This window comes from Pagrus major, chromosome 17 (assembly GCF_040436345.1).
Source record: "Pagrus major chromosome 17, Pma_NU_1.0".
Taxonomy (NCBI): Eukaryota; Metazoa; Chordata; class Actinopteri; order Spariformes; family Sparidae; genus Pagrus; species Pagrus major.
The window spans coordinates 30736179-30879429 of NC_133231.1; the positions used below are offsets into that span (position 1 = coordinate 30736179).

The 143251-nt window shown below is 42.9% G+C and overlaps 9 protein-coding genes, 1 long non-coding RNA gene and 1 pseudogene across 13 annotated transcripts in view; 10 read left to right on the top strand and 1 right to left on the bottom strand.

Moving 5' to 3' along the window:
- Window positions 1-8951, top strand: part of LOC141011743 (N-acetylglucosamine-1-phosphodiester alpha-N-acetylglucosaminidase-like) — an 18845-nt gene extending 9894 nt beyond the window's left edge. The window contains exons 6-12 of the mRNA XM_073485008.1: window positions 1188-1316; window positions 1570-1775; window positions 2628-2675; window positions 3731-3859; window positions 3973-4104; window positions 4969-5050; window positions 6985-8951. Of these exons, the coding sequence (XP_073341109.1) occupies window positions 1188-1316; window positions 1570-1775; window positions 2628-2675; window positions 3731-3859; window positions 3973-4104; window positions 4969-5050; window positions 6985-7243 (985 nt within the window). The 3' untranslated portion in view covers window positions 7244-8951. The remainder of the gene's footprint in view (window positions 1-1187; window positions 1317-1569; window positions 1776-2627; window positions 2676-3730; window positions 3860-3972; window positions 4105-4968; window positions 5051-6984) is intronic.
- Window positions 8952-22795: 13844 nt separating this feature from the next.
- tp53inp1 (tumor protein p53 inducible nuclear protein 1) lies at window positions 22796-36267 on the top strand. Its single transcript, XM_073485021.1, has 4 exons — window positions 22796-23049; window positions 26535-26911; window positions 31048-31588; window positions 31855-36267. Exons 2-4 carry the CDS (start codon window positions 26788-26790, stop codon window positions 32075-32077), a joined length of 888 nt encoding a protein of 295 aa, XP_073341122.1. The 5' UTR covers window positions 22796-23049; window positions 26535-26787; the 3' UTR covers window positions 32078-36267.
- Window positions 36268-38781: 2514 nt separating this feature from the next.
- Window positions 38782-48168, top strand: ccne2 (cyclin E2). Of its 2 annotated transcripts, XM_073485016.1 has the most exons (12): window positions 38782-38809; window positions 40296-40334; window positions 40943-41024; window positions 41170-41223; window positions 42297-42439; window positions 43149-43284; window positions 43366-43512; window positions 43691-43786; window positions 46033-46167; window positions 46258-46369; window positions 46482-46639; window positions 46850-48168. In XM_073485016.1, exons 2-12 carry the CDS (start codon window positions 40321-40323, stop codon window positions 46958-46960), a joined length of 1188 nt encoding a protein of 395 aa, XP_073341117.1. In that variant the 5' UTR covers window positions 38782-38809; window positions 40296-40320; the 3' UTR covers window positions 46961-48168. The 2 variants fall into 2 exon arrangements, with proteins under 2 accessions (XP_073341117.1, XP_073341115.1); XM_073485014.1 differs by lacking the exons at window positions 38782-38809; window positions 40296-40334 and having other exon boundaries at window positions 40920-41024.
- On the bottom strand, window positions 43187-116046 carry LOC141011761 (uncharacterized). Of its 3 annotated transcripts, none has more exons than XR_012180357.1 (7): window positions 115995-116046; window positions 46817-47004; window positions 46467-46636; window positions 46267-46397; window positions 46006-46178; window positions 43405-43553; window positions 43187-43275 (listed from the first exon to the last, which is right to left on the bottom strand). It is a non-coding gene; the product is annotated as an uncharacterized lncRNA (long non-coding RNA). The 3 variants fall into 3 exon arrangements; XR_012180358.1 differs by having other exon boundaries at window positions 43195-43278; window positions 46467-46633; XR_012180356.1 differs by having other exon boundaries at window positions 43195-43278.
- On the top strand, window positions 51948-54338 carry LOC141011753 (tripartite motif-containing protein 16-like). The gene has a single exon (XM_073485018.1). The coding sequence runs from the start codon at window positions 52027-52029 to the stop codon at window positions 53704-53706; it is 1680 nt and encodes a 559-aa protein (XP_073341119.1). The 5' UTR covers window positions 51948-52026; the 3' UTR covers window positions 53707-54338.
- On the top strand, window positions 57711-60095 carry LOC141011752 (tripartite motif-containing protein 16-like). Its single transcript, XM_073485017.1, has one exon. It carries the CDS (start codon window positions 57796-57798, stop codon window positions 59470-59472), a length of 1677 nt encoding a protein of 558 aa, XP_073341118.1. The 5' UTR covers window positions 57711-57795; the 3' UTR covers window positions 59473-60095.
- LOC141011976 (uncharacterized) lies at window positions 63961-74193 on the top strand. The gene is made up of 3 exons (XM_073485340.1): window positions 63961-65711; window positions 65901-65929; window positions 71714-74193. Exons 1-3 carry the CDS (start codon window positions 64025-64027, stop codon window positions 73559-73561), a joined length of 3564 nt encoding a protein of 1187 aa, XP_073341441.1. The 5' UTR covers window positions 63961-64024; the 3' UTR covers window positions 73562-74193.
- Window positions 86027-88392, top strand: LOC141011754 (tripartite motif-containing protein 16-like). The gene has a single exon (XM_073485019.1). The coding sequence runs from the start codon at window positions 86101-86103 to the stop codon at window positions 87778-87780; it is 1680 nt and encodes a 559-aa protein (XP_073341120.1). The 5' UTR covers window positions 86027-86100; the 3' UTR covers window positions 87781-88392.
- LOC141011744 (tripartite motif-containing protein 16-like) lies at window positions 91876-94255 on the top strand. Its single transcript, XM_073485009.1, has one exon. It carries the CDS (start codon window positions 91938-91940, stop codon window positions 93621-93623), a length of 1686 nt encoding a protein of 561 aa, XP_073341110.1. The 5' UTR covers window positions 91876-91937; the 3' UTR covers window positions 93624-94255.
- On the top strand, window positions 98153-100466 carry LOC141011746 (tripartite motif-containing protein 16-like; annotated as a pseudogene).
- Window positions 104426-106400, top strand: LOC141011747 (tripartite motif-containing protein 16-like). Its single transcript, XM_073485011.1, has one exon. The coding sequence runs from the start codon at window positions 104426-104428 to the stop codon at window positions 106097-106099; it is 1674 nt and encodes a 557-aa protein (XP_073341112.1). The 3' UTR covers window positions 106100-106400.
- Window positions 116047-143251: the final 27205 nt, after the last annotated feature.

A 143251-nucleotide genomic window follows, 5' to 3' on the forward strand; every position in this document is an offset into this window, starting at 1 on the left:
TTCCTCCGCGGCTTACGTTAGTTACCCTGGTTAGCTGGTCCATTGGTAGACGCACGCTTCCGTCTCGCTGGTGGTACGAAAAGAAAATTGTATCTACATGAAATACTGAGATAAGATGGCAGAAGGTGCCAGAGAGGATGGAGAATATGAGCAGAAAAGCAAAATGCATTTTAATCTCCTAAAGTGTTTGTGAGTGGAGCTGATACACTAACAGGCTGATGTGACCCCAACCCACTAAGATCTCTCCACCAATCGATTGTATTGATCTGACTTCCCCTCCACCCTCAGGGCAGCAACCCTGCCGACCTGCAGCAGCCCTTGAGATTGATGTGTTGGCGTTAATGATCTGACTGTTAGAAGCACAACAAGCTGACATGTCTGAACGTGGATGGTGACCTCTGTAAATCTCCGCTCGATATCAGGCCACCAGCCGCTCAATAAACCGTGTCAGCTCGGACAAAACGCACGCCGACCCTCGTGGATCACATCGGTCTGAACTCTTTGTTTCCACTTTGTGTATACGACAGTCACATTGAAGCAGTCGTTGGCATCGATGTTCTTGTTCTCAGGCTCCGTCCAACAACACTCACACAAGATGTATGACATGTCCTGTCCATGTCTGCACACAGAGCACATGTCACTTCATTTTGACCTGATTGTTTACATGCTTACTCCTTTTTAGATTAAGATTAAGCTGTCAACAATTCTCCATCTTTTCAATAGATAAACATTACAAAAATCTGCAGTGCCTGACACATTTGTTATCTACAGTAATATTGTTTTCACATGGCAGCTTTAAGCTAAGACATTTATTGACCCTGCTGCTCACACCTGTCTCAGAGCTGGACGGTAAAGTTGACGGAGCCTCCTCAGATCTTGGCTGATTCGCTGTGTTCGCTGTAACAGTTAATATTTATGGCTGTAGATGTGATTAGTGGTTGTTGTGAACCAGAAGTCTCGTCCAGTTCGTGTTTCACAGCAGGTTCATAAAATCTGTGCCCCGAGATGTCTGTTAAGATAAGTAACGTTAGCCTGATGTCTTAAATATCTTCTATTTGCGATATATTAAATGGACCAGCTGTCCAACTACTACACTGCAAGAAAGAATAAAAAGATGTTTCTGTTTGTCTCCAGTGTTTCTGTTTCACTCTGAACTCAGTTTCTTGTTACGTTGTGTCTCTGAGCAGTATGAGTCTTTGGGAGGTGGCCGAGTTCCTGAAGAAGTACGGAGTCGTCAACGCCATAAATCTGGATGGAGGCGGGTCTTCTACCTACGTGACGGATGGCTCATTAGCCAGCTACCCCTCTGATCACTGGTGAGCCAGTTAAAGAAAAGTTCCCCCATAAATGAATATCTCCTCCCTCCCTCTGATGGAAAGTCGGGAGAAGTTTCGTCGTTCACAAAACATTTCTGTAGCTTCACAGCGACAATGACTGGAACAACTGGAGTAGCTTGGAGCTTGAAGATAAAACCTTATTAACAGCCCTTCTTCTTGCAAACTTTTGTAGAAATGTTGCTGCTTAGCTCAAAGTGTTAATGTTTTTGTTGACTTCCCCCTCTGCTGACAGTAAACCAGACGGCAGGTGGCGCTGTGCTCGGCCCGTCTCCACCATCCTGTGCGTTCACCAGCGGCGCTGCCAGCCGGCGAACTGCAGCGGACACGGAGACTGTGTGGACGGACGCTGTCGGTGTCAGGACGGCTGGCAGGGCGCCGCCTGCGACTCTCTGGTGTGTCAGCCGCCAGCCTGCGGCCTCCACGGTGTCTGCACTGCCGGTAAGTGTGGAGGTGGAGCTCAGCTGCCGCAGTTGGTGGAGAACCAGAAAACAAGTGTGTTTATGCCTCTGAGGCGGCGTTAACTGTGGCTGGAGGGCATCATCTGTCCATCCCGTCCCATTCTTGTGAACACGATATCTCAAGAACACGTTGAGGGAATTTCTTCAGATTTGGAATAAACTTCCACTTGGACTCAAAGAGAAACTGATTATAATTCGTAATATTCTGCAACAAATGTTCTGGCTGTTCTTCAACAACCTGACTAGTGCGCAGAGGCAAACAAAAGTTTTTCAATATCAGGAGGGGAAGAAATAGTATCGGAAAAATCTCTTTTTATTGTGTGTATTTTTATTTAGCACTTTATTTGACCAGGAAGGTGCCTGGAGTTTTTGGAGGTCTTGCTAATATTCAGTCTACCTCAGTGATATAAATACAAATAAACACCTTATAACTTTACTGTAACAGTTCCACCAAAACCTGATACAACCCTGATTTAAAAAAAAAAGAAGTTTGGACGCTGTGTAAAACATAAATAAAACAGAAACAGGACAGAGACGATATATTTAATGTTCAACCTCATCAGCTTCATTGATTTTTGTAAGTATCTGCTTATTTTTTGGCAGCAACGCGTTTCAATCGAGTAAGAACCGGAGCGACAACAGACGAGACAGCGAGGATGAAACACATGATCGTATAAAACTACTTCTTGTATTTTGTTGAATGCAGGACTTTCACTTGTAACTGAGTATTTCTACACTGCAGTATCACTTCTTTCACTTCCACCACTGGCTGTTGTCTCGTCGTGTATCTGCACTGTTTCATGTGTTTTTGTGTGTCTCCTCTGTGATGCAGATGGTTGTGTCTGTGATGCTGGATGGAGAGGAAAAAACTGCAGCCAAGGTGATCAGGACACACACACACACACACACACACACACAGAGGACCTCACTGACATAACATACGTAGTTTGTTGTCTCTACTTTTTAACCATCAGGTGCCAACACTCAGGAATCTGTTGTGTTTTGCAGAATGTTTGCAACAGTTGTAATCATACTTCCTAGAGGTTGAAAGGTCGCACACTGAGAATCATTTCATCATCATTTTCGTGGGTTAAAGACAGAAACATCTTGTTTTCGAGTCCACAAAACATTTCTGGAGCTTCACAGCAAAACCGTTTTCCCAAACAACTGAAGTAGCTGGAGACTTGTTTTAAAACAGAAAAAAACAACTGAAAAAAACATGAAATGTCTCATACAGCTCGTCTGCTGTAATGTAAGTCTCCAGAAGCCCAAATTGATTTGAAAAGACGTTATTTACACCCTTTGTAAAGCAGAAATCTTCACTGTAGCTGCTAAGCTCAAAGAATTATCAATTCAGTTTGTGATCTCTGGGCTTTTTGGTTGTTTCTCCGTTTTAAATCAAGTCTCCAGCTGCTTCAGGTGTTTAGCAGAACGCTGCAACTCTGTTTTACTGTGAAGCTCCAGAAATGTTCTGTGGACGACGAGACTTCACCTGACTTTATATCATCAGGAGGAGATGATGGCTGAGCCTGACTTTATATCATCAGGAGGAGATGATGGCTGAGCCTGACTTTATATCATCAGGAGGAGATGATGGCTGAGCCTGACTTTATATCATCAGGAGGAGATGATGGCTGAGCCTGACTTTATATCATCAGGAGGAGATGATGGCTGAGCCTGACTTTATATCATCAGGAGGAGATGATGACTGGGTTTTCACATTTTGACTTGGTTTATGACCAGATCACCTGTTAAACTGCAGACAGTCCCTTCCGCCTCAGCTGTACTTTCTGTTTATCGCGTGTTGTCATGCTAACACAAGAAGCTAAGAAAACTAAAAACGTTACAACATTTAGTGATGTCATTGTGAGCCTGTTAGCATTTAGCACAAAGCATCACCGTCACTGTAACACTGTTTTCTTCCTTTATTTAAAGTGTGCATCCCTGGTTTCTATGGTGACGGCTGTAATCAGACCTGCAGCTGTGTCAACGGCGGTTCCTGCGACCCCGTCCACGGACGATGCTCATGCCCCTCTGGTTTCCACGGCAACACATGCGAACAAGGTAGAGCTACGTCGTTAGAGTGGAAACCAACCTCCTCCTCGCCTGGATCCTCTGAACTGTGAAGATTTTGGTTTTATTAAATCATAAAAAGTTCATGTTTCTGTGTGCATCAGTTTGTCCTCTGGGGTTCTTCGGCCCGTCCTGTGCTCAGCAGTGTCACTGTGACGACCTGTGTCCATGCGACCCGCAGACAGGAAGCTGTAACGCCACGCTGCGAGGAGAGACCAACAGCACGTTACACAGAGGTACACACACACACACACAGACACACACTTACACCTTCATTCGCTCATTCAGCTGATCACTGTGATGATTAGCTGCAGGTGTTTCAGCTGAATGAAGGTTTTTGACTCGATTATCTACCTGCAACTGCTTCCTCTTCCTCATTCTCACCCCTATTATAAACTGAGAGGTGATAGAGTGTGTGTGTGTGTGTGTGTGTGTGTGTGTGTGTGTGTGTGTATGTGTGTGTGTGTGTGTGTGTGTGTGTGTGTGTGTGTGTGTGTGTGTGTGCATGCACGCTCTCCTTTAGTAAATGTTTGACTATTTGCATTGAGCAGACGTAAAAACAGTTCAGTCTTTGTTGCCGTCTGTCCAAACAGCCGCACTGTATCGACTCAGCTGGGAGGACTGGAAATGTTGCCGTATACGTCTTAAACTGGTCGTCGCTCTCTGTTCAGTGTTAGACACACAGACACAGTGGAGCCGATCACGACAGTGAACCAAACGAAATGTATGAACATGTTTACATGCTGCAGCTTTCAGATTCTAGAAAGCATGTGACAGAAGAAAAGCTTGAGTCCTAAAGTACACCTACCTGCACTTCAAAAGCTCGCTAATTAACATGTAAGCTAGGCTAATCGCCTCCAGCTCTGTTGTTGAAAGGAGCAGTTTGTAAAATATGAACAGAATTTCAGTTTAAAACATTCAAAAAATGAGTGTAAGTGTGAAGAAACAACAGTGTTGACGTCCTGTCAAAGACGTCTCTGTCGCAGACATGTCTACTGAAGTTAGCATGCTAACCAGCTAGCTCCTAATACAACCCTGTTTTCCTTATAAACAGAAAAATTGTGTTATTTACGCAGCTCCTCCTCTTCTCTTCTCCACAGCTGGACATTGTTTAGCTAAACAGATGTTTACATCTTGGAGACGAGATGAAGAAGCTCACAGAGAGAAGCCTCATCTGTCAGAGTAAGTGTCAAAGGCCCTTCACCTCCGACCTTCTCACCTCTGCTGTCCGTCCTTGATGGTCACAGTTTTGTCATTTTGAGATGTTTTAGCTCAAAATACGACTTCAACACGTTAGACACACATTCCTGATCGTGAGTGACTGAGAAGAAGAACGAGTAGGAAGATTTATTTCTTGCGTCTTTTAGTATTTTGTTCACACAATCACCAGTTTTTCAAGACAAAGAGCTCGTTCAGACCCGGTATTAACATCCATCCTCGGTGATCAAATCACAAGTGTTCAGCCTGTCAGTCAGTTTGGCATTTATTTGCATCTCCAATGACAATTGCAAATAAACACGTCCATCGCTAAAGAAGTTCATGTTGAACATCTGCTGAATTTACAAGAAGGAACAAATAATGAAGAATTACTCAGCGACAGCGTTTCACAAAGTTTATAAAGTTTCTCGTCACTCAGCATCTCACTAAACTGAGACATTTGTTAAGGGAGTCTGGTGATAATTAACATGAAGTGTTTGTTTCCTTCATTTTAAATGTATTGAGTTGAATTAGGAGACAATTTTCTTTGGGCCTTCTTGTAAATTCTGCAAACGTTAAACATGAAGTTCTGTCTTTCTTGATCGTACCGTGCGTCCCGGCGGTGTATCCATTTATTTGCATATAAAGCGGGGAAGTGAGAGCCAATCACAGGTGGTCACTGGAGATGCATGTCAGGACGCATATTAAAGCCAGGTGTAGAAAGTGTGCTGTGAGCTGAGGTGTGAAATTGTCCCATCTGCTGCCGGTCAGTTAATCTCCTCTTCCAGCCTCTTGAACGCACGTTGTTCAGCGGCTCTGTTTTTAAGCTAAACCCTCTGATTCACTATGAAAGTAAAGGACAAAGGAGGACATGAAGGATTTTGAGGATAATCTAAAGTGGAGGTTTTTCTGCAGGATGATGAGAAGTCACAAACAGCAGTGCTACATGTCGCAGTCTGACGTGAGATATTTAACAGAGGACAATGAGTCCTGTCTCCTGCTCTGAATAATGGAGTCCAGACCTGCTTTTGGCTTCATGTCTCTCCTTCACATTCATTTGCCTCCTTAGCTTTCATATGCAAGTGAGGAATTGTTAGCTGTTGCTATGGTTTCTGGAAAGGGGCTTTGTGAACAGGTACTCCGGTCACAGACGGAGGAGAAGGAGGTTTTTCTTTTTAAACATCAGCTGTTTGAACTCTGTTTGACCAAAAGAGGAAAACAGTTTGACCCACACCGGTTCACTGCCGCTCTCCGTGGTGAGACGACAGAAGTTACAGACGAGCGTTCGCTTCGTTCGACTGCTTCTGACGCTCCACATGGTTTATTACACAGAACCATCCGAGCGCTCGTCTTTGGAAACCGTTTGGAAAAAGGACAGTTTAAAACAAAACACGGCAGGATGAACTTAAAATGTGGAAAACGACCAGTGTGTCTGATTTAGGGGCAGAAACAGAGTGAGATATTAATATTTACGTTTTCATTCGTGTATAATCAGCTGAAACTAAGAGTCGTTGTGTTTTCGCGTCCTCTTCCACTGAACCCGCCGTGTTTCTACAGAAGCCAAGAAGGGACAAACTAAACAGAGGCTCTGGAGAGGGACTTTTGGATTTTTCTTGTTTATAGCGACCCCTGTAGGAGGAACCTCCCCACCAGATCCTACACTCTTGACCTTTGAGGCAAAAATGTTGTCTGTTGCCAGTTTAAGAAAATAATTATCAGATTATTTGATGATGAAAATTAAATTAAACTGCAGCTTGACGTTCAGACACTGTAAGAAAAAACATTTTGCTGTCTTTCCAGTCAGATTAACAATAATCTGGTCACGATACACCTCACATCGAGCTCTTTGCTTTACATGATGTCCTCCATGTTTGTAGTTTTTCCTCCTTGAGCTGTAAACCTCGTCTGTCTCTCCTCAGACGTACCTGGCTGATGATCACCTCCGCTCTGGCCTCGCTGCTGTCCCTCAGCCTGCTGGTTCACCTCGTGCGGGCTTGTCGCGGCTCGGTGGCGGTTCACCTCCCCGAACGACGAAACTACTCGTACGTCCCGCTGAACGACATCAACGGAGCCGCTTCACGAGCCGGAGGAGGCGCCGGGAAATCAGGGAAAGGGCCTTTCGCATTGGACGACTCGGACTCTCAGGATGAAATCTGGTCGCCGTCGGGGAGGTCGTAGCTGCCGGGAGGACCAAAGACGACGAGTGAGGACGCTCTGTCATTGCACAAAGAGGAGCAGCTGAGTCTCGATGGACCGACTCGGAGTAACTCTGTTTATTTAATCTTAATCTTGACACATTTCCATCGACAGTCCTGCTGAAATGAAAAGGAAGCTAAAGGACGAAGCACAACAGGTTCGCTCAGCTTTAGTTTACAGATCAGAACTTTAAAACCGATTACGAAAGAAAATCCAGAAAGAGGTGAAAGCTTTATTTTGGATCTGGATGTGTGATTCCCAACTCCAGGTACGGTGTTTTCAACTCGTTCTCATGTAAACTGCTGAACTTTGAATCTCACCAGGGAGCACGTGCAGTTTGTTTTCCAGCGGTCTTTGAGCTTAACTCAGGTTTATCCAGCATCCTGAAGCTGGTGTCACCACGGTAACTTCATCCTGATGTGGACAAAACTAACGATTATACAAAAATGTGACGTGATAAAACCAATAGAGACATTTTTATACACTGATGGATATAAAAAGTACAATGATCGTTTAATTAGCGATATTAGAAACCTTCTTTTCCCGCGATCACTTAAAACTTCTATCAAACAGAACGATTAAAGTTCAACACAACAGCAGCCTTTTAATTAAAGCTGCGTATTAGCTTAGTTCAACAGGCAGCAGCAGAACTGAAACTTCAAACAACCATTGATGGAATAAAGGTACAATTTTCAGGTACTTTACTTGAGTATTTCCATTTTCTGCTACTTTACACTTCCTCTCCAGAGTTTAAAGGCTTTTAATTGTGACGTGTTACCAGTCAGATAGTGTCGTGGGCCGGACGCTGAGCGAGAGGATGTTGCATCAGAGCCAAAGAAGCACATTTTATCGGCAATCTGACAGAAAATTGAATGATACCGATAATCGAAATCATGCTGACACTGACACTGGGGTGCAGGTGAAATGTGGAATAAGACGAGTGTGAAAAAAACACTTAAACAACTTCATAATATGCTGAATTAATATTTGCAAAAAGAAATCGGTGACATGAGCAGGGAAGAAGTTCTGAATCCGGGGTGAGTCGGCATGGACTGGTCTTCATGGACTGATCTTCATGGACTGATGTTTATATATTCTGGTATCATTCTCACTGTTTCTACAGCTTCTCATTTCATCGTCGCTGCGACTGATCCACCTTCACAGCTCCGTCTCATGATTGCTTCATGACGCCTGCTTCATGTTGAGCTCAGTGAATTCAGACTAACTTGATCTCCCGGTCGGTTTTCAACTCGTCGCCACGTAAACGGATGAACTTTGAACTCGAAGCAGGAAGTTGATCATGACGAACTGTTACGGAGGTTTTTATCAGACAGTTTCTTATCAACACAAGGATTTTTAGATGTTTTGTCACAACGCACCGAGCTCCGCGTCTGAATGTAAAATAACTGTGAGGTTAATGTGCTAAATTTTGAGTCATCAGGTGTAAAAAAGTAAAGAAGCACATTTTTCTTCATTGTCGAGATGCCGCAAATCTTTGGTCAGTTTGAACTTGTCTGTAGAAATGTGCCAACTTTGTATCTCATCAAGATTTCTTACTGTTCATTAAAAAAGTCTTTATATTGTCATTTGTGAATGTCACCAAACTCCTGATGTGTCTCTGACAGGTTTTTTCTGCCTGTTGTAAAGATGAAAATAAATCAGGATTCAGTTTTGACCACTGAAAGATGAATCTGTCCCTGGTTTGTTTCTGCGTTCACCGGACTTTTCTGAAGGGGATTCGTGTTGACAAACTGCATCGACGCTGCACTGAACCAAAAATAAGAGCTAAAAGTCTGCTAACGTGTTAGCGACTCAGAAAGCTAAATTGTTTTCTGATCTGCTGCTTCTCTACTCGGAGGTCTTTTCCACTTCCCAGACAAACGTTTAAGTTTCGGCGTGACGGCAACAACCAGAAGAGACAATGTTGTTCCTTTAAATTAAAAGACATTTTCTCAGCTTCATTAATCTAATCTGGACTTTATCTACCTCAGATATACTCTGTGCTTAATGCTAACCTGGTAGCATAACAACTGAATGAGCTAACAGAAACAGTGGTAACACACTACTGCTGCTGTGAGTAAAACCTGCTTCACCTTGGAAATGATAGTTTGTCTTTAAAGTAAGAGAAAGAAAAATGAAACTCGACAAAAGGACCAGTTGTTTTTATGACCACATCTCGCTCCATCTGCTGAAGATGACTCCGATGTGTGAGGTTTGGGAAATGCTTGAAAGTCAAGATGTTTCTTATCGAATGCTGAAACTAATAATGGTGTTATGAACTACGGTGAAGGTTTCATCTTAATAAGGGTGTAAGAAACGTCTCTTCAAATCCATTCAGGATTTTGAGGCTTTTGGAGACTTGGATTACGTCAGCTGTATGGAGCCATTTTATATTTTATTATTTTGTGTTTGTGTGTGTTTTATGTTATAAGACAAGTCCCCAGCTGTTCGGTTGTTTAGGAGCTGCACTGTGTGCTGTGAGGAGATAATGAACGATGTTGCCTAAATATGCTGTTGCACAGTGATCAGACTTCAGTCCTGGAGGTGTCCTGTGACCTGAAGCGTGGAGACGTTGCTGGCGTCAAAGGGTTAACTGAAGTCTGAGGAGTCTTCCTCTTGGAAATCCATCCTGTAGTTGGAGATATTTCACACCGGATCAGAACATCAGACTGACAACATCTAAATTCTCTAAATGTGAATATTTTCTGCTTTCTTTCCTCTTCTATGACACTAAACTGAATGTCCTTGGATTGTGGACAAAACAAGACATTTGATCTTCATCTTTGGCTTTTGGAAACACTGATCAACCTTTTTCACCGTTCTCTGACAACAACTAACCGATTAATCGATAAAATAACAGACGTGATGGCGAGCTGCAGCCATAAACTCTGCCCAGCCTCTAGTGAAGCTCCACTGTCAGGTTTCGCCCGTTGCACTCGGGTGTCGTTCAAAGTTTCTTCTTACAGCGAGATACCTGACGCAGATTTACGACCAGCGCCACTTTTATCTCCGTTCAGTTAAATCTACATCTGCCGAGGACACGACATGAAAACAAGTCCTGCAGCATTTTGAGGTCACGATGTCTGTTTGGCTGATGCTGACAAAAACACACACAACAGCTGGTTTGGTGTTTTTATACGCGGTTTCAACATTTCTGAGGTTGTTTTATGTGTTTTTTGTGGGGTGAGTTTAGAAACGGTCGAGAAGAAAATGAGCGTCTTTTCTGCCTCGCCGACTGATTTAATTGTCTTTTTTTCCACCCAGCAGCAGCTTCTCGTCTGCGTCAGGTCACCTTGTTGCTGCTCTCAGACCTCGTTTGACCTCTTGTGTTATTGTTGTTCATGTGCAGAGTCGTCGGTCTGAGCCGACCTGCAGGTCAGCTGAGGTTTAGGAGCATTTCAGTCCACTGTGAGTTCACTGGAGCGTTCGCTTGACCTCTGACCTCCAGCACCGGCTCCACGCTGCTCACTGACGAGTTAAAGCCCCAAAACATGCTCGTTGTTCTAGTTTCACTTTTGAGTTTCCTGTCTTTAACTTTTTGTGTGTCACTGCGAACATTTGGTATCAGCATCCGTTTTGAGTGATGTGAAAACACCCCCACGACACATTTAGAGGCCCGATCGCTCAGACCACATTCACAGGTGGTCCGGGCTTCATGTGACCACATACAACACTGTCTGATTTGTATGTGGTTCACTGTAATGTAAATTACATGTCTGGGCTCGCTCAACCTGCCAGTGTGAGCAGCAGATGCTTGTGAACACACTGTCTGTTTCAACTGATCCGACCACTGAACTATTAACCACAACATCACCAGACTCCCTTAAGAAATAGTTCATTTTTAAGAGTTGTTGCTTGAAGAGAAACTTTATAAACTTTGTGAAACTCTGTCTCTGACAGATTCTGAATCATTGTCTCCTTCTTGTAAATTCAGCATTAAATGAAAACAGTAAGTTGTGTGTTTCCTTGTAGAAAGTGTCAGTTTGTGGCAGCATGGCTGCACCAGCCTGTCTGCTTCTGTGTCTAAAGTGCTAAAGTCTGACCTGCCAACATTTAGCAGCTGTTTGAACACACTGTTTACACTGATTTCACCATTTACACTCAATTTATGAAAGAAGAAACATTTTATTGACAAAAACATGTCACATTTTACAGATACACTGAACAGTAACCAGTATAGGCGACTTCTTTGTCCCCAGACTCCCTTAACAAATGTGTCAGTTTAGTGAGTTGTTCAGTTGGAGACACTTTATAAACTGTGTGAAACTCTGTCTCTGACTAATTCTGACTTATTTGTTCCTTCTTGTAAATTCAGCAAACGTTAAACATCAAGTTCTTTCTGTCTTTGTGTAAAACACATTGTGTCTGTTTGTCCCATGTTTATATTTACAGTCAGGCTAACAGTTTTCTCCTGTTTTATGCTAAGCTAACCGAACCGTCTGCAGGCTCAACCTTCATATTTAGACATTAGAGTGTTGTCAATCTTCTCATCTAAATTTCACCCAAAAATAAACAAAGAAGTGTTTTACTCAGCATGTTGACCTGCTGGAGTTTAAATCATACAGAGATACTGGCTGTGGGTCGGGAGGAGGTTCTGTGGCAGGTTAACAAATATGTGTGCGAGCTCTGAAACAAACCTCCAGGCTTCAAAACATCCGTGTGCGTGATGTAACAGATCCACGACTGACAGGCTGCATGTAAACAGTGAAGTATGCAGCAGAGCCTGCAGGTCAGACATGCCAGCTGAAAAATCAGGTCAGATGTTTCTGCTTCTTGTTTGAAACGCAGACAGACTTCTGTGCAACAAAAACCCATCAGGACAGAATTTCTGCTGCAGGCTGTTTCACTCCAACACTTACGAAAGGTTGCATCAGTCGCTCTCAGCTGAGCTGCAGTCAGTGTGTCACCTTCAGTCTGACATCTCTTTTCCTGCTTTTAGTGACACGTTTTACAAATAAAACACAACTGCTCCTTCAGATGAATGCGTTCATAGACGTGTCAGATAAATGTGTTGAGGTAAAAAGTACTTTACTCCCTCTGAGATCTGCTGGAGAAAGAAAAGACTCCAGTAAAGTCCCTCATTACGGGAGGAGAGCTCGAGATTAGTTTTTAACTTGTGGGATTAAAAAGTGGATTTATCTTCACTCCTGTTTATCAGCCTGACTGCAGCAGTGACCCGGAGGTGACCTCCATCGTCGGGTGGTTCTGTTCTGTGACGCTGACTGCTGACTGGAGCTGGAGGGGAAATGGACTTTACTTAACACTCGCGTGAGTAACTTGAATAAACAGAAAGTGATCCTGTTGTTTTTTGATAATTATTGTATTTAATCTCATCTTTGTGCCTCGGAAGTGATGTTCTGCCTTGGAGGACAGTTTGAGTGGTTTTATGAGAAGTTTTGAACAGAAAATCTTTTGAGAAGTCGTTCTTTGGATGATTTATATATAAAAATGCTCAGTTAGTGAATTGAAGCTTGGAGATTTGGTGCACATCAGTTTTGTTGTCGAGCTTTTTACTGTTAAACTTGGTGAATTTATAGTTTTCAGGTAATTAAAAGAACGTTTCCACTTTTCAGTCGCAGCTTGGTCAGATTTAGGCAATAAAACTTACTTGGTTATGTTTTTAGAAAAGATCAGGGTCTCGATTGAATCGAAAAGATCAGCGTTCATTTTGTGCTCGGGCGGTAGAGGAGCAGGAACCATCACCGCGGTCCGTGTGACGCAGGACGTACAGCGCCACCTCAGGGTGAAATGCAGAGTTTAACGGTAACAGGCGACCGACAGAAACGCAGCGTTGTCTCGAGTAAAGTCGTGGAAACATTTGGGATGATGTCAGTACACGACTCAACGACGTAAATAACAGAAGTCTGGTTGTTTTGAGACACTTTAATGAAGAAATCTTACACATTATATCTTTAAGTCCAGTGTTGTGCTTTGTTTACTTCAGCTCTCTGATCCGTCTGAATGCTTCAGTCTGATAGAAACAGTCACTACAGTGTTTCAGGTTGTACAGACGCTCATTGAGCTCAGCAGCTTCTCTTCCTTCTCCGTCGCTGCTCTTCTGTCTCGTGTCCTTTTCAAGGCCGAGTCGAAGTGAGATCGGATGATTCACGGAGCTCATTAAGCACTTATCCATTGACTGAGGCTCTGCAGAGCGTTCGATAATCCTGTTTACATCGACCATCTGTGGAGGGAAGCGTCCTCACAGGCTCAACGTGAGCTTCCTCCACTGTCCCTTTCTCCCTGCAGAGCTTCATCAGCCTCCCTGTGTGAAAAGCAGCCTCTGTAAACAAAAGACTCGTGTGACCTGCTCACACTTCTGACCGGTCAGTCTGCTTCAAGTCATAAACAAAGTGACTGCAGGTCATCTGAAGCCATTTCAACCTGATCCATACCAATAACAGCGTAGATATACACAGAAGGAGAAAATACAAGTACTGCAAAGTGTTTCTCTCGACGTGGGCGTGTTTTAATGGATCCTCCATTAATAGAAATTTAATACTTTCCAGTTTAAAGAATATGCAGTTTTACATCATTCTGGCCGAATATCTGTTCACAACAAGTTGGAAAAGTTAAATCAGATCATAAATAAATAATAAGAAACACCCAAAAAGCCTAAAGGGACAGTTCACCTGAAAATCTTTAGTTACCAAAGTAATATTTTAACATGATGTCTTTATTTTAGTACAACTTTTGAGTACTTTTTACAACACTGTTATGTACAAGTACTGGAGTATTTCCTTTTTCTGCTACTTTACACGTCCACTTCACTACTTTCTGGAGGCAAATATTGTTCTTTTTACTTCACTACATTTATCTGATAATTTTAGTTACTAGTTACTTTGCATATCACAGATTACATGCTGCATCAGAGCTTACTTTACTTATTTTACTACTTTTAGCAAAGTAATACCTCAACACGATATCTTTGATTTTAATTTGACTTTCAGGTTGTTTTTGTAAATCTGAGGCACTTGTACTTTACTTGAGTATATATGGAGGTAAATATTGTACTTTTTACTGCAGTACATTTATTTGACAGCTGTTCATATTTCAGGGAACTTTGTTGCAGAGTTTATACTTTTAGTTTTGATAACTTGGGTAAATGTAGCTGATGATACTATCACAGGGTGGTTTTAGTTGTTGTTCTGAAGTTAAGGATCTGAAAACTTTAATGTATCTCTGACGCTTCAGTCTTCGGTGTCAGAGGTTTCTCACACTTGTGGTGATCCAGGTCGAAGCCTCCAGACAAACAGTGAGAGTGAATCTTTATCTGTTCACTTCTGGTTCTTGTGCTCGTTGAATCACAGGACGTGTCGTCGTTTAAATCGCTGCACTCGGACTCTTATTTTCCAAACGGTGACTCACTCTCTTCCTGCACTTCTCTTGAGTTATTTTGATGGAGAAAAAGGAAACAGGCTGCGTTTTATGACCTCACCTCTATTATTAACTCACTTTATGAGCTCAGGGCAGAGAGTTAGTGCACTGACTGACAGGACTGAAGGAGCCAATCACCCGCCGGCTCTCTGCGACACGTCCCGCCTCCTGGTCTGCCGGCCTCAGCTGATGCAACTCAGCAGGAGGATGTCACTTCTCACAGGCTTTGTGAATTCTGCAGAAACCCGTCTGATTATGAACTCTCTGCTTCCTCCTCAGTCGTCTCTGACATCGGCTCATCAGACTCTCACTCTGCATTCTTGTCCTGGGTGTGCTCTCACGTTAGTGTTTGTGGTGGTGCATGTCAAAGCTTATCGTGTGGCGCTCCACCCAAAGTCTGTCCCTCCACCCCTGAAGCTTCCTCACTGGTGAGGAAACAACAGCAGCTTCAGTTCAGTCAGTCGCTGTGGACTGAATGTAAACTGTCCTCGTGTAGGGTCAGTAAACAGCCAAAAGTTTGTGGACGTCTCTCCTTTATAATCGTCCAACATGTGGTTGTGACACCATGATCGTTACATCAGCCTCCACTCTTCCACGTGGATCTTTAACTTAAAGGTTGGTAAGATTGTAGAAACCAGAAACTTCCAACTTTGAAAGTATCCCACCTCCTCCTTCAGAGCCGCTCCTCCAGGACACATGATCACACACGGCCTGACTACACCGACACTAACCGCCCCGTTAGCAGCTAGTTCGCTACGTTCACAGGCTCTTTTAGCGTTTTTTGGTCTAATGAATACAAAAATAAACAACTGTTTGAAGCCACACTCATGTAACCTCAAGCAGGAACGTACCTCAGTCCATCGAGGGTGACAGTTACTGCTTACTGCTGTAGGTGTGTGCTTTGTGCTAAATGGGTTAGCTTGGCTCTGGGGCAGTGTGCTTTGTGCTAACATTAGCTGCTACAGGAGTGCATTTTTATTGGGCTCATTGGCTCTGTTCTTTGTGGTACCGGGTTTGCGGCTGAATAACAGTCTGTCACTGCCGCTGCGACTCTGTTCTTTGGGTCAGGGGCTGTGTGCTTTGTGCTACTGAGTTAGCTGACGTAGCTGCTGATCAACCGGCTCAGTGACTGTTTCCTGTGACCGCAGCACATCGTTGTCATCATCAGTTATATCTAACTGCCTCAACATACCTCAAATGTCAGAGTGAAAGTATAAAGTTGTAGAAAATCAGATATAAGAAGAAAAAGTACTTTTACTTTAAATACTTTAAGTAAATTTTCCTGATGATACTTTTACTGAAGTTACGTATCTGAAAACTTCTTACACCACCGCTGGAGGCCGTGTGTGTGTGTGTGTGTGTGTGTGTGTGTGTGTGTGTGTGTGTGTGTGTGTGTGTCACTGATCCCGCTGGTTGTAAAGCTGTGAACTCTCTCACCACAGAGGTCAGTGTGTTACTGGGCCCGGCCCACATTCCTGTCCGCATGTTTACGTCCTGATCGACAGACCGGCCGCTGAACCCGCGACTGACACCGGCCCGTCAACAGCTGGAGGAGGTGCTGTGAACAGGAGCCGAGAGGCTGCCAGTGTTTACAACCTGAGAGACGCTAAAAACAAAGTTAAAACTTTCAAACATCTGAGAAAATATTAAAGGAACAGTTCACACAAAAGAATTTAAACTCAGTCATCATCTCCTCCCTCCGTGCTGATGGAAACCGCCCTGAAACGAGGCGATAACATGAGCCGAATTTACATGAAGGCCCAAATATTTAAGACTCTGTCAGAAACAGAGCGGCACAAAGGTTATAACGCGTCTTCTGACTCAACAACTCACAAAACTGAGCATTTCTTAAAGGGAGTCTGGGACGACTGCTGTCTGCTGTGAGTGCAAAACTCAAACTGTTGTAAATCACTGTTAATAATGATCAGATACATGTTCAAATTAACAGAAAAAACATGAATGACGCGCACTATTTACTATGACATCATTATATAAGCCGACCCCTCAGCACAGTGACCGACTTCCTGCGTCCCCGCGTGAGGAGATAATCACTGAATTCTCCATTTTTTGGGTGAACTGTTCCTTAATAATAGAAAGAAATAACGAGAGAAGATTCATTAGTTTTCCTGATGAAGTAAACCTTTTTTTATCCAAAGCATCAGTGAGTCAGTGTTCAGTGAGAACAACACGAGGTCGTTGACCCCCGCTGCGCTCACAGAGGACGCCGTTGTGCAACACACACAGTAAACATTAGCCAGATTACATAAAGACGCAGCAGAGGGAAGGCGGCTGTGCATCGATGAATGTGATGTGTTACAGTGATCACTCATTATGTTGGTTAACGGACATTTTGTCCACACACACACACACAGTGCTGAACACCGTGTGCTTCATTAGAGCTGTAGTAACATCTAATGAAGAGGATGTGACTCCAGTTAGTCTCAATTTATGCGAAGCCGGCTGAACATGAGACGTCCGTCAGCAGGAGACAAACATCTCCTCGTCTGTGCACGAAAATCTTTACACGGAAACTTTGAGTTTCCTTCACGTTGGAAAATAAAAGACAAACTGCTAAAATGTTCAGTCTGACGGTTTTGAATCCGTCTCTCAAGACTTTCTCACTTCCTGTCTGTGGCTCTCAGCTCCGTTGGTTCCCACTAAAGACGTGAATATTTAAAAAAAACAGCTCACAAGATTTAAGATTCAGTCGTTTCCTGGAGTTTTTATCAAACAAACAGAAGGAAGTATCTGCTTTATTTGTTAGGGACTATTTTCAGCAGCGGATGAATCCACATTTGATGCCCCAGTGAGCGTTTGTTTTACTGTGAAGCTCCAGAAATGTTTTGTGGACGACGAGACTTCACCTGACTTTATATCATCAGGAGGAGATGATGGCTGAGCCTGACTTTATATCACCTGACTTTACATCATCAGGAGGATGACTGGATTTATTTTGGGTGAACTGTTCCTTTCAAGGGTGTTGCAGGTTAAAGTGAGGTGAACTTTCTTTCTCGGCCTCTTCAAACAGGATATATATGCAGTAAAATAATAAAAAATAAACTGCCTGGAACACTGTGATCTGTACATTTAGGATCCAGGTGTGTTTCCTGTCCCCGTTCAGCCTGCGGGTCAGAGTCCAGCCGGGGATGATGTGATGTAACGCGCCGTGGAAAGAAAGGAAAACAGGAAGGGAGCGCTGGAGGACTTCTTATCAGTGTTGTGGTGTCAGAACGGTACAGGTGTGACCTTGTTATTTGGGAATGGAAAAATCTAGAGTGACATGTGGTCCTGCTTCTGTGTGTGTTTTTCCACATGGATGTTCAGCTTGAGTTTTCTGTTGTGTGAACTGGAACGAGGAGGAGGACGAGGTGAAGGTGGAGGTGGAGGTGAAGCAGCCAGGTTCAACTCCTGTGAATCCCTTTGTCTTTGTGAAGGAATGTTTAGGCAGTTAATGAACTTGTCTGTCTGTCCGTCACTGCGTTCCTTCTCCCCTCTGTTCAGTTTATCTGACCCGGTTGTGAAGACGCAGCACATTTCACAGGCAGGTGTAAGTCGGCCCGTCTCACATCAGGAGTCAGAAACACTGCAGGCTGTTGGATCGGTCAAATATAAAAAGACACGAGAGTCGAGGTCATAAAAAAGGAAGAGAACATTTACAAAGTGTAAATATACAGAACGGATGCAGACGAGTGAGAGAAAGATGGAAACTCAAGCTAATCTGTCAGCTTGATAACAGTAGCTCTCTATTTAAGTGTTTCATGGGTTTGGGAATCAGTTTAAATAACTTTGAACTGTCAAGTTGTACAAACTGAGAGCCCTGAACTCAACATCAGCCTGCTAGCTGCTGTTCTGATGCTGTACATGGTCATCCAGCTACACCATCATTCATTTTTGACCGAGCATAGCTCAGTCTGTGTATTTAGACTTTTTTTGTTTCTTAATTTTATTTTTATTTCCTCCAGCCTTCAGTCTGCTGAGCTAAACTAAACTAAACTAGATTAAAATGATATCCATCAGCTGAAGAGGGTGTTAGAAACTGAATAATCTCTTTAAATCCTGCTGTGTAAGATCATAAAGTGTCACAGTGCAAAACCTAAAAGCATGAATAGTCTGATTCTCAAAGACACACGAGCTAAAAGGTATCAGCGCTCATCTGTGGACACACCTGGACGGACCCAAAGCATTTGGACTAAATGTCCTCAGTGTTTCTTCGTGCTGTGAATGATGCTCGGGGTGTCGACATATAAAGTGCTGACTGCCCTTCCCGTCCCGTCACGCAGGGTGAGTAACTTCCTCCTTTCTGCACGGCGCTCTGTTCTGCAGCCAGTGTTGATTTACAGTTCAGTTTTAAACAACACGTGCACGAGGGAACCGACTGTACAGAATATTTAGGGACGCTTCCTCTTTCCATCAGTGAGGACGGTCAGCTGGTCGTTTTACAGAACAAAGGATTCATCGATGAACCGAGAAAATAATCTGCAGATTAATGGAAAATGAAACTTAATCATGATTTTTAATCCTAAAATGAATCACAAGGAGGAGGAGGGGGATGATGATGTGACAGCTGAGCAGGAGACCACCGTTCAAGACGGCGTTTCAACATTTGTAAACGTGACTCCACTGAATATTTTTCTACATTCATCTATGACACAATCTTTTCTTAACCCCACGTGTTTTTTGTACCTAACTAGACCATAAGCACGACGTTGTCACAACTTAATATCAAAAGTTTACCATAAAGACACATTTAGTTTCAACATATCCATCTATTCTTGCAGTTTGCATGTTAATGTAGGTGTGAGCAGTTCAAGCAAAGGCGTAACGACGTCACAGCATCAGAAATTTCACCCACAAAAAAAAATAGAGAAAAACGAAGAAAAAAAGCTACATTTTGTAAGTTCATATCTTTTATCCATTTAACGGGAGTTCAGACCTGAAACACAGACCTATGGCAAACGTTATGTCCGTATACTTTTGGCCAAATACTTGAAATAAGTCAGACTCGGACTGTGATAGTTCTTGTTGGTGGAGAAAGTTCAAAGGTCAACACCGACGTGCAGATCGATGCAGAAAGATTGACAGCGTGGTGATAATGAGGCTTGTAGAGGACGTGTTCGTGTTGTCTCGTCTGTGGCTGAATACCAACATTCCTGCAGTTACAGTTTAACGTTCAGTCGTCATGCATGATGTCACTAAAGTCAACAAGCTGAGACAAGAATCTGCAGACGGTGACAGACTCATCCCGTCTGTCTGCTTTCTGTGTGTCGCCATGACGCCGTTTTACTACGTCATCCTCAGACACACCGACGAGCCAAATACAGGCAGCAGCTTTTAAAAGTCACATTTTCAGCTGAGACTCTCGTCCAGAGCAGCTTTGGTCTGCAGCGACCTGAGAGTCCGGACGTCTGAGGTCGAAGGTCACAGCAGGCCGGTGGAACAGAGGATCATCAGCAGATCCAACAGCAGCGAATGATCTCAGAGAGCGAACAGCAGAGCATCTTCACAGTTTACACGCGTGCACGTTTAAAGTTTACTTCAGTATTTTCCTGTGAAAATAACCAGACGCGAGGAAAATGTGATTCCCTGCGCCATATTTTGTGTCCACATGTGAAAATATAAATGTCACATGTGCACATTTTCATTCACATATGAAGAAAAGACAGTTCACATGTGACTTCGTTTTCTTTTCACAAATGTTAGTTCACATGTGAAAACAGCCAATCATGTGTGAAAATGTGAAATTCGCATGTGAAGAAAAAAAATGTAACGTGATAGTTTGAGGGAAAAAGAAAACACATTGTAAAATGAAAGATGGATCATTTCTCTACAGTTTCAGATGTAAAACAAATTAAAGCTGCATCTTCAGTGTTTGAATAAAGTTGATTTAATGTCTGGAGACTGAAAACAGAGTTCAGGACCCGTCAGTGAGAAACCGTCACAGCTGGGAAACATCTACGTTTAGATAACGAAGAGAGTAAAACGTAAAGATTGTGAGATGCACAACAGTCCCACATAAATCTGAGCAGCCTCCATTTTCCCTGAGTCCTTTTGTCTGAAGCTTGTGGCCTTTCCCCCAGATTATGGATTGAATGGAGGGCAGCGAGGAGGGGGAGGAGGTGAAGGCTGGGTCCCCCTCGTGTTCCCCTTCTGAGGGCGACGGCGTCTATATCCCCCCGCCGACCCAAATATCCGTTCCTGAGCTTCATCCTCTGTGGAGGAGCTGGACGTCAAAACAAACCTCATTCAGCCACTTTTACCTTCATCGAGTCATTGGACGCCTCTGAACTGTGACATGATCCAATAAACTAGTAACTGAGACGCAGTGGAGTGAAAAGTACAGTATTTCCCTCTGAGATGTAAAAAGTAACATGAAATTAAAGTACTCAAGTAAAGTAGAAGTACCTGAAAACTGTAAAAGTACCTGTACTGTTTCCTCCTGCAGCTCCGAAGCGTCCAAACAGGTTTTCCTTCTTTCCTTCGACGCTGGAAATCTTCTGCTGGTAAACTGTAATTAACTCATTTGTGAAGTGGCTGTTTGTGATCACAGAGTTTCTCTGACTGTCACGTGAGCTCACGTTCAGGTTTCAGACTGAGTTTCACCTGATAAACTCCATTTAAAAACCATAACGAGCACTTACCTCTGTCACAGTTCAGAGCTATAACAGTCGCACTGTGATACTGTCGGTGGTGCTGAGCTCCTGCTGTGCGGCGACTCTCCTTTATTAGTTTTCATGCCAAGAGCGAGATGAGAAGATGGAGCTCAAGTTCATGTTACCACATCCAGTTATGGAGCAGGAGGACGATTAGCTCGCCTGGCTCTGTTTAAAGTTCAAAAATACACCTCCCAGCACCTCTGAAGCTCACTGATCACCCTGCTGCAGCCTGTTTATTCACTCTGTGCACAAACTGAGACGTTAAACTGGTGGTTTCATGTTGAGCTGCTTGTTAGAACGAAGCATTTCCCCCAAAAATGTGATGAGTCTTCATCTCTGGAGCTGCAACAGTCTGTTGTTATTCAAACTGTGTCCAACATGCTAACGCTTGCTATGCTACTCACACAGCTGTTTTACTACAAATAAGAGTTATTGTACTTTTTTGTTTGGTTGCCAGGTTGTGAAACACATTTAAGTAAAGTCATACGTCAGCAGGAAGCTTCAGCGCAGTGTAACTACAGTGCTGCTGTATTAATAACTTTCACATCTATAACGATAACTCTCTTGATACTTGATAACTTTCCTCCTCGGTGGCTCAGTTGCATCGTGGGTAATGTAGGCACCAGGTTACCGAGGCACTCCACTGGTCCTGCATTGTCCTCTGTGACACTGTTGGTCTCGTTATGGAAAGTTAAAAAACAAAATGATCTAAATCAAACCAGCAGAACCAGAGATGAGACTTCAAAACCTGGAGCCTACATTACCCACAATGCAACGGAGCCACTGAGCGATTGCATGCAGCTTTATACCAGGTTTTCGACCTGTAAACACACTTTAATGTATAAAACCAGTGTAGTCACCCTTTAAAACAGACAGCAGAGTAAACGAAACCAGTTAGAAAGAGTCACCAGTGAGTGTCTGCACGCTGACACAAACCCAGCAACTAATTTCATCCAGACTTCATCGATACGGCTAAAAATATCGTGTGTTTGCTGTCCATTGTTTACAGCGGCCGTCAGTCATTATATAACTGTGTCCTCGTGAGCGACAGGTCCAGTGAAGTGGCTCACAAAGCTCTGCTCTGATCAAAGGCGCCTGGAAACCGTCCACATGTTGTTTTAATTTGCAGTGATTATTTTTATGACTCTCTCATGCACAACTGTAAATCTTAACTCCACGCTTGACACTCATTGGTTTGTGTGTGTGGACACTCAGAGGACAGGAAACCCTGCAGCCTGACCCGGATGTTGGTCTGCTTATGCAACATGTGTCTGTTCTGGAGGGGAAAAAAAGCCCAGATGTGGGGTTCAGGGTGCTGCTGCTCCTGCAGAGCTGTGCCCAGTCATGCCCCTCTGCAGGAGCAGCAGGAGGGAGGAGCGAGGAGGAGGAGGAGTCACGTGGGTTAGTGACAGCCCGTAACACCGCCTCTGATTGGCCGAGCCGCTCCAGGCCCGGCCCCTCCGATAGGCTGCTGCTGGCGACGTCACGCCGATCAGCTGTTGGAGCTCCACAACAACAACAAAAGAAGGAGCAGTCGGGGGACTGAGGAGGAAACGGACTGAAGGAAAAAAAAAGAAAGAAAGAAAGCTGAACCACACTGTGACTCCCGATGTACAGTCCGTGAAATAACCTTTTTTTTATATATATATTTTATTTCTTCCGCGAAGAAACCTCAAGTTTTTCTATTTTTCGAAAAAGTAACGCATCTACCTCAGTTTCAAGGATTTTAATCAGCGTTTACATCCTCTCTGTCTGCCGCAGGTGAGCTCTTTGTTTTCCTCTCGGCCTCTTCTGCTGATGCTCACGATCCGTTTCTCGTCCACGTTACAGCCGCTTTTTTTAACTGTCACAAACAGAAAATCGTGAACAAGTTACGTCGCGTTATTAAACGTTTGCGATGCGTTTTTACGCGGCTAACGCTGCACTGCTAGCTTAATGTTGCTAGGCTGTTTATGCTAGCTGCGGCGGGGTTTTCGTGGTTTTTTCCTCAACTTTGACGACAATAACTTTCTGATATATGATGGGAAATGTTGTCATAACATATTTGTGGATGTAAAAGTTTAGCAGCAGACGGTTCTGCCCAGTCTGGGTCGAGTTACAGCCTCCTCCCCTTCCCCCTTTGTGACCAGCACACAGGCTGCTGCTGCTCCACATTATTATTGGACCAGTTTGGCTGTTTTTGTCCCACAGGACCGGTCGGTAAACCACTTTAGCACAAACAAATGTACGCCGATGTGTTCGTCACTCCGTCGATGTGGATATTAACCAACAACCGTGTTGAGACTTGGTCATTTATCGAGTAAAAATGTCAAACATTTCTTGTTTTTAGCCTTTTCGAAGTGAGGATTCGCTGCTTTTCTCAACACCATTTTTAAATTCAGAGTTGATGTCAAAACAGGACATCTGAAGACGTCTGTGTGAACCTCTGGTTGACATTTTCACTTTTTTATGATTGTTTGTCTTCTCAAATCTGACAATTCACCTCTTACACCTGTTTTATATCATTGTCAGGTGATTATCTTCTGGTTTTGGACTGTTTACACTCCACAAACTAATAATAAAACCTAATATTTTGCAGGCTAAACAATCAATCTAGTCATCATAAACATTACAAAAATAATCATTACCTGTCCTAAACCAAAGACACCTGTAGGGTCAGTTAACATTAGCCTGACCTCAGCTGATATTACAGTTAAATGTACTGCCATGAAGCTCAGTTTCTGCTCAGATAAGCTCTTGTTGTCCAACTTGCAGGTGATGTGTCTTTTATCCTCCTCCACATCGCTGATTATTGGATCCCTGCGGGGTTTTTTCTGTGTAATCCTGCCGGTGCTGTTATTTCCATCACATATAAGGGTCGTAAACGCCCCTCTCCTGCTTCTTCTTCTGCAGTTTATCTGACACTTGTGTGGATAAACAATGGCAGGATGATGTAACACATGTATTAATTGCTCAACAGAAAGCCACAGCCGTGACTCAGTTCCCTTTGTGTTCACTGATCGCGATGATTTATGATGTTTATCCCTAAAATGTGTGTCTGAGCTGGAGGAGGAGCAGGTGCGGCAGATTATCAGCCTGCTGTTGTTGCTGGTGTGACAGTTTATTCTGTCCGTGTCTCCGTCACAGCTGCTCGCTGTTTACAGAGGACGACTCCGGCTTTTGTTCCCCCGGAGCAGCGCGCGTCCTCCCCTCTGCGTGTAATGAATACGACAACGGAGAAATACGAGCCGGCACACGAGGAATTAAACGCATCGCAGCTGGGATCGAACCGAGTGCGCGTTCGAGAAAATCCGACATTTGAGTTTCTCAGGAAAAATAAATGTCCATGTTGGCCTCCTAGTGGTGATTATTAATTTAACAGCTAGCTTACATGTTAAAGACACAATCTGTCATTCAAACCAAAAGGTCGACTTATATTAAAAAACACATTTTTGAAATTATCGTGTTTCAGCACCCAAAGGGATTTACAGGCTTTCTGACTCACAACAACGACTAAAATATGTTTTAATGTTGTTTCAGGTTTGTTTACATGAATCTTAATGTAAACAAAGGTGTGACACAGGTCACTCACAGTCATAATGTTGATATATGATATAATATTATAATTTTACTATATGCATGTCCTTCATACCTGCTACCCTACTTCATTTAAAGGTGCAGTATGTAGTTTTGAGAAGAAATTTTAATGAGCAGAGAAAGATCTTCACTGACTGATTTTTTTCTAAACAAACCCTCTTTGTTTTCGTGACTGAATAGACTTTATTTTTACTTTGTGTATATGTGGCGGACCCTGCCACCTGTCTAGCTTTAAACAGTGTTCAGGGACATTATTTTCCTCTGAGAACAGCTTGTTTATTCACTTATGGAATAAAGTTTGTATTATTACCTGATTAATATTGTAAATATTAAAAATCTGAGTTTGAATTTCTTCTCGAAATCTACATACTGCCCCTTTAACTATGTTTTCGATGTAAAAATTCAAAAATAGCATCTGCATGTTAGATATTTCTCCCATGATGACCTCCATGTCCTGTTACAGTAGTTTGTGTCGCTTAGCTTTCAAACCACTGATTTGTTTTGATAAGCAAATATTTGCAATTTTAATCTTAATGGTGATAAATTGATTAGTTTATTTTATCAGCAATCGAACACAGAAAACACGGAGACAAATTATTGAAAAAATAAAGAATACCAGCCCAGATAATCAGTCTGTCCTCCTCCTGCTGGTTCCAGGACACAAATATCTAAGACCTGGGCACCTCTCAAATGTATACTCTGCTAACTGCTGCTAGCTGCTAACTGCTTCTAGCTGCAACCAGGTAATTAGCTCAGTAAGCCACGCGGGGCAGTGTTGGTGTTTACACTACGCTAGCACAGGAGCTAGAACAGGAACTGTAAAAGTAGATTTAAAGATGTAAAGAGTGAGGGCGGCGTTACACACCTGGCTTTAATCCACTTGTATTGTGCCAAACGAAGCTTCCTCGCCTTCCCTTCATACAGCAGCTGCAGCGGGACGTCAACACCGATCACTTTCTTATTCTGTCTGCTGACACTTTCCATGAAAGCCGTTAGTGAGAGCGGCTGCCGGCCAGCTGTGACTGTGTGTCGTCTGAACACAGCACATCTCTTTATTCAAACACAGAGAGGACAGCTTCTCTCCGCTCGCCTCCATCAGCTTGATAACGGAGGACACTGCAGCTGCCTCCATCGGCTCTGACAGGAAATTAATCCTGCCTGACTTTACAGCCTCATACGGGCTCATGAATCAGGCCTGGAGATCAGAGTGTGTCTGCAGCGTTAAAGCCCTTGTTATGTGTGTTTTGCACCTTTACATGCTGGTGTATGTATCAGACGTCTCCCTCACATGGCTGCAGTGTTGCTGTTTTCATTATCCCGGTCTTGAGGGACGTGACGCTCTGTTGTGAGGTGGAAAATGTTTTTAGTGATGTAAAATGGAAAGAAGCTACAAATCTTCATGTTTGAGGAATGGAAACCAGGGAGTTTTTACATTTTTGCTTGATAAACGTCTTAAACAGTCATTAGAAGTAATAGTTTGTTGATTAATAGGCTCATTTTGGAACAAAGCCTTCGTACGGACAGGTCTCTGAACAGGCAGATATGAGATGTTCTTGTTCAACGTTCATAGACCTGAAAGACATGTACGTTGACTTATTTCAAACTTGACTTTGAAAAGCATCTCTGTTGAACAACTGTGTTGAGTAAATCTCTCTCTGTTCTCCTCTCAGGGCCTGTTTTGTACTTTTGCACTCATCGAAACGATCCTGACGTCGAGCGATGTCCAGCCTGCGTCTGCTGGCCCTCAGATGATCCATGACCACACCTTATTGATGCACTTTAGCACCTTTCCGGAGCCTTCCCGCCGCCGTGAACCCCGCAGCTGATGACCAAAGTGTGCGCCACGCTTTCCCGCCGTCGCCCCGAGCCACGTGCCTCCCCCAGCCCCTCCCGCAGCCTCACGCCCCCGCAGGACGTCCAGGGATGTTCCAGAGGTTCGCCAGCGCTCTGTTCGGGGACGACGTGGAGGAGCTGAGCCGGAGCAACAGACCTGGAGATGGCAAAGAGGAGGAGGAGGATGAAGACTGGATCCTGGTCAACTACCTGGGTGAGTCTCATGAGAGGGGCGTTAAAACCAGTAAAAATCCACTTCCAACTGGTTTACATGTGGAGGTAGTTCATGTAAAACAACAAAAAAGAAATTAAATCTCCCGTTTCTGGACATTTCTGGAGCTTCACAGCAAAACAGTGTTGCAGCATCCTCCTAAACAACTGAAGTAGCTGGAGACTTGATGTGAAATGTAAAAAACAACCAAAACAACATAAAATAGCTCCATACAGCTCGTCTGGAGTAATCCAAGTCAGCCCCGAGATCCTGAATTGGTTTGAAAATCCATTAATTCCTCACCAGAAACCATTGTCAACACGCTGCAGGCAAAACCTGTAACAACGTACGAGACCTCAAATAAAATCCTCCCCTGACACTAAACTCACACAGTGGTGACAACACAAAGTAGAAAGTAAACAGAAGGTAAAGAGGAAATACACACTTTGACAGTTTTTATGTATGAGGTAAAAGAAAAAGACATAATGAGACTTAAAATAATAAATCTGTCAGCAAAAAGATGAAGTTACCTCAAATTTGATGCACAAATCCATAAAGACTGACTCTGAATTTTAAAAATTGGATAACTTTAAGGCAAATGGAGCAAAATCAACCTGATAAAAACTGTGAGATCGATTAAAAACTCTGATTGAAGCAGATAAATGAACATGCAGCAGGTCAGAGAGCGACCCAGTGCAACTTTAGACTGTTTTATTGGCTGCTGAGAGCAGAGCCAAGTTTCCAGCTGAGTCTCTGAGATAAAAAAAAAGACCCCAGTCAAAACACACACACACACACACACACACACACACTGTAAACAGAAACATGACACACTGCACTGACTTCCAGGTGGCTCTTAGTGAAGCTCAGCACAGCTTTGGTCTGCCCCTCCGTTCACCCGCCGCCGGTCTTGACTCGACTCGACCCGTCTCCGATTCCACCGCCGTGTGAATACTTCAGGTGGGAGGGGGGAGAAACAGAGGCCGGCTGGCCCGCTTCAGGCCAGAGGGTGGAGGCTGGAGGGTGGAGGGTGGAGGGTGGAGGGTGGAGGCTGGAGGGTGGAGGGGCGGTGCAGCAGGGTGCCATCAGGCAGTTTATGGAAGTCAACCTGTAAACAGGTCAAACAAAAGCGTCTGGGGAACCAGAGGACGTAAAAATAGATCCTGGTGCAGCTGGAGTTCCCGTTCTGGGCCTGTGGAGGTGGACATGTATGGGCACAGAGCCGCTCCGACATCCCTCCTGATAAACACACACACACACACACACACACACACACACACACACACACACACACACACACACACACCTGGATACAGTGTTGTGTTTCTCTGAGGAGTTACAAACTGTCACGGAGCAACAAATGTTCGGGCTGCACAGGAGAAGTCTGAAGGTTTAAATGTAATAAAAGCTTCCCTCAGTCGAGTCAACTTAATCTAATCTAAGAGGTTAAAGGAGCACTCTGTAGTTTTGGAGACGTAATTAAAACTCTGAATTTTAATATTTACAATATGGGTAATAGGTAATAATACAAACTCAGCTCATTAACATTTCTTCAACAAAACTACAAACTGCTCCTTTAACTTATTTGACTTTAACAGTTTTTTGCCGTCATGTTCTCATTCGAAGATGCAAACCAACTGTCCAAAACCAAAAAACAACAAACAATTTACAAAAACAACGAGAAGAACTTTACTTGTACTAAAACATCTTTCACAAAACAAAGTTTAAAAAGTGCTTTACATTAAAAACATGCGGGAAAGATTAAAACCAGAACTCAACCTGTCAACAAGGTCAGAAGTTTAAATCAGTTAAAGGTTAACTATGCAACTTTTTACAGGCCTGTAGGACAGAGCTCCTGACGCTTGGATTAACAGCTTGGAAAAACATTTTAGATGCACTTTAAAGCCATATTTAGTTAAACATTACAGCAGACTGGCTTTCTGAGTTTGAATTATAGTCGGGTGAGAACAAAAACAGCACATCTGCCCATCTGGAAGTCAAGAATAAGGGACTACAGAAGCAAAAGAAGTTGCATAGTGCACCTTTTAAAGATCAGATTATATTTACTGCATCTGCACAGCCATGTTGCAGACATGCAGCCTGCAGCCCACAGTGGATGAGCGTGCACAGCAGGCGTGAACTTGTCGGCCTGTGTAGACAGACGACACATGTCGCGGTGCTGCTTCCACACAGATCGCAAATGCTAGCAGCAAAAAACACGTGACTCGCTAATGATTGTCGCTCAGGAGTCCTGCGGGCCGTCACATGTTCCTGCATGTGTGCCGTCTGTCTCGTTGAGTGCAACAAAAACAAATTAAGGCCTTTTAAAATGATCTCATGTTGCAAACTGTGGTGAAACGGCTCCTCCGCAGCAGAGTCATGACTCAAGTGAAATCAGCTGTTTGTGCGGACTGCGGACTCGGAGCCAGAGTCGTGGAAGGTCAGCCGGTTCGTGCATTATCCAGGCCGACCTCATTAACCCGACACACCGCCTGCCAAAGCCTCCAAAAACTCTGCTGCTCCTCGCTGACAGCAGAGCCTGCAGAGGAAGAGCTCGGGCAGCGAGGGGTCGTCCTGCCGCTGGGAGGATAAAGTGTGCAGATCAGCTGCTGCGTGCTGAGTCAGCACTCTGCAGCCTCTTAGGCCTGTTGTGGGTAAACACGGATTCCTCAGTGAGCTGCTGGGAGTCGCAGCCATGTTCACGCTGGCTGACATGCACGTAAACACACCGACTTACATACATACTGTAAACAGCGAGGGTACCGAGGTCAGGGAGGAAACTTCGATGGAGGTGATGGAGGACTCCTGCAGCCGTGTGTCTCAGTTAAAAATACAACTCTGCAGGGTTTGAGCGTTAAAGATGCCCCCAGTATTAATTCCCAGTCTTTATTGAAGTGCTGGAGAGAATAAACAGAACTGAAATAAAACAGACTTCTGCTGAGTCGTCAGAGTTATTTTTATCCTCCAGTCTGCCAGCCTGAGCTCATGTTGCCTCCCCACCTCATAACTTCCTGTGTCTCTGTGAATCATTAGAAGCTGATTTCTGTTTTTTTGCAAACTGCAGCGTTTGATGTGCAGCGGTGTGGGAAGAAAAACAAAAGGCTGCAGGTTATTTCTGCAGCTTCATGTGGAGGCGACACGGAGGGGAGGGATCGGCTGCTGTGAGACGGTTCAGCAGCACACAGTCTGCAGACACGCGAACACAAACACGGCTGTGGTTTCAGACGGACGTGTGACACCGCAGCTCTCGGGCTGATTGTTTACATATGAAGGCCTCACTGCTGCTGCACACAGACCACAGTGCCCCCTGCTGGCAGGATGAAGGCATTACATCCAGCAGTCATACTCATTTTCAAAGCAGTGACACTTCACTGAAACGGCAACTACTTTGAGTACATTTCTAAGGAAAGAAATTATTACAAAATTATTTGATTGTAGCATCTTAAATGTGAATATTTTCTGGTTTCTTGACTCTTATATGACGGTAAACTGTTTCGTCCACGAGAGAAAGTCCTCATTCAGCTGCTTTCAGCTGTCAGATGAGAGAACAGCTGCATATAAACAGACTGTAGACACACCAGGTCTCAGAGAAAATGAAAACCCTCCTGACTTTGTCCACATTTCATGTCTCTGCTGCTTTATTCTCAGATGTGTCGTTAAGTTAAGTCTTTTATAAACTGAGGCTGCAGTTTGATTTGAGCCCAGACTCCTCCACGTTCATGTTGAAGAGTCGCTGAGCAGGACGTTACACTAGAGTAGTCATTTTTTAAGAAAAATAAAGCAAAAATTCTGTTTCCAGCCTGAATATTTTCTGGTTTCTTTCCTATATATGACAGTAGAATGAATATCTCTGACTTGTGGACAAAACAAAACATTTGATGACGTCTTCTTGGACAGTTTTCAGACAATTTAAGAACCAAACTCATCGATTCATCAAGAAAATGATCGTTAGTTGCAGCCCTACACTGAAACACAAAATGTTAAATGTAGAAAGTAAAAGACTTTTAATGAAGCCTTAAGTATCAGAAACAACAGATGGTGAAGTAAATGTCCTGATGAAAGACTTCAATGATTCCTGAAATTAAAGGGTAATCCTGTACAGTTAAAATCACTTTGTAAAACTCTTTCTCTCCCTGCAGCTGAAGCCTGCTCCTCTCAGTGTGGAGACGGTCTCTCTGGATCCACCGTCGGTCCCGAGGAAGACGAGGAAGACATGGTGATGATCCCCTCCCCCATGGCCAGCCCCCCTATCCGCTACGCCTCCTGCACCTCCCTCAACTCCACGGCTGACACCGACCCAGACGGCGGGGCGGAGGAGGAGGAGGAGGAAGAGGAGGAGGATGAGGATGAGGACGACACCGAGGATGAAGACGAGAGCGGGTTCCTTCGTCTGGACGTCGGCTCTCTGGAGGAGAGCTGGTTCGTCACCCCCCCGCCCTGCTTCACCGGCCGCGGCAGCCAGCCCGTCCTCCTGGAGACGAGTCCTCTGGAGAACCTGCTGATCGAGCACCCCAGCATGTCCGTGTACGCCCACCACAGCCCCCCCAGACTGACCCTCGACCCGCTGCCGCGCTCCCTCGACCTGGAGCTGGGCCTGCTGCCCGGAAACATGGCCTCCGCCCCGACGGCCTCCGGTGGGAAGGAGAAGGGCAGACGTGCTCTGGACGGCCCCCGTCACAGGTAAAGTCCTGACCGCTGGAAAGACGAGATGAAATGACCACTTGACTTCCTGTTGAGACAGGACGTGGGGCTGGGACACCGACAGTAATCATACAAAGTCTTTAAACTTTAGAAAATGACCTCTAGAAATACATCCTACCCGCTCCTCGTGACAGACAGCTGCTCCCAACGTTTTCTTGTAGGAATTTGGTAATTGTTGATTTTCTCACTAATCCGCCCGCCTCCATCTAACAGCTCTGTGCTTCTGTCTTTGTCGCCCCCTGCAGGCCGGAGGTTGCAGTTGTCCCGCGTCGCTCCAGCCTCCACTCCGCCTGCTACGCCGCGGCGCTCTCCGCCCGCGCCGGCCTCCTGCAGCAGCGGGCGGGTAACACCACCCAACGCACCCAACCGCTGTCCCGCAACGCCCTGCGTCGCCTCAACCTGCTGCGCCCGCAGAAGGCCGGCACCGTGCACCTGCACCAGCCCAGCCAGAGACACCTCAACTACTGAGGCGTCCTGACGACATCATCATCATCATCATCATCATCATCATCATCATCATCATCATCAACCTCAATCCTTTAAGCAGTACAGGAAACCAACACTGGCCACACACACACACCTCTGTTTTCTTCTTCTCTTATCAAGAAATCAACACCAGCAACAAGTCGATCGACACCATCAGCCATCAGTCACACCCCCGATCTGTTCTCAAATCTGATTGGACGGTGAAATAGGGAAAGAGGCTGATGATTTTTTATTTGTTATTTTATCAGCTCATGTGGCCAGTGGGTGAACGGTTTCTCACCTTCTCCTCCTCTTCCTCCTCCTCTTCACCATCCTCTTCCTCATCCATCCTCCTTCATGTTGAGAAAGAAAGGGTCACCACGTGTCCCCTCCCCCTCCCCCTCCAACTCCCGTCATCCATGTTTGATTCTCCCTCCGCTGGACCGGCTTGTGTCCAATCACAGAGTAGAAGAGTCGTCACGGTGACGTCCTCTTCTTCTTCTTCTTCTTCTTCTTCTTCGTCTCTTTCTTTTCTCTTCTTCTTGTTCTTTATGGACAACTTAATGTGTAGAATCAATGCTGTAGGTCACTTTACTCAGCGGCAGGTTCACAGCGTGGCAGGATGTGACGATGATGTCACGGTGATGTCACAGTGATGTCACAGCGGGGCGGTGGGGTGTCTTTGCTGCCTGGTGACTTTTTGGACAGAAACATCAGGAGACGTTTCAGATCACAAATCGCTCGAACTCGTTCAGTGCAGCAGCACAACGTCGCCATTTAATCAGTGCAGGACTGTTGTGGTAGTTGCCCCGCAGTGTTGCCCGTAGTGATGTCATACAGGAAGTGATGAGGCAAAACGTTAAAGGAAAAATCCCCTCAAATATTCTATTATTGGTATTATCAGACATCTGTAGTTGTTTTGGAGATTAACGATCTTGCCTTTTCCGTTTTCACTCGAGAAAAATTTGTTCCTACATTTCCCAGAATGCCTTTTGACACACATCACATGAGAACAGGTTAAATAAAGGGACGTTTCACTAAATTAACCTGTCAAACAATCGACGCCTTATGAGGAGTGCTACTCTGACTGTGGAGCAGGAAGAGGAAAAGATTATATCAAGTTGCATTATGGGAAATGTAGGATTGAGTGTTTTAGGAGTTATGGAAGGGACAGTGCTGCTTCAATGTCCACTGTTCTGTTTTTTTAAGACTGTCTGTTGTCAGTCGCCCAGTTTTATGTTTTAAATTTATGCTTAAATACAAACGTAAAGCGACATTGAGGCAAAGTTAAACAGCGCAGGTGTTTTCATGTGAAACTGGAGGATGTAGTAACTGAAAACTGAGAAACAGAACAGAGAGAATCAAACCTGTTCTGCAGCTGCTTTGCCTTTGAGTCTGTTTTCTGTGTTTCTATTTCCAGTTTCTCTGTTTCCTTTGTGATTTATGACTGCAGTTCTAGAGAGAAGTCCTCACTCGCAAAATCTGAGGGACCTCCTGACGTTACCTCATGTTTTTTTTTTAATATTTGACTGGATCCACAAAGGATAACACACCTCACTAAAGAGCACGTCACCACTTACTGTTTCCTCAGTGTTACAACGTGTTGAAGGGATTTTTCCTGCCTTGAAGTTTGATCTCCTGCAGCGTCACCTCCTCGTCCTCTCGCTCGTCCTGCCCCCGCCGGCTGAACCTGCCTCTGACTTTGTAATTCAGTACTTTTCACGATATTTTTTTGAAAAAATTTAAAGAAAAAGACGGTAAAAATTACTGGGTTAAATATCACTAAACGCCTTGTTTTAACGGTAGCTTTGAGATGGACAGAAATGTAGAAGAAAAAAAATGTATTTAAAAAAAAAAAACTTCCAAAATATTTTTTGAAAAGAAAAAAACAAATTTACATATCAGTATGAAGTTGGTATATATGCGTCTATCTTGCTTAGGTATGTTTGGTTATGTTAGTGTGCGATCTGTTGCATGGTTGTAGAGTTGTGTTAGTGTGACGATGGTGGAAAAAAAAAAAGAAAACGGAAAAAGATTTTGTTTCTTTTTATTATTTTTTTGTTTGTTTCTTAAATGAATCTGCAGTCCACTTCTCAGGGTCACAACCAATCACCTTTACTCTTTAGGAAAATGCAGATTTTTACTTGACGGCTGATGATTCTTTGTGCGTGCTCGGACTTTTCCAGCTCTGTCCCAGCGAGCTTTCCCTCGTGAAAATGTTTGTGAGAAATAATCGACTCTTAGTTTAGCGTATCTTTGGTCCCAGGACTGTGAAAATGAACACTTGACGTTCTCAGTCGACTGTTGGAAACCCATCAAGATGGAGAGAAACTGTTGGTCTTTTTCAGCGATGTGTATATTTTCTGTTTTTGTTGCTCCAGTGTACCTAACATGGTTTTAGAAATGTACTAAATGCTTTTTAACTCTTCTATTTTCCATGTTAACTTAGTTACATTTTGCTAAACTGTTAAAAATATTTAAACCAAAAAAGTAGCAATGATCTTTTAACTTTCACTAGTTTATAATACTGATGTTCTTTTATTTGTTGTTTAACTCTTTAAGTGTTTGTTAACCACACTGCAGGACAACAGACAGGAACCATCCGTCTAACAGAGTGACTGAATCCTATGGAGAGAAATTAAAGGGGCAGTTTGTAAGATACGGCCAGAATTTAGTACAAACATTTTGAACAGTGTGATGATGACGTTCTGTCAGAGACGTCTCTGTTCTGTGCGGAGATGTCTACTGAAGTTAGCATGCTAACTTCTCGCCCCCGGAGTCACAGTCCTGGTCAGAGCCGCTGTAAATCACCTCTGTACCGTGTCCTCTGTGTTCACACGGGCCTCAGAGGCTGAGGTCCAGCTCTGTTCACTCTCTGGCTGCAGAGCCACGAGCTCCACGCCTGCAGCAGCGAGCCACAGCCGAGGAGCTGGTGATGTGCTGCCCGCCTTTATTTTTGTTTTACCTTTGAATTCTGGCCATATTTTACAAATTACACCTTGTTAAATGTTAGAAATGACAAACAAGCCACGATCACGACTTACTAAATGAGTCGTATTTAATGACTCCTCCGCTCATAATTGTGACTTACGTCGGACTACATATCTACTCCAGAATGGATATATCAGATTTTAAAGCTCTGTAAAGATTTCAGACTTGTTGCAGTGTGGTTCTGATTCTCCGGTCAAACCCGACTTCGGTTTGTCTCTGTGGTCGTGTTGATTGGACGGTAGCATCATTAAGAAAGCACTAACAAACGTTTGTTAGGCGTCTGTACGGTTTGCTGTAAATAATGGTATAGCTGAGTGGTTCTCTCTGGTGTATTTAAGCTTTTCTTTTAATTCTCGAATGTCTTTCTCTCTCTGCTGTTGAGCTTTGCAATCGTGGACGATGTTATTTTGATGTTTTTGAAAAAGGCAAACTTAAAGACAGAAGGGACTGGAGGAGACGGACGGTGTTGACCCGTCTCCTCCTGCTGTCAGGAGCCTTACATGTTTTATATTTTAGTTTCTGTTCTCAGTTCATCTCTCCATCATCAAACTAACAGGGATTTATAATGTTTTTGTTCAATGCCTTGAAATTTGTGGATCACGTGCCTTCCAGGTTGAAATGTTGTAATGACAATGCATCAATGAAGAACTTGAACTCCCTTTTTTTTTGTTTTTTTTAATGTCCCGAGTGGACGTGATGAATAAAAACACACAAACAGACATCAGAAACCAACTATGCACCACTCGGAGGAAGCTTGTTCGCTCTCGCCGCCGCCGCCCGCCCACACAGTGTACGGCTTTTATAATGACTCAACAAAACCAGACAGAATGATGTAGCAAAACCTCTTTTCTCCTTGTTTGTTTAAAAAAAAAAAGAAAAAAAAAAGTGTGAAGAATATTTTGTGGCATTTTTATTTTTCACCAAGTGTTAAAACGTTTTTGCTTTTTTTTTTGTTGTGTAGTTTACTGGAATAATACAGCACTTTGCCAAAAAGAAAAAAAAAGGTGTAGGAATTTTAGGGTTAACTTTTTATTTATCGACATAACTGGTCTCCTTCTTTGTATTTTGGATGTATGACAGATCAATTCACTCTGTTCTGATGTCAAAAAAAGCTAATTAAAAAGTGGGGTCATCTGTTTTCGAACTGTAATAGTTAATACATGTGATCTCTTATTAGCCTATAATAAATGTTTTCATACGCAGCTCTCCTGTTTCTGTTTGATCCTTCTGCACCAAACATATCAGCTCATTTGACCTGAAGTCATCTTTTTATCATTCAAATCATGTGATCACAAGAGTTATGCAAATATTATCAGTTTTAATTGAGTTTAAAGGAACAGTTCACAGAAAAATGTAAACTCAGCCATCATCTCCTCCTGATGATATAAAGTCAGGCTCAGCCATCATCTCCTCCTGATGATATAAAGTCAGGCTCAGTCATCATCTCCTCCTGATGATATAAAGTCAGGCTCAGCCATCATCTCCTCCTGATGATATAAAGTCAGGCTCAGCCATCGTCTCCTCCTGATGATATAAAGTCAGGCTCAGCCATCGTCTCCTCCTGATGATATAAAGTCAGGCTCAGTCATCGTCTCCTCCTGATGATATAAAGTCAGGCTCAGCCATCATCTCCTCCTGATGATATAAAGTCAGGCTCAGCCATCATCTCCTCCTGATGATATAAAGTCAGGCTCAGTCATCATCTCCTCCTGATGATATAAAGTCAGGCTCAGCCATTGTCTCCTCCTGATGATATAAAGTCAGGCTCAGTCATCATCTCCTCCTGATGATATAAAGTCAGGCTCAGCCATTGTCTCCTCCTGATGATATAAAGTCAGGCTCAGCCATCGTCTCCTCCTGATGATATAAAGTCAGGCTCAGCCATCATCTCCTCCTGATGATATAAAGTCAGGCTCAGCCATCATCTCCTCCTGATGATATAAAGTCAGGCTCAGCCATTGTCTCCTCCTGATGATATAAAGTCAGGCTCAGCCATCGTCTCCTCCTGATGATATAAAGTCAGGCTCAGTCATCATCTCCTCCTGATGATATAAAGTCAGGCTCAGCCATTGTCTCCTCCTGATGATATAAAGTCAGGCTCAGTCATCATCTCCTCCTGATGATATAAAGTCAGGCTCAGCCATCATCTCCTCCTGATGATATAAAGTCAGGCTCAGCCATCATCTCCTCCTGATGATATAAAGTCAGGTGAAGTAAAACAGAGTTGCAGCGTTCTGCTGAACACCTGAAGCAGCTGGAGACTTGATTTAAAACATCAGATGTCTCCATTCAGCTCGTCTGCTGTGATCCAAGTGTCCAGAAGCCCTGAGATCACAAACTGATCTGAAAAGACGATATTTACACCCTTTATTAAGATGAAATCTTCTCTGTAGCTGCTCAGCTAACAGCGTTAGCATGCACCCCGTCTGAAGTGAGTGCACGAGCTCGACCGCACATCAAGAGTGTAAATAACGTCTCCAGAGACTTGGATCACGTCAAATTGGCTGCATGGAGCCATTTTATGTTTGTTTTTCCATTTTAAATCAAGTCTCCAGCTGCTTCAGGTGTTTAGCAGAATGCTGCAACTCTGTTTTACTGTGAAGCTCCAGAAAGGTCTTGTTTGAATCCTGCTGTTGGTTTATAAAGCATAAAGCACTGAATGGTTTCTGATCCGCTGCTGCGTTCTGGACCGTCCAGACCTCTGAGGTCGTCAGGTTCAGGTCTGCTTTCAGCCCCGAGAGTCAAAACTAAACATGGAGAAGCAGCGTTCAGTAATTATGAACCACATAACTGGAACAAACTCCCAGAAAACTTTAGTCTTGTCTGTGTTAAACTTATATATACTGTCTTTTAGCTTATATTCCTTAAATATTATTTAAACTTGTTCTTGATGTCTTCCTGCTTGTTTTTTATGTATTTTCATGTCCCTGTAAAGCACTTTGAGTTGCCTTGTGTCTGAATTGTGCCATACAAATAAACTCGCCCTGCCTGGGCAGTGTACGCGAGTAAAAGTACTTAGTTACACATCTAGTGAAGTATTACTATAAGTATTACTATAAGTATTACTATAAGTATTACTACAGCTGCACCGTGTGTTTAATATCACGGTGAATGATGAGATGACCCAGATAAACCCAGCTGACACCAGTGGACTTCCTCCCTGCAGGAGTTTGACAGCGGCCCCACGTGTTCTCTCTGTTTACATTCTGCGGCGGAAGCACGCGGCGGCGGCTGCTCGCGCGCTCATTGGCTTGACGTCAGCAGGCCCCTCCCACAGGCAGAACTCACACGCGGAAGCAGTTCGGGTGCCGCGAAAAAAAACGTTAAAAAACTCCGTGAAGTGGGAATATTACCGCGCGTTTCCGGCGCGAGCGGGTCCACGAGCGTCCGCCGGCCCGTCAAAGTTTAACCGGAACTTACGGAAAGTCGCGTGTACGTCAAAAAACCTTCCCGCGGTTCGCTGTCCGTTAGAAACGACCGCGGGCTCCGGTGAACGCGGTGACGAACCGGTCCAGTCGAGGTTCCGCGGTTCCGGTCACCTCTCGCGTCCCGCAGGAGAGCGCGTGTCGCCGGTTGGAGCGCGCGTGTCGCCCGTTTCTTCAGATCTCGGTTCAGATTTGAACGTTTAGCGCGTTTCTGTGAACCGGGAACGCGCATGCGCAGTGGGCGGCGGCAGGCTCATGCGGATATAAGGATTGGCGCCGGCGCCACAGCTGATGCATTCATTCATTCATCACCGAGGAGGTAAGACCACCGAGCCGAGCGGAGCGGTTCTGCTCAGATTAATGGTTTCAGAACATATTTCTGCTGTCGGTGACGTCCTGATGTTTGCAAAGTGCATTTCGCTCTTAAAACGCCGTTTTTTCCTGCCGGGTTTGGTGCGATTTGTGGGTTTAAATCTGGCCGAGCGAGGGACTGCAGCCGTGTTTTTAGGTGTTTAACTTGTGTTTTATTCTTTATCTGAGGGAGTTTCCGCTGTGAGTCTGAGCTCCTTCACATCGTTTCTGTCTGTTCTTCATCCTGGAGCCGTGTTTCCTGAGGTTTCACTGTTTCAGACGACTTTATCCGGACAGACTCCGGACTCAACCTTAAAGCTCAGTAAAGTCGCGGTTGATTTAATTGCGTTGCGGTGCCTGTTTTTAACTTTTAATCGATCACACAATCAGCTGTTTGCATGTAAACTCTGTGGATCATCGGCTCATCTGCACATCCCGGTTAGCTGGTTAGTGTTGACCTAGTTAGCAGCGGCTAAGTTTGCTAATTACTGTAGCTCCCCTCCGCCACTCAGCTCGGCGGTGGTCTGAGTTTCACAGACTTTAATGGCGCTTAAAGGACTTTGTTTGAAGGTTTGTGGTTCCCGTGAGTTTAATATAGATGTTGAGGAGAGTTTGGAGTCGATACGGTTCATCTTCAGCGGTCATTTCGCCCAGTTTCCCCCCGCAGACCCGGAGGACCTTTTCGGGGGAGGCAGGGCTCAAATCCTCCCGCTTTGGCGCTGCGGAAATTGGCGCGTCTTTTGAGTTTCAATCCTCAAATAAAGTTAATATTTCGGCTTTTTCGCTCGTTCAGACCACATGAGTGCCGCCTGGACACGTGTGCTTCTCCTCTGGATGAGACACATTTGGGTTGAAATGCAGCATTTTGGAGCTTTTTTTGTTTGAAATCGAGGGACCGAGCAGCCCCCCTCCTTTCTGGCTGTGGATACCGACCTAGCTTACAGAGCCTGTCCGGCTAGTTTGGCTCTTAAAACCACAATTATGCTCATTAATCACGTTTATTGTGACACTATAATTGTCGTGGTGTCTACAGGAGGCTCTTCCAGCTTTGTTAGTCGACCTCTGGTGTTTTTGTACAGAGACTTTGTCTCTTTATTGGCGGTCACAAGCTAACAACCTCTTATCACGAGCTAACCACATCGAGCTGAGCCTTTAAAATGTGATTTTTCTGGAGCTTTGTGGTTCAAAGATCTCCTCCAGGGTCCAGTTAGGATCTTATAACATTATTGTGGTTATTCTCCATGTTCCTGGCCTCTCACAGGCTCATGTAACCTCCCCAGTCTCCTCTAACTTGTTGTGTACTTGTGATTTTTTGGGGCCCACAATGAGGCCCCAGGAGACTGAAGAGATCATGAAATGGCTCCAGGAGACTTGGATTAAATATATTCACACTGTCTGACACTGGTGTTTACAGGTTCATACACATCTCACCTGTTCTTCTCTTTTCTTTGCAGCGGAGCCATAAATTAATTCGACACAATGTCCAGACGCAGGTGAGCAGCCGGTGGTTTGGTTCGTTTTCATTACATCTCGCTCCAAAAACTGGATTATGGACGATTTGAAATGTGTGGAATAACATAAAATCACATTTCATCTGATATATTAATGCCTTATTATCCAAAGTAGTGATGTAACTATCAACATTCAGCACCATCTGTGACGAAAAGATAAATATAACAAGGCCGTGACGTGGTTTTCTTTTTCTACTACAAGCAGAGAAGAGCAGAAAGACTGTAGATGACATTAAATATATATAAATATTAGGATTATTTAAATAGTGTCAAGAGTTAGAAGTTTAGAAAATGAGTATTGAGACAATGTCACATATTCCCAAACTGATATTTTCAGCATTGATCGTGACACAGCTCCAGTCAGTCACTTGCATATTTGATTCAGTGATGTAAGGACTTCTTTAACCCGCTGTGATGACGACACACACATGAAGTCCAGTGAAAACATATCTGATCAACTCGACTCTAAAGTAAACGGGTCGAGCTGGAAATCCTGATACGTTCCAGTTGAGCGTGACACGAAAAGTGATCCGTCAGATCACAAAACAAAACCATCTCAGTCTTCTGATGTCGTTTGTTTTCCGTTTCAGCGGTCGCATCACTTTGCAAGCCAGAGATTCAAACACACCCGAGCCGCCCGCCAGAGCCCCGCTGAAGAAGAGAAAGTCAGAGGTTTGTGTTTTGATGCTTGTGTCTGATTTACAGATATAGATTTCTATTAATTTCTGTGTTTCGGTCTCAGGTTTATTATCCTGTCGTAGCTGTTTGCACTGACGCCAGCTCACCTGTTTGCTTTGTGTTTTTGTTTCTTCTCCAGCCGTCAAAGAAAAAACTTCAACCTGCTGCCAAGAAACAAAGCTATGAAATACAGGTCAGTGTGTCTGAGTGTCATTAACTCCCAGTGATTGTGTGTGTTTAACTGATAAGAGTTGACACTGGGATGTGTCGTCACGAGTTTATTATCTGCGCGTGTCCCCTCCCTTCCACCGTGACCAGCCCTGTTTTTAAAACTAGTTTTATTCACGTTAACTTTATTAACTTGTAGTTTTTATTTATAATAACCCTTCTGGTTAGTAGTTATCTCAATATAGTTTCCTATATTGAGCGTCCATTTTGTTACAGCCATTTTTATTATGTAATATGCCTGTATGATATTTGTTCAACTTTTTAGAAATTTTCTTAGTTTTGTCTCTCCGGCACCTTTTTATCTTTATATCAAAGACAGCACATGAAGCTAGTTGATATAATATTTGTCTTTCTGTGATGAAGAAACATGTTGAAGTGACTCAGGAGTTTATGCACACACCATGCAGTACCGTCTTCTCACCACTGGGTGTCACCAGTGAGCTTGATTGGACATTTAATGCTCAGACGACCAAGAAACTTGTTTTCACAGCAGTTTAATGACGAACACTTGACCCGGGCTACAACTAATACTTATACAGAAGAATATATTAAATAAAATGTAAGAGAAAAACATGGAAACTTGAAGATTAATCTCTTGATCATTTCCTCAGTTAATAGATATCGATCAATTTATCGCAAAGCCCAAAACATCATCCTTAAATGTCTTGTTTTGTCAACGATCCAAAGATATTCAGTTTACTTTTAATAGGAGGAAAGAAACCAGACAATATTCAAATTTAAGCAGCTGACAGACAATTTTTTACTTTGTTTTTAAGCTTAAAAATGACCAAAACTGATTTAAACGATTATCAAAATAGTTGGTGAATGTAAAAATTTGACAGTAATTTGATTAATCGTTGCATCTCTAGAAATAATGACCCCACCAGAGATGAGACATGTACAGTAATCAATCGTAATGCTTAAATTATCAGGATTTTTTCTGATCAATGCAGTAACGGCTCCAGATTACTTGTGAAACTAACTGTAGGTGCATCTGTTTTTATTCCTCATGTGTATTTCCTCTTCTGTGTATTCCAGAAGTGTTGGTCGGAGGACGGAGCGAGTCCGTGTGTCCTCATCGAAACTCCCCACAAAGAGCTGGAGCCCACAGATCCTTCCGGCTTCAAGCAGTACCAATTCAAGAACCTCTTCATCAAGGCCTCCCCCATCCCCCAGCTCAGGTAACTGTGTGTGTCTGTGTGAGTTTTACACCTCAATGAGGCTGCTGCTGCTCGACACTTCACGCTGAGCCGTTACTCCACCCGACTCTGTATTGACAGTATAATGCCCTCGTTCAGTGTATTCTTCTTTTAGTTGAGACTTTGTATGTTGGTCCAGTTTCAGGAGCAAACGTTTGATATTATTGAATGTAAACGTAAAGAAATGCTTGAAAATATGTAAAACTATCTACAGCTCCGGTTGTTGAGACCTCAGGTCTTATACCCGGTTTTAACATCTGTCAGCTCACACCTGGCATTAACATGTGCTGGAGTTGCCACTTATGATCTGACTTAACTTTCCTGCTCTTATGCAAGTAAACGCATCACAATGTTTTTTTCTACAAAGAAAGCAAGAACTTGATGTTTACCGTCTGCCAAATTTACAAGAAGGTCCAAATAATGAAGAATGAGTCAGAGACAGTGTTTCATAAAGTTTATAAAGTTTCTCCTAACTCAGCAACTCTTAAAATCACTACATTTGTTAAGGGAGTCTGGTGTGGTGAACACACCAACATGTCATTTACATCACAGTGAAGCACACAGAGATCAGACCGTGTTGTTGTGGCTTCTTCTCGTTCACACCTGTATTTAGAGCGGTGTGTTAACAAAGTGTGACACTAAGCAGAACATGAGAACAAACTGATGGTGAACCCGGTGTTGTGTCTTCCAGCTGGGCCAGTTCAGACGACGTGTGGATCAAAATGCTCAACAAGGAGCTGAAGTACGTCCACGACAAGAGCTACCTGCAGCGACACCCCAAACTGCAGCCAAAGATGAGAGCCATCCTGCTGGACTGGCTGCTGGAGGTGAGGACAGAAAATATCAGTTTGTTCAAAAAATCTGAAAAATAAAAGAATCAGTCGTTTAAAAACTGTTTCTGTGTGCAGGTGAGTGAAGTGTACAGCCTCCACCGGCAGACGGCCTACCTCGCTCAGGACTACTTCGACCGCTTCATGCTGACCGAGGAGGACGTCAGCAAAGAGTACCTGCAGCTCCTCGGGATCACGGCGCTCTTCATCGCCTCCAAGATAGAGGTGAGTCCCTCCTCAGCCTCCACTCGCCATCCAACCACAGACTGTTTACATGGGACACAAAACATGATCAACTTGTGGGCATGAGGCTGTAAATGATTCAGTCAGTCACATTACAGTCAGGATGGTAGATGGACGCCTCCTCTGTAGTGTTTCTATAACTTTGTTGTTTCCTCTTCAGGAAATCTACCCTCCGAAAATCTTTGAGTTCGCCTACGTCACAGACGGAGCCTGTGACATGTGGGACATCCAGCAGACAGAGCTTCACATGCTGAAGGTCCGTTCTCTCTGCCTACACCGCTCTCGCTCTCTGCCTACACATCTCTCTACCTACACTTCTCACTCTCTCTCCCTCTCTACCCACACCTCGCTCGCTCGCTCCCTACACCTCTTTCTCTCTCTCTACCCACACTGCGCTCGCTCGCTCCCTACACCTCTCTCTCCTTCTCTACCTACACCACGCTCTCTCTCGCTCTCTCCCTCTCTACCTACACCTCGCTCGCTCCCTACACCTCGCTCTCTCTCTCTCCCTCTCTACCTACACCCCTCTCGCTCACTCCCTACACCTGTCTCGCTCTCTCCTTCTCTACCTACACCTCGCTCGCTCCCTACACCTCGCTCTCTCTCTCTCCCTCTCTACCTACACCCCTCTCGCTCGCTCCCTACACCTGTCTCTCCCTCGCTCCCTACACCTCTCTCTCCCTCTCTACCTACACCTCGCTCGCTCACTCCCTCCTTCTCTACCTACACCTCGCTCGCTCCCTCCTTCTCTACCTACACCTCGCTCGCTCTCTCTCTCTCCCTCTCTACCTACACCTCTCTTCTTCTCTCTCTACACCACGCTCTCTCTACCTCTCTCTTCTTCTCTCTCTACACCACGCTCTCTCTACCTCTCTCTCCCTCTCTACCTACACCTCTCCCTCGCTCCCTACACCTCTCCTTCTCTACCTACACCTCGCTCGCTCCCTACACCTCTCTCCCTCTCTACCTACACCTCGCTCGCTCTCTCTCTCTCCCTACACCACGCTCTCTCTCGCTCTCTCCCTACACCTGTCTCGCTCTCTCCTTCTCTACCTACACCTCGCTCGCTCCCTACACCTCTCTCTTCTTCTCTCTCTACACCACGCTCTCTCTACCTCTCTCCTTCTCTACCTACACCTCTCCCTCTCTACCTACACCTCGCTCGCTCCCTACACCTCTCTCTCCTTCTCTACCTACACCTCGCTCTCTCTCTCTCTCTCCCTCTCTACACCTCGCTTGCTCTCTCCCTCTCTACCTACACCTCGCTCGCTCTCTCCTTCTCTACCTACACCTCGCTCGCTCTCTCTCTCTCCCTCTCTACCTACACCCCTCTCGCTCGCTCCCTACACCTCTCTCTTCTTCTCTCTCTACACCATGCTCTCTCTACCTCTCTCTCCCTCTCTACCTACACCTCTCCCTCGCTCCCTACACCTCTCTCTCTCCCTCGCTCCCTACACCTCTCTCTCTCCCTCGCTCCCTACACCTCTCTCTCCTTCTCTACCTACACCACGCTCTCTCTCGCTCACTCCCTACACCTGTCTCGCTCTCTCCCTCTCTACCTACACCTCGCTCGCTCTCTCTCTCTCCCTCTCTACCTACACCACGCTCTCTCTCGCTCTCTCCCTCTCTACCTACACCTCGCTCGCTCTCTCTACACCACGCTCGCTCTCTCTCTCTCTACCTACACCCCTCTCGCTCGCTCCCTACACCTCTCTCTTCTTCTCTCTCTACCTCTCTCTCCCTCCCTACCTACACCTCTCCCTCTCTACCTACACCTCGCTCGCTCCCTCTCTCTCCCTCTCTACCTACACCCCTCTCTCTCTACCTCTCTCCCTCCCTACACCTCTCTCTCTACCTCTCTACCTACACCTCGCTCGCTCCCTACACTTCTCTCTCTACCTACACCTCGCTCTCTCTCCTTCTCTACCTACACCTCGCTCTCTCTCCTTCTCTACCTACCTACACCCCTCTCGCTCGCTCCCTACACTTCTCTCTCTACCTACACCCCTCTCTCGCTCCCTACACCTCTCTCGCTCTCTCCCTCTCTACCTACACCACGCTCTCTCCCGCTCCCTACCACTCTCTCTCCTTCTACCTACACCGCTCTCCCTCCCTACACCTCTCACTCGCTCCATACACATCTGTCTCTACCTACACTTCTCACTCTCTCTCCCTCTCTACCTACACCTCGCTCGCTCCCTACACCTCTTTCTCTCTCTCTACCCACACTGCTACCTACACCTCGCTCCCTACACCTCTCTCTCCTTCTCTACCTACACCTCGCTCTCTCCCTCTCTACCTACACCTCGCTCGCTCTCTCCCTCTCTACCTACACATCTCTCGCTCTCTCCTTCTCTACCTACACCTCGCTCGCTCTCTCCTTCTCTACCTACACATCTCTCTCGCTACCTACACCTCTCGCCCTCCCTCTTTCTACCTACACCTACCTCCCTCTCTGTGTCTCTTTGTGCTAACCTGGATGTTTTCGGTGTCGTCCTGCAGGCGCTGGACTGGAATCTGTGTCCCGAGACGCCCATCTCCTGGTTGAAGCTGTACGCGCAGGTCGAAGCCCAGACGGACGGAGAGAACTTCCTGGTTCCTCAGTTCTCCCAGGAGACGTACATCCAGATCACACAGGTACGTCACACCTGAGACACGAACAGACACACAGACCTTTTAATGTGACTGGCCACACCGTGCTGACCTTTGACCTGTCGTGTGTTGCAGCTGTTGGACCTGTGCATGATGGACATCAGCTCGTTGGACTACAGCTACAGTGTCCTCGCCGCCGCCGCCTTCTGTCACTTCTCCACGTTTGACGTCGTTCATAAAGTTTCGGGTGAGTCTGATTTTCTCACCTGCACCTCCTGAAAAGAAGTGACTGTTGTTAATCAGTGGATTTCTGTCGACGGACGGCTTTAACTCACAGTTCTGACCCGTGTGTGTTTCAGGCCTGACGTGGGAGAGCGTCGCCCCGTGTGTTCGGTGGATGACTCCCTTCATGGACACGCTGCGATCCGAAGCCAAACCTCAACTCAAGGACTTCCCCAAAGTCAAATCTGACGACAGGCACAACATCCAGACACACGTGGCTTATCTGGACCTGCTGGTGAGCAAAACCAACACACTCACAGCTTTTACAACACTGAGCGACATTTTATAGACCTTAAAGTAATCAAGATGATGTCCTCTGATGTCTTGTTAAAGATATTCAGTTTACAGTCAGAGGAGGAAAGAAGCTGACGTCACTGATGGAGGATTATCAGAATAGTTGGTGTTTCATTACCTTTGTGACTGACGTTGACTTCCTGTCCTGCAGAGAAAAGCTCAGAGGCATCAGATCGACCTCCCCGACTGTCAGCTGTCGCCCGTCGCCGTGGGAGCGGTCCTGACTCCGCCCAGCAGCACAGAGAAACCAGCCAATCCCTGAACAGGACACGAGCGGCGAGACACGCTACCTCTCCACAGTTGGACCTGCAGTGACGGGCGGGACACGACTTTAGGGAAAAGTTTTGGATTTTATTTTTCTAACACTAAGTCAGGACGCTGCTTCCTGTCGGTCTTTTTTTTATTCATTTGGTTTTTATCAAACTGCAAATATGGAGAATGTCAGGAAACCCTTTTTTTAATTTTTTTAAACATTTCACAGGTTGTTTTTGAACCAGCAGGTTTCTCGTCACAGAACCGAGACGTGTTGCCTGCAGTAGCGACTAATGTCCACTGGTGTGAAGTGGAGACGCTGACAGGGAAACATTTAGTACCTGAGGTATTATCTGGGAGTTTTACTGGTGCTACTCTAGAAATCGATGCTTAAATGCTTTCAGATGGTGCTTCAGTCAGATTCTCAGGAAAACAGAAACGAGGATTATCTCATTTTCTACCGCAAATATTTCATTCAACTCTGAAGTGTTAATTATTATCCTCGCCTAAATTTAAATAGTGTGAACTTGTAGATTTACACTTTTGTATCGTCATCAGAGAAACAAACGGTGCGATTATCGACACGAGCCATAGGAACAAACGCACAGTTGCTTTGCTGTGTAACGTCCTGAAACCTGGAGGTGTTTGAACGCACCTGATCTGTTTGTGTGGCTCAATAATTCCCTTTTTTATTAATGTTTATTATAGTTGCAACCTGGTTGCACTTTCTTGTTACATTCCTGGAAAACTTGACTTGCATAGGAGAACTGCCTACAAAGTTTTCATTTTCAGTGCTTGTATTTATTAATAAGCCTTCGTATGTAAAAACAAAACATCTGTTCATATGTAAAAAAATAAATCTTTCAGCGATGAATGAGCTCAGTTTGATCACTGCCAAAGGCAAAAGCTATTTATGATTTAGCTCTGCGACACCTGTTGTTGAATTACAGTTCCTGTTGTACACTAGCCTGTCCTCTGTGCCTTTTTAAAATGAACTGTACGGCCACTTAACTTAAGCTAGAACGAGCCAAAAGGCTGTGAGATGGAACGAACCTGTGACTGTAAACCTGAAACCTCCGCAGCCTGATGGAAACTGCAGTGAACAACCATGTCAACTGTGTGTAGATGTTGAAGAATGTATGTTTTTGTAAATACAGCAATTCAGATGTGTAATTTTCTTTTATATTGGAATGTTTTGAATAAACAAGATGAAATGAGCGTCTGGTCCGTGTGATTAAAGGAGAGGGCGTCGTGTTGGTCTGTTCACACCTGACGGACGGACACCAGGTTTTTTACACAAAGAAATAAAACATTTGCCGAATTTACTGGGAGGGTCAACGAATTAAGAATTTGTCAGAGAAAACATTTTACCTTGTTTATAAAGTTTCTTCTAAGTCAGCGAATTGCAAAATTGCTCAATTTGTAAAGGCAGTCTGGGGACGACCTGCCTGTTTTTGTTAATGTTCACTGACTTGCAGCTCAGGAGGAAAAATAGTTTCAGTCTGAGCTTTTATGATTGTGAGTCGCTTCCTCGTCTTCGATGGGATTAAAAGCATTCATGAGTTTTAATTTCTCCGTGCACATTAAACACAACATGCATCTATTGTGAGCCTTAAAAACAAAAAACAATCACCTGAAAATGTTTTTAGTGAAACCTGAACTCACATCTTTGTCACCTTCCACTATTGTGTTGTTGTTACTTCTTTGACGACTTATATAGAAAATAAAGTCACCAAATGAAATTAGGAAAAGTCACCGTGACGAGCAGCCTCCTACGGAAGCCCTGAGGGGCAAGTGAAGAAATTACTTTCTAAATGTTTTCAATCCGTGAGACTTGTGGGAAAAACAAACTGTGAAACCAAGTGAACAAAAGGTTTTTTAAATGTTTCACTTTTTTTTTTTCCTCAGGAAAGATTTTTTCTTCACGTGTGAAAAGTAAAAAAAAAAAAGGTTAGTTGTCTTTTTAGTCATTTTCTGAGTCTGATCTAAATTGTTGATCTAACTTCTAAACTTTTTTCATCTGTGAAGACGTGTGGGGAAACATTTCAGGAGAAAATAAATTCCTGTGTGAAACTGAGTGTGAACATTTTTCTTTATTATTATTATTATTATTATTATTAATAAAAAACTTTTTTTTTTTTCATGAAAATGTTCCATTTTTTCTCCTGAGGAGCAGAGTGAACAATAAATCATGTGTGAAACATTTAAAATAATTGTTGAGATGACATGTGGGAAAAAACATTTCAGGAGGGGAAAATAATCCTGAAACCGAGTGGGAAAAGGAACATTTTCTATTTTTTCAAAAGAAAATTAAAAAACAAAACAAAACAAAAATTTGTTTCAAACTAAAATGTTCTCCTAAAAGTCTTTTCTCACTCGGTTACAGGAATTATTTTTTCCTCCTGAAGTATTTTTTCCCACATTTCTTCTCAACAATTTAAAAAAACAAAACGTTTCACAGATGCATTTTTATTTCACTGTTTCTTGTGAAAAAGGTTTTTTAAAAACATTTTACATATTAAAGAAAAAATTCTCCAGAACTTTTATTTACTACTGAAAATGTTTTTCTTCACTCAGTTTCACATATGAAATAATATATATATATATTTTTATTGTTGTGTTTTTACAGGAGAATAAAATAAACTTTTTCTCCTGATAATCTTTTCTCACTCGGTTTCAGGATTTTTCTTTTCTCCTGTAAATGTTTTTTACCTTCAAGTCATCTCAACAATTATTTTTAAACGTTTCACATATGACATTTATTTTTCACTCTGCTCTCCTGGGAAAGAAAATCTAAACTTTTTTTGTTGTGTTTTTTCTGGAGAAAATAAAAACGAAAAACAAAAAACAAAAAAACTTTCAGGTATAAAAGAAGTTTGAAGAAATTTTCTTTTCTGTGTGAAATGTTTTAAAAAACTTTGGGGTTTTTTCAGGAACATTTTCTATTTTTTTCATGAGGAGCAGATTAATAAAAAAAACTGTCGAGATGACTTGAAGGTAAAAAACATTTACAGGAGAAAAAAAGAAAAATCCTGAAACTGATCTTCAGGAGAAATGTTTTTGTTTTTTAGCTCAAATACAAAAATATTTTGTGCGCAAATATTGTTCTTCACTCAGTTTCACATATGAAAAAAACAAACAAAAAATTGTTATGTTTTTTCAGGAGAATTAAAAAAACTTGGTTAAAAAAAACTTTTTCTCCTGTAAGTGTTTTTAAACGTTTCACACATGAAATTTGTTTTTCACTCTTCTCATGAAAATAATACAACATTTTCCTAAAAAAAAGAAGTTTTTTTTAAAAACGTTTCACATATAAAAATTAATAAACAAACATGAACAAAGTTTCTTGTTGTCTTCATTTCAGGGTTTCAAACAAAGCTGATGGAGAAAAGTTAGAAGTGTCTCCAACTCAACAACTCACTAAATTGAGACATTTTTAAAGGGAGTCTGGTGACTTTCTCCACAGATGACAAAGAAGGAGCCTATCTTGGTCACTGTTTAGTGTATTTGGAAAGATTTGACATGTTCACATCAATAAAATGTCTTCTTTCATAAAAGTTGTTGTTTTGTGGTTCTTGTATTTGAGTCTGATGTTGTAGCGTAGGGCTCAAAAAAGATGCTTGCTAAGCAAAAGTTGGGCGCCAGACAGGAGCACAAGGCAGCCTGTCGTTTATTCCTCTAATAAAAAAAACCCATAGATAACCCCAAAACATTTGTCAACTCAACACCATACAAAATCCCAGCTAGCTCAAGGCCCTAGCTACAAAAGATAATTAACCCAAGCAAAACACGGGCCAACAAAACGACTGAAAACAAAAAGTTAATTGTTCACCACGCTAGACGAATCAAAAATCAAACAGATAAATCAAAGTAGGAAAACCAAAGGTAATCGGACAATAAATCAACAGATTGCAAAAACCAAATAACAAATTCAAATTCAAAATGCACATCCCAAAAAGCCATATCATTAAATAACAAAAAACGCATTCACCATCAAAAAACATGTGTGAATGGGGGTCAATGCAGTTCAGCTCTTTCTGAGTTCAGGTTAGTTGAAGTTCGTGAGGGTGTGTACCAAGGTGTGTCTGTGTGTGTGTGGGGGGGGGGGCCACTTAGCTGTAGAGTTGGCTGAGCCGAGTTTCAGACTGATTGTACGCTCCGAGTACCGCGTAAAAGACATCAGATGGATTGATCCACACTCCGGGGGGGCGTTTAGTCCTTCTCAAGTGTTTAACTCCTCTGCAGCGCCGATTAGCTTGGGTATCTCCTCTTACTCTCGCTTCCTCCTTTCTCCTCCATGCTTTCTTTGTCTATCTGACCAAACATTTTTTTCCCCCCAACTCCCAGGTGAACTTAATTACTTCCTAGTCCCTCCCCTTCCTCTAAGGAGGGAAGGCAGTGATTCACTTCCTGCCACAATGTTTTCATGCTACTTTCTACTTCTACTACATCACATCTCTGAAGGAAACACTTCACTTTTTACTCGACTACGTGTCTCTGACAGCTTTAGTCACTTTACACACTCAGATTTCTGCACACACAACTTACACAGAGTTTATGAAATATGACATTGAGAGACTGAGAGGACCAGAGTCCTGGGAGTGGTCAGTGAACACATCGTACATTTCTATGATCCCTTCTAGTGAACGGACCCTGTCAGTGTTTGACTTTTATATGTGACGTGTTTGTTCTGCTGCAACATGAATCAGACAGAGATGATAGAAACATGCAGCCATCAACAAAGCCTGCAGAGCCCACAAGTGTTTCACAACTAAGAGGAAATGTTTTCAGACGTGGAGCAGGTTTTAACTGAGGCTTCATCGTAAATGATTCACAGAGTTGCTCCTCTTCCTGGAGTGATTCAGCTCAATGAGCCCTCCCTCTTCTCTCTGCTCTCAAACACAGCCAGCTCCACCCTGCCCATGTATTTCCTTTCAGATCTACAGTGTGAAGGAGGGTGTAACTGAGCTGACGGCCTCGTTCACTGCACAAACACACGCTGTTCAGATCAGAGCTCAGACTAGTTTCACTTACCAGGAAGTGAAGCTCAGACGGTCGTCGACACAGAGAGGTGAAATGGCACAAAAAGGAGTTCAGCTGGACCGAGAGACTTTCTCTTGTCCGATCTGTTTGGATCTACTGAAGGATCCGGTGACTACTCCCTGTGGACACAGCTACTGCAGCAACTGTATTAAAGACCACTGGGACACAGAGGATGAGAGGAGGATCTACAGCTGCCCTCAGTGCAGGAAGAGCTTCACACCGAGGCCTGAGATGCTGAAAAACACCATGTTAGCAGCTTTAGTGGAGGAGCTGAAGAAGACTGGACTCCAAGCTGCTCCTGCTGATCACTGCTATGCTGGAGCTGAAGATGTGGCCTGTGATGTCTGCACTGGGAGGAAACTGAGAGCAGTTAAGTCCTGTCTGCAGTGTGTGGCCTCTTACTGTGAGCAACACCTGCAGCCTCATTATGAATCACCTACATTTAAGAAACACAAGCTGGTGGAGCCGTCCAAGAAGCTCCAGGAGAACATCTGCTCTCGTCACGATGAGGTACTGAAGATTTTCTGCCGTACTGATCAGCAGTGTATCTGTATTTTGTGCTCCATGGACGAACATAAAGGCCATGACACAGTGTCAGCTGCAGCAGAGAGGACTGAGAGGCAGAGAGAGCTGGAGGGGAGTCGACAAAACATCCAGCAGAGAATCCAGGACAGAGAGGAAGATGTGAAGGTGCTTCAACAGGAGGTGGAGGCCATCAATGGCTCTGCTGATGAAGCAGCGGAGCACAGTGAGAAGATCTTCACCCAGCTGATCCGTCTCATGGAGAAAAGACGCTCTGATGTGAAGCAGCAGGTCAGATCCCAGCAGGAAACTGAAGTGAGTCGAGTCAAAGAGCTTCAGGAGAAGCTGGAGCAGGAGATCACTGAGCTGAAGAGGAAAGACGCTGAGCTGAAGAAGCTCTCACACACAGAGGATCACAACCAGTTTCTACACAACTGCCCCTCACTGTCAGCACTCAGTGAGTCTACACACTCATCCAGCATCAATATCCGTCCTCTGAAGTACTTTGAGGATGTGACAGCAGCTGTGTCAGAGGTCAGAGACAAACTACAGGACGTCCTGAGAGACACATGGACAAACATCTCACTGACAGTGACTCAAGTGGATGTTTTACTGTCAAACCCACAACCAGAGAACAAGACCAGAGCTGACTTCTTAAGATATTCATCTGACATCACACTGGATCCAAACACAGCACACAAACATCTGTTATTATCTGAGGGGAACAGAAAAGCAACATTAATGTATCAACCACAGTCTTATTCTGATCATCCAGACAGATTCACTTCCTGGCAGCAGGTCCTGAGTAGAGAGAGTCTGACTGGACGTTGTTACTGGGAGGTGGAGTGGAGAGGAAGAGGAGTTGGTGTAGCAGTCGCATACAAGAACATCAACAGAGCAGGGAGGACAAATGAATGTAGATTTGGATTTAATGACAAATCTTGGTCATTACGTTGTTACACAAACAGTTATCAGTTTTATTACAACAAAGTCCAAACTCCCGTCTCAGGTCCTCGGTCCTCCAGAGTTGGAGTGTACCTGGATCACAGAGCAGGTATTCTGTCCTTCTACAGCGTCTCTGACACCATCACTCTCCTCCACAGAGTCCAGACCACATTCACTCAGCCTCTCTATGCTGGAGTTTGGCTGCATTACTTTGGAGACTCTGCTGAGTTCAGTAGACTGAAATAGACAGAAGACATTTAAGGGACACTGAGTTAAATCAGTCTCATGTTGTCTTCATGTTTGTCGCTGATCGTTGTGGCATTTCTTCACCTGTCAATCAAACTTTCTGGGCGGTACTTTGACGCCTCCTCATTTGTTGTTGTGTAAATGTTTGAGGTGTTTTCAGGTGACACTCCTTCCTGTGTCTGTTCAGCCACAGAGGCTCTCGCTGCTCCTGATGAGGTTTGTTTCCCTCAGCTGATTTGTCTCTTTATTAAAATGTGAGCGTCTCTGTGCTCTAACTGCATGTTGAATATTTGTACTCATGTATTTGTATGTTGTTGTTTCTCTTCCACTGCGTGAGTCTGAAGACAGAAAGCAGCAGACCTTCATTTATTGTAGATGTTTTGTGCTATGGAAGCTCATTTCTGCCAGAAAAATAGAAAAAGAAACATGAAAACTCAAAATTGAAATGAAAACACAATCATGAGATGATGAAGTGACTTTTATCTCATAATAATAACTGATGGTTATAATTGTTGACGTCATACTTTTGACTCTCTCTCTCATAATTATGTCTCATGACAATATTTTTATTCTCAAGTTTCCATCTTGTTGTTTTTAAGCTTCACATCATGAATAAACAAACACGAACAAAGTTTCTTCTCGTCTTCATTTCAGGGTTTCAAACAAAGCTGATGGAGAAAAGATGAAAATGTGTGTGTGGCTCCACCTGCTGTTATTTTAATGACAGAGGAAAATCTACACTGAATAACTTCTGCACACGTTTTAATATTGACCTTCACTTCAATGAGCCTCAGAAATGAGCCAGGAGAAAAAAAATTAACAAAAAACAATAAAACTTTCAGATGTCAAGTTCTGAAGAAATTTTCTTTTATATGTGAAACGTTTTAAAAAACTTTGGGTTTTTTTCAGGAACATTTTCTATTTTTTTCATGAGGAGCAGATTAATAAATAAATGTCACGTGTGAAACGTTTAAAAAAAACAACATGTGGGGAAAAAACATTTCAGGAGAAAAAAAAAAAATCCTGAAACTGATTTTCAGCAGAAATGTTTTTTTGGCTCAAATACAGAAGTGCAAGTATGAAAGAAAATATCTCGTGTGCACGAGAAACATTTAAGTTTTCTCCCCATGTCCCTTCAGGGCCTCCGTAGTTTCTGCTTCCTGTGTAAAATCAAGTTGTTGCAGGAGAAAGTTTTTGTTGTCAGGTTCACAATAGACGTGTGTTGTGTTTAATGTGCATGGGAAATTAAATGTCCTTTGCACTTCAGCCTCTAGTGGTCAAAATGAGTATTACAGAAACAAACACAGAAAAAAGTTTGTTTTACACGTGAATAAAAAACATCAACATTTTTTCCTCCTGAATTTTTTCCCCACGTATTCACAGATGATAAAATAGAGAATGGATCACCAGAAAAAACATTTTGGGCGACAGTTTATTTTCCATGTGTGAAACACTTGAAGCCACTAGAGGCTGAAGTGCAGCACCACCTCATATTCTCCACAGTGTGAGCGTCCATGTTTTATTCCAGAGGAGCTTTAATTTCCCGTGCACACTAAACACAACATACATCTACTGTGAACCTTACAAAAACATTTTCCTGACATTTATTTTCACACATGAAAAAAATAGAAAGAGAAAATGTTCCTGAATTTATTTTTTTTCTGCAGATTCATTTTCTATTTGTTTCATCTGTGAAGACATGTGGGGAAAAATCTGCAGAAGAAAAATATTGTTAGGAGCCTTTTTATGTGTGAAATCAAGTTGTTGCAGGAGAGTATTTTCTGTGAGTCTCTCAGTCTGTATGTTGTGTTTTAGTGTGCACAGAGAAATTAACACAAAACTTGATTTCACACAAAATCTTTCCTGAATTTCTTCACATGAAAAAAATAGAAAATTTTCCAGAAAAAAAGTTTTTTTTAAACATTTCACACATGAAAATAAATTCTCCTGAAAACATTGTTTTCTGCAGAAGAGACGTCTTCACAGATGAAAATGGTTAAATCGATCACCAGAAAACAATTTCAGGATTTTTTAAAATTTCTATTTTTTTCATGTGAGAAAATAAATGTCAGGAGAATTTTGTTTTACATTTTTATTTTTTTTTAGATTTCTTTTTCTTGTGTAAAATCAAGTTGTTGCAGGAGAATGTTTTTGCTGTAAGTTCACAATAGACTGAACGCACATGAACGCTCACACTGTTTATAATATGAATAGTGATTCAGCCTCTAGTGGTCAAAATGAGTGTGACAGAAACAAACAGAATTTTCTCCTGACAAAACTATTTTTGTTTCTTCCCGTTTTACACAAAGAGAAATGAAAAGACTCAGTTTCACAAATAAAAAAAAATCTGCTGGAAAAAAAACAAAAAACGTGAAAAAAAAATTCATGAAAAAAATATTTCAGGTTTTTGTTTTCACTCAGTTTCACAAAGGAAGTCTTTTTTAAATAAAATAAAATATATAACCCTAAACCCACTTTTCAACATTCGGCTTTAACATTATTTTCCTCATATAAGATGCTGAGGACACGACCTGCTGCCACATTACTGTTGTTTGGTCTCGTAACGTCGCTTTGTGGGTTGAAGTGTGAGACTTTCTCTTATTTTGAGTGATATCCACTGAAGGATCTGTTTAGTTGTCAGACTGAACCCGTCAGACCGTCACACTCCTGGTCTCACCCTGCCGGCTTCCTCTCACACACAGACAGCGAGGCGGAATAACGCCGCGATATTCCCGCCAAGAAAAGGAAGTGTGAAAGGAGCTAAAGTCTAAACAAAGACAGAAACAACTTCTAGATTTACAAGAAGGAACAAATAATGAAGAATTAGTCAGAGACAGTTTATAAAGTGTCTCCAACTCAACAACTCACTAAATTGAGCGTTTTTCTAAGGGAGTCTGGTGACTTTCTCCACGGGGACAAAGAAGTCGCCTATACTGGTTACTGTTTAGTGTATTTGTAAAATGTGACATGTTTAGCATCAATAAAATGTTTCTTCTTTCATAAATTGAGTGTAAATGGTGAAATCAGTGTAAACAGTGTTCAAACAGCTGCTAAATGTTGGCAGGTCAGACTTTAGCACTTTAGACACAGAAGCAGACAGGCTGGTGCAGCCATGCTGCCACAAACTGACACTTTTTACAAGTAAGATAAAAACTAATTGTTAAACATTTAATGCCGAATTTACAAGAAGGAACAAATAATGAAGGATTAGTCAGAGACAGTTTATAAAGTGTATAAAGTTTCTCCTAACTCAACAACTCACTAAATTGACCGTTTTTCTAAGGGAGTCTGGTGACTTTCTCCACAGATGACAAAGAAGGAGCCTATCTTGGTCACTGTTTACTGTATTTGTAAAGATTTGATATGTTCACATCAATAAAATATCTTCTTTCATAAAAGTTGTTGTTTTGTGGTTCTTGTATTTGAGTCTGATGTTTTCATGCTACTTTCTACTTCTACTACATCACATCTCTGAGGGAAACGCTTCACTTTTTACTCGACTACGTGTCTCTGACAGCTTTAGTCACTTTACACACTCAGATTTCTGCACACACAACTTACACAGAGTTTATGAAATATGACATTGAGAGACTGAGAGGACCAGAGTCCTGGGAGTGGTCAGTGAACACATCGTACATTTCTATGATCCCTTCTAGTGAACGGACCCTGTCAGTGTTTGACTTTTATATGTGACGTGTTTGTTCTGCTGCAACATGAATCAGACAGAGATGATAGAAACATGCAGCCATCAACAAAGCCTGCAGAGCCCACAAGTGTTTCACAACTAAGAGGAAATGTTTTCAGACGTGGAGCAGGTTTTAACTGAGGCTTCATCGCACATGATTCACAGAGCCGCTCCACTTCCTGGAGTGATTCAGCTTGATGAGCCCTCCCTCTTCTCTCTGCTCTCAAACACAGCCAGCTCCACCCTGCCCAGGTATTTCCTTTCAGATCTGCAGTGTGAAGGAGGGTGTAACTGAGCTGACGGCCTCGTTCACTGCACAAACACACGCTGTTCAGATCAGAGCTCAGACTAGTTTCACTTACCAGGAAGTGAAGCTCAGACGGTCGTCGACACAGAGAGGTGAAATGGCACAAAAAGGAGTTCAGCTGGACCGAGAGACTTTCTCTTGTTCCATCTGTTTGGATCTACTGAAGGATCCGGTGACTACTCCCTGTGGACACAGCTACTGCAGCAACTGTATTAAAGACCACTGGGATGAAGAGGAGAAGAAGGAAACCTACAGCTGCCCCGAGTGCAGGAAGAGCTTCACACCGAGGCCTGAGATGCTGAAAAGCACCATGTTAGCAGCTTTAGTGGAGCAGCTGAAGAAGACTGGACTCCAAGCTGCTCCTGCTGATCACTGCTATGCTGGAGCTGAAGATGTGGCCTGTGATGTCTGCACTGGGAGGAAACTGAGAGCAGTTAAGTCCTGTCTGCAGTGTGTGGCCTCTTACTGTGAGCAACACCTGCAGCCTCATTATGAAGCAGCTACATTTAAGAAACACAAGCTGGTGGAGCCGTCCAAGAAGCTCCAGGAGAACATCTGCTCTCGTCACGATGAGGTGATGAAGATGTTCTGCCGTACTGATCAGCAGTGTATCTGTTATCTCTGCCCTGTGGACGAACATAAAGGCCACGACACAGTGTCAGCTGCAGCAGAGAGGACTGAGAGGCAGAGAGAGCTGGAGGGGAGTCGACAAAACATCCAGCAGAGAATCCAGGACAGAGAGGAAGATGTGAAGGTGCTTCAACAGGAGGTGGAGGCCATCAATGGCTCTGCTGATGAAGCAGTGGAGCACAGTGAGAAGATCTTCACCGAGCTGATCCGTCTCATGGAGAAAAGACGCTCTGATGTGAAGCAGCAGGTCAGATCCCAGCAGGAAACTGAAGTGAGTCGAGTCAAAGAGCTTCAGGAGAAGCTGGAGCAGGAGATCACTGAGCTGAAGAGGAAAGACGCTGAGCTGAAGAAGCTCTCACACACAGAGGATCACAACCAGTTTCTACACAACTACCCCTCACTGTCAGCACTCAGTGAGTCTACACACTCATCCAGCATCAATATCCGTCCTCTGAGATACTTTGAGGATGTGACAGCAGCTGTGTCAGAGGTCAGAGACAAACTACAGGACGTCCTGAGAGAAACATGGACAAACATCTCACTGACAGTGACTCAAGTGGATGTTTTACTGTCAAACCCACAACCAGAGAACATGACCAGAGCTGACTTCTTAAGATATTCATGTGACATCACACTGGATCCAAACACAGCAAACACACATCTGTTATTATCTGAGGGGAACAGAAAAGCAACATTAGTGAGACAACAACAGTCTTATTCTGATCATCCAGACAGATTCACTGACTTGTGGCAGGTCCTGAGTAGAGAGAGTCTGACTGGACGTTGTTACTGGGAGGTGGAGTGGAGAGAAGGAGTTGATGTAGCAGTCGCATACAAGAACATCAGCAGAGCAGGGAGGACAGATGAATGTATATTTGGACTAAATGACAAATCTTGGTCATTACATTGTTACACAGACAGTTATCAGTTTTGGTACAACAACATCCAAACTCCCGTCTCAGGTCCTGTGTCCTCCAGAGTTGGAGTGTACCTGGATCACAGAGCAGGTATTCTGTCCTTCTACAGCGTCTCTGACACCATCACTCTCCTCCACAGAGTCCAGACCACATTCACTGAACCTCTCTATGCTGGAGTTCACCTCGATTACTTTGGAGCCTCTGCTGAGTTCAGTAGACTGAAATAGACAGAAGACATTTAAGGGACACTGAGTTAAATCAGTCTCATGTTGTCTTCATGTTTGTCGCTGATCGTTGTGGCATTTCTTCACCTGTCAATCAAACTTTCTGGGCGGTACTTTGACGCCTCCTCATTTGTTGTTGTGTAAATGTTTGAGGTGTTTTCAGGTGACACTCCTTCCTGTGTCTGTTCAGCCACGGAGGCTCTCGCTGCTCCTGATGAGGTTTGTTTCCCTCAGCTGATTTGTCTTTTTATTAAAATGTGAGCGTCTCTGTGCTCTAACTGCATGTTGAATATTTGTACTCATGTATTTGTATGTTGTTGTTTCTCTTCCACTGCGTGAGTCTGAAGACAGAAAGCAGCAGACCTTCATTTATTGTAGATGTTTTGTGCTATGGAAGCTCATTTCTGCCAGAAAAATAGAAAAAGAAACATGAAAACTCAAAATTGAAATGAAAACACAATCATGAGATGATGAAGTGACTTTTATCTCATAATAATAACTGATGGTTGTAATTGTTGACGTCATACTTTTGACTCTCTCTCATAATTATGTCTCATGACAATATTTTTATTCTCAAGTTTCCATCTTGTTGTTTTTAAGCTTCACATCATGAATAAACAAACAGGAACAAAGTTTCTTCTCGTCTTCATTTCAGGGTTTCAAACAAAGCTGATGGAGAAAAGATGAAAATGTGTGTGTGGCTCCACCTGCTGTTATTTTAATGACAGAGGAAAATCTACACTGAATAACTTCTGCACACGTTTTAATATTGACCTTCACTTCAATGAGCCTCAGAAATGAGCCAGGAGGAAAAAAAATAACAAAAAACAATAAAACTTTCAGATGTTAAGTTCTGAAGAAATTTTCTTTTATATCTGAAATGTTTTTAAAAACTTTGGGTTTTTTCAGGAACATTTTCTATTTTTTTCATGAGGAGCAGATTAATAAATAAATGTCACGTGTGAAACGTTTAAAAAAAAACAACATGTGGGGAAAAAACATTTCAGGAGAAAAAAAAAAAATCCTGAAACTGATTTTCAGCAGAAATGTTTTTTTGGCTCAAATACAGAAGTGCAAGTATGAAAGAAAATATCTCGTGTGCACGAGAAACATTTAAGTTTTCTCCCCATGTCCCTTCAGGGGCTCCGTAGTTTCTGCTTCCTGTGTAAAATCAAGTTGTTGCAGGAGAAAGTTTTTGTTGTCAGGTTCACAATAGAAGTGTGTTGTGTTTAATGTGCATGGGAAATGAAAACTCCTTTGCACTTCAGCCTCTAGTGGTCAAAATGAGTATTACAGAAACAAACACAGAAAAAAGTTTGTTTTACACGTGAATAAAAAACATCAACACTTTTTCCTCCTGAATTTTTTCCCCACATATTCACAGATGATAAAATAGAGAATGGATCACCAGAAAAAACATTTTGGGCGACAGTTTATTTTCCATGTGTGAAACACTTAAAGCCACTAGAGGCTGAAGTGCAGCACCACCTCATATTCTCCACAGTGTGAGCGTCCATGTTTTATTCCAGAGGAGCTTTAATTTCCCGTGCACACTAAACACAACATACATCTACTGTGAACCTTACAAAAACATTTTCCTGACATTTATTTTCACACATGAAAAAAATAGAAAGAGAAAATGTTCCTGAATTTATTTTTTTTCCTGCAGATTCATTTTCTATTTGTTTCATCTGTGAAGACATGTGGGGAAAAATCTGCAGAAGAAAAATATTGTTAGGAGCCTTTTTATGTGTGAAATCAAGTTGTTGCAGGAGAGTATTTTCTGTGAGTCTCTCAGTCTGTATGTTGTGTTTTACTGTGCACAGAGAAATTAACACAAAACTTCATTTCACACAAAATCTTTCCTGAATTTCTGAAAATCTTCCAGAAAAAAAGTTTTTTAAAACATTTCACACATGAAAATAAATTCTCCTGAAAACATTGTTTTCTGCAGAAGAGACGTCTTCACAGATGAAAATGGTTAAATCGATCACCAGAAAACAATTTCAGGATTTTTTAAAATTTCTATTTTTTTCATGTGAGAAAATAAATGTCAGGAGAATTTTGTTTTAAATTTTTATTTTTTTTTAGATTTCTTTTTCTTGTGTAAAATCAAGTTGTTGCAGGAGAATGTTTTCGCTGTAAGTTCACAATAGACTGAACGCACATGAACGCTCACACTGTTTATAATATGAGGTAGTGATTCAGCCTCTAGTGGTCAAAATGAGTGTGACAGAAACAAACAGAATTTTCTCCTGACAAAACTATTTTTGTTTCTTCCTGTTTCACACAAAGAGAAATGAAAAGACTCAGTTTCACGAATAAAAAAAACAAATCCGCTTGAAAAAAAACGTGAAAAATTCATGAAAAAATATTTCAGGTGAATTTTTTTTAGGTTTTTTGTCGCGTGTGAACTGAAGTCGTTGCAGGAGAATGTTTTTTGTGAGTCTCACAGTAGATGAATGTTGTGTTTTAGTGTGCACAGAGAAATGAACATGAAACTTGTTAACATGAACTTTTTTCATTCTGCTTCACATGAATTGTTTTAAACTGAAATTTCTTTTCCCCTCAAAAAATGAGACCAACATTTTGATTCAGACTTAGAAAATGGGTCACCACAAACAAACGATGCGTTCACTGGCCCCTCAGGGCTTCTGTCGGCGGCTTCCCCTCATTTAATTTGGTGATTTTATTTTCTATACAAGTCAGTAACTAGGCCGTAACTATGGCAACACAAAAGCAGAAGGCGACAAACACGTGTGAGGTTTTTTTTTTGCTCTTAATAATTTTTAGGTGACAATTTTTTTATTCAGGAAAATTTTCTTTCCTTGTTCTTTTTTTTGTGTTTAGTGTTCTTTGACAAATCTGTGTTTGTTTTCACTCAGTTTCACAAAGGAAGTCTTTTTAAATAAAATAAAATATATAACCCTAAACCCACTTTTCAACATTCGGCTTTAACATTATTTTCCTCATATAAGATGCTGAGGACACGACCTGCTGCCACATTACTGTTGTTTGCTCTCGTAACGTTGCTTTGTGGGTTGAAGTGTGAGACTTTCTCTTATTTTGAGTGATATCCACTGAAGGATCTGTTTAGTTGTCAGACTGAACCCGTCAGACCGTCACACTCCTGGTCTCACCCTGCCGGCTTCCTCTCACACACAGACAGCGAGGCGGAATAACGCCGCGATATTCCCGCCAAGAAAAGGAAGTGTGAAAGGAGCTAAAGTCTAAACAAAGACAGAAACAACTTCTAGATTTACAACAAGGAACAAATAATGAAGAATTAGTCAGAGACAGTTTATAAAGTGTCTGCAACTCAACAACTCACTAAATTGAGCGTTTTTCTAAGGGAGTCTGGTGACTTTCTCCACGGGGACAAAGAAGTCGCCTATACTGGTTACTGTTTAGTGTATTTGTAAAATGTGACATGTTTAGCGTCAATAAAATGTTTCTTCTTTCATAAATTGAGTGTAAATGGTGAAATCAGTGTAAACAGTGTGTTCAAACAGCTGCTAAATGTTGGCAGGTCAGACTTTAGCACTTTAGACACAGAAGCAGACAGGCTGGTGCAGCCATGCTGCCACAAACTGACACTTTCTACAAGGAAACACACAACTTACTGTTTTCATTTAATGCTGAATTTACAAGAAGGAGACAATGATTCAGAGTCTGTCAGAGACAGTTTATAAAGTGTATAAAGTTTCTCCTAACTCAACAACTCACTAAATTGACCGTTTTTCTAAGGGAGTCTGGTGACTTTCTCCACAGATGACAAAGAAGGAGCCTATCTTGGTCACTGTTTAGTGTATTTGTAAAGATTTGACATGTTCACATCAATAAAATGTTTCTTCTTTCATAAAAGTTGTTGTTTTGTGGTTCTTGTATTTGAGTCTGATGTTTTCATGCTACTTTCTACTTCTACTACATCACATCTCTGAGGGAAACACTTCACTTTTTACTCGACTACGTGTCTCTGACAGCTTTAGTCACTTTACACACTCAGATTTCTGCACACACAACTTACACAGAGTTTATGAATTATGACATTGAGAGCCTGAGAGGACCAGAGTCCTGGGAGTGGTCAGTGAACACATCGTACATTTCTATGATCCCTTCTAGTGAACGGACCCTGTCAGTGTTTGACTTTTATATGTGACGTGTTTGTTCTGCTGCAACATGAATCAGACAGAGATGATAGAAACATGCAGCCATCAACAAAGCCTGCAGAGCCCACAAGTGTTTCACAACTAAGAGGAAATGTTTTCAGACGTGGAGCAGGTTTTAACTGAGGCTTCATCGCACATGATTCACAGAGCCGCTCCACTTCCTGGAGTGATTCAGCTTGATGAGCCCTCCCTCTTCTCTCTGCTCTCAAACACAGCCAGCTCCACCCTGCCCAGGTATTTCCTTTCAGATCTACAGTGTGAAGGAGGGTGTAACTGAGCTGACGGCCTCGTTCACTGCACAAACACACGCTGTTCAGATCAGAGCTCAGACTAGTTTCACTTACCAGGAAGTGAAGCTCAGACGGTCGTCGACACAGAGAGGTGAAATGGCACAAAAAGGAGTTCAGCTGGACCGAGAGACTTTCTCTTGTTCCATCTGTTTGGATCTACTGAAGGATCCGGTGACTACTCCCTGTGGACACAGCTACTGCAGCAACTGTATTAAAGACCACTGGGATGAAGAGGAGAAGAAGGAAACCTACAGCTGCCCCGAGTGCAGGAAGAGCTTCACACCGAGGCCTGAGATGCTGAAAAGCACCATGTTAGCAGCTTTAGTGGAGCAGCTGAAGAAGACTGGACTCCAAGCTGCTCCTGCTGATCACTGCTATGCTGGAGCTGAAGATGTGGCCTGTGATGTCTGCACTGGGAGGAAACTGAGAGCAGTTAAGTCCTGTCTGCAGTGTGTGGCCTCTTACTGTGAGCAACACCTGCAGCCTCATTATGATGTGGCTCCATTAAAGAAACACAAGCTGGTGGAGCCGTCCAAGAAGCTCCAGCAGAACATCTGCTCTCGTCATGATGAGGTGATGAAGATGTTCTGCCGTACTGATCAGCAGTGTATCTGTTATCTCTGCTCTGTGGACGAACATAAAGGCCACGACACAGTGTCAGCTGCAGCAGAGAGGACTGAGAGGCAGAGAGAGCTGGAGGGGAGTCGACAAAACATCCAGCAGAGAATCCAGGACAGAGAGGAAGATGTGAAGGTGCTTCAACAGGAGGTGGAGGCCATCAATGGCTCTGCTGATAAAGCAGCGGAGCACAGTGAGAAGATCTTCACCCAGCTGATCCGTCTCATGGAGAAAAGACGCTCTGATGTGAAGCAGCAGGTCAGATCCCAGCAGGAAACTGAAGTGAGTCGAGTCAAAGAGCTTCAGGAGAAGCTGGAGCAGGAGATCACTGAGCTGAAGAGGAAAGACGCTGACCTGAAGAAGCTCTCACACACAGAGGATCACAACCAGTTTCTACACAACTACCCCTCACTGTCAGCACTCAGTGAGTCTACACACTCATCCAGCATCAATATCCGTCCTCTGAAGTACTTTGAGGATGTGACAGCAGCTGTGTCAGAGGTCAGAGACAAACTACAGGACGTCCTGAGAGAGACATGGACAAACATCTCACTGACAGTGACTGAAGTGGATGTTTTACTGTCAAACCCACAACCAGAGCCTGAGACCAGAGCTGACTTCTTAAGATATTCATCTGACATCACACTGGATCCAAACACAGCAAACACACAGCTGTTATTATCTGAGGGGAACAGAAAAGCAACATTAGTGTATCAACAACAGTCTTATTCTGATCATCCAGACAGATTCACTGACTTGTGGCAGGTCCTGAGTAGAGAGAGTCTGACTGGACGTTGTTACTGGGAGGTGGAGTGGAGAGACAGAGGAGAAGGAGTTTATGTAGCAGTCGCATACAAGAACATCAGCAGAGCAGGGCTGACAGCTGAATGTGAATTTGGATTCAATGACAAATCTTGGTCATTATGTTGTTACACAAACAGTTATAAGTTTTGGTACAACAACATCCAAACTCCCGTCTCAGGTCCTGAGTCCTCCAGAGTTGGAGTGTACCTGGATCACAGAGCAGGTATTCTGTCCTTCTACAGCGTCTCTGACACCATCACTCTCCTCCACAGAGTCCAGACCACATTCACTGAACCTCTCTATGCTGGAGTTCAGCTCTATTGCATCTTTGGAGACTCTGCTGAGTTCAGTAGACTGAAATAGACAGAAGACATTTAAGGGACACTGAGTTAAATCAGTCTCATGTTGTCTTCATGTTTGTCGCTGATCGTTGTGGCATTTCTTCACCTGTCAATCAAACTTTCTGGGCGGTACTTTGACGCCTCCTCATTTGTTGTTGTGTAAATGTTTGAGGTGTTTTCAGGTGACACTCCTTCCTGTGTCTGTTCAGCCACGGAGGCTCTCGCTGCTCCTGATGAGGTTTGTTTCCCTCAGCTGATTTGTCTTTTTATTAAAATGTGAGCGTCTCTGTGCTCTAACTGCATGTTGAATATTTGTACTCATGTATTTGTATGTTGTTGTTTCTCTTCCACTGCGTGAGTCTGAAGACAGAAAGCAGCAGACCTTCATTTATTGTAGATGTTTTGTGCTATGGAAGCTCATTTCTGCCAGAAAAATAGAAAAAGAAACATGAAAACTCAAAATTGAAATGAAAACACAATCATGAGATGATGAAGTGACTTTTATCTCATAATAATAACTGATGGTTGTAATTGTTGACGTCATACTTTTGACTCTCTCTCTCATAATTATGTCTCATGACAATATTTTTATTCTCAAGTTTCCATCTTGTTGTTTTTAAGCTTCACATCATGAATAAACAAACAGGAACAAAGTTTCTTCTCGTCTTCATTTCAGGGTTTCAAACAAAGCTGATGGAGAAAAGATGAAAATGTGTGTGTGGCTCCACCTGCTGTTATTTTAATGACAGAGGAAAATCTACACTGAATAACTTCTGCACACGTTTTAATATTGACCTTCACTTCAATGAGCCTCAGAAATGAGCCAGGAGGAAAAAAATTAACAAAAAACAATAAAACTTTCAGATGTTAAAGAAGTTCTGAAGAAATTTTCTTTTATATGTGAAACGTTTTAAAAAACTTTGGGGGTTTTTTCAGGAACATTTTCTATTTTTTTCATGAGGAGCAGATTAATAAATAAATGTCACGTGTGAAACGTTTAAAAAAAACAACATGTGGGGAAAAAACATTTCAGGAGAAAAAAAAAAAATATCCTGAAACTGATTTTCAGCAGAAATGTTTTTTGGCTCAAATACAGAAGTGCAAGTATGAAAGAAAATATCTCGTGTGCACGAGAAACATTTAAGTTTTCTCCCCATGTCCCTTCAGGGGCTCCGTAGTTTCTGCTTCCTGTGTAAAATCAAGTTGTTGCAGGAGAAAGTTTTTGTTGTCAGGTTCACAATAGACGTGTGTTGTGTTTAATGTGCATGGGAAATGAAAACTCCTTTGCACTTCGGCCTCTAGTGGTCAAAATGAGTATTACAGAAACAAACACAGAAAAAAGCTTGTTTTACACGTGAATAAAAAACATCAACACTTTTTCCTCCTGAATTTTTTCCCCACGTATTCACAGATGATAAAATAGAGAATGGATCACCAGAAAAAACATTTTGGGCGACAGTTTATTTTCCATGTGTGAAACACTTAAAGCCACTAGAGGCTGAAGTGCAGCACCACCTCATATTCTCCACAGTGTGAGCGTCCATGTTTTATTCCAGAGGAGCTTTAATTTCCCATGCACACTAAACACAACATACATCTACTGTGAACCTTACAAAAACATTTTCCTGACATTTATTTTCACACATGAAAAAAATAGAAATAGAAAATGTTCCTGAATTTATTTTTTTTCTGCAGATTCATTTTCTATTTGTTTCATCTGTGAAGACATGTGGGGAAAAATCTGCAGAAGAAAAATATTGTTAGGAGCCTTTTTATGTGTGAAATCAAGTTGTTGCAGGAGAGTATTTTCTGTGAGTCTCTCAGTCTGTATGTTGTGTTTTAGTGTGCACAGAGAAATTAACACAAAACTTGATTTCACACAAAATCTTTCCTGAATTTCTTCACATGAAAAAAATAGAAAATTTTCCAGAAAAAAAGTTTTTTTTAAACATTTCACACATGAAAATAAATTCTCCTGAAAACATTGTTTTCTGCAGAAGAGACGTCTTCACAGATGAAAATGGTTCAATCGATCACCAGAAAACAATTTCAGGATTTTTTAAAATTTCTATTTTTTTCATGTGAGAAAATAAATGTCAGGAGAATTTTGTTTTAAATTTTTATTTTTTTTAGATTTCTTTTTCTTGTGTAAAATCAAGTTGTTGCAGGAGAATGTTTTTGCTGTAAGTTCACAATAGACTGAACGCACATGAACGCTCACACTGTTTATAATATGAGGTAGTGATTCAGCCTCTAGTGGTCAAAATGAGTTTGACAGAAACAAACAGAATTTTCTCCTGACAAAACTATTTTTGTTTCTTCCTGTTTTACACAAAGAGAAATGAAAAGACTCAGTTTCACGAATAAAAAACCAAATCCGCTGGAAAAAAACGTGAAAAATTCATGACAAAAATATTTCAGGTGAATTTTTTTAGGTTTTTTGTCGCGTGTGAACTGAAGTCGTTGCAGGAGAATGTTTTTTGTGAGTCTCACAGTAGATGAATGTTGTGTTTTAGTGTGCACAGAGAAATGAACATGAAACTTGTTAACATGAACTTTTTTCATTCTGCTTCACATGAATTGTTTTAAACTGAAATTTATTTTCCCCTCAAAAAATGAGACCAACATTTTGATTCAGACTTAGAAAATGGGTCACCACAAACAAACGATGCGTTCACTGGCCCCTCAGGGCTTCTGTCGGCGGCTTCCCCTCATTTCATTTGGTGATTTTATTTTCTATACAAGTCAGTAACTAGGCCGTAACTATGGCAACACAAGAGCAGAAGGCGACAAACACGTGTGAGGTTTTTTTTTGTTCTTAATAATTTTTAGGTGAAAATTTTTTTATTCAGGAAAATTTTCTTTCCTTGTTCTTTTTTTTGTGTTTAGTGTTCTTTGACAAATCTGTTTTTGTTTTCACTCAGTTTCACAAAGGAAGTCTTTTTAAAAAAAATAAAATATAAAACACTAAACCCACTTTTCAACATTCGGCTTTCACATTATTTTCCTTTTTAATAAGCCTTCGTATGTAAAAACAAAACATCTGTTCATATGTAAAAAATAAATCTTTCAGCGATGAATGAGCTCAGTTTGATCACTGCCAAAGGCAAAAGCTATTTATGATTTAGCTCTGCGACACCTGTTGTTGAATTACAGTTCCTGTTGTACACTAGCCTGTCCTCTGTGCCTTTTTAAAATGAACTGTACGGCCACTTAACTTAAGCTAGAACGAGCCAAAAGGCTGTGAGATGGAACGAACCTGTGACTGTAAACCTGAAACCTCCGCAGCCTGATGGAAACTGCAGTGAACAACCATGTCAACTGTGTGTAGATGTTGAAGAATGTATGTTTTTGTAAATACAGCAATTCAGATGTGTAATTTTCTTTTATATTGGAATGTTTTGAATAAACAAGATGAAATGAGCGTCTGGTCCGTGTGATTAAAGGAGAGGGCGTCGTGTTGGTCTGTTCACACCTGACGGACGGACACCAGGTTTTTTACACAAAGAAATAAAACATTTGCCGAATTTACTGGGAGGGTCAACGAATTAAGAATTTGTCAGAGAAAACATTTTACCTTGTTTAGAAAGTTTCTTCTAAGTCAGCGAATTGCAAAATTGCTCAATTTGTAAAGGCAGTCTGGGGACGACCTGCCTGTATCTGTTACTGTTCACTGACTTGCAGCTCAGGAGGAAAAATAGTTTCAGTCTGAGCTTTTACGATTGTGAGTCGCTTCCTCGTCTTCGATGGGATTAAAAGCATTCATGAGTTTTAATTTCTCCGTGCACATTAAACACAACATGCATCTATTGTGAACCTTAAAAACAAAAAACAACCACCTGAAAATGTTTTTAGTGAAACCTGAACTCACATCTTTGTCACCTTCCACTATTGTGTTGTTGTTACTTCTTTGACAACTTCTATAGAAAATAAAGTCACCAAATGAAATTAGGAAAAGTCACCGTGACGAGCAGCCTCCTACGGAAGCCCTGAGGGGCAAGTGAAGAAATGACTTTCTAAATGTTTTCACTCTGTGAGACTTGTAGGAAAAACAAACTGTGAAACCAAGTGAACAAAAGGTTTTTTAAACGTTTCACACTTTTTTTTTTCCTCAGGAAAGATTTTTTCTTCACGTGTGAAAAGTAAAAAAAAAAAGGTTAGTTGTCTTTTTAGTCATTTTCTGAGTCTGATCTAAATTGTTGATCTAACTTCTAAACTTTTTTCATCTGTGAAGACGTGTGGGGAAACATTTCAGGAGAAAATAAATTCCTGTGTGAAACTGAGTGTGAACATTTTTCTTTATTATTATTATTATTACTATTATTATTATTATTATTAATAAAAAACTTTTTTTTTCATGAAAATGTTCCATTTTTTCTCCTGAGGAGCAGAGTGAACAATAAATCATGTGTGAAACATTTAAAATAATTGTTGAGATGACATGTGGGGAAAAACATTTCAGGAGGGGAAAATAATCCTGAAACCGAGTGGGAAAAGGAACATTTTCTATTTTTTCAAAAGAAAATTAAAAAACAAAACAAAAAAACTTTGTTTCAAACTAAAATGTTCTCCTGAAAGTCTTTTCTCACTCGGTTACAGGAATTATTTTTTCTCCTGTAAATGTTTTTTACCTTCAAGTCATCTCAACAATTATTTTTAAACGTTTCACATATGACATTTATTTTTCACTCTGCTCTCCTGGGAAAGAAAATCTAAACTTTTTTTGTTGTGTTTTTTCTGGAGAAAATAAAAACGAAAAACAAAAAACAAAAAAACTTTCAGGTGTAAAAGAAGTTTGAAGAAATTTTCTTTTCCATGTGAAAAGTTTTTAAAAACTTTGGCTTTTTTCAGGAAAGTTTTCTATTTTTTTCATGAGGAGCAGATTAATAAATAAATGTCACGTGTGAAACGTTTAAAAAAACTGTCGAGATGACTTGAAGGTAAAAAACATTTACAGGAGAAAAAAAGAAAAATCCTGAAACTGATCTTCAGGAGAAATGTTTTTGTTTTTTAGCTCAAATACAAAAATATTTTGTGCGCAAATATTGTTCTTCACTCAGTTTCACATATGAAAAAAACAAACAAAAAATTGTTGTGTTTTTTCAGGAGAATTAAAAAAACTTGGTTAAAAAAAACCTTTTTCTCCTGTAAATGTTTTTAAATGTTTCACATATGAAATTTGTTTTTCACTCTTCTCATGAAAATAATACAACATTTTCCTAAAAAAAAAAAGTTTTTTTAAAAACGTTTCACATATAAAAATTAATAAACAAACATGAACAAAGTTTCTTGTTGTCTTCATTTCAGGGTTTCAAACAAAGCTGATGGAGAAAAGTTAGAAGTGTCTCCAACTCAACAACTCACTAAATTGAGACATTTTTAAAGGGAGTCTGGTGACTTTCTCCACAGATGACAAAGAAGGAGCCTATCTTGGTCACTGTTTAGTGTATTTGTAAAGATTTGACATGTCCACATCAATAAAATGTTTCTTCTTTCATAAAAGTTGTTGTTTTGTGGTTCTTGTGTTTGAGTCTGATGTTTTCATGCTACTTTCTACTTCTACTACATCACATCTCTGAGGGAAACGCTTCACTTTTTACTCGACTACGTGTCTCTGACAGCTTTAGTCACTTTACACACTCAGATTTCTGCACACACAACTTACACAGAGTTTATGAAATATGACATTGAGAGACTGAGAGGACCAGAGTCCTGGGAGTGGTCAGTGAACACATCGTACATTTCTATGATCCCTTCTAGTGAACGGACCCTGTCAGTGTTTGACTTTTATATGTGACGTGTTTGTTCTGCTGCAACATGAATCAGACAGAGATGATAGAAACATGCAGCCATCAACAAAGCCTGCAGAGCCCACAAGTGTTTCACAACTAAGAGGAAATGTTTTCAGACGTGGAGCAGGTTTTAACTGAGGCTTCATCGTAAATGATTCACAGAGCAGCTCCACTTCCTGGAGTGATTCAGCTTGATGAGCCCTCCCTCTTCTCTCTGCTCTCAAACACAGCCAGCTCCACCCTGCCCAGGTATTTCCTTTCAGATCTACAGTGTGAAGGAGGGTGTAACTGAGCTGACGGCCTCGTTCACTGCACAAACACACGCTGTTCAGATCAGAGCTCAGACTAGTTTCACTTACCAGGAAGTGAAGCTCAGACGGTCGTCGACACAGAGAGGTGAAATGGCACAAAAAGGAGTTCAGCTGGACCGAGAGACTTTCTCTTGTTCCATCTGTTTGGATCTACTGAAGGATCCGGTGACTACTCCCTGTGGACACAGCTACTGCAGCAACTGTATTAAAGACCACTGGGATGAAGAGGAGAAGAAGGAAACCTACAGCTGCCCCGAGTGCAGGAAGAGCTTCACACCGAGGCCTGAGATGCTGAAAAACACCATGTTAGCAGCTTTAGTGGAGCAGCTGAAGAAGACTGGACTCCAAGCTGCTCCTGCTGATCTCTGCTGTGCTGGAGCTGAAGATGTGGCCTGTGATGTCTGCACTGGGAGGAAACTGAGAGCAGTTAAGTCCTGTCTGCAGTGTGTGGCCTCTTACTGTGAGCAACACCTGCAGCCTCATTATGAATCAGCTGCTTTAAAGAAACACAAGCTGGTGGAGCCGTCAGAGAAGCTCCAGGAGAACATCTGCTCTCATCACGATGAGGTGATGAAGATTTTCTGCCGTACTGATCAGCAGTGTATCTGTTATCTCTGCTCTGTGGACGAACATAAAGGCCACGACACAGTGTCAGCTGCAGCAGAGAGGACTGAGAGGCAGAGAGAGCTGGAGGGGAGTCGACAAAACATCCAGCAGAGGATCCAGGACAGAGAGGAAGATGTGAAGGTGCTTCAACAGGAGGTGGAGGCCATCAATGGCTCTGCTGATAAAGCAGCGGAGCACAGTGAGAAGATCTTCACCCAGCTGATCCGTCTCATGGAGAAAAGACGCTCTGATGTGAAGCAGCAGGTCAGATCCCAGCAGGAAACTGAAGTGAGTCGAGTCAAAGAGCTTCAGGAGAAGCTGGAGCAGGAGATCACTGAGCTGAAGAGGAAAGACGCTGAGCTGAAGAAGCTCTCACACACAGAGGATCACAACCAGTTTCTACACAACTACCCCTCACTGTCAGCACTCAGTGAGTCTACACACTCATCCAGCATCAATATCCGTCCTCTGAAGTACTTTGAGGATGTGACAGCAGCTGTGTCAGAGGCCAGAGACAAACTACAGGACGTCCTGAGAGAGACATGGACAAACATCTCACTGACAGTGACTCAAGTGGATGTTTTACTGTCACAACCAGAGAACAAGACCAGAGCTGACTTCTTAAGATATTCATCTGACATCACACTGGATCCAAACACAGCACACAAACATCTGTTATTATCTGAGGGGAACAGAAAAGCAACAGTGAATCAACAACAGTCTTATTCTGATCATCCAGACAGATTCACTGACTATCTTCAGGTCCTGAGTAGAGAGAGTCTGACTGGACGTTGTTACTGGGAGGTGGAGTGGAGAGGAGGAGTAGGAGTTTATGTAGCAGTCTCATACAAGAACATCAGCAGAGCAGGGGGGACAGATGAATGTGGATTTGGACGAAATGACAAATCTTGGTCATTACATTGTGACACAGACAGTTATCAGTTTTGGTACAACAACATCCAAACTCCCGTCTCAGGTCCTGTGTCCTCCAGAGTTGGAGTGTACCTGGATCACAGAGCAGGTATTCTGTCCTTCTACAGCGTCTCTGACACCATCACTCTCCTCCACAGAGTCCAGACCACATTCACTGAACCTCTCTATGCTGGAGTTTGCCTCTATTACAGTTACGGAAACACTGCTGAGTTCAGTAGACTGAAATAGACAGAAGACATTTAAGGGACACTGAGTTAAATCAGTCTCATGTTGTCTTCATGTTTGTCGCTGATCGTTGTGGCATTTCTTCACCTGTCAATCAAACTTTCTGGGCGGTACTTTGACGCCTCCTCATTTGTTGTTGTGTAAATGTTTGAGGTGTTTTCAGGTGACACTCCTTCCTGTGTCTGTTCAGCCACGGAGGCTCTCGCTGCTCCTGATGAGGTTTGTTTCCCTCAGCTGATTTGTCTTTTTATTAAAATGTGAGCGTCTCTGTGCTCTAACTGCATGTTGAATATTTGTACTCATGTATTTGTATGTTGTTGTTTCTCTTCCACTGCGTGAGTCTGAAGACAGAAAGCAGCAGACCTTCATTTATTGTAGATGTTTTGTGCTATGGAAGCTCATTTCTGCCAGAAAAATAGAAAAAGAAACATGAAAACTCAAAATTGAAATGAAAACACAATCATGAGATGATGAACTGACTTTTATCTCATAATAATAACTGATGGTTGTAATTGTTGACGTCATACTTTTGACTCTCTCTCTCATAATTATGTCTCATGACAATATTTTTATTCTCAAGTTTCCATCTTGTTGTTTTTAAGCTTCACATCATGAATAAACAAACACGAACAAAGTTTCTTCTCGTCTTCATTTCAGGGTTTCAAACAAAGCTGATGGAGAAAAGATGAAAATGTGTGTGTGGCTCCACCTGCTGTTATTTTAATGACAGAGGAAAATCTACACTGAATAACTTCTGCACACGTTTTAATATTGACCTTCACTTCAATGAGCCTCAGAAATGAGCCAGGAAAAAAAAAAATAACAAAAAACAATAAAACTTTCAGATGTAAAGTTCTGAAGAAATTTTCTTTTCTATGTGAAACGTTTTAAAAAACTTTGGGTTTTTTCAGGAACATTTTCTATTTTTTTCATGAGGAGCAGATTAATAAATAAATGTCACGTGTGAAACGTTTAAAAAAAACAACATGTGGGGAAAAAACATTTCAGGAGAAAAAAAAAATCCTGAAACTGATTTTCAGCAGAAATGTTTTTTTGGCTCAAATACAGAAGTGCAAGTATGAAAGAAAATATCTCGTGTGCACGAGAAACATTTAAGTTTTCTCCCCATGTCCCTTCAGGGGCTCCGTAGTTTCTGCTTCCTGTGTAAAATCAAGTTGTTGCAGGAGAAAGTTTTTGTTGTCAGGTTCACAATAGACGTGTGTTGTGTTTAATGTGCACGGGAAATTAAATCTCCTTTGCACTTCAGCCTCTAGTGGTCAAAATGAGTATTACAGAAACAAACACAAAAAGTTTGTTTTACACGTGAATAAAAAACATCAACACTTTTTCCTCCTGAATTTTTTCCCCACGTATTCACAGATGATAAAATAGAGAATGGATCACCAGAAAAAACATTTTGGGCGACAGTTTATTTTCCATGTGTGAAACACTTGAAGCCACTAGAGGCTGAAGTGCAGCACCACCTCATATTCTCCACAGTGTGAGCGTCCATGTTTTATTCCAGAGGAGCTTTAATTTCCCGTGCACACTAAACACAACATACATCTACTGTGAACCTTACAAAAACATTTTCCTGACATTTATTTTCACACATGAAAAAAATAGAAATAGAAAATGTTCCTGAATTTATTTTTTTCCTGCAGATTCATTTCCTATTTGTTTCATCTGTGAAGACATGTGGGGAAAAATCTGCAGAAGAAAAATATTGTTAGGAGCCTTTTTATGTGTGAAATCAAGTTGTTGCAGGAGAGTATTTTCTGTGAGTCTCTCAGTCTGTATGTTGTGTTTTAGTGTGCACAGAGAAATTAACACAAAACTTGATTTCACACAAAATCTTTCCTGAATTTCTTCACATGAAAAAAATAGAAAATTTTCCAGAAAAAACGTTTTTTTAAAACATTTCACACATGAAAATAAATTCTCCTGAAAACATTGTTTTCTGCAGAAGAGACGTCTTCACAGATGAAAATGGTTCAATCGATCACCAGAAAACAATTTCAGGATTTTTTAAAATTTCTCTTTTTTTCATGTGAGAAAATAAATGTCAGGAGAATTTTGTTTTAAATTTTAATTTATTTCAGATTTCTTTTTCTTGTGTAAAATCAAGTTGTTGCAGGAGAATGTTTTCGCTGTAAGTTCACAATAGACTGAACGCACATGAACGCTCACACTGTTTATAATATGAGGTAGTGATTCAGCCTCTAGTGGTCAAAATGAGTGTGACAGAAACAAACAGAATTTTCTCCTGACAAAACTATTTTTGTTTCTTCCTGTTTCACACAAAGAGAAATGAAAAGACTCAGTTTCACGAATAAAAAAACCAAATCCGTTGGAAAAAAACGTCAAAAATTCATGAAAAAATATTTCAGGTGAATTTTTTTGAGGTTTTTTGTCGCGTGTGAACTGAAGTCGTTGCAGGAGAATGTTTTTTGTGAGTCTCACAGTAGATGAATGTTGTGTTTTAGTGTGCACAGAGAAATGAACATGAAACTTGTTAACATGAACTTTTTTCATTCTGCTTCACATGAATTGTTTTAAACTGAAATTTCTTTTCCCCTCAAAAAATGAGACCAACATTTTGATTCAGACTTAGAAAATGGGTCACCACAAACAAACGATGCGTTCACTGGCCCCTCAGGGCTTCTGTCGGCGGCTTCCCCTCATTTAATTTGGTGATTTTATTTTCTATACAAGTCAGTAACTAGGCCGTAACTATGGCAACACAAAAGCAGAAGGCGACAAACACGTGTGAGGTTTTTTTTGTTCTTAATAATTTTTAGGTGAAAATTTTTTTATTCAGGAAAATTTTCTTTCCTTGTTCTTTTTTTTGTGTTTAGTGTTCTTTGACAAATCTGTTTTTGTTTTCACTCAGTTTCAAAAAGGAAGTCTTTTTAAATAAAATAAAATATATAACCCTAAACCCACTTTTCAACATTCGGCTTTAACATTATTTTCCTCATATAAGATGCTGAGGACACGACCTGCTGCCACATTACTGTTGTTTGCTCTTGTAACGTCGCTTTGTGGGTTGAAGTGTGAGACTTTCTCTTATTTTGAGTGATATCCACTGAAGGATCTGTTTAGTTGTCAGACTGAACCCGTCAGACCGTCACACTCCTGGTCTCACCCTGCCGGCTTCCTCTCACACACAGACAACGAGGCGGAATAACGCCGCGATATTCCCGCCAAGAAAAGGAAGTGTGAAAGGAGCTAAAGTCTAAACAAAGACAGAAACAACTTCTAGATTTACAACAAGGAACAAATAATGAAGAATTAGTCAGAGACAGTTTATAAAGTGTCTCCAACTCAACAACTCACTAAATTGAGCGTTTTTCTAAGGGAGTCTGGTGACTTTCTCCACGGGACAAAGAAGTTGCCTATACTGGTTACTGTTTAGTGTCTTTGTAAAATGTGACATGTTTAGCATCAATAAAATGTTTCTTCTTTCATAAATTGAGTGTAAATGGTGAAATCAGTGTAAACAGTGTGTTCAAACAGCTGCTAAATGTTGGCAGGTCAGACTTTAGCACTTTAGACACAGAAGCAGACAGGCTGGTGCAGCCATGCTGCCACAAACTGACACTTTTTACAAGTAAGATAAAAACTAATTGTTAAACATTTAATGCTGAATTTACAAGAAGGAACAAATAATGAAGGATTAGTCAGAGACAGTTTATAAAGTGTCTCCAACTCAACAACTCACTAAATTGAGACATTTTTAAAGGGAGTCTGGTGACTTTCTCCACAGATGACAAAGAAGGAGCCTATCTTGGTCACTGTTTACTGTATTTGGAAAGATTTGACATGTTCACATCAATAAAATGTCTTCTTTCATAAAAGTTGTTGTTTTGTGGTTCTTGTAGCTGCCATCAAAGTCAGTTATACTATTTAAGTTAATTTACATAATTAATAATAATTGGTTGTTGAAAATATGAACAATTCAAGCATTCATGTTTAAATAAGGGAATACATTCTGTTGTTTCATTTGGATATAATTGTAACTAAAGAGAACTGTTGTTGTAGCAGAACCAATGTTCGCTGGTGTCAGTGCTCTCACGTCGTTGTTTTGTGTTGACGCACTTTACCTTCACCATGCTTGAGGTGAGCAGCGGTCAATAAGTCCGGTATGAGAGAAGCAGAGGAAAGAAGAAGAATAAAGTGTCCTTAACTCCGTTTAGTTGAGAAGGCCAATGAGGTATGTTGATGTATAATTATGGTTTATATTGTGCTTTGTAACTCACTCTGTGTTACGTAAATTTAATTGGATGTTTATGTTTGTTTGTTTAGTTCTTACGACATTCGTCGACATGTGGACTTTTATTGAAATTCCTCGACTGAAGACAATAAATGCCTGTGAGAGGAACACCTTGTGTCATGATTGACTGAACGGGAGTTACAGTAAGAACTCAGCCTGTCCGACGTGAGGTGGAAAGACGATGTGTGCGCCCGCCGTGGACGGAGCTGCAAGGAAGTTGCAACGCACGCCAGCACCGAAAAAATAAGACTGTTCACATACCGGTAACCCAAGCAAGCAGAGTCCAAGAGCATCAAGTGATCAAGCTTACAACAAGTAATACATTTAAAACAAGTTGAATGTTAAGAGGTATAGCTTATCAACTGCTATAAGGGACTCTATAAGTGCTGAAGAGACAAGTTTTCTGGTGTTACCATAACAACCAAGTCATTTCTGATTTCATCATATTCGTTTATTATTTAACCATTTAAGTGTTTTGACATTCAAAGAATCATTCTTTGGTACTGTTCAAGCTAAAAATAAGTGATATAATTCTTTGCAAGTGGAAATAAGTTCATTTGTATTGTGAAAGCGATTTTTGAAACATTAAGACACTGTAAAAAATGGTTGGTTAAATTTGAAGGTTAAAAGGGTTAGGTTAGTTGAAATTTGTATTTTATTGCAATTTAACAGCTCTACTAACTAGTAATCTTCAAGCTAAACTAGTCAACTTAACTAGTTTCAGTTACATTTAAAGGGTAATTACACTAAAAAATACAAGTAAGGTTAACTCAAAAACAATCTGAACATGGCTGTGTATCCTGGTAATACTGAAGCTATAGAAGTACAACAGCAGTCTAAAAATCTTGTTGAAGCAAATGTAAACACTAATGCATTACAAGAGAGTGAGGTTGGCATTGAGAAACAAGCTGCTGCACAAGAAGGACCAAGAAGAAGTCAGAGAACCCGAACACTGACTGAAAAGGGTCAAGAACTCCAAGATAACAAATCTAAAAAGCTTTTGAACAGTTTTACAACTGCATACAAGAAATGGAAATCTCTCGTGAGGGAGGCTAAAAGAGCACATGACGGATCCCTTCCCAATGAGATACTGCAAGACCACATGACTAAGGTCCACCATGCTTCAACAGATGTAAAACAAGCCTATGAAGACTTGCGTCTTTACAAGGCACCTGATGGAGAGACACGTCGTCGAGTAGACACATGTGATGCTCTCACAAGAAAGATCTTGCAATGGGATCTGAGCGAAGAGACAGATAAAGAGCAAGGTTCTAAAAGTGATCAAGCATACTGGGTTGAGAATGGCTCAGTGTTTTCATCTGCAGCATCCCAGAGATCTGAAGTGGACTCTCAAGGAGTCAAGTCTACAAAGAGTTCAAGCTTAAGTTCAAAACGTTCAAGTCTGTCCTCTACAAAGGTAAAAGAAGCTGCAGCGGAGTTAGCTGCAACTCAAGCCACTTTGGAAGTTTTACAAGAAATGGAACGTGAGAAACAAGAGCTTGAAACACTTGAAAATGAGAACAGACAGAGACTTGCATTACAAGAAGCTGAAAATGCTGCAAGACAAAATGCTTTAGAAGAGAAGCGTATGCAGATAGAGCGCTTAAAGACAGTCAAGAAAATGAATGCTGCAAAGGCAAGACTGCAAGTCTATCAACAAGAAGTAGACTCAGATCAAGAGATATCAGATTTGCTCCACGACTGCAAGCCTAGGCAAGAGAAACGTGTACATAAATCAAGAAGTCTCCCAGTGCATCATATAAAAGAGACAGGTGCTCATGTACAACCTGCTGTGTTAACACAACCTGTCACAAGGGAGCAGCCTGCTATTAACGCCCATCAAGAGCATAGTACTACATCACTTGCCAGTGCAATAGCAGAGTCAATCAATGCAAGCCGTCTGCCTGTACCAGAGCCTGCTGTCTTCAATGGAGACCCGCTAAGGTATAAAGACTGGAAGATGTCTTTTCAAACTCTGATAGGCAGGAAACACATTCCAGTGAATGAGAAGGTCTACTACCTCCGTAAGTATGTCGGCGGACCTGCAAAGAAAGCCATTGAGAGTTATTTTCTGATAGGCACGGATGCAGCTTACCATTCAGCGTGGGACGTCCTGGAAGAAAGATATGGAAGCTCATTCATGATTGCTAAAGCTTTCAGAGATAAGCTCACCTCATGGCCAAAGATAGGACCCAAGGAGAGTGTTGAACTCAGAGAGTTCTCAGACTTTCTTCGAGGCTGTGAAGCAGCAATGTCTGAGGTTAAATGACTGTGGTGAAAACCAAAGAATACTTACCAAACTGCCTGACTGGTTGACAGCCAGATGGAACAGAAAGGTAATTGAGTTTGAAGAAGAAGCTAAGACATTTCCCAGCTTCAGTCAGTTTGTTGAGTTTGTCGCAAAGGAAGCTAAGATAGCCTGTAGCCCTGTGACCTCTCTTCATGCTCTGAAGTCTAATGATGTTGAAAAGATGAAGACACCAAAGACACGAAGCGTTGGTGTAAAGGTGCTGACAAGCAACTCTGAAGAGAACCCAGATGTTAAGGGTTGTGTGTTTTGTGAGAAGTCAAACCATAGCATTCACACATGTCGAAGATTTATGGACAAGTCACTTACAGAAAGAGTCAAGTTTGTGCAAACAAATAAAATGTGTTTTGGATGTTTGAAAACAGGACACCTTTCAAAGAACTGTGAAAAGAGGAGTGTCTGCGACACATGCAAAAGGAAGCATCCAACATGCTTACACGAAGATCGAGCTAAGGAGGACAGAAAGAAAGAACATCGGGACGACGAAAGAAAGGACAGTGTGAAACACTCAAAGGAGAAAGAAAGGTCAAAAGAAAGAACAGAGTCTAAACCAACTGATGCAACGTTGAGTGAGGCAACTTCTCACCGGGTCGTACAAGATATGAAGAGCACTCATACCTCCTCGGTTATGCCAGTATGGTTATCCACAACAAGTAACCCAGACAGTGAAGTTCTTTTATATGCACTTCTGGACAATCAAAGTGACACCACCTTTGTTTTGCAAGAAAAGGCTGATACTCTGGATACACAAAAGGAGCCTGTGCAACTGAAACTCTCAACGCTAGCATCCAGAAGTACAGTCATTCCAAGTCAGAAGCTAACTGGGTTGCAAGTTAGAGGCTTTTATTCATCAAAGAAAATCCCTCTCCCAATAACTTACACAAGAGAGTTTATTCCTGTCAATCTAAGTCATATCCCCACACCTAAAACAGCAAGAGCATGGCCTCACCTAGAGCACCTTGCCGAAGAGATTGCTCCTTTAATTGAATGTGACGTTGGCCTGCTTATAGGTTACAATTGTTCTCAAGCACTGCTACCTAGAGAGGTTGTGGCTGGCAAAGACAATGAGCCATTTGCCCAAAGAACGGACCTTGGCTGGAGTATCGTCGGCTGTGTGAATCCCTGTGTCGACTATGGTGATGCGCTCGGAAGCAGCCACGCGGTCGTTGTGAGACAAGTGACACCTTATCATCAGTCGCCTGCTAATCTGACCAGTGAAGTCCGGTACATATGTCGAACACAAGTAAAGGAAGTCATCACTCCACCAGATGTGATAAAGGCACTTGAGTCTGACTTCAATGAAAGAGGTGTAGAAGATGCTCACATCTCTCAAGAGGATCTCCGCTTCCTTTCAATAATGGAGGAAGGAATCAGAATCAAAGCAGACGGTCACTGCGAGATGCCCTTGCCATTTAAAGAAGGCAGGCCGAATCTGCCAGACAACAGGAAATGTGCAGAGCATCGTCTGAAATGTTTGAGAAGAAGATTTGAAAAGGACAAACAATACCATAAGGACTACGTAGCCTTCATGAGTGAAACAATATCTCGCGGAGACGCTGAGAAGGTTTCAATGGAAGATGTCAATAATAACCCTGCTTGGTACATCCCGCACCATGGGGTGTACCACCCACAGAAACCAGGGAAGATAAGAGTCGTGTTTGACTGTTCAGCGAAGTTTGAAGGCGTATCATTGAACGACCATCTGCTTACTGGGCCAGAACTGACGAACAATTTGATTGGTGTCCTCTGCCGGTTTCGCAAGGGTCCTGTAGCAGTGATGTGCGATATTGAACGTATGTTCCATCAGTTTCATGTCAGAACAGAAGACCAGGACTATTTGAGATTCCTCTGGTGGGACGATGGAAACTTTCAAGTACAACCATCAGTCTATCGTATGAGAGTGCACCTGTTTGGGGCCGCCTCATCACCGGGCTGTGCAAACTACGGCCTCAAGCACATTGCAGCTCAAGGACAGGGTCGTTTCAGTGAAGCAAGCATCCGCTTTGTTGAAAGGAACTTTTATGTGGATGACGGCCTGACGAGTGTGTCATCAAATGATGAAGCGATACAGCTGATCAGAGAGGCCAGGCAGCTCTGCAGCGCTGGCAAGCTACGCATTCACAAGTTCATTTCCAATCGTCAAGAGGTACTTGCATCAATTCCCAGAGAAGAATGTGCGGAAAGGGCAAGACATCAAGACTTAGCCTTGAGTGAGCCACTGATTGAGAGAGCCCTAGGTGTTAAGTGGTGCATCTCTTCAGATCAGTTCCTCTTCAGAGTAGTGGTGAGTGAACGCCCGCTTTCTAGAAGAGGCATCTTGTCAACGGTAGCGTCTGTTTACGACCCACTCGGCTTTGTAGCGCCTTTCATTCTTGTTGGGAAGCAAATACTTCAGCAGATGTGTCGAGAGAAAACCGGATGGGATGAACCACTATCTGATGATCTTCGGTCGCAGTGGGAATCTTGGTTGTTGGACCTACAGAATCTAGCGGATGTTAAGATTCAAAGATGTTACCTCCCAGTAAGTTTCGGTGAAGTCCAAAGACACGAACTCCATCATTTCTCGGACGCGAGTGTCACTGGATATGGAGAATGCACTTACCTGAGAGCAGTTAGTGCAACAGGACAAATCCACTGTTCGCTGGTCATGGGTAAGGCCAGAGTGGCCCCCACGAAGGTCACTACAGTACCAAGACTCGAGCTTTCAGCAGCTGTTGTTGCTGTTCGCACCAGTGATTTGCTCAGAAAGGAGTTGGAGCTAGAAGGAGCCCAGGAAATCTTCTGGACGGACTCAAGAGTCGTACTTGGATATGTCAACAACGAGGCCAGAAGATTCCACGTATTTGTGGCAAATCGCATTCAGCGAATCAAGGAAAGTACCGATCCAAGTCAATGGAGATATGTGGCCTCTGAAGAAAATCCCGCAGACCACGCATCTCGGGGTCTGAAGTCAAAGGAGCTTATTGCTTCCAACTGGTTCACGGGTCCAAGCTTTCTCTGGTGTGACGAGCTTCCCAGTGGAGATATTAAGGTGGGAGAAATCGCAGTTGAAGACCCAGAAGTGCGTAAGGCTTTTGTGTACAAGACCTTAACAACAGAAGATTCACTGCTCGATCGCTTCCTTAAGTTCTCCAGCTGGACGAGGTTAGTCCAAGCCATCGCCAGGCTTGTGCGGTGGGTGAAGGAGCTTAAAGGGCTGGTATCCAGAACCAATGAAGCCACAAGTCTCGAAGAGAGAAGGGAGGCAGAACTTACCATCATCGGCATTGTCCAACGGGCAGCTTTCTCAGAGGAAATACAAAATCTTCAATCCAGGAAGGAGATCACAGCTAAGGATAAGACCAGCAAGCTGCACCGACTGGATCCTTTCTTGGATGAACGGAGCATCCTCAGAGTGGGAGGTCGACTTGAACATGCAGCTTTACATCCTCACATCAAGCATCCAGCACTCTTGCCGAAGTCTAGCCACATATCGAACTTACTGATCAAGCACTATCATCAGCAAGTGCACCACCAAGGGCGTGGCATAACAATGAATGCACTACGATCAAACGGCATCTGGATAATTGGATGTAATCATGCTGTGTCGTCCTACATTTACAAATGTGTGAACTGTAGAAAATTCAGACGTTCTACAGAAGAACAGAAAATGTCAGATTTACCTCGTGAACGCATGGAAACAACTCCGCCCTTTACTTATTGTGGGATGGACTGTTTTGGGCCATTCTATGTCAAGGAAGGACGGAGAGAGCTGAAACGCTACGGTTTGTTGTTCACTTGTATGTGTTCTCGTGCTGTGCACATTGAACTACTTGATGACATGACGACTGACGCTTTTATTAATGCGCTTCGGACCTTCATCGCTGTACGTGGAAGTGTGCGACAACTTCGATCCGACCAAGGAACCAATTTTATTGGTGCGAAACGTGAGTTCCTGGAAGCTGTGAAGGAGATGAAGCAAGAGAGCTTCAAGCAACTTGGCTGCGAGTTTGTCATGAATCCTCCATCCGCCAGCCATATGGGGGGAGCCTGGGAAAGGCAAATCAGGACAATAAGAAGTGTGTTGACATCCATTCTGGATCAGTCCTCCCAAAGACTTGACAGTTCATCTTTGAGAACTTACCTGTATGAAGTCATGGCGATCATAAATAGCCGACCTTTAACAGCACATTTACTCAATGATCCAACTGGGCCGCAGCCTCTCACGCCCAATCACATCCTGACGATGAAGTCTTCCATAATCCTGCCACCACCGGGAGAGTTTGTGAAAGAAGACCTTTATCTTCGCAAAAGATGGCGGAAAGTGCAACATTTGGCAAATGAGTTCTGGTCGAGATGGAAAAAAGAGTACCTGTTAAACCTGCAACAGAGACAAAAATGGAACAAGACACATCGGAATGCAAGAGTCAACGATGTAGTGATAATACAAGATGACCTTGCACCACGAAATGAGTGGAAACTCGCCAAGGTCACTGAAGTGTACCCTGGTGAAGATGGTCGTGTGAGGAAGCTGCAAGTGCTGATCAGTGACTCAGCTTTAGATGACCAAGGAAAGCGACTCAACAAGCCGGTCTACCTAGTCAGGCCAATCCACAAGACAGTCACCCTGCTTGAAGCTGAGTAATGCAGCCTTGTTGTCTCACTGTCTTTCCTCACACCAAATATCATAAACATTATCTGAATTATTATTTGAATCTTTATCTTAAGTTCATTAGAGAAATCACCAGTGATTTGGTGGGAGTGTAGCTGCCATCAAAGTCAGTTATACTATTTAAGTTAATTTACATAATTAATAATAATTGGTTGTTGAAAATATGAACAATTCAAGCATTCATGTTTAAATAAGGGAATACATTCTGTTGTTTCATTTGGATATAATTGTAACTAAAGAGAACTGTTGTTGTAGCAGAACCAATGTTCGCTGGTGTCAGTGCTCTCACGTCGTTGTTTTGTGTTGACGCACTTTATCTTCACCATGCTTGAGGTGAGCAGCGGTCAATAAGTCCGGTATGAGAGAAGCAGAGGAAAGAAGAAGAATAAAGTGTCCTTAACTCCGTTTAGTTGAGAAGGCCAATGAGGTATGTTGATGTATAATTATGGTTTATATTGTGCTTTGTAACTCGCTCTGTGTTACGTAAATTTAATTGGATGTTTATGTTTGTTTGTTTAGTTCTTACGACATTCGTCGACATGTGGACTTTTATTGAAATTCCTCGACTGAAGACAATAAATGCCTGTGAGAGGAACACCTTGTGTCATGATTGACTGAACGGGAGTTACAGTTCTTGTGTTTGAGTCTGATGTTTTCATGCTACTTTCTACTTCTACTACATCACATCTCTGAGGGAAACACTTCACTTTTTACTCGACTACGTGTCTCTGACAGCTTTAGTCACTTTACACACTCAGATTTCTGCACACACAACTTACACAGAGTTTATGAAATATGACATTGAGAGACTGAGAGGACCAGAGTCCTGGGAGTGGTCAGTGAACACATCGTACATTTCTAAGATCCCTTCTAGTGAACGGACCCTGTCAGTGTTTGACTTTTATATGTGACGTGTTTGTTCTGCTGCAACATGAATCAGACAGAGATGATAGAAACATGCAGCCAGCAACAAAGCCTGCAGAGCCCACAAGTGTTTCACAACTAAGAGGAAATGTTTTCAGACGTGGAGCAGGTTTTAACTGAGGCTTCATCGTAAATGATTCACAGAGCTGCTCCACTTCCTGGAGTGATTCAGCTTGATGAGCCCTCCCTCTTCTCTCTGCTCTCAAACACAGCCAGCTCCACCCTGCCCATGTATTTCCTTTCAGATCTGCAGTGTGAAGGAGGGTGTAACTGAGCTGACGGCCTCGTTCACTGCACAAACACACGCTGTTCAGATCAGAGCTCAGACTAGTTTCACTTACCAGGAAGTGAAGCTCAGACGGTCGTCGACACAGAGAGGTGAAATGGCACAAAAAGGAGTTCAGCTGGACCGAGAGACTTTCTCTTGTTCCATCTGTTTGGATCTACTGAAGGATCCGGTGACTACTCCCTGTGGACACAGCTACTGCAGCAACTGTATTAAAGACCACTGGGATGAAGAGGAGAAGAAGGAAACCTACAGCTGCCCCGAGTGCAGGAAGAGCTTCACACCGAGGCCTGAGCTGCTGAAAAGCACCATGTTAGCAGTTTTAGTGGAGGAGCTGAAGAAGACTGGACTCCAAGCTGCTCCTGCTGATCACTGCTATGCTGGAGCTGAAGATGTGGCCTGTGATGTCTGCACTGGGAGGAAACTGAGAGCAGTTAAGTCCTGTCTGCAGTGTGTGGCCTCTTACTGTGAGCAACACCTGCAGCCTCATTATGAATCAGCTGCTTTAAAGAAACACAAGCTGGTGGAGCCGTCAGAGAAGCTCCAGGAGAACATCTGCTCTCGTCACGATGAGGTACTGAAGATTTTCTGCCGTACTGATCAGCAGTGTATCTGTATTTTGTGCTCCATGGACGAACATAAAGGCCACGACACAGTGTCAGCTGCAGCAGAGAGGACTGAGAGGCAGAGAGAGCTGGAGGGGAGTCGACAAAACATCCAGCAGAGAATCCAGGACAGAGAGGAAGATGTGAAGGTGCTTCAACAGGAGGTGGAGGCCATCAATGGCTCTGCTGATAAAGCAGCGGAGCACAGTGAGAAGATCTTCACCGAGCTGATCCGTCTCATGGAGAAAAGACGCTCTGATGTGAAGCAGCAGGTCAGATCCCAGCAGGAAACTGAAGTGAGTCGAGTCAAAGAGCTTCAGGAGAAGCTGGAGCAGGAGATCACTGAGCTGAAGAGGAAAGACGCTGAGCTGAAGAAGCTCTCACACACAGAGGATCACAACCAGTTTCTACACAACTACCCCTCACTGTCAGCACTCAGTGAGTCTACACACTCATCCAGCATCAATATCCGTCCTCTGAAGTACTTTGAGGATGTGACAGCAGCTGTGTCAGAGGTCAGAGACAAACTACAGGACGTCCTGAGAGAGACATGGACAAACATCTCACTGACAGTGACTCAAGTGGATGTTTTACTGTCAAACCCACAACCAGAGAACAAGACCAGAGCTGACTTCTTAAGATATTCATCTGACATCACACTGGATCCAAACACAGCATACAAACATCTGTTATTATCTGAGGGGAACAGAAAAGCAACATTAATGTATCAACCACAGTCTTATTCTCATCATCCAGACAGATTCACTGACTGGTCTCAGGTCCTGAGTAGAGAGAGTCTGACTGGACGTTGTTACTGGGAGGTGGAGAGGAGAGGAGTAGGAGTTTATGTAGCAGTCGCATACAAGAACATCAGCAGAGCAGGGGGGGGAAATGAATGTAGATTTGGACACAATGACAAATCTTGGTCATTATGTTGTGACACAAACAGTTATGAGTTTTTGTACAACAAAGTCCAAACTCCCGTCTCAGGTCCTGTGTCCTCCAGAGTTGGAGTGTACCTGGATCACAGTGCAGGTATTCTGTCCTTCTACAGCGTCTCTGACACCATCACTCTCCTCCACAGAGTCCAGACCACATTCACTGAACCTCTCTATGCTGGACTTTGGCTGTATTACGTTGGAGACTCTGCTGAGTTCAGTAGACTGAAATAGACAGAAGACATTTAAGGGACACTGAGTTAAATCAGTCTCATGTTGTCTTCATGTTTGTCGCTGATCGTTGTGGCATTTCTTCACCTGTCAATCAAACTTTCTGGGCGGTACTTTGACGCCTCCTCATTTGTTGTTGTGTAAATGTTTGAGGTGTTTTCAGGTGACACTCCTTCCTGTGTCTGTTCAGCCACGGAGGCTCTCGCTGCTCCTGATGAGGTTTGTTTCCCTCAGCTGATTTGTCTTTTTATTAAAATGTGAGCGTCTCTGTGCTCTAACTGCATGTTGAATATTTGTACTCATGTATTTGTATGTTGTTGTTTCTCTTCCACTGCGTGAGTCTGAAGACAGAAAGCAGCAGACCTTCATTTATTGTAGATGTTTTGTGCTATGGAAGCTCATTTCTGCCAGAAAAATAGAAAAAGAAACATGAAAACTCAAAATTGAGATGATGAAGTGACTTTTATCTCATAATAATAACTGATGGTTATAATTGTTGACGTCATACTTTTGACTCTCTCTCTCATAATTATGTCTCATGACAATATTTTTATTCTCAAGTTTCCATCTTGTTGTTTTTAAGCTTCACATCATGAATAAACAAACAGGAACAAAGTTTCTTCTCGTCTTCATTTCAGGGTTTCAAACAAAGCTGATGGAGAAAAGATGAAAATGTGTGTGTGGCTCCACCTGCTGTTATTTTAATGACAGAGGAAAATCTACACTGAATAACTTCTGCACACGTTTTAATATTGACCTTCACTTCAATGAGCCTCAGAAATGAGCCAGGAGGAAAAAAATTAACAAAAAACAATAAAACTTTCAGATGTTAAAGAAGTTCTGAAGAAATTTTCTTTTATATGTGAAACGTTTTAAAAAACTTTGGGGGTTTTTTCAGGAACATTTTCTATTTTTTTCATGAGGAGCAGATTAATAAATAAATGTCTCGTGTGAAACGTTTAAAAAAAAACAACATGTGGGGAAAAAACATTTCAGGAGAAAAAAATAATCCTGAAACTGATTTTCAGCAGAAATGTTTTTTTGGCTCAAATACAGAAGTGCAAGTATGAAAGAAAATATCTCGTGTGCACGAGAAACATTTAAGTTTTCTCCCCATGTCCCTTCAGGGGCTCCGTAGTTTCTGCTTCCTGTGTAAAATCAAGTTGTTGCAGGAGAAAGTTTTTGTTGTCAGGTTCACAATAGACGTGTGTTGTGTTTAATGTGCACGGGAAATAAAACTCCTTTGCACTTCGGCCTCTAGTGGTCAAAATGAGTATTACAGAAACAAACACAGAAAAAAGTTTGTTTTACACGTGAATAAAAAACATCAACATTTTTTCCTCCTGAATTTTTTCCCCACGTATTCACAGATGATAAAATAGAGAATGGATCACCAGAAAAAACATTTTGGGCGACAGTTTATTTTCCATGTGTGAAACACTTAAAGCCACTAGAGGCTGAAGTGCAGCACCACCTCATATTCTCCACAGTGTGAGCGTCCATGTTTTATTCCAGAGGAGCTTTAATTTCCCGTGCACACTAAACACAACATACATCTACTGTGAACCTTACAAAAACATTTTCCTGACATTTATTTTCACACATGAAAAAAATAGAAAGAGAAAATGTTCCTGAATTTATTTTTTTCCTGCAGATTCATTTTCTATTTGTTTCATCTGTGAAGACATGTGGGGAAAAATCTGCAGAAGAAAAATATTGTTAGGAGCCTTTTTATGTGTGAAATCAAGTTGTTGCAGGAGAGTATTTTCTGTGAGTCTCTCAGTCTGTATGTTGTGTTTTAGTGTGCACAGAGAAATTAACACAAAACTTGATTTCACACAAAATCTTTCCTGAATTTCTTCACATGAAAAAAATAGAAAATTTTCCAGAAAAAAAGTTTTTTTTTAAAACATTTCACACATGAAAATAAATTCTCCTGAAAACATTGTTTTCTGCAGAAGAGACGTCTTCACAGATGAAAATGGTTAAATCGATCACCAGAAAACAATTTCAGGACTTTTTAAAATTTCTATTTTTTTCATGTGAGAAAATAAATGTCAGGAGAATTTTGTTTTAAATTTTTATTTTTTTCAGATTTCTTTTTCTTGTGTAAAATCAAGTTGTTGCAGGAGAATGTTTTCGCTGTAAGTTCACAATAGACTGAACGCACATGAACGCTCACACTGTTTATAATATGAGGTAGTGATTCAGCCTCTAGTGGTCAAAATGAGTGTGACAGAAACAAACAGAATTTTCTCCTGACAAAACTATTTTTGTTTCTTCCTGTTTTACACAAAGAGAAATGAAAAGACTCAGTTTCACGAATAAAAAACCCAAATCCGCTGGAAAAAAACGTGAAAAATTCATGAAAAAAATATTTCAGGTGAATTTTTTTTAGGTTTTTTGTCGCGTGTGAACTGAAGTCGTTGCAGGAGAATGTTTTTTGTGAGTCTGACAGTAGATGAATGTTGTGTTTTAGTGTGCACAGAGAAATGAACATGAAACTTGTTAACATGAACTTTTTTCATTCTGCTTCACATGAATTGTTTTAAACTGAAATTTATTTTCCCCTCAAAAAATGAGACCAACATTTTGATTCAGACTTAGAAAATGGGTCACCACAAACAAACGATGCGTTCACTGGCCCCTCAGGGCTTCTGTCGGCGGCTTCCCCTCATTTAATTTGGTGATTTTATTTTCTATACAAGTCAGTAACTAGGCCGTAACTATGGCAACACTAAAGCAGAAGGCGACAAACACGTGTGAGGTTTTTTTTGTTCTTAATAATTTTTAAGTGAAAATTTTATTCAAGGAAAATTTTCTTTCCTTGTTCTTTTTTTTGTGTTTAGTGTTCTTTGACAAAACTGTTTTTGTTTTCACTCAGTTTCACAAAGGAAGTCTTTTTAAAAAATAAATTAAATATATAACCCTAAACCCACTTTTCAACATTCGGCTTTAACATTATTTTCCTCATATAAGATGCTGAGGACACGACCTGCTGCCACATTACTGTTGTTTGGTCTCGTAACGTCGCTTTGTGGGTTGAAGTGTGAGACTTTCTCTTATTTTGAGTGATATCCACTGAAGGATCTGTTTAGTTGTCAGACTGAACCCGTCAGACCGTCACACTCCTGGTCTCACCCTGCCGGCTTCCTCTCACACACAGACAGCGAGGCGGAATAACGCCGCGATATTCCCGCCAAGAAAAGGAAGTGTGAAAGGAGCTAAAGTCTAAACAAAGACAGAAACAACTTCTAGATTTACAACAAGGAACAAATAATGAAGAATTAGTCAGAGACAGTTTATAAAGTGTCTCCAACTCAACAACTCACTAAATTGAGCGTTTTTCTAAGGGAGTCTGGTGACTTTCTCCACGGGGACAAAGAAGTCGCCTATACTGGTTACTGTTTAGTGTCTTTGTAAAATGTGACATGTTTAGCATCAATAAAATGTTTCTTCTTTCATAAAAGTTGTTGTTTTGTGGTTCTTGTGTTTGAGTCTGATGTTTTCATGCTACTTTCTACTTCTACTACATCACATCTCTGAGGGAAACACTTCACTTTTTACTCGACTACGTGTCTCTGACAGCTTTAGTCACTTTACACACTCAGATTTCTGCACACACAACTTACACAGAGTTTATGAAATATGACATTGAGAGCCTGAGAGGACCAGAGTCCTGGGAGTGGTCAGTGAACACATCGTACATTTCTATGATCCCTTCTAGTGAACGGACCCTGTCAGTGTTTGACTTTTATATGTGACGTGTTTGTTCTGCTGCAACATGAATCAGACAGAGATGATAGAAACATGCAGCCATCAACAAAGCCTGCAGAGCCCACAAGTGTTTCACAACTAAGAGGAAATGTTTTCAGACGTGGAGCAGGTTTTAACTGAGGCTTCATCGCACATGATTCACAGAGCTGCTCCACTTCCTGGAGTGATTCAGCTTGATGAGCCCTCCCTCTTCTCTCTGCTCTCAAACACAGCCAGCTCCACCCTGCCCATGTATTTCCTTTCAGATCTACAGTGTGAAGGAGGGTGTAACTGAGCTGACGGCCTCGTTCGCTGCACAAACACACGCTGTTCAGATCAGAGCTCAGACTAGTTTCACTTACCAGGAAGTGAAGCTCAGACGGTCGTCGACACAGAGAGGTGAAATGGCACAAAAAGGAGTTCAGCTGGACCGAGAGACTTTCTCTTGTTCCATCTGTTTGGATCTACTGAAGGATCCGGTGACTACTCCCTGTGGACACAGCTACTGCAGCAACTGTATTAAAGACCACTGGGATGAAGAGGAGAAGAAGGAAATCTACAGCTGCCCCGAGTGCAGGAAGAGCTTCACACCGAGGCCTGAGATGCTGAAAAGCACCATGTTAGCAGCTTTAGTGGAGCAGCTGAAGAAGACTGGACTCCAAGCTGCTCCTGCTGATCTCTGCTATGCTGGAGCTGAAGATGTGGCCTGTGATGTCTGCACTGGGAGGAAACTGAGAGCAGTTAAGTCCTGTCTGCAGTGTGTGGCCTCTTACTGTGAGCAACACCTGCAGCCTCATTATGAATCAGCTCCTTTAAAGAAACACAAGCTGGTGGAGCCGTCCAAGAAGCTCCAGGAGAACATCTGCTCTCGTCATGATGAGGTGATGAAGATGTTCTGCCGTACTGATCAGCAGTGTATCTGTTATCTCTGCTCTGTGGACGAACATAAAGGCCACGACACAGTGTCAGCTGCAGCAGAGAGGACTGAGAGGCAGAGAGAGCTGGAGGGGAGTCGACAAAACATCCAGCAGAGAATCCAGGACAGAGAGGAAGATGTGAAGGTGCTTCAACAGGAGGTGGAGGCCATCAATGGCTCTGCTGATAAAGCAGCGGAGCACAGTGAGAAGATCTTCACCCAGCTGATCCGTCTCATGGAGAAAAGACGCTCTGATGTGAAGCAGCAGGTCAGATCCCAGCAGGAAACTGAAGTGAGTCGAGTCAAAGAGCTTCAGGAGAAGCTGGAGCAGGAGATCACTGAGCTGAAGAGGAAAGACGCTGAGCTGATGAAGCTCTCACACACAGAGGATCACAACCAGTTTCTACACAACTACCCCTCACTGTCAGCACTCAGTGAGTCTACACACTCATCCAGCATCAATATCCGTCCTCTGAAGTACTTTGAGGATGTGACAGCAGCTGTGTCAGAGGTCAGAGACAAACTACAGGACGTCCTGAGAGACACATGGACAAACATCTCACTGACAGTGACTCAAGTGGATGTTTTACTGTCAAACCCACAACCAGAGAACAAGACCAGAGCTGACTTCTTAAGATATTCATCTGACATCACACTGGATCCAAACACAGCACACAAACATCTGTTATTATCTGAGGGGAACAGAAAAGCAACATTAATGTATCAACCACAGTCTTATTCTCATCATCCAGACAGATTCACTGACTGGTCTCAGGTCCTGAGTAGAGAGAGTCTGACTGGACGTTGTTACTGGGAGGTGGAGAGGAGAGGAGGAGTAGGAAGAGTTGATGTAGCAGTCGCATACAAGAACATCAGCAGAGCAGGGGGGGGAAATGAATGTAGATTTGGACACAATGACAAATCTTGGTCATTACGTTGTGACACAAACAGTTATGAGTTTTTGTACAACAAAGTCCAAACTCCCGTCTCAGGTCCTGTGTCCTCCAGAGTTGGAGTGTACCTGGATCACAGAGCAGGTATTCTGTCCTTCTACAGCGTCTCTGACACCATCACTCTCCTCCACAGAGTCCAGACCACATTCACTGAACCTCTCTATGCTGGACTTTGGCTGTATTACGTTGGAGACTCTGCTGAGTTCAGTAGACTGAAATAGACAGAAGACATTTAAGGGACACTGAGTTAAATCAGTCTCATGTTGTCTTCATGTTTGTCGCTGATCGTTGTGGCATTTCTTCACCTGTCAATCAAACTTTCTGGGCGGTACTTTGACGCCTCCTCATTTGTTGTTGTGTAAATGTTTGAGGTGTTTTCAGGTGACACTCCTTCCTGTGTCTGTTCAGCCACGGAGGCTCTCGCTGCTCCTGATGAGGTTTGTTTCCCTCAGCTGATTTGTCTTTTTATTAAAATGTGAGCGTCTCTGTGCTCTAACTGCATGTTGAATATTTGTACTCATGTATTTGTATGTTGTTGTTTCTCTTCCACTGCGTGAGTCTGAAGACAGAAAGCAGCAGACCTTCATTTATTGTAGATGTTTTGTGCTATGGAAGCTCATTTCTGCCAGAAAAATAGAAAAAGAAACATGAAAACTCAAAATTGAAATGAAAACACAATCATGAGATGATGAAGTGACTTTTATCTCATAATAATAACTGATGGTTATAATTGTTGACGTCATACTTTTGACTCTCTCTCTCATAATTATGTCTCATGACAATATTTTTATTCTCAAGTTTCCATCTTGTTGTTTTTAAGCTTCACATCATGAATAAACAAACACGAACAAAGTTTCTTCTCGTCTTCATTTCAGGGTTTCAAACAAAGCTGATGGAGAAAAGATGAAAATGTGTGTGTGGCTCCACCTGCTGTTATTTTAATGACAGAGGAAAATCTACACTGAATAACTTCTGCACACGTTTTAATATTGACCTTCACTTCAATGAGCCTCAGAAATGAGCCAGGAGGAAAAAAATTTACAAAAAACAAAAAACAATAAAACTGTCAGATGTTAAAGAAGTTCTGAAGAAATTTTCTTTTATATGTGAAACGTTTTAAAAAACTTTGGGTTTTTTTCAGGAACATTTTCTATTTTTTTCATGAGGAGCAGATTAATAAATAAATGTCACGTGTGAAACGTTTAAAAAAAACAACATGTGGGGAAAAAACATTTCAGGAGAAAAAAAAAAATCCTGAAACTGATTTTCAGCAGAAATGTTTTTTTGGCTCAAATACAGAAGTGCAAGTATGAAAGAAAATATCTCGTGTGCACGAGAAACATTTAAGTTTTCTCCCCATGTCCCTTCAGGGGCTCCGTAGTTTCTGCTTCCTGTGTAAAATCAAGTTGTTGCAGGAGAAAGTTTTTGTTGTCAGGTTCACAATAGACGTGTGTTGTGTTTAATGTGCACGGGAAATTAAATCTCCTTTGCACTTCAGCCTCTAGTGGTCAAAATGAGTATTACAGAAACAAACACAGAAAAAAGTATGTTTTACACGTGAATAAACAACATCAACATTTTTCTCTCCTGAATTTTTTCCCCACGTATTCACAGATGATAAAATAGAGAATGGATCACCAGAAAAAACATTTTGGGCGACAGTTTATTTTCCATGTGTGAAACACTTAAAGCCACTAGAGGCTGAAGTGCAGCACCACCTCATATTCTCCACAGTGTGAGCGTCCATGTTTTATTCCAGAGGAGCTTTAATTTCCCGTGCACACTAAACACAACATACATCTACTGTGAACCTTACAAAAACATTTTCCTGACATTTATTTTCACACATGAAACAAAATAGAAAGAGAAAATGTTCCTGAATTTATTTTTTTCCTGCAGATTCATTTTCTATTTGTTTCATCTGTGAAGACATGTGGGGAAAAATCTGCAGAAGAAAAATATTGTTAGGAGCCTTTTTATGTGTGAAATCAAGTTGTTGCAGGAGAGTATTTTCTGTGAGTCTCTCAGTCTGTATGTTGTGTTTTAGTGTGCACAGAGAAATTAACACAAAACTTCATTTCACACAAAATCTTTCCTGAATTTCTTCACATGAAAAAAATAGAAAATTTTCCAGAAAAAAAGTTTTTTTTAAACATTTCACACATGAAAATAAATTCTCCTGAAAACATTGTTTTCTGCAGAAGAGACGTCTTCACAGATGAAAATGGTTAAATCGATCACCAGAAAACAATTTCAGGATTTTTTAAAATTTCTATTTTTTTCATGTGAGAAAATAAATGTCAGGAGAATTTTGTTTTGAATTTTAATTTTTTCAGATTTCTTTTTCTTGTGTAAAATCAAGTTGTTGCAGGAGAATGTTTTTGCTGTAAGTTCACAATAGACTGAACGCACATGAACGCTCACACTGTTTATAATATGAGGTAGTGATTCAGCCTCTAGTGGTCAAAATGAGTGTGACAGAAACAAACAGAATTTTCTCCTGACAAAACTATTTTTGTTTCTTCCTGTTTTACACAAAGAGAAATGAAAAGACTCAGTTTCACGAATAAAAAACCCAAATCCGCTGGAAAAAAACGTGAAAAATTCATGAAAAAAATATTTCAGGTGAATTTTTTTTAGGTTTTTTGTCGCGTGTGAACTGAAGTCGTTGCAGGAGAATGTTTTTTGTGAGTCTCACAGTAGATGAATGTTGTGTTTTAGTGTGCACAGAGAAATGAACATGAAACTTGTTAACATGAACTTTTTTCATTCTGCTTCACATGAATTGTTTTAAACTGAAATTTATTTTCCCCTCAAAAAATGAGACCAACATTTTGATTCAGACTTAGAAAATGGGTCACCACAAACAAACGATGCGTTCACTGGCCCCTCAGGGCTTCTGTCGGCGGCTTCCCCTCATTTAATTTGGTGATTTTATTTTCTATACAAGTCAGTAACTAGGCCGTAACTATGGCAACACTAAAGCAGAAGGCGACAAACACGTGTGAGGTTTTTTTTTGTTCTTAATAATTTTTAGGTGAAAATTTTTTTATTCAGGAAAATTTTCTTTCCTTGTTCTTTTTTCTGTGTTTAGTGTTCTTTGACAAATCTGTGTTTGTTTTCACTCAGTTTCACAAAGGAAGTCTTTTTAAATAAAATAAAATATATAACCCTGAATCCACTTTTCAACATTCGGCTTTAACATTATTTTCCTCATATAAGATGCTGAGGACACGACCTGCTGCCACATTACTGTTGTTTGGTCTCGTAACGTCGCTTTGTGGGTTGAAGTGTGAGACTTTCTCTTATTTTGAGTGATATCCACTGAAGGATCTGTTGAGTTGTCAGACTGAACCCGTCAGACCGTCACACTCCTGGTCTCACCCTGCCGGCTTCCTCTTACACACAGACAGCGAGGAGGAATAACGCCGCGATATTCCCGCCAAGAAAAGGAAGTGTGAAAGGAGCTAAAGTCTAAACAAAGACAGAAACAACTTCTAGATTTACAACAAGGAACAAATAATGAAGAATTAGTCAGAGACAGTTTATAAAGTGTCTCCAACTCAACAACTCACTAAATTGAGCGTTTTTCTAAGGGAGTCTGGTGACTTTCTCCACGGGGACAAAGAAGTCGCCTATACTGGTTACTGTTTAGTGTATTTGTAAAATGTGACATGTTTAGCGTCAATAAAATGTTTCTTCTTTCATAAATTGAGTGTAAATGGTGAAATCAGTGTAAACAGTGTGTTCAAACAGCTGCTAAATGTTGGCAGGTAAGACTTTAGCACTTTAGACACAGAAGCAGACAGGCTGGTGCAGCCATGCTGCCACAAACTGACACTTTCTACAAGGAAGATAAAAATTAATTGTTAAACATTTAATGCTGAATTTACAAGAAGGAACAAATAATGAAGGATTAGTCAGAGACAGTTTATAAAGTGCATAAAGTTTCTCCTTACTTAACAACTCACTAAATTGAGACATTTTTAAAGGGAGTCTGGTGACTTTCTCCACAGATGACAAAGAAGGAGCCTATCTTGGTCACTGTTTAGTGTATTTGTAAAGATTTGACATGTTCACATCAATAAAATGTTTCTTCTTTCATAAAAGTTGTTGTTTTGTGGTTCTTGTGTTTGAGTCTGATGTTTTCATGCTACTTTCTACTTCTACTACATCACATCTCTGAGGGAAACACTTCACTTTTTACTCGACTACGTGTCTCTGACAGCTTTAGTCACTTTACACACTCAGATTTCTGCACACACAACTTACACAGAGTTTATGAAATATGACATTGAGAGACTGAGAGGACCAGAGTCCTGGGAGTGGTCAGTGAACACATCGTACATTTCTATGATCCCTTCTAGTGAACGGACCCTGTCAGTGTTTGACTTTTATATGTGACGTGTTTGTTCATGCTGCAACATGAATCAGACAGAGATGATAGAAACATGCAGCCATCAACAAAGCCTGCAGAGCCCACAAGTGTTTCACAACTAAGAAGAAATGTTTTCAGACGTGGAGCAGGTTTTAACTGAGGCTTCATCGCACATGATTCACAGAGCTGCTCCACTTCCTGAGTGATTCAGCTTGATGAGCCCTCCCTCTTCTCTCTGCTCTCAAACACAGCCAGCTCCACCCTGCCCATGTATTCCTTTCAGATCTGCAGTGTGAAGGAGGGTGTAACTGAGCTGACGGCCTCGTTCACTGCACAAACACACACTGTTCAGATCAGAGCTCAGACTAGTTTCACTTACCAGGAAGTGAAGCTCAGACGGTCGTCGACACAGAGAGGTGAAATGGCACAAAAAGGAGTTCAGCTGACCGAGAGACTTTCTCTTGTCCGATCTGTTTGGATCTACTGAAGGATCCGGTGACTACTCCCTGTGGACACAGCTACTGCAAGAACTGTATTAAAGACCACTGGGACACAGAGGATGAGAGGAGGATCTACAGCTGCCCTCAGTGCAGGAAGAGCTTCACACCAAGGCCTGAGATGCTGAAAAGCACCATGTTAGCAGCTTTAGTGGAGCAGCTGAAGAAGACTGGACTCCAAGCTGCTCCTGCTGATCACTGCTATGCTGGAGCTGAAGATGTGGCCTGTGATGTCTGCACTGGGAGGAAACTGAGAGCAGTTAAGTCCTGTCTGCAGTGTGTGGCCTCTTACTGTGAGCAACACCTGCAGCCTCATTATGAATCACCTACATTTAAGAAACACAAGCTGTGAGCCGTCCAAGAAGCTCCAGGAGAACATCTGCTCTCGTCACGATGAGGTGATGAAGATGTTCTGCCGTACTGATCAGCAGTGTATCTGTTATCTCTGCTCCATGGAGGAACATAAAGGCCACAACACAGTGTCAGCTGCAGCAGAGAGGACTGAGAGGCAGAGAGAGCTGGAGGGGAGTCGACAAAACATCCAGCAGAGAATCCAGGACAGAGAGGAAGATGTGAAGGTGCTTCAACAGGAGGTGGAGGCCATCAATGGCTCTGCTGATAAAGCAGCGGAGCACAGTGAGAAGATCTTCACCCAGCTGATCCGTCTCATGGAGAAAAGACGCTCTGATGTGAAGCAGCAGGTCAGATCCCAGCAGGAAACTGAAGTGAGTCGAGTCAAAGAGCTTCAGGAGAAGCTGGAGCAGGAGATCACTGAGCTGAAGAGGAAAGACGCTGAGCTGAAGAAGCTCTCACACACAGAGGATCACAACCAGTTTCTACACAACTACCCCTCACTGTCAGCACTCAGTGAGTCTACACACTCATCCAGCATCAATATCCGTCCTCTGAAGTACTTTGAGGATGTGACAGCAGCTGTGTCAGAGGTCAGAGACAAACTACAGGACGTCCTGAGAGACACATGGACAAACATCTCACTGACAGAGACTCAAGTGGATGTTTTACTGTCAAATCCACAACCAGAGAACATGACCAGAGCTGACTTCTAAGATATTCATATGACATCACACTGCATCCAAACACAGCACACACACGTCTGTTATTATCTGAGAGGAACAGAAAAGCAACATTTGTGAGTCAACAACAGTCTTATTCTCATCATCCAGACAGATTCACTGACTGGCTTCAGGTCCTGAGTAGAGAGAGTCTGACTGGACGTTGTTACTGGGAGGTGGAGTGGAGAGGAGGAGTTAATGTAGCAGTCGCATACAAGAACATCAGCAGAGCAGGGGGGACAAATTAAATATAGATTTGGACACAATGACAAATCTTGGTCATTATGTTGTGACACAAACAGTTATAAGTTTTGGTACAACAAAGTCCAAACTCCCGTCTCAGGTCCTCGGTCCTCCAGAGTTGGAGTGTACCTGGATCACAGAGCAGGTATTCTGTCCTTCTACAGCGTCTCTGACACCATCACTCTCCTCCACAGAGTCCAGACCACATTCACTGAACCTCTCTATGCTGGACTTGGGCTCTATTACGATTACGGAGCCACTGCTGAGTTCAGTAGACTGAAATAGACAGAAGACATTTAAGGGACACTGAGTTAAATCGGTCTCATGTTGTCTTCATGTTTGTCGCTGATCGTTGTGGCATTTCTTCACCTGTCAATCAAACTTTCTGGGCGGTACTTTGACGCCTCCTCATTTGTTGTTGTGTAAATGTTTGAGGTGTTTTCAGGTGACACTCCTTCCTGTGTCTGTTCAGCCACGGAGGCTCTCGCTGCTCCTGATGAGGTTTGTTTCCCTCAGCTGATTTGTCTCTTTATTAAAATGTGAGCGTCTCTGTGCTCTAACTGCATGTTGAATATTTGTACTCATGTATTTGTATGTTGTTGTTTCTCTTCCACTGCGTGAGTCTGAAGACAGAAAGCAGCAGACCTTCATTTATTGTAGATGTTTTGTGCTATGGAAGCTCATTTCTGCCAGAAAAATAGAAAAAGAAACATGAAAACTCAAAATTGAAATGAAAACACAATCATGAGATGATGAACTGACTTTTATCTCATAATAATAACTGATGGTTGTAATTGTTGACGTCATACTTTTGACTCTCTCTCTCATAATTATGTCTCATGACAATATTTTTATTCTCAAGTTTCCATCTTGTTGTTTTTGAGCTTCACATCATGAATAAACAAACAGGAACAAAGTTTCTTCTCGTCTTCATTTCAGGGTTTCAAACAAAGCTGATGGAGAAAAGATGAAAATGTGTGTGTGGCTCCACCTGCTGTTATTTTAATGACAGAGGAAAATCTACACTGAATAACTTCTGCACACGTTTTAATATTGACCTTCACTTCAATGAGCCTCAGAAATGAGCCAGGAGAAAAAAAATTAACAAAAAACAATAAAACTGTCAGATGTTAAGTTCTGAAGAAATTTTCTTTTATATCTGAAACGTTTTAAAAAACTTTGGTTTTTTTCAGGAACATTTTCTATTTTTTTCATGAGGAGCAGATTAATAAATAAATGTCACGTGTGAAACGTTTAAAAAAAACAACATGTGGGGAAAAAACATTTCAGGAGAAAAAAAAAATAAATCCTGAAACTGATTTTCAGCAGAAATGTTTTTTTGGCTCAAATACAGAAGTGCAAGTATGAAAGAAAATATCTCGTGTGCACGAGAAACATTTAAGTTTTCTCCCCATGTCCCTTCAGGGGCTCCGTAGTTTCTGCTTCCTGTGTAAAATCAAGTTGTTGCAGGAGAAAGTTTTTGTTGTCAGGTTCACAATAGACGTGTGTTGTGTTTAATGTGCATGGGAAATGAAAACTCCTTTGCACTTCAGCCTCTAGTGGTCAAAATGAGTATTACAGAAACAAACAGAAAAAAGTTTGTTTTACTCGTGAATAAAAAACATCAACATTTTTTCCTCCTGAATTTTTTCCCCACGTATTCACAGATGATAAAATAGAGAATGGATCACCAGAAAAAACATTTTGGGCGACAGTTTATTTTCCATGTGTGAAACACTTAAAGCCACTAGAGGCTGAAGTGCAGCACCACCTCATATTCTCCACAGTGTGAGCGTCCATGTTTTATTCCAGAGGAGCTTTAATTTCCCGTGCACACTAAACACAACATACATCTACTGTGAACCTTACAAAAACATTTTCCTGACATTTATTTTCACACATGAAACAAAATAGAAATAGAAAATGTTCCTGAATTTATTTTTTTTTCTGCAGATTCATTTTCTATTTGTTTCATCTGTGAAGACATGTGGGGAAAAATCTGCAGAAGAAAAATATTGTTAGGAGCCTTTTTATGTGTGAAATCAAGTTGTTGCAGGAGAGTATTTTCTGTGAGTCTCTCAGTCTGTATGTTGTGTTTTAGTGTGCACAGAGAAATTAACACAAAACTTGATTTCACACAAAATCTTTCCTGAATTTCTTCACATGAAAAAAATAGAAAATTTTCCAGAAAAAACGTTTTTTTAAAACATTTCACACATGAAAATAAATTCTCCTGAAAACATTGTTTTCTGCAGAAGAGACGTCTTCACAGATGAAAATGGTTCAATCGATCACCAGAAAACTATTTCAGGATTTTTTAAAATTTCTATTTTTTTCATGTGAGAAAATAAATGTCAGGAGAATTTTGTTTTAAATTTTTATTTTTTTTTAGATTTCTTTTTCTTGTGTAAAATCAAGTTGTTGCAGGAGAATGTTTTTGCTGTAAGTTCACAATAGACTGAACGCACATGAACGCTCACACTGTTTATAATATGAGGTCGTGATTCAGCCTCTAGTGGTCAAAATGAGTTTGACAGAAACAAACAGAATTTTCTCCTGACAAAACTAATTTTGTTTCTTCCTGTTTTACACAAAGAGAAATGAAAAGACTCAGTTTCACGAATAAAAAAACCAAATCCGCTGGAAAAAAACGTGAAAAATTCATGAAAAAAATATTTCAGGTGAATTTTTTTTTAGGTTTTTTGTCGCGTGTGAACTGAAGTCGTTGCAGGAGAATGTTTTTTGTGAGTCTCACAGTAGATGAATGTTGTGTTTTAGTGTGCACAGAGAAATGAACATGAAACTTGTTAACATGAACTTTTTTCATTCTGCTTCACATGAATTGTTTTAAACTGAAATTTATTTTCCCTCAAAAAATGAGACCAACATTTTGATTCAGACTTAGAAAATGGGTCACCACAAACAAACGATGCGTTCACTGGCCCCTCAGGGCTTCTGTCGGCGGCTTCCCCTCATTTAATTTGGTGATTTTATTTTCTATACAAGTCAGTAACTAGGCCGTAACTATGGCAACAATAAGCAGAAGGCGACAAACACGTGTGAGATTTTTTTTTGTTCTTAATAATTTTTAGGTGAAAATTTTTTTATTCAGGCAAATTTTCTTTCCTTGTTCTTTTTTTGTGTTTAGTGTTCTTTGACAAATCTGTTTTTGTTTTCACTCAGTTTCACAAAGGAAGTCTTTTTAAAGAAAATATATAACCCTAAACCCACTTTTCAACATTCGGCTTTAACATTATTTTCCTCATATAAGATGCTGAGGACACGACCTGCTGCCACATTACTGTTGTTTGGTCTCGTAACGTCGCTTTGTGGGTTGAAGTGTGAGACTTTCTCTTATTTTGAGTGATATCCACTGAAGGATCTGTTTAGTTGTCAGACTGAACCCGTCAGACCGTCACACTCCTGGTCTCACCCTGCCGGCTTCCTCTCACACAGACAGCGAGGCGGAATAACGCCGCGATATTCCCGCCAAGAAAAGGAAGTGTGAAAGGAGCTAAAGTCTAAACAAAGACAGAAACAACTTCTAGATTTACAACAAGGAACAAATAATGAAGGATTAGTCAGAGACAGTTTATAAAGTGTCTGCAACTCAACAACTCACTAAATTGAGCGTTTTTCTAAGGGAGTCTGGTGACTTTCTCCACGGGGACAAAGAAGTCGCCTATACTGGTTACTGTTTAGTGTATTTGTAAAATGTGACATGTTCACATCAATAAAACGTTTCTTCTTTCATAAATTGAGTGTAAATGGTGAAATCAGTGTAAACAGTGTGTTCAAACAGCTGCTAAATGTTGGCAGGTCAGACTTTAGCACTTTAGACACAGAAGCAGACAGGCTGGTGCAGCCATGCTGCCACAAACTGACACTTTTTACAAGTAAGATAAAAATTAATTGTTAAACATTTAATGCCGAATTTACAAAAAGGAACAAATAATGAAGGATTAGTCAGAGACAGTTTATAAAGTGTCTCCAACTCAACAACTCACTAAATTGAGACATTTTTAAAGGGAGTCTGGTGACTTTCTCCACAGATGACAAAGAAGGAGCCTATCTTGGTCACTGTTTAGTGTATTTGGAAAGATTTGACATGTTCACATCAATAAAATGTCTTCTTTCATAAAAGTTGTTGTTTTGTGGTTCTTGTGTTTGAGTCTGATGTTTTCATGCTACTTTCTACTTCTACTACATCACATCTCTGAGGGAAACGCTTCACTTTTTACTCGACTACGTGTCTCTGACAGCTTTAGTCACTTTACACACTCAGATTTCTGCACACACAACTTACACAGAGTTTATGAAATATGACATTGAGAGAATGAGAGGACCAGAGTCCTGGGAGTGGTCAGTGAACACATCGTACATTTCTATGATCCCTTCTAGTGAACGGACCCTGTCAGTGTTTGACTTTTAAATGTGACGTGTTTGTTCTGCTGCAACATGAATCAGACAGAGATGATAGAAACATGCAGCCATCAACAAAGCCTGCAGAGCCCACAAGTGTTTCACAACTAAGAGGAAATGTTTTCAGACGTGGAGCAGGTTTGAACTGAGGCTTCATCGCACATGATTCACAGAGCCGCTCCTCTTCCTGGAGTGATTCAGCTTGATGAGCCCTCCCTCTTCTCTCTGCTCTCAAACACAGCCAGCTCCACCCTGCCCAGGTATTTCCTTTCAGATCTACAGTGTGAAGGAGGGTGTAACTGAGCTGACGGCCTCGTTCACTGCACAAACACACGCTGTTCAGATCAGAGCTCAGACTAGTTTCACTTACCAGGAAGTGAAGCTCAGACGGTCGTCAACACAGAGGTGAAATGGCACAAAAAGGAGTTCAGCTGGACCGAGAGACTTTCTCTTGTTCCATCTGTTTGGATCTACTGAAGGATCCGGTGACTACTCCCTGTGGACACAGCTACTGCAGCAACTGTATTAAAGACCACTGGGACACAGAGGATGAGAGGAGGATCTACAGCTGCCCTCAGTGCAGGAAGAGCTTCACACCGAGGCCTGAGATGCTGAAAAACACCATGTTAGCAGCTTTAGTGGAGGAGCTGAAGAAGACTGGACTCCAAGCTGCTCCTGCTGATCACTGCTATGCTGGAGCTGAAGATGTGGCCTGTGATTTCTGCACTGGGAGGAAACTGAGAGCAGTTAAGTCCTGTCTGCAGTGTGTGGCCTCTTACTGTGAGCAACACCTGCAGCCTCATTATGAATCACCTACATTTAAGAAACACAAGCTGGTGGAGCCGTCAGAGAAACTCCAGGAGAACATCTGCTCTCGTCATGATGAGGTACTGAAGATTTTCTGCCGTACTGATCAGCAGTGTATCTGTATTTTGTGCTCCATGGACGAACATAAAGGCCACGACACAGTGTCAGCTGCAGCAGAGAGGACTGAGAGGCAGAGAGAGCTGGAGGGGAGTCGACAAAACATCCAGCAGAGAATCCAGGACAGAGAGGAAGATGTGAAGGTGCTTCAACAGGAGGTGGAGGCCATCAATGGCTCTGCTGATGAAGCAGCGGAGCACAGTGAGAAGATCTTCACCCAGCTGATCCGTCTCATGGAGAAAAGACGCTCTGATGTGAAGCAGCAGGTCAGATCGCAGCAGGAAACTGAAGTGAGTCGAGTCAAAGAGCTTCAGGAGAAGCTGGAGCAGGAGATCACTGAGCTGAAGAGGAAAGACGCTGAGCTGAAGAAGCTCTCACACACAGAGGATCACAACCAGTTTCTACACAACTACCCCTCAGTGTCAGCACTCAGTGAGTCTACACACTCATCCAGCATCAATATCCGTCCTCTGAAGTACTTTGAGGATGTGACAGCAGCTGTGTCAGAGGTCAGAGACAAACTACAGGACGTCCTGAGAGACACATGGACAAACATCTCACTGACAGTGACTGAAGTGGATGTTTTACTGTCACTACCAGAGAACATGACCAGAGCTGACTTCTTAAGATATTCATCTGACATCACACTGGATCCAAACACAGCAAACACACATCTGTTATTATCTGAGAGGAACAGAAAAGCAACATTTGTGAGTCAACAACAGTCTTATTCTGATCATCCAGACAGATTCACTGGCTGGGAGCAGGTCCTGAGTAGAGAGAGTCTGACTGGACGTTGTTACTGGGAGGTGGAGTGGAGAGGAAGAGGAGTTGATGTAGCAGTCGCATACAAGAACATCAGCAGAGCAGGGAGGACAAATGAATGTGAATTTGGACTAAATGACAAATCTTGGTCATTACATTGTGACACAAACAGTTATAAGTTTTATTACAACAACATCCAAACTCCCGTCTCAGGTCCTGAGTCCTCCAGAGTTGGAGTGTACCTGGATCACAGAGCAGGTATTCTGTCCTTCTACAGCGTCTCTGACACCATCACTCTCCTCCACAGAGTCCAGACCACATTCACTGAACCTCTCTATGCTGGACTTTGGCTCTATTGCTTTGGAGACTCTGCTGAGTTCAGTAGACTGAAATAGACAGAAGACATTTAAGGGACACTGAGTTAAATCAGTCTCATGTTGTCTTCATGTTTGTCGCTGATCGTTGTGGCATTTCTTCACCTGTCAATCAAACTTTCTGGGCGGTACTTTGACGCCTCCTCATTTGTTGTTGTGTAAATGTTTGAGGTGTTTTCAGGTGACACTCCTTCCTGTGTCTGTTCAGCCACGGAGGCTCTCGCTGCTCCTGATGAGGTTTGTTTCCCTCAGCTGATTTGTCTTTTTATTAAAATGTGAGCGTCTCTGTGCTCTAACTGCATGTTGAATATTTGTACTCATGTATTTGTATGTTTTTGTTTCTCTTCCACTGCGTGAGTCTGAAGACAGAAAGCAGCAGACCTTCATTTATTGTAGATGTTTTGTGCTATGGAAGCTCATTTCTGCCAGAAAAATAGAAAAAGAAACATGAAAACTCAAAATTGAAATGAAAACACAATCATGAGATGATGAAGTGACTTTTATCTCATAATAATAACTGATGGTTGTAATTGTTGACGTCATACTTTTGACTCTCTCTCTCATAATTATGTCTCATGACAATATTTTTATTCTCAAGTTTCCATCTTGTTGTTTTTAAGCTTCACATCATGAATAAACAAACACGAACAAAGTTTCTTCTCGTCTTCATTTCAGGGTTTCAAACAAAGCTGATGGAGAAAAGATGAAAATGTGTGTGTGGCTCCACCTGCTGTTATTTTAATGACAGAGGAAAATCTACACTGAATAACTTCTGCACACGTTTTAATATTGACCTTCACTTCAATGAGCCTCTGCAGTGTGATACCTTCTTTACAGCGTACAGAAGTGATATGCCCACATACTGCAGTACTACTTCTTGTGTAATACTATCGACACGCTGCAGCCAGTATTCATGTTGTCGCTGCACATGTGCTCTGAATGAACTCGGTGCATTAAGCCTGTTTGCATCGTTCCTGTGAGTCACATCAACTAGAAGCTTCAGAATACATCAGGAACTGAAGCAGAGTCCTTACTAGTGGCTTCATCTGTCGCTTTCCAACGTGAACACGTTTCATACTCAAAACTTTCTGCCACATTCACATCATATCGTTCAGACGCTAATTTACTGCAGCCGAGGAGGAGCAACTGTTTGTTTCAGTCTGTTTATCCACTTTATCATCAACCAGCCGCTGAACAAATATGTCCATAATAAAAGCAGCTGATTTTATCTGGTGTGTCTGAAGATCAACGTTTTTTTACAGAGAAAGAATAAAATACATGTGGAACATTTGCTGAATTTACAAGAAGGAACAAATAATGAAGAATTAGTCAGAGACAGAGTTTCACAAAGTTTATAAAGTGTCTCCAACTCAACAACTCACTAAATTGAGCGTTTTTCAAAGGGAGTCTGGTGACTTTCTCCACGGGGACAAAGAAGTCGCCTATACTGGTTACTGTTTAGTGTATTTGTAAAATGTGACATGTTTAGCATCAATAAAATGTTTCTTCTTTCATAAATTGAGTGTAAATGGTGAAATCAGTGTAAACAGTGTGTTCAAACAGCTGCTAAATGTTGGCAGGTCAGACTTTAGCACTTTAGACACAGAAGCAGACAGGCTGGTGCAGCCATGCTGCCACAAACTGACACTTTCTACAAGGAAACACACAACTTACTGTTTTCATTTAATGCTGAATTCACAAGAAGGAGACAAAGATTCAGAATCTGCCAGAGACAGAGTTTCACTACGTTTATATTTTTTCTTCAAGCAACAACTCTCAAAATTAAGATATTTGTTAAGGGAGTCTGGTGATATTGTGTTTATTAGTTCAATAGTTGGATCAGTTGAAACCTCCAGATTATCAGCATCACGTCTTTGTTTCTGTATCGAGGAACATTGCAGAGATCACAATGATTAGGAATCTGTGCTCGTCCTCCAGATTTGGACGAAGCAGATTATCTTCACGTGTTTCTCAGTAACGTTTCCACGGATGATCTGATCTGATCTGATCTGATCTGATCTGATCTGATCTGATCTGATCTGATCTGATCTGAGCTGCAGTGAAGTGGAACGATGCAGCTCTGCGAGTTTCAACGCTGCAGTGACGAGAGCAGAACCAGCAGCTCTCAGTTTGGTGCCACGTTTGTAGTTTTAACAGTCGGAGAGAAAACAAAGAGAACGGTCACGTGTTAATGAGGGAACACACACACACACACACACACACACACACACACACACACACACACACACACACACACACACACACACACACACACACACACACGACAAAGGGTTGAATAGTGTCATGGCATTCACCACTGTTTTTGGTGGCTTGGCATTCCTGTGTATAAGTGTGTGTGTGTGTGTGTGTGTGTGTGTGTGTGTGTGTGTGTGTGTGTGTGTGTGTGACATATATAGGGTATTTTGGCGGCCTGGCTCCAGATGCACGCAGCCCCCACTTCTTAAGAGACTCCTGTAGAGTGAGTGTATTGTGTCAGCCTGGGAAAGCGTGGCCTTAAAACACACACACACACACACACACACACACACACACACACACACACACACACACGGCTCTGATGCAGCTTGTAATCAGCAAAGTAACTAGTAACCGAAGTCATCAGATAAATGTAGTTGAGTAAATGTTTAAAATAGCGACAATGGAAATACTCAAGTAAAGTACCTCAAAATCTCACTGACTTTACTGCATCATTGTAAAGTTAAATGTCGACTGTATTATGAATAATGACACCATTGGTGTTTACATAAAAGTCAGAGGTGGGAAGTAATCAAGTACAAATACTTCATTACTGTCCTTCAGTCCATGTTTCAGGTGTCTGTCCTGTACCTGAGTATCTCTGAGACTTTCTCCTCCTCACAGCTTCAAACAGCCTCGTTACTTTAGTTTGATGCATCTGAGGTGAATTATGGATTATTGTTATTTGGCGTCATCGCACGCCGCCTTCCCAACATCACCAGACTGATGTCGACCTATCAGAGCACATCACGCACGGCAGACGCAGCGAGACGAGACAAAGACGTGAAAGACTCCACCTGTCTCCTCCAACTGTTGTAGGTCACAGTCGACAATTTAAATCAGGATTTTTTTCACCAGACTCCCTTAAAAAAACACTCAATTTTGAGAATTGCTGCGTTCAGGGACACTTAATAAACTCTGTGAAACTCTGTCCACAACACATCCTGATTATCTGGCTTAAAATGTGGCTATTTGACTTTTTACTCTGATACTCTGAGTACATGTCAGAGCCTGTACTCGATTACTTTTACTGGAGTAAAGAGGTTGAATGAGTACTTCTACTTTTACCAGAGTCTGTTTTTACACGAGTGTCTGAACTTCTCCTGGAGGAGAGGACGTGAGGACTGTCGCCTCCTCTGCATAAAGGCCTCCACGTTGTTTTTCATGTGGTTAACGGATTCATTTCTAGCTGTCGAGAAGAGGCGACATTTTGTTGTGTGTGAAATTCTGAACGGGAAACGACCATATTTTAGTCGCACAGAGCTGAAGACAGGCTGATATTGAAGAGAGGGTTGATCCTCCCCTCCCCCCCCAGTCAACCTGGGACTCACTGTGTCACATACGTCTGAGATGTAGAAGAAGTTACATAACATGAAAATACTCAGAATTATTCCATAAAACTTATACTACAAATACTTTGTCTGCCGCCGTTCATCCAGCACCAGACACATCCAGGGCCTCCCTCCTGCTATAGAGGTCAAAGACAATACAGCCAGACACAAGCTGCTGCAACCCCCAACACACACACACACACACACACACACACACACACACACACACACAATGATAGTCTCCATTCATTGTTTGTAACAATGCATATGCTTCATGTCAACTCAATGTCCACCATGTATGTGTGTCAGCGGGTGGAGGGAGGTCAGAGGTCATCTGCCCCACAAATGCTGACTCAGTGAAATTAAAAGTTTTTAAAGGAACAGTTCACGCAAAAATAAAAATGTTGCAATTATGACATTTGATGTTTTTTTGGTTGTTTCTCCGTTTTAAATCAAGTCTCCAGCTGCTTCAGCTGTTCAGCAGAACGCTGCAACTCTGTTTTACTGTGAAGCTCCAGAAATGTTCTGTGGACTACGAGACTTCACCTGACTTTCATCAGCATGGAGGAAGGAGATGATGACTGAGGTTCATTTTTGGGTGAACTGTTCCTTAAAAAAGGTTAATTTACACTGCAGGTCTGAGTTTTTACATTTGCATTCTTTATAAAAACAAAACGTCTTTTTTTTTTGCTCTACTTTCTGAAATAAAAACAAGATATTTGAAAATGAAGATTCATTTAATTTTCACTGATTCATGTTGGATGATGTCAACATGAATTGAGCTCTGACTATAAAACTCATTCTGTCAGAGTTTTGAAGATGTGAGGCCTCATTTCTGAATAAACTCGTCTCAGTGGTTTTGGTGAAACTGCCAAAAACACAGCAGATAATCCATTAAACAAACATTTAACAGTAACGTTACTTAAATCATTTTCCAGTAAGTCACGGGGTCAAAGGTCGACTGCAGCGATGTGAAGGTGAAGCATCACAACATCCATAATAAACAGCGCCGATGTTTCCAGTGAACTCTGGATCACTCTGACGCTCACGTGCTGACTGGATCGTGACAACACAACGTGTATATGCACATCGTATTTTTTGCAGTCGGTTGTACAAAGTAGCCAAAAATGTGAATACTTGAAGCTAAAATTGTGCTGTAGAGACAGTACTTGAGTAAATGTACTCAGTTACTTTCCAAATCCTGCAAAAACACGAACTGACTCACTAAATTCACTCATTTAAACCCAGAATGCTTCACATGCAGACACATGACATCTGATCATTACACAGTAATTCAACTTCTCTGCCACTTCTGTTCTGTTCAATATAAAATGTTTGATTGAGTTTCTATAAAATGTATCAGATTAATCGATGTGTGTTTACAGCGTCGTAACACTCTGATAGACTTGAATCATTGTTCACAGCAAAACAGTGTTGCAGCACTCTGCTCAACAACTGAAGTAGCTGGGGACCAACAAAAAATAAATACAAATACTCCAAAACTTAATAAAAACTTTGCCGAATTAACTGTTAGCCCTTCCTGTTTGCAGTGAACCTGTGGATGTACAGACAACTCTCACTGGATTACTTTAATTCTGAAGAAAACTTAAAAACATGATTTTTCTAAGGCAAGTTCTGCACATGTGAGGAGCGTCTTTTTTGAGGATTTCTAAGCAGATTTATTGAGTCATTGTTTACATGCTGCACGTCATCTGAGCACAAACTGAGGAGAACATCAGTATAATTGTAGTATATAATAATGATAATAATAATAATGATAATAATAATAATAATAATAATACTGAGAATAATCACCAGTCCTGTGTAATGTCAGCGCTGACCACATGGTGGCAGTGTTGCCTCACAGGGGAAATCTGAACTTCTCTATCCAGAAAACTTAAAGGTGGAAGAAGTTTGAAGTAAAGGTAGAAATACTACAGTGTTTAAATACTATTACAAGTAAGAGTACTGCATTAAAAAGATTCAGTTGAAGTAGTACATAGATAAACATGAAAGTACACACACATCGTCAGTATTAGTAATACAAAAAGTAAAAGTACTCATCCTGCAGAATGATACTCTGGATTAAATGATCGTGTTCAGCTGCAGTAAAACTGGAGATGATGTTAATTACTTTATAAACTACTGAGTGAGGATCAATAAAGTTTGATTTTAACCATTGATATTATATTTTATCATAATTTACCTGATACCTGATTATAGTTTTATTAATTATTTAAAACTGTAATTAAATGATCCAATAAATGTAGCGAACATTTCCCTCTGAGTGAAGTAGAACGGAGAAGAATATGACAATAAGTGAACGACGAGGACCTTAAAATACTGCTCAAGTACAGTACTGGAGTATTGAGTACTTGAGTATTATTCACAAAAAACCTACATGTAATATTTATATTCAGGATTTTTCTGATTATCACAATTAGTTTCTTAAGGTTCATTTTTGTTTTAATTAATTTAATAATGTGCTACTTTTGTCTCTGATGCAGCATGTAATCCGCAAAGTAACTAGTAACTAAAGTTTTCAAATGTAGTGGAGTAAAAACTACAATATTGCCTCCAAGAAGTAGTGGAGTAGAAGAATAAAGTAGCAGAAAATGGAACTAAGTAAACAACAATGATTTAAATACATTACTTGAGTATATGTACTTAGTTACTCTCCACTACTGCCCAATTATAAACTATTTGTTTACAGTATAACCCAAACTTAATACTTACTATTACTCTGTAAGTAAAAGTACAAATATTACTTTGGTAAAAAGTTAATAGTCGACCACATGAGAAGTACTAAATGTAATTTTCTGGCAATGAATGGAGTCAAGTATAAAAAGTACAAGTACTATAAGTACAGTTTTTACATGTAACTAGTCCTTTTCTTTATTCGATTACTGATAAATACATACATTTAATAAATAAATGGATCAATAAAAACATTTAAATGTAAAATATAATATAAAAAATAGGCATTAATTTATAAAATGACAGAAATATTTTAATTTATTCTCCATTTATTTTACGTATTTATTCATTTTCAAATTAATCTATTAATTTACGGATCACTTTGCCCAACAAACTTATTTCTTAATTTTCTTTTAACTTTTTTTTGTTTTTTCTGCCTCATTATGCAAATCAGGGGGCCGCATTCATAACCAATCACAGCCCAGTAGGGCGGGGCCAGGAGGGACCATCTGACTTTGAGACAATACAGAAATAAATATGTAAATAAATAAATATATTTAAAGTGAATAAATTAATATATGAAATGTCAAATTAAAGGGAAAGTAAATAAAAACAGAAATAATTATATAATTTGTCACATTTTATTTATTAACCTACATTTTAAATGATATTTCAGTGCATTTGTTAGTTATTTTTTAAATAAAGTAATTTATTTATGTGTTTTTGATTTTGGCAGTTTCAGTCCTCCACAGATTTTCCATCTTTCTTCTTCTTCTCCTCTGAATCACAAACCTGAACAGCGCTAAAGATAAATAAATAAAAGCACAACAGTTCTTTCAGTCACGTTTTTGGGGAAAAGCCATTTTTATTAAAAGTCATATACAAAAGGAAATATTCCACGTCAGGATGCTATAAAACGTCCATATGTACATCATATCATACAGATCAACACGGCTCAGTGCTAAATGACACTTCACACTCTCGGTCCAGTAACGTGTGTGTGAACCCGACACACACGTCAAACCGCTTTAAAAACACTGGGTTTACACACAGCACGGGTCAAAGGTCACAACATCAGCTTAGAAAAAGACACCTGTGTATTTTTTTTAAATATTTGGATGCATAGCTTCGAGTACAATTCTGTGAGCGCTCGCTTTGATTCACGTCCCAGAAGAGACATGAACATTTCTGCATATATCTGCAGAAGAATCACGACCTGAACCTTTAATCTATCTTGATTATTCCGCCATTTTGTTGGCGGAGGATTGAGTTACGCACTTCATGACAAACTCTCTGATTGTACTCTTTGCTCGCTCGCTCGCTCCTCCACGAGAACGATTTCTCTTCACGTATAAAACTACATTCATCAGGCGGCGTAATGCCAACACGTAGCCGAGAGGTAGGCTGGGAGACGCAAGAGACCAGACCCGCCGCTGGTTAAAGTCTGAGGCCGCCACCGAACACGCCGCTGTCTCACACTTCCTCACATTTGGTCGGTTGGAGTGGCTGAAGGGACTGAACACGTCTCTTTGGTCCTCATCTCACCGTCAGGGAGACGTTCGAAGAAAAACCTCCTCTCACTGAATCAACGCAACGAAAACGAAGCCGTGGCTCCAAAACAAAGAGTCATTCTGCAGTTGAGATGTGAGAGCCTGAGTTTCAGACCTGATTTAATAAAAGACGGAGGACTGAGACAACCTGCCTTCAGATGTAACTACACAAATAATCTTGATTGTTGACTTTGAAAGTGATTTCACATCCTGATAATCAAACAGAGATCAGGACAGGCTGTAAACTAACTGTTCAAATCAGAGTAAAGAGCCTGAATATTCGGCTGTAACGTGGAAACGGCTTTAAGAAAATCAGGATTTTGTGCTCAAACTTCTTCTTTCTTTTTTCTGACCTCGTGCGAGGACGTCTTCAAACAAACAAACATTTCACCCTTTACAAACACTCAAAGTGACGCCATCCAGCACGGTGACACAGTTCACGACCGACAGCCTCTACAAGGGAAGTTTCTACAAGGGAGTAAAAAAATAATCTCATCTGAGAACAAACTATCAAATCTTATGTTACATGTCGTTTCACCTGCTGAGCTCACGAGGCTCGTACTTGTCTGAGGACTCTGAATCGTCCACTAGTGCAACAGGAGGGTAGAAAAGAGGAATTCAAACGCTGGTTACTGAGTTTGCCGCATGTGGAAAAACACAGACGGCGGCCGAGAGAGAAAAGGAGACTGCAGAAGGAAAGTTCGTCCTTGTGTTGGGTCAAAACGAAAACAGTCGGTGGAGATAAAAAACGCTCTGAAAGAAGAAATCTGAGTTTTCTTTGTGAGACTCACATCAAGGCCTTCTGCAGCCGGCGTTAACAACTGAACCGCAACAACTCTCAGTCACCCACAAGACTCCTGACACAGTCTGAAGCTAATGTTCCTGCAGAATAACAGAACCAATTCTGTCACCTCGGACCCGGAGAGTCTAAACTCAGCGACCCACAAAGCTGAAGTAAGACGCAGCACGTTGAGATGCATTAAAGGAAGAAGCAACGGCAAAATAAATAAAGATGTTTGACGTATTTCTGCGTCAGCTGGTACAAAGCAGCCGCTCTCTGTGCTTTTGTGATTTTGAGCCACTGAACCAGAACTCCAGAACTCAAGACCTCGAACTTTATCTGCTTTTTCTACATGAAGGGACATCAGGACCACGAGACCCGGGAAGGTCTCGCCTGTTTTACCAACGACACGAGGGAAACGGAGCTGCTGCGTTCAGGTCACATCACATCAGGTGTTTACGGATCATCGGGAGGTTTTTTTGAAGATAAAAATCTTTAGAAGAGAATACGACATTTTCAGACTGGACTTTGGTCTGTGGGACCTGTGTTCTTCACTTATTTTTGACGTTCTTGAGACAATTTATTAATGGATACTGAAAATAATCATTAGTCAAAGCCGAACGAGTATTAAAATGAAGACAAAGTTGAAAAATAGAGACTGTTAGAGCGACGGAGGGACACTGAGACAACAACGTCCTCAGAGAACTGATTCACAACTAAATGTTTGAAATAAAACCGCCAAGAAATTAAAAACCTAAAGAGTCATAACTCTGTATTATGAGTTTTTCTCTCCGAATGAACGAAATTGTTGAAATGATTTTGAGGCCGTCTTATATTTAAAAACTCATCGAAGACAAACAGGGAGACAAAGATTTTGCTGACTCCTGATTTGACCAACTAATCAACTATTTTGTTATTTCCCAAAAAAATCTTGAACGAATATTTCAAGCAAAAACACTTTTTAGTTGCAAAGATTTGCTCTTTTTCTTTCTCTTGTGTGAAAATAAATCTCTTTAGAATAAAATACGACATTTTCAGACTGGACTTTGGTCTGTGGGATCATTTCTGACGTTCTTGAGACAACTGAGAAACTGACTGGCAGATTAATGAATAATGAAAATAATTGTTAGTTAAAGGGTTTAAAAACTTTGTATTTTGAGTTTGTTTCACTCAGATGAAGACACTCTGAACCACCTGGATCGTCTAGTTTCTCTACAAACTCAACCTGCATCATCAGCATTTAAAGTAAAACCTGCTCTCTGTAATCGTGTCTGACGTCAGTGTGATTTAGTTTCACTCACAGTTTCCTCTGCTGCTGCTGCCGGCGTCGTCGTCTGCTCGCTGCTCGTGACCGACTGAATCCAGGATTACAGTTTGAACGGTTGCTCCGCCTTTATCAGGGCCAGCAGCCAATCACATTACGAGGTGCACCTACACAGGTGTGTTCAGTTAATGAGGCTGATTGGTTTTCACAGCTGAGTGGGCGGGGACTAAACGACTGATGTGACACTACAGGTGAAAATGACTTCTGTCAGACTGGAGGAGAGAAAACATCCAAAATACACGTTTAGATTTCTGTTCTGGACGTTTTACACTAATGAAAGTATGAGTAAATAAATATATTTAAACATTAATATCAGAACACTTAAGATATAAGAAATGAAAGTAATCAGCTGGAGACGTTTCACTTATTTTAGGTCTAAAAATGTCTGAATTTAATCTTTAAAGTCGTCTGAAAATCACTTCAGCAGCTCCAACATTCACCAAACTCTCCGGTTTCATTCCTCTCAATAATCTGAAGGTTTGTTCACTGAAAGCTTCGTTCAAACATCATTCACAGACACATTTATAGAGCATTTTATTACTAAACACATCAAGAAATGTGATTTTTTTCTAAAGTTCCCTCCGTAGAAACCTTTGACTGAATGTGTCAGCAGCATGAAACAAGAAGTCTGAACCTGGTTTTATCCAATAATCACATTTATGTTCTGGAGATGTAAGAAAATGAGGGTAAATCTAATTAAACGGAGCCTCATGTGTTGATTTAAACCTGAAATTTCAGAAAACGTCATGTGAGTAATGAACTGAGGAGCTTTAATGTGGATTTCTGCTGGTTTAGTTTGACCCTCTTCACCTGCAGCGTCTCCTCTTTAAGTGGATCAAACTGTTTAATATGATTAAAAACATCTCAGGCAGCTTCTGGTTACTGTGAACGAGAAACTTCTGTCCAAAAAGTTTTAACATCATTATTTCACATCTTTTTTTCTTTTCTGGAAATGAATTTTCTGTATTGATCTTCGTCTTTGGATCTTCTGATCAGCTGCAATAACAGAAAACATCCGTGTTTTAATGATGAAACGACCCAAACTGTGGAAGTAAACAGCCAATAAACACTGATCATATTCAGACTGTGATTCAGGGTTTGTTTGTTTGTTTGTTTGTTGGTTTGTTGGTTTGTTTGTTGGTTTGTCAGCAGGACGACACAAAAACTACTGAACAGATTTCCACCAAACTCAGCCGGAGGACGTGTCTCCGCCCAGAACAGACCTCATTAACTGCTGGTGCTGATCCGGATGAATGGACGGATGACTCTCACTTTCTCTAGCACAGTGAGAAAGAACGTTTTTCGTTAATTTCTCCGAGTTACGCAGTTTTAGAGTGATGCAGATCATCGAGTTTGATCTTGGAGCAGCCTTTGTCTGCTTTAAAGGGGACTGCCTTGGCGGAGGTATGCGCTCTACTGAGTGACATTCTGGTTTGGCTTGTGCACTGTCGAATCACCATCAGCTAAAAATAACGGCCTTAAAGGAGCAGTCTGAAACAAACAATCTGAATAAACAAACTGACCTTAAAGGACTTTTACATTGTTTATATGTGGCGGACCCTGCCACCTTTCTATCTTCAAACAGTGTCCTGGGACCTTGTTTTCCTCTGAGAGCAGCTTGTTTATTCACTTATGGAGAAAAAGTTTGTATTATGACCTCATTAATGTTGTAATCTGAGTTTGGATTTTCCTCTACAGAACTGCTCAGTGTCCCTTTAACGTGTCCTGCAGTATCCTCCGTCCTCCTCCCTGTTTTGTTGAGGAGTCACGTGTTTAATGTTGCATATTCATAATTAAAGGATAATTAATTTCATCAACTTCCATTTTGTAAAAGTCAACCATCCAAACACGTCGTTAGGTTGTAACAAAAAGTGAGTTATTGTCTGAATTTTGTGATTAAACGTGAAACACTTGGTCTCAGTTTCTTTCAGTATTGACTCGTCCCTCCTGTGTTTGGTTTGTCAGATGGGACCTGAACGCAGCACGGCTCCCTCTCCCTCCCGGTCTGTCCTGACTGTATGTGTGTGTGTGTGTGTGTGGGGTTGTGTGGCGCCCCCTAGTGGTGATGAGGCAGCAGGTCGTGGCTGTGGCTCCTCTGTATGTAGGCCACGGCGTCCCTGTATGTGAGGCCCAGCTGGGGCCGGTCGTACATCTCGCTCAGAGCCTGGAACTTGGGGCCCCATCGCGACAGCCTGTCGTAACCAAACCCTCCTTCGTCCTCCTCCTCCTCCTCCTCCTCGTCGCCGTGGCTAATGTTTCTCCGTGACGCGGCTGACCCCAGCGAGCTGAGGCTCCCCGCCGCCGACCCCGAGCCTTCCACGCACCACACGTGGTACGCGTCTGGCGGGAACGCCTCGCAGTCGTTGTCCGCCTCCCAGATGATTCGCGACACGTAGCTTTTAAAGTCCACGTGGGAGCGCGACCCCGACGGCGCGTCCACGTAACCTCCCCCGTCGCTCGTCTGCACGTCCCTGCCTACGTGGGCGGAGTAGTTGGCGTAGGTGGTGTCGCCGGTGTAGCCGTTGGCGGTGGCGTGCTGATGGTGGTGGTGGTGGTGATGCGGGATGCTGAGGTAGGGAGCGCCGGAGCTGCAGGAGGAGCCGGACGGGTGCACCTCCTCCTGGGAGCCGGGGGAGGACTTGATGAGCGGGGCGGTGGTGCAGGACGAGGACTGAGACAGACTGGAGCACAGCGGACGCTTCAACTCCGTGATGTCGTACCCGTTCTGGAAGAAAGACACACACAGGTCGTCATCTTCTGTGATGTCACTAGAGGCTAAGTTGCATTGTGGGTAATGTAGGCAGCGGGTCTCACATTCTAACTGTGTCGACTCTGATTGTTTGATGTTGGACCAGAACCAAAACATGGAGCCTGCGTCATTTTCTGATTCATGAAGTGATTAAAAGAAATATAAAATGTTCCCTCTGTGAAATGTTCTTGTCTTAACGAGGTGGAACGAGCTGCAGCTGCAACGCGTCTGTTGTTAATTAATAAAATGAAACTTGGGATTTGTCGTTACGTCTTCCTCGTTGTACTGAACCGTGTCTTCTGCGCAGCGTCACAGCCCGACTCATTAAAACATGATTCATTTCTTGTGAGGTTAAAATCCGTCATAACATCCCTGATTATTGTTTATTATTCTTCATACGGACACTTTGTTCAGTAAATGAAGTCCTGGTGATGCAGAAGTGAAGACAGTTAATACTTTCACCTGCTCACAGGAGGGAAACACTTTGGATCACACAGTTTTGTCCTCACTTTCCTCTCTGGGCTTCTGTATTGTGCCATTTTGCATCTTAACAATACAACAGCTGTTTGCTTTTGGCCCATGCGTCTCTATTAAGTTTTCATTTTGGCCCCAAAGGGAAAAAGGTTTGAGCGCTCCTGTTTTAGACGACGCTCGTGTTTCTACCGGCTGCACCGAGGCACGAGACGGCCCGTGCAGACTCTGATTCACGGCACAACAAAGTCAGAAATATAAACGATAAACACACTTAAAACAGGAAAATAACTGAACTATTTAACTACGGAGCTACTCAGCCACAGCTGAAGCACAGACATCAAGCGAGTCGACAACATCAGAGAAAAAGTCTCAGTTGTGAATCTCACTGAAGCTTTTGACTGCGTGCACGTTCCTGTCTTTAAAGTGAGCTGTTATGTAAAAAGTAGAGCAAAGTGTGTGTGTGTGTGTGTGTGTGTGTGTGTGTGTGTGTGTGTGAGTACCTGGTCCTGCTCCCCTCCTCCCTCCTCGTTGTAGTTGAGGATGTTTTCTCGGATGTCCTCCCAGCTCTCGTGTTCAGCGGGGATGTGGTAAACTCCTCGCTTCCTGAACTTGTTACGGCTGCCTTTCTGGTTCCACACCGTCACCGCCACCAGCACCGCTACACACACACACACACACACACACACACACACACACACACACACACACACACACACACAGCCAGAGAGGAGAGGAAGGTATAAATATCCTCTTCATCATCTTTGCGTGAATGTGCCCGTGCACCACCGGGGACAGATTTCATTTCCTTCCTGCAGCAGCAGCTCATTAAAGCTGCTCGGTGGAGTCATGTAGCCTCAATAAATTAGTACGATGTTCATTTAGAAACATCAGTGTAATTATTATTAACAGGTGAAAAACAAACGAGCCCGTTAGTGGGAGGAGAAGCATCCTTCACTCCGTCAGCCACAAGGTCGGATCCAGAGGACAACAAAAGGCTGCTTCACACAGGAAGCGAGAGGGCTGATGGGAAACGAAGTCTTCATGTGGAAGCAAGAACAATAACCACTGGTGTTAATTATCATTGATTAATGGAAGTAGTGATGTTTTAAAACCGACACGATTGTTCTGTAAACTTTATGTAACTTCACGATCGATGCTGATGGAAAGAGCCATCGATCTGTTCTGCTCGCTGGGACACGAGAGCGAAAGGTCGACGGAGGAGACGACGAGTTCACGTCATGATTTGAGGAGTTGTTTCCAGTTTTATGTTGAAAGTGTCGCTCCTCATGTGTCATGCTTTTGCTTTTTTGTTGTTTTACTTCCTGTATTTGTGTTTTTTTCTGTTCTCCTGTGTTTCATTAATCAATCAGTGTATTTAGACTGAATACTGTGTGTTCACAGGTAATTGATTTGACTGATAATCTGTCACCTTCATGGTGTTTTACGACGCCTTCTGTGTATTAAAGGAGACTTTAATGTTATACTCATCATTATTCTGCGCCTCTTATTCACTATTCATCATATATTATTTATGTATTTATCTTTTACACCTCATTATTTATGTTTTCTCCTTCGCCCTGTCATACATTTGTTTGTCTTTATGTTTTGAATGTTGTTATTGTTTGTTTTACTTCCCAATCATTACAATAATAAACTGAATAAACAACAGTTTCATGGCTTTAACTTCATTCATGAATAAATAAAATAATTAATAATTCTCTCGTCTCTCACCGAAGAAGACGAGCAGACACATGCTGATGGCCAGGATGGAGCTGGGGCTGAGGGCGGCCAGCCGGTGACCTTTGACCTGTCCCAGCTCACAGCGCTGACCCCTGAACCCCTCCTGACACCGGCACCGGTAGCTGTCGGGTGACAGCGCCTGGCAGATGCCGCCGTTCCGGCAGGAAGTAGATCCACAGGGCGACGGCACACAGCGCTGCTGACCCGAGTCATCTGTCACTGTCACCTGACCGCCGGGACACCTGGGAGACGACGGGGAGGGACGGAGGGAAGACGGGTTCATGACACCAGAATAAAATCAGAACATTTTGTACAAAGGTATGAGCGGTTAGTTTGTGTGTTTACCTGCACTGGTGTTTCCTCCACAGGTCGATGCAGCGCAGCGGGCTGCGGCAGGGATGGCTGCTGCAGGCGTCGCTCGAGCACCCGGGGGTGACGCCCCGCCGCTCCAGGACCGACACCAAGTCCCGGCTCTGCCCGTCCAGAGGCAGGACCTGACCGTTAAAACGAACGTCCCGAAGACAACCTGAGGAGGACACATTTAGTTTACTTCAGCTGGTTCTGTTTGGTTGAGAATCCGTAGATACGATATGGACGGATGGTGGCACTGGTTTTGGAGGTAGACTGGATCTGTGATCCGACAGCGAGATCACAGGTCCAGTAAACACCAGACAAATCCTCTCAGTACATCAGACAGTAGGATGTTCACTGGGTCTATGTAATTACTCGCAGTGACGCCGTTTAGAAACATTTGGAGAATCCAGAACCAGATCTCACCCTGAAAGTTGACCTTGTCTCCGGAGTTCGGGCCGCTGCCGACCATCACGCTGGCCGGGTGAACCACGATCTCCCTGCGGCTCCCCAGTTGGGCCCGGACCTCCCTCGAGCCGCCGCCCTGCTCCAGTTGCAGGGTGAACAGGTTGTCCTGGCGACCGAGGCTGACAAGGACCCACTGCCCGATGTCCACCCGCTGGCCGGGGAGCCGCAGGGCGTGGGCGCCGTCGCCAAGGTTGGCCCGAACAGAGAGGTGACCCTCCATAATCTGAGAGAGAAGAAGACATCAGCTGATCAGAACTTCACCTTTCCAACAGCATATATTCTGACTTGATTAGCGAACGATGGACGGACCTCCAGGATGATGTACTCGTTGGCCTCCCGGGACGTCACGGAGAGCAGGGTGCCCGAGGTGGCTCTGGTTCGGAGGAGCAGCTGGATGTTCGTGCGGCGAGAGCTGCCGCCTCCTCTGAGCTGATAACGAACGACGCTGCCCGAGTCGAAGGAGAACTCTGGGACGGCTGAGGAACGAGGAGGGAGACATGAAGCTTCACTAATACTGTTGTCGTGTTGAGTTGCAACAAAGATAACAAACTTTTTTAGCCTGAAAAAGTCAAAGAGCAAAGTTGCCTCATTGAATTGAACGAGGATAATGAGGCACAAACATCTGGACTAAGTAAAGTATCTTTGGTTTCTGGGTAAAATAAAGGCCACAACAAGCAGTTTAGTTAATTAATCTTTCGTGGACATTGAGGGTTTCCTGTAAGTGGGTGAATTAAAAATACTACCGCTGACTCATCTTTATTAAAGGAACAGTTCACTCAAAAATAAAAAAATGTTGTATTTATCTCCTCATGCACATCCTGATGGAAAATCAGGTGAAGTTTTGTAGTCCAGAAATGTTTTGTGGACTACGAAACTTCACCTGACTTTATATCATCAGGAGGAGATGATGGCTGAGCCTGACTTTATATCATCAGGAGGAGATGATGGCTGAGCCTGACTTTATATCATCAGGAGGAGATGATGGCTGAGCCTGACTTTATATCATCAGGAGGAGATGATGGCTGAGCCTGACTTTATATCATCAGGAGGAGATGATGGCTGAGCCTGACTTTATATCATCAGGAGGAGATGATGACTGAGCCTGACTTTATATCATCAGGAGGAGATGATGGCTGAGTTTACATTTTTCTGTGAACTGTTCCTTTAAAATGTTGTATTGTAAAAGTCTAAACATCTAATCTTCTGTTCACACACGATCCTGCACCGGACGACGTCCTCAGTATTTCAGTGTGACGCTGCGCACACACACACACACACACACACACACACACACACACACACACACACACACACACACACTGTGAAGGCCCCTCACCCTTGTCACACTTGTGTCCGGTGGATCCCGGGTGACACTCGCAGCTGAAGGAGCCCCAGTCGGCGATGCACGAGGCCTGAACGCCGCAGGACGGACCGGCCGCCGTCACGCACACCCCGTCTGTCAGCCTGCACCCGGGGCTGCTGTCCACGCTCTCACCTGGAGACGCCAGGTCGTACACCTGAGGGGAGGAAGGACGAGGAGGAGGAGGGGTTTTTAACCATCATCATCACTGTGAACCACTTTCCTCCCAACCTGAGTGCAGCTGACAGGAAACGCCTGCTGCCCCCGAGTCATGCGATCCAGGCGGCGCTCACAGCCGACGTGATTAGAGGAGGTTTCTGTTAATTCTGCAGTTTCCCTCCTTTCAGTCTGAATTGGACATGCACTGAACGTCTGAACACGGCCATTGTTTCCAGCTGGCAGCCGTGCAGCGCCTCCATTTTGTGGTGTGTCAAACCAACCTTAACGCATGAACTCCAAAATGTGTTTTGAATTTCTGCAGGAATCGAGGAACCAGCTCTGATTACAGGAGCCTGTTACGGCGGATTACTCTCCTCTGTCTCCTGATGTTGTGAAAGCAGATTTCTCTTGTGTCTTAAACATTCCCACCGTGAGAGGTTCTGTAATGACATGTCCAAAGACTGAAAGGGTTCGTCCTCCAGCGAGCGTGACGCATCCTCGTCATTAACAGTTTGATGTTCGTGGTGTAGAAGTGGAAATGTGGTCCTGATGGTGGCGCCAGAGGAGACTATGGACGTATGGACAGTTGTTGTCCTGTCCTGTTGGTAAAATGTCCTGCTCTCTGTAGTTCGGTCACAGAAACCTTTGAAAAAGTGTCAGTGCACCTAAAATCTGATCGTAACACACTGAGACATTCAGCCGGTTTGTCCGTGAGAGACTCTGAACTCTGGTGTCACAGCGGGAACGTTTCCCGGATACAAGAAGCCAATTTCTGTCTGGAAAAGATGATGACTACAAACTGATATTGATTTATCATGTTTTGTCTATGAAGTGATATTCTCACTGAGTTATATGAAATAAGGAGTTTCACTAACTGTTCTTTTCTTCTCATGTATTAAAAATTAATTAAATTTAATCAAAAAGAACAAAATAATGTCTGAATCATTCGACATGTTTAACTGTCAGTCACGTAGCAACAGTGTTGTCATGACTTTAACATATCTTGTACTCTGACTCTGAAAATATGACGACCGTCTGAAGACAGCAGCAGTCTGAGGCCCGGATCAGAGCCGGTATCGACATCGGGCCTCGAGTGACCGCACGTCCAGTACGTCACTGACATAAACAGACTCCATGTGTTTAATACAAAGACAGAAAGAAGTTCATGTAGAACGTTTGCCGAATTTACAAGAAGGAACAAATAATGAAGAATTAGTCAGAGACAGCGTTTCACACAGTTTATAAAGTGTCTCCAACTCAACAACTCACTAAATTGCGTGATTTTTAAAGGAAGTCTGGGGACTTTCTCCACGGGGACAAAGAAGTGTTTGTCTGTTTAGTGTATTTGTAAAATGTGACATGTTTAGCATCAATAAAATGTTTCTTCTTTCATAAATTGAGTGTAAATGGTGAAATCAGTGTAAACAGTGTGTTCAAACATGATGAACTGACACTTTTTACAAGGAAACAAACAAAGTCACCAGACTCCCTTTAAAAATGACACATTTTAGTGAGTTGTTGAGTAAGAAGAAACTTCATAAACTTTGTGAAACGCTGTCTCTGACTAACTCTTCATTATTTGTTCCTTCTTGTAGATTCGGTTCTTTCTGTCTTTGTGTAAAAACGTCTCAGCTGTGGTGAGGCTCCTCGAGAGCGAGGACATGATCCCAACCTACTGAGCAAAGGAGGCAACCCCAACACACAAGGGATTGTGGGTAGAGCAGGCAGACGCCGTCTTTCTTGGGGAGTATTCTGGGATGTTTGGGAGGCTGGTGAGCTGAATGAACCTCAGCTTCAGTGTGAAGAGCAGGAAGCTTCCTCTCATTTATATTATATTAAAGACTGTGATGTCGGCCAGACTCACACCACCATCTGTCCAACCACTGTCCCCCCGGCACACGCACACGCACGCATGCACGCACGCACGCACGCACGCACGCACACACAGATACAGACTTACAGGCATTAATACTGCATTTAAAAACAAGACACACACACATGGAGGAAATGCTAATGACCTCTGGGATGGAAACACACACACACACAGGCACATACACACACACGCACACACACACACACACACACACACACACACACGCTGCTGTGTTACCTGGCTGTCCACCACCAGGTTGCGGATGCAGCCAGTGAAACTGCGGTAACGTCGATGAGGAGACGTTTCCTTCACTCCTCCCAACTGAAGAGGCTGGAAGACGTTCAGATACCTGAGGAGGAGGAGGAGGAGGAGGAGGAGGAGGAAGAGGAGGAAGAGGAGGAGGAAGAGGAAGAGGAGGAGGAGGAGGAGGAAGAGGAGGAGGAGGAGGATGAAGACGAGGATGAAGACAAGGAGGAGGAGGAAGAGGAGGAGGAGGAGGAGGAGGAGGATGAAGACGAGGAGCAGGAGGAAGAGGAGTAGGAAGAGAAGGAAGAGGTAGAGGAGGATGAAGACGAGGATGAAGACAAGGAGGAGGAGGAGGAGGAGGAGGAGGAGGAGGAGGAGGAGGAGGAGGAAGTGGAGGAGGAAGAGGAGGATGAAGAGGAGGAGGAGGAGGAGGAGGAAGTGGAAGAGGAAGAGGAGGATGAGGAGGAGGAGGAGGAGGAGGAGGAAGTGGAGGAGGAAGAGGAGGATGAAGACGAGGAGGAGGAGGAGGAGGAGGAGGAGGAGTTTTCAGATTAAAGTCTCTTCATAATTAATCTTCATCACTAACGATCAGTATGTTCAGTCCCTCGTGTCTCTGTCTCCAGGCTCGTCCTCACCTCTGGTTTCCAGGCGTCTCTCCAGCAGCTCTGCAGCCGGACTCGTCCGTCTCTCGAGTGTCTCCGCCGACTCCCTCCAGCTCGTTCACCGCCACCCCGGCACACTGATCCAGGACCAGCTGGACGACCTGAACGCAGAGAGCGAGACACAAGCGCCACCGTCAACAACCGACGTTCATCATCGTCTCACAGAAAAAGATTCTTCTTCTTTGATGTCTTCATTTCCTGTTTCCAGACGTCTTCGCTCCTCATTATTTACCCCGCTGGCACTTTAATGTCTTTAACTTCAGTTGGAAATGAAAATCAGGTGGACGACAACTTCAAACTTTGGATTCAACGTTGGATTTCGGTTAATGAACACCAACAAAATGTCAACGTCTGATGTTAGAAATTCAGGTTGTGTGGATGTTAAGATTATGTTGTTTATGTTAATGTGATGTCGGGACGAGACGCTCAGAAGATGTCTAACAACGTTGGCGGCCAGACAGGAAGTTACACTAGAGAAGGTTCTTGAAGGGAAACTGTCCTACCTTTCCGTCACTGATGATGTCGAGGCGATGCCAGCGCCGGTCGGTGACGGTGGACTTGGGTGGGAGCTGCAGGGTCAGCGTTCCTGATCCGTGGTTTATACTCAGAGCTGGAACCCCGTTCCTCAGTTCTGGATGGGAGGAGGAGGAGATTCTTAGTTTTCCTGCTCACAGTAAAAATCACACGAGTAGTTTTTCACAGCGCGATAAACCATCTCAGAGAACAGGAAGAGGAGGAAGAACAGTTACAAAAATGAAGAAGAAGGAAGGAGGAAGCTTATCATTCAGCGAACGAAGCTCAGGTGTCATCACATGAACTAGATCGGATCAGAACCATTAGTGAGAGGACTTCTGAGGGGAGCGTCTTCACCGAATGTCTCAGAATCGATCGTGTCAAATCAAAAATGTAGAAGTTTGTTCTTGTTTCTGAGAGGGTGGTGTTGGTTCTGATGTCAGATGACCCAAAGTCCTTCCCGGACATCAGTTCTCTGTATCGCTGTGTAAGCTGCAGGAATCCACTCAGTCAATTCTGTGTGTGTGTGTGTGTGTGTGTGCGTGTGTGTGTGTGTGTGTGTGTGTGTGTGTGTGTGTGTGTGTGTGTGTGTGTGTGTGCGTGTGTGTGTGCGTGTGTGTCTTCCAATATCCTCTCAGCTGCTGTGCAGATCAGATGTGTGTGTTTGTGTGTGTGTGTTTGCGTGACCCGATCAACCTCACAGCCGTGTTATCGAACTTGTAAGTGAAAAAAGCCTCACAGTCATCAATGCCGCGGCCATCTTTGATTTTCCGCTGCCCCCGGACCCACGTAGCATCAGCCCGGGTTCGATACTTACATAACGTTAATGCCACGAGATTATGCAAGAAGCGTTTGAAAGGCCATCTGCAGGCTAATCCGTTAACACCACACCAGGACCGCCGGGAGCTGACATTAGAGTTTATGAAGCTCTCGGTCCACTGAGAAAAGTGTCTTTACAGCGCCGGATTGATTCGCTCTTTGTGTTGGTTGAAAAGGACGAGCGGCGCTCCCACCAGCTCTGTGAGATTAGCATGTTCGTTAGCACTCAGAAGTCCAAAATACCGTTTCAACTTTCAGCAAAGCGTTGCCGCGTTTCAGAGATTTCAGTGTTTTTCACAGCAGCAGAGGAGCCACAGCCAGTATGCTGATGATGTAACGCTGTGTGTCGTGAATGCGTCATCATTTCTGTGATTGGTTGTTGTTGTTGTCCAACACTTTTGGTACCGAGCCGGACAGTAGCTGCATTTACACGGACACCTATGACGTTTTTCTGGTTGCACCGAGTCAAACTGAGCTGCGCTGATTTGCTTTTCCATCACCAGTTTTACGGCACTGAGTGTGTCATTAGTTTAAGAAACACCTTTAAGCAGGTAGCCCAGTCGTTGTAGAGCCGGGCCGGCAGATGTGATGGAAAAACAGCATAATATTGCTCATAATCAGAATAAAAATGGCTCATTTAACCACCTCAATCAGAAGAGACTGATCCAATCAGATTAGTAGGGCTGGGCTGGTACGTAGGAAATGATCTCAGTCAGACTGAAGAGATAATGTCCATGTAACCAGACCAGAAGTTCCCGTTCTATTGCTGTTTGTCCCTGATCCAATAATCAGCTCTGCTCGTCTCTGGTCTCATTACGCTGCTGCCAGTGTTGGTGTTGGATTCGGTCCAATCATCCTCTGGTCTTTATAGACTCGTTTTAATTGTCTTCTGGTCACTTCCACTGTCGGGTAAAAGGTCAACAGAGGTTGATTTTAAATTATTATCGACTGAATCACAGTGACGTCGAGCGAACAACAACAGTTACGTCCTGGTTGGCAGCTCGTAGTTAATATTGTTGTCCGACCTCTCTGACGTCTGTTATAAACCAAATCGACCCAACAGATAAACCCAGTCTAACCTAACGTCAGTGAAAGTGTTGTTATTAATGAGACCTGAGAGCAGATAGATAAATGACACAGATGTAGGCTGCTGTACGTGACGCAGAAGGTTTCTACCCGGACGTTATTGTAAACAAATGCTGTGATTGGTTCTATAAGGTCCAAAATGTTCTCTTGACCAACACTTTGGTCCACATCAAGGAGTCTCAACAGATTGAGAGGTTCAGGTTCTCATTGAAGTTGCCACGACTGTCTTTATATCGTCTCTTATTTGAAAACAACGATTTTGTTGTAGTTGCGATGCATTCTGGTCCAAACATAGAACGTCGTCTCTGTTTTTAGCTCTTAAACAAAGTTTCTGTTCTTTGATTAACTGTTGATGCTATTCAGTATTTTGAAGGTCTGAACATGATGTTTGTTTGTCCAGTTATCTCCAGGATCTTTCCTGAACACCATTAATAAAGAGTATCTTCTGCATTTATTGATCAGTTTGAAACTCGAGCCGGATGTCGGAGCTTCGTGCACCTCAGCACTGAACTCACCGACGGCGATGAAGTCCTCCTGCTCCCCAGAATGGGCCGGGCCGAGCGGCCCGTTGTAGAGCAGCAGACCATTTGCCGACTCAGCCAGGAACTCCAGGGAGATGTGGCTCTGGAAGCAAGGCATGATGGGAGGGAACCAGGCGTAGCCCTGGCCGCCGAAGCTGTGTTTGGTCTGCTGGCACTCAGGTCCGTCGAACATGGGTGGACACTTACATCTGAGAGACGGGAAGAGAAACTTCATAATATTACCAACATCTCTACAGAATGACAGTCTCACATACTGGATTTATTTCAGGTTATTTCTATTAGTACCAGTTTCTAAGGATGTAAAATATATATAATCCTGTCTAAGTTTTCTTTCCAGACAAGCCAACATGAATTAAAAAGACCTGAGAGACACCGACAGACACGAGCAGAGACAGAAACCTTGACGAACATTCTCTTAATTAAAAGTAACTGCAGAGGATCTTTTCAGATTCAGCAGCTGAGGTGTTGCAGTCGATATTCAAACCATTAAAATGATTTGACAATTCAAAGTCAACTACTGCACACACGGCTGAAAACTCCCTCTCTCTTATTAAATCTCCAACATGTTTGACTGATTTATTTGGAGCTAATCAGTTACAGAAGTTTCCTTAGACTGGACCAGTACCCACCTGTATCCCAGGGGTCCGTCCTGGCAGGTGCCCCCGTTGAGGCAGGGGTTGGTGGGGTAGGCGGAGCAGGGCAGGTGGATCGCCTCTCGGGCCCGGCAGCCACATCGAGCTGTCGACGAGGCCGACAGCGACACCAGAGAGGTGTTTCCGGAGCTGAGAGCCACCGGGGCCTGGCTGAACGAAACGTCGTTGCTGCAGCCTCCAGACTGACTGCAGTCGGAGTAGGGACAGTCGTCAACACCCACCTGAGAGACGGACACGCCCAACATGGCCTCCAGCTGCAAATGAGACCGAACACATTCAGGATTTGTTATGAAGCAAAACATAAGAGACAATGTTTCTGTTTTCTGACTGGAACTAAAGCGGCTAACCAAAAATTAAAGCTAGCTTGAAACTCAAACTCAAATGTAAAGTATTAAACTGAAGTTAGAAAGAAGCCAACTGAAACCAAAACAAACCTAACATGAAACTTAAACTAGCACCAGTAACTTAAACTACAGATAGCATGAAACTACAACTAGAAAGAGGCTAAGAAATATAAACCTAGCACTAAAACTAGCATGAAGGTAACCAAAACTAAAGCATTAACCCAAATAAATACAACTAACTGAAACTATAACTAGGATATAAGTAATGACACAAAAATGAACATAACAAGCTAACAGAAAGTAGAAATAGGATAAGCTAAGCTAACTAAAACTAGCATGAAACTTAAGAAAGGCCTAACTGGAAAGAAAACATGCAAAAAACTGAGGATAACTGACTATAAAACTATGATTAAACTAAAAGTAACATGTGCTAGCCTCACTGAGCTAACAGATTAAACTAAAAGAAATATAAGATAACTAGAAGGAAACTCATCGACATGATAGAACAATTAAAACTTATTCTCTGGAGACGTAAACGAACAGACACCAGACTGTAGCTGCACACTGAAGCTGTGAACTGTGTTTGAACACTTTAGAGATCGACAGCAGCTCTTTGATCTCGTGTCTACCTGCAGCAGTTACACCTGGATTTACTCCTTAATGTTATTTATGCACTTTGGTGTTTCTCTGTCATCTCTCCTCCTGTTAAAGTTTCACTGTCACTCGCTCTCTGTCGCCAAGTTCAGCCGTTTCCCTGCTTGTCGTCTCGATTCTTCTGTCTCGTTTTGTCTTTATGGGTGAGAGGTTTTCATCAGAGTCCCTCAGGGTTTCCTGTCTCGCTCCGACTGTGTGTTTAGTTCCTCAGCTGACTCTCATCCACAGTCACTCACCGACTCTGTTTATCTGACATTCTCGCTCTAAATCAGCTAATGATGCTTTTTCCTTTTTAACCTGAGATAATTAAAGACGCACCTTTCTTCTGCAGCACACGACGTCCGAGTTATTTTTAATCACAGTCTGTGCTTTGTGCTGACATTTATACTTATAAGAGAGGAATAAAGATGTGTTGCTCTGAACCCGTCCTGACACTCTGACAGGACGTGTGACGGATTCAAAAACCGACCTTTGTGACCGCCTGGCTGCAATTATCACGACAGTTTTTGCTGATTTTGAGTGTTTTTGCACACAAAAGGATATAAATATTTTCATCTAAATAATCTGTGGAGACTTGTTTTCAGATGAATTGATGCACATTAACCAGACAAGTTTCAGTTCAGAGTACGAGCTGATTAGTGACAGCGGACGTGATTATCCGACACACTGGGGTCAGGTTACTTTGGTGAAAGTCTTAAAGTATCTGATATTTTGATAGTTAAGTAGAAAAATGCCTTTTATCGTATCTGGCAATAAAATATGATTAATTAATAATTTAAAAATGTGCTCTGTAATGTAATCTGTAAAGTAACTAGTAACTAAAGTTAACAAACATACATGTTGTGGAGTGAAAAGTACAATATTTGCCTCCAAAACGTAGAGAAGTGGAAATTTAAAACTTAAAGTAGCAGAAAATGGAAAATACTCAAGTACAAGTACAAGTATCTTAAAAAATGTGATACAGTACCTGAGTAAATGTACTTAGTTAAATTCCATCACTGTTGCAAATCAAAAAAGAGCCAAGAGAATTGATTACAGGACGTAATCTGGGATCCAAAATAGCTAAAAGAGTATAAAGATAATATTTAAGTATATTAAGAATAAAAACGAGGCTCGTCAGTATTTTATTAATTCCAACATTTATTCTTCTCTCCTTTTTTACGTCTCTTTATTTTAATTTTATTTTTATTTGTGCTTGTTCGCTTCTTTTTATTCTCTTCCTGTTGTAGTTTCATTGTTTTTTGTAGTCTTATTAATAAAAAGGTACATTTACTCTTTTTAAGTACTGTACTTAAGGCAGCCTAACTCACTCCTTCACCAGCTGTAACATTAAAACCATGAACACATTAATGCATCAGTAACTGTAATCCAATATAATAAAACAGATTATTCTGCATGAGTACTTTTACTTTTAGAGTATTTTGATGTTATTACTTTAGTTACTTCTACACTGCAGCACTGATACTTTTTACACAAGTTAAAGATCTGAGTGCTGTGTGTGTGTGTGTGTGTGTGTGTGTGTGTGTGTGTGTGCGTGTTGAACATGAGTGTTTACATGGTTCACTAGCTGTCTCACCTCTCTGCCGCTCACAGCACTGACCTCAGGTCAGCAGCTGCTCTTGTGCTTTTAATGGATCTGAAATATTCATGAACACGTTTACGTGTGTGCGTCCGTAACGTACGAGCAGCCGCCGCGTGACCTCAGTGTTTGACCTCAGTGAGCGTGTGTGCGTCCGTATGCGTGTGAGACGGAGCGTTAAGTGTCTGTAAGTGTCTGCATGTGTGAATATGATGTTTAATTGATGTGTAATTAAAGTATCGTTAACCTTCGCTGTGTGCAGAGTCAATATGAATCCTCTCGCTCTGCTGTCGCACTTCACACCTTCATTTACTGCTCGTTCCACCTCGCTCGCTCTAACGACCATATACATGCAACCATATAAACACCACGTACCTTTATACAATACTCTGTAATGCTTGAATAAGAAAAAGACGATTTGTCCACAAATGTCTCTTAAATTTGGGTAAAAACGATCTTGAAAAGGTTTTAAAGATCAATAAACGTCAGTGACTGCTGCCAGTAGAAACCCTGCAGAGACACCCAGCAGCACACGTTGAGAAACATGATTTCTATAACTCCCTCTGAAACATCTGCAGACCTCGTTCAGGCTCTAGCTGTCTCCTCACCTTGGCTTTGTTTGCTGCCACGTAGCCGTGCAGCTTCTCAGCCTTGTAGTACGGCGAGCCGTGAGCAGCAAACCACACGTCCAGCGCCTTCTCTCCCCGCTGGCCGGCGTCGCCCGCGGAGAAGATCTGGACATTTTCCGGCAAAGTCTGCAGGAGTTCGGCCAACATTCGACCCAGACGGGAGAACCGACTCTCCTCGCCTCCGTTACCGCTAAAAAACTGCTCCACCGTCAGATCTGGAAGATGAGAGGGGATATCAGGTAAAATACTTTTATATCAGCAGCGTGAAGAAGCACGAGGCCGACAGAGACGTCAGAGACCACAAGACAAATGAAATAATACAAAGATCAGAAAGAAAACTGAAGAGAAAGACAGACGAGGAGACGGGAGGAGACGGGAGGAGACGGGAGGAGACAGGAGGAGACAGGAGGAGACAGGAGGAGACGAGAGGAGACGGGAGGAGACGGGAGGAGAAGAACAAGGAGATGTTTTTCCCATCATGCCTCTCTGTCTGTTGGTGCTGATGGAGCCTGAGGGAGCTGACAGCACTCAAACCCATGACCCGGCGGCACTCTGGATGTGCAGCATCCCCCCTCCCCTTACATTACAGTTACCACGGCAACCACAGGGGCGTGCACGTGTCGACAGTAGTGACAGCTTCTGTATCAGGTTGTATAAGAAGTGTATTGTGATGCTCATCGTCACTGTGGGACTCACTGGTGATGCGCACGGAGGCGGCGTTCTGCAGAGCGTCCTGCTTCAGCTCCCTGACCTCCACCTGAGCTGTGGAGGTGACGTCGGGCCAGGTGCGGTCCGACACGCGCACCTGCAGGCGGTACGAGCCCGGAGGAGCCCCCTCCCTGATGCTGAGCTGACCCGAGCTCTGGTTCAGACTGAACAACCTGAAAGAGAGACGGACAAAGGTTTTATGTCCATAACCGGTCCAGACCGACAGTTTTCTCCAGGTGTCATGTTGTGTGTCTGTGCTTTGATCCTGATCCGGCTCTGAGAAGTGAGGCCTCTGTGGAAGAACCAGAACCTGCAGTTCCTCTCTGGTTTACAGGCTGGTTTACAGGCTGGTTTTGGTCTCTAAAGCTAATTCACCTCTTCATGACATCTTTTATATAACTCTCTTGTTTAAATCATATCGAGGCTTAACGTCAGAGATAATTAACGAGCGGCCTCTTTGAGTCGCGGCTCTGATGGTGAGGAGGGACGGAGGCCGGGGCTTTGGTTGTCTAGCGGGTTACAAAGGGTTTTTGAAGCAGTTGCTTAAAAAAATCATGTGAAAGAAGGTTATATTAAAGGAGCAGTTCACACAAAATTGAAGATTCAGTCATCATCTCAAGTCAGCTGAAGTCTCGTAGTCCACAGAACATTTCTGGAGCTTCACAGTAAAACAGAGTTGCAGCGTTCTGCTGAACAGCTGAAGCAGCTGGAGATGATTTAAAGCTTGTCTGCTGTGATCACAACCTGATCTGAGATGTTATTTACATCCTTTAAAAGAGGAAATCTTCTCTGTAGCTGCGAAGATAAAAGCGTCTGAAATTGGTGCACGAGCTCGACCGTGTGTCTGTGAGTCGATAACGTCTTTTCAAATCAATTTGCGATGTCGGGGCTTCCAGACGGGAGTCACGTCGAGCTGTATGGAGCCATTTTTATCCTGTTTATTTTGCTCCTGCAGTTGTTGAGGAGAACACCTGAAATGTTTTGTGGACTATAAAACTTCACTTTCCATCGGTGGAGTAGAATTTAGTCGTAGTTGAATTTTAATTTTTGGGTGAACTGTTCCTTTAAAGGGGAAATGAAAGGGTCAACTGGTGGAAAGTGTTTTATAAGCAGCAGATCGTCCCGCCTGAGTGGAATAAATTAAATCTTTCATTCATCTATTTTTCTGTTCGATCTGCAGTCTGAGTAAAGTCGTCCTCTGGTGGGACTCCTCAGATCAAACCGACCAGACGGAGGTTTTCCGGTTCAACACGCATCCACGTTCTTGATCTGGAAATCTTTGGCGCTCTCCGCTCTGCTGCACCGGAGGGTTCGATCCCAGGCGCTGTGGCCCGGGTCCAAGACCCGGTGCTGAATATGTGCCATCGGGCTCATGTAACTGTTTAACCTCTTTACACCGCGGCGACCTTCACAGCTCTGATTAATTAACCACGGCTGCAGCGAGGGCCAGGACGCGTCGGGGATCAAACCTGCTGCTGCTCTCCTGGATTTATGTCACATTTCTCACCCTACAAACACAGAAGCTCACTAACAGCAAACAAATGAGAAGATATAATGTGCAGATCAACAAACAAACCCGGCTCATCTCTTCTTCTTCACATGAAACACTCGTCGTGCTGATTTCCTGTGAGCTGTCGTGTTGTTATTGGCCCGCTGGGGCTGCTTCACTCCACCTGAACGAGCACCGATCTCCTCTTCTCCCTCTAGTTTGTCTCACTTCTACATGTAAATAACACGCAGACCTAAAGCTCATCCATACTGTGAACAAATTGCCGTCAGCGGGGCTGGAGAGACGAGGCCTTCAGGAGCATCTGTGGTAATTCTCCAGCGGTTTTCTTTGTTCTCGGTCGTTTCTTGTCGTCCCCCCTCCTCCCCTCCTCGCCTCTTATAGGTATCTCGTTAGAAGAGACGGTGGCAGCGAGCGCAATCAGGCTCTCCTTTCAACACGCCCGCATGAAGCCTCGCCTCATCAAACAAAACGAGCGCGCCCTCGCCGTGCTTCAGTGGGAATTTTCAATACCGCTGGTTATGAAGTATTAATAGCACTGTTCCTGACGAGTCAGATCCCCTTTTCTCTCCCCGTCCTCTAACCTTTCATTCTCTTTCACTCTTTCTTTGTTTCCTCCTTCAAACTGCCTGTTTCTCTGTCCCAGTTTTGTCTCTTCTCCTCTTTGTCGCAGCACCTTTGTACTGTCTCTCCCTCTCTATTTTAAATCTGTCAGCTCCTGCGTCGCTCTTTTATTTTCCCTCTGTTTCCTGATGCGTCTCTGGCTGCGTGTCACATGAGAGGGGACACGTTAAGAAGGGGATCTTTTCTGCTTTAGCTCCTAAAAAACTGCTTTACATCCAACGTCTCTGGATGCTTTTATCCCAAACTGCTCACAACGCGCCGCACAGCAGAGTGTACAGGACGGTCATCGGCAGCGTGCTCCTCCCCTCAGGGATTAAACCTCCTCTCGTCATTTAATTACCTGCTGATTTTAATTTGACTGGATACTGTTTCCTTCTTGATCCTGCAGTTGAATGTTTCAGCTTCAGTGTGTAAAATGATGCATGTGCAGAGTCTGTCGCTGACTGGAAATCTGATTTGTGACATCACAACTAGTTTGGAGGACAAATCCGGGTCCGATTTGCAAAATACACAAGTGTGATGTGAGACGTGAACGATCAGCATACAGCGAGCGCTTCATCTCAGCGCTCCTGAGAGCACAGCCAACGTTTTTCTGTGGACCCGGGCCCTTGAAACACTTTCACACCAAAATGAACGCAAGTTTCTTAAAATGTGGATAAACCAGCTTAAAATAGGGGATCGATTCTTTTCTCATTGCTAGAAGACAAATCTGTTTTTCTGTTTGTTTATTCAGAGAACAGCTGACAGCAGCAGATCATAAACCTCATCAGGATCCATCCAGAACACGTTAAACTTGTTTTTTAAGAGTCTTAATCAATAATATTCTGTATCAGACGCATCGTTTTTCCAGAACTGATGACGGAAGTTGCTGAGGAGTGAGACATCTCGCTTCTTTCTGATCTCTGTCGACAGTTTCTGATGCGCTGAACCGATCGGGCGGTTAGCGAGGATCGATAAAAACAATGTTCAAGAGGTGGATATAAAACCGTTAACGAGCCAGCGGCGTTAGCGGCGTTAGCTTCAACGCGCTTCATAACATCGCACCGGAAAAGGGGCGAAGATTAACGCGTTCACCCGGATGTTGTGTTTCCATCTCAGCCGATCAGAGCTGGAGCAGGTAAACACACCTGGGTCATTCGGTGCAGGAGTGAAGGCTGATAGTTTTCTGGAGCTTGTGTTGTAAATTAACGACGTTTTCTTTACGTCAGATCACACGAAGCAACAGAAACGAACTGAAACTGAACGATAACCAAGCAGGCGCCCGTCCTGTTTTCCATTTCACAAAATAAAGAGTTTCTACTTGTGTTACCTGAATCAGCTGAAGTCTCGTCTTCCTCTCCACCTTCACTGCCTCCCTTTACATCTGTTCTCCATCTGCCTGTCTGCATTATCTCCTGACATGTCTTCAGCACCCACCAGCCTTTCTACAACTCTCACTTAACCTTTCTCTCTCAGATCGCTACTTCCACCGCTCTGCCTTCTCTACCTTATTACCTCGTGGCCTTGCTCTCCTTCAAAGCCCTCTACCTCCCTTCACCTCCACGCCAAACTATAACTTTTCCATCTCGGCTTTTCACTCCCATCACTTCCTTTTTTTTCTCTTTTGCATGTCACCTCTCAGCCATCTCAGAGCTTTTCACCATGTGAGATCAAAGTACCTGGACGGTTTGCCTTCGAAGCGGTACACCTTCTCGCTCCAGTCATCAAGGTCGGGGGATTGAACTCGTCCGAGCACCGTCGTCGGGAGAATACCTGTCAGGAGGTGGGAAGTAAAAGACACACACAAAAAAAAAAGTCAAAAAATGCATTTGGCTTTGAGAGGAATTAGTTGTGAGTGCGAGGGATCCCTGCGGTACGAGGCAAATATTAAGAGTGAAGGGGGAGAGAGCGGAGGCTTCTTTAAGGAGATAAGGTGGCGGGTGACGCCTCATTGGCACGCACGGTCATGGTTTGACAGCACAGCGGGAAGATGTGCACACATTAGAGTCGCTCCCACAGTGTTTTTTCCCCCCCGTTCCAAAAAAAGCCGAACGCAGCGCTGTAATCTCTTTAGCCGTGAAATCAGCTGCCTTTTAAAAATGGCTCCTGTTTATGTGCCCGTCAAACCTGGGACTTAAGCCGGAGTTAATTGTTTGCTTCGTGGCATGTTGTTGAGCTACGTGATGGATTCGTATTAGCGGGTTAATGTACTTTCATGTGGAAAAAGGCCCCGGAGAGGAATTCCACTAAAAATACATTACAGAAAACCTTAGTTTTTCCAGAAAATTACAGGAGGCTGACAGATGGTATGAAATGCTAAATAAGTGATGTGGGCTGGAGCGGGAGGCTGCGAGCAGTCGACTGTGACGAGCACAGTCTTAACAGCACCAGTACAGAGCACTCAGGAGGCGGTGGGAGGGACACCGGGGGGACACGGAGGTTAGACGAGCTCGTCTGGGACCAGAAAGACACCAGTTTGAGCCCCTCAGACCAGCTGCTGAACTGGGACGACGAATGACAAATGTTCTCTTGTCCGTCTGCTACGAACTTCAGGCCGCCCTTGAGCAAGGCAACGTGCACAGAGCAGCAGACAGGAGGAGGTTGTCGGTTCTCAGGTGTGAAATGGAAAAACAGCAAGTGAACTCAGCACGGCCTGCTCCTGGATAAATGAAGGTTAAAGGAACAGTTCACCCAAAATTTAAGATTCAGTCATTCTCTCCTCACCCCGACGCCGATGTGACGTTTCCTCCAAACTGAGACATTTGAACAGCCTTGATGTGTAGCCGAGGTGTGTGCATACAGTGAATATTTCAGCTTTGAAAAAAGGCCGTAAATATCATCTTTTCAAATCAGTGTGTGATCTCTGAGCTGTATGGAGCCACTGAATGTTTATTTTTTGTCTCCAGCTGCTTCAGTTGTTTAGCAGAACGCTGCGACGCTGTTTTACTGTGAAGCTCCAGAAATAACGACTCGGTTTTCATTTTTGTAGTGAACTGTTCCTTTAACAAGTAAAAAAAATAAACACAAAATAAAAGTGAAATAGTGAAACGTCGACACAAACCAATCTACAAGCGCTCTTCAGCTGTGCACAAGCACGAGGGAGGAAAATGTTGCAGCATCGACTGTATTTGTAGTTGTAGCGGTTGACTTTGATCTGCTGCTAAATCAGAGCGCAGCCTGAGGCTCGTTTCACATAACAGGGTTTCTCCGTGGGCCCGGGTCGGCCCGCTTTAGCCGTGGCACGCCAAGCCAAGCTGTGATGACACGAGTTTCCACTACAGCCTCACAGCAGGGGACGACCGGCGCTGTGGTCCAACCTGTGACGTTTTCTCACCTGAGCTGCGTCCTCAGTGACTCGACTCAGAGTCTCTGCTGGAGACCAGAAGAAATAATCTCTTTCTCTATGAATCAGCCAACAGGCGTGTAAATCACCAGTTTCATCGAGATATAATATTAAATCCATTCTCTGGACAACGATACAATGTTTGCTGATATCACAAAGCCTGCGATCGATATGATGCGACAATTTAAAGGTGCAATATGTAAAAATTTCAGTTTGCAAAAAGCTAAAATTATCAACAGAAGGTGAAGAAATGAGAGTTTTGACGTCTGTGTATTGTGCTGCTGAGATATCTACTGAAGTTAGCATGCTAACCTGCTAGCAATGTCCTGTCCCGTCTGTTAATATCTCTCTGAGCTCCTAGACCGGTCCGCTAACTGTAGCTGCGGTTAGCTAGTTAGCTCAGTTAGCCGTTAGCTAGCGGTAACTATGGTAATATGCCGCAGCATTGGATTGTTGATCTTTGAATCAATACATGGATTGTTTGTGGCAGCGACAAAACAAAAAACTTACCCTCGTAACTGTAGACGATGAAGTCGCTGTGTCCTGGTGAGTGGGGGTGGTCATTCCTGTCACCAATGACGACCGTCAGCGTGCTGGTGGAGCTCATTGGAGGAGAGCCGCTGTCAATCATGAGGATCGGGAGGTGGTACTCTTTCTGTCGCTCGCGGTCGAAGGTCCGGAGGGCGGTAACGGCCGCGCTGCCGTTTCGAAAGTCGGTCAAATTGAAGTTGGTGGCGTCTGAGGTGAGCATGAGGAGCCGTATGGAGAACGGCCCGCCGTTGGTGGAGGTGTCCCGGTCGGTGGCGTGGAGCAGGAGGGAGGTCTCGTTCATTCGGACAGCCTGGGGCGCCGGCGTGTTCTCCCAAACGACGGGCTTATAGGAGACCTCGAACTCCGGACCATTGTCATTGATGTCCAGAATGGTTACCATGACGATGGCAGTGCCAGTCAGGGGCGGACTCCCGGCGTCCGTGGCGAGGACCATGATCCTGTGCTGCGAGATTTTCTCCCTGTCCAGAGAATCGGCCACTACCACCCAACCGGACTGGTCCACCAGAAACTGACCGTAGGGGTCCGACTCCTTCGAAATGCTGTAAGAAAAACGCCCGTTTTGACCCGAGTCCAGATCAGAAGCTGTAACCTGAGCTACGATCGTCCCCACAGGTACGTCCTCAGACATGGCGGGCGACTCATAGAATTGTGGGAAAAATACGGGGGCGTGGTCATTGGAGTCTTCCACCTGAACGAGGCAGTAGGCCAGACTGAAGAAATCGGCGTCTTCGGCCTTCAGGGTCAGATTGAAAGTCCTCTCGTGAGGCTTCTCGAAGTCGACCTTCTTTTTAAGTTTAATCACGCCGCGTCGGTTCACTTTGTCCGTCTCCACGAAGAACTTCCTGTCCTCGTCACCGCCGACGATGCTGAAGGTCACCACAGCGTTCTCACCCTCGTCTCCGTCTGTGGCAGAAACTACGAGAACCTCGCTGTTCACCTCCAGATCCTCCGTCACCTGAACACCGGAGGACACAACAGAATTACTATTAGCAATGATGAGAGAAGGTGATGGAGGTGCGTTGAAATAAACCTGGTGGACTCACCTGAGTAGTGTAGAGCCTCTGAGTGAAGACAGGTGGGTGATCGTTGACGTCTGAAACCATGATGGTGGCTGTTCCTGTTCCCGCCAGTCCCCCTCCGTCCCTGGCCTCCACTACCACCAGATACCGGTCCTCCACCTCCCGGTCCAGGGAACGCAGCACCGTGTAGATGGTCCCTGTGCTGGCGTTGATGGAGAACAGGTTGAGGTTGATCTCATTGCGGACGTTCTTGATGATGCTGTAGGTCAGCATGGCGTTCTTGCCCTCGTTGGGGTCGTCCAGGTCCATGGCGCGCATCTCCATGACGGAGGTGTCGGCAGGTGAATTTTCAGGCACTTGGCCGACGAAACATCCGTCAACTTCCAGCGCCGGGCACGGGAAGAAGGGCGCGTTGTCGTTGACGTCCTGAACCTCTAGGAGCACATCAGCAAACCCTGTGAGTCCCGCCCCTCCCTCATCTGTGGCGAGGACGAGGAATCTCCAGGCCGGGCGCTCCTCGCGGTCCAGACGCCGCTGTGCGTAGATCCTTCCGGTTCGTTCGTCGATGGTGAACTCGCCACCAGCGCCCTGACCATGGAGGGAGTAGCGGAGGGCGGTTTGATCGGCCTCCTGGTCCGGATCTGTGGCTGACACCTGAAAAGAAAAAATCCAAGATGAGACAAACATCTGGTCAGCGTCTGCTAACCGTCCCCGGTCCAAACTGAAGATGGAAGACCAACATTTATGAGCATGTTTAATCAGTTTCCTCCACAGTGCTGGAACAAGCTAAAGACACAGTATGTTGGTTTGTTGGTTTGTTGATTACACAAAAAACAACAGAACAGATTTCCATTAAACTTGGATGGAGGATGGTTCTCGGCCCAGAACAGACTCCATCGACTTTTGTTTGGGTTCAAAAGGGACAGATCCAGGATTCATTTTCACACTTTCTTTAACATTATGAGACACAACGTTTTTGGTAATTTGTTAGCTTGTTTGTTTGTTGCTTGTACCTTGCTGATGTGATTTTAATCTTGAAATGGTTTGCATGAATATAATCTCAGCTTTCTAACGACGATGCTCTGACTGTAAACTTAAATTGAGGCGTCTTCCTATTCGCTGAACTGTGTTTGTAATGTTGGGCGTTGAAGAATGAGAAAAGGATAAAAAGGATAAAAGCTCCCTGCTTAGAAAAGACTGTTATGGCCGGACTCCCTCGTAAAGCAGATTCAAAATCTCAATCAGAAGATTCCCGGTAAAATAAAGATAAAAATAAAATAGCACAATACAATTTAAGGTATTTCTTACAGTAAACAGACCGGTTCATCTAAATTCTGGTGGTACTGAAAACAATGGGCCACAGAGCGCCGACACCACGTTCTCCTGGTAATAAAATGTCATTACACGAAGGCTGTAATGAAACACGGTCACAAACAGCAGCGTTGACTTTCTGCTGCGGCTGAATAACATTCCTCCTCTTTAAAAGGAAACTACTGCTTTTTGAGGTGTTTCTTATCAAAAAACAGTTAAATTGCTTTTTCATTACGTACAAATGTCAGACCCAGCAAACAGGACACGAGGCGGGGAGCTGATTGCGGCGGCTGCCTCCGCGCGCAGGAATAAACATTTCTGTGTTGCTTTGTCCTGTTTGCTTAATTAACCTGCCTCGCTGCTATCTCTCTGTGAACGAGGAGGCCGAGAGCAGCTCTCACATCTGTCACCGCGACACACAGTGCAATTAAAAGTTAATAGACGCCAACAAAAGCAGGGAGAAAGTCGACTTTTAGCCTTTCTTCTGCTCTCGTCTCACCAGAGGGTTTGTTTACCGAAGCCTTTGAAGTTTCTCTCCCCCCTCCTCCCCCTCGGCTCCCTGAGCTCCATGACAACGTGATGCAGGTAGACAATATTGAAGATGAGCAGTCGCGGCGCCGCAGAGGAGGCTGCCGCGCAGGTGAAGTCGAGAAATATTCATTTCAAATTAGATTTTCCTCTCCGCTCGCTATCTGCTGAATTGTATTAATACACGGGGCTCAGAGCGGCGTGCGTTCAGGGAGGGGCCGGCGGCGGCGCCACGGAAAAACTATCGAGAGAGTTAGAGGGGAACCGAGCGTATATCAAATCAATTCCAGCAGGCGAGGGGAAGCAGGCCCGGCTTGAGGACTCGGTGACACACGCCTCTCTGACGGGGGATTACTTTCCTGCCCTCTCCGACGCACTTCCACCTTTTTAATCTGATTTAGCTCGGCGGCACATGCATATTACTGTGAATTACCGGAGATAGGTGTGACGAAAGGAGGATGAAAGTCACAGGAGGAGGAGGAGGAGGAGGAGGAGGAGGAGGAGGAGGCAGACTCTTTACTTTCTCAGGAAACTTTTCAGAACCTTGGCCCTTCCTGTCAGGAGCCTTGGTCTGTGTTTAACGTCGCCGCCTCCGCCGGCTCATATTGTGTTAAACAATGTCACACATGTGTGTTGTGTTAGTGTGTCGACACTGGATCTCTGCTGAGGTGTCGCTCCGGGCTAATTTCACCTCCAAGTCTGAAGCGTGACCAATACTATTAGATTTGTCTGTTTTAAACCTGAGACATTTTCACATCTTGT

Coding starts and splice junctions, on each gene's coding strand:
- LOC141011976 (XM_073485340.1), top strand. CDS start 64,025: ATGGCACAAAAAGGAGTTCAGCTGGACCGAGAGACTTTCTCTTGTTCC. Junction 65,712..65,900: donor TGAGTTCAGTAGACTGAAAT/AGACAGAAGACA, acceptor GTGTCTGTTCAG/CCACGGAGGCTCTCGCTGCT. Junction 65,930..71,713: donor CTCTCGCTGCTCCTGATGAG/GTTTGTTTCCCT, acceptor TCTCAAACACAG/CCAGCTCCACCCTGCCCAGG.
- LOC141011747 (XM_073485011.1), top strand. CDS start 104,426: ATGGCACAAAAAGGAGTTCAGCTGGACCGAGAGACTTTCTCTTGTTCC.
- LOC141011752 (XM_073485017.1), top strand. CDS start 57,796: ATGGCACAAAAAGGAGTTCAGCTGGACCGAGAGACTTTCTCTTGTTCC.
- ccne2 (XM_073485014.1), top strand. CDS start 40,920: ATGTCGTTTGTTTTCCGTTTCAGCGGTCGCATCACTTTGCAAGCCAGA. Junction 43,787..46,032: donor CAGAGCTTCACATGCTGAAG/GTCCGTTCTCTC, acceptor GTCGTCCTGCAG/GCGCTGGACTGGAATCTGTG. Junction 46,640..46,849: donor TGGCTTATCTGGACCTGCTG/GTGAGCAAAACC, acceptor CCTGTCCTGCAG/AGAAAAGCTCAGAGGCATCA.
- LOC141011754 (XM_073485019.1), top strand. CDS start 86,101: ATGGCACAAAAAGGAGTTCAGCTGGACCGAGAGACTTTCTCTTGTTCC.
- tp53inp1 (XM_073485021.1), top strand. CDS start 26,788: ATGTTCCAGAGGTTCGCCAGCGCTCTGTTCGGGGACGACGTGGAGGAG. Junction 26,912..31,047: donor GATCCTGGTCAACTACCTGG/GTGAGTCTCATG, acceptor CTCTCCCTGCAG/CTGAAGCCTGCTCCTCTCAG. Junction 31,589..31,854: donor CTGGACGGCCCCCGTCACAG/GTAAAGTCCTGA, acceptor CGCCCCCTGCAG/GCCGGAGGTTGCAGTTGTCC.
- LOC141011753 (XM_073485018.1), top strand. CDS start 52,027: ATGGCACAAAAAGGAGTTCAGCTGGACCGAGAGACTTTCTCTTGTCCG.
- LOC141011744 (XM_073485009.1), top strand. CDS start 91,938: ATGGCACAAAAAGGAGTTCAGCTGGACCGAGAGACTTTCTCTTGTTCC.